The sequence below is a fragment of the Schistocerca serialis genome, chromosome 6 (genome assembly GCF_023864345.2).
Source record: "Schistocerca serialis cubense isolate TAMUIC-IGC-003099 chromosome 6, iqSchSeri2.2, whole genome shotgun sequence".
Taxonomy (NCBI): domain Eukaryota; kingdom Metazoa; phylum Arthropoda; class Insecta; order Orthoptera; family Acrididae; genus Schistocerca; species Schistocerca serialis.
In genome coordinates, this window is record NC_064643.1 from 734950272 (window position 1) to 735094450 (window position 144179).

Consider the following 144179-nt stretch of genomic DNA (forward strand, 5'->3'; position numbering starts at 1 on the left):
TGCCATTTTTGGGATGAATCCAGGATCTGTTTATAGCATCATGATGGTCGCATCCGTGTTTGGCGACATAGCGGAGAACGCACATTGGGAGCGTGTATTCGTCATAGCCATACTGGCGTATCACACCGCGTGATGGTATGGGGTGTCATAGGTTACACGTCTCGGTCACCTCTTGTTCGCATTGACGGCACTTTGAACAGTGGACGTTCCATTTCAGATGTGTTACGACCTGTGCCTATACCCTTTATTCGATCCCTACGAAACTCTACATTTCAGAAGGATAATGCACGATCGCATATTGCAGGTCCTGTACGGGCTTTTCTGTATACAGAAAATGTTCGACTGCTGCTCTGGCCAGCACATTCTTCAGATCTCTCACCAACTGAAAACGTCTGGTCAATGGTGGCTGAGCAACTGGCTCGTCACAATACGCCAGTCACTACTCTTGATGAACCGTGGCGTCGTATTGAAGCTGCATGGGCACCTGTACCTGTACACGCCATCCAAGCTCTGTTTGACTCAGTGCTCAGGGGTATCAAGGCCGTTATTACGGCCAGAAGTCGTTGTTCCGGGTATTGATTTCTCAGCATCTATGCACCCAAATTGCCTGAAAATGTAATCACATGTCAGTTCTAGTATAATATATTTGTCCAACGAATACCTCTTTATCATCTGCATTTCTTCTTGTTGTAGCAATATCAATGGCCAGTAAAGTAATTACATACTGCAAGCGAAATTCCTGTTTCCATTTCAAATACAAATTCTAAATTATGGATATTTGCTGAAAGACTGATAATAAAGTTTCCTTAAATTAATAAAACGAATCAAATTAATTTTTGAGTCGAAAATGGAAAACCAGGTTCTCTTTTATTTGGAATATGTCCATTGTTTACTACCACAGGTGTATATAAGTGTCGTACAAATATGAAATCAATAATTTTCACAGCATCGAGCACACCATACAAATGCTGCATTTATACATTTTCCATATCATCACGATACGAATCAAACAGAACTGATCTGGAGCCAAATTAAGTTATTTGGTCCTGGAAATGACAAGATTATTGAGCTATCAAACGTACTCGAACTAACGCAAGCACCTTTTTCACATAGCACTGCCGAGCGCTTTCGGGATATCGAGCAGCACGTCTTAAAAGCAAAGGTGAAAATCATGGCGCCTGGTTGGCTTCGTGGACATTTTTGTTGATCGACTCACTGCGAACGTAGCAGTGACAGTCCCAGAACTGAAACGTATTTCTCGGATTCGGATGCGGAGGAGGCTAAGAGATTACGTGACGACTTACTGTAATTAACACGTTCAGTGGCCTTAGTATTCAACAGTACGGTAGAGTCCCTGCAATATGCTTTTACGTCATACACAGCTCGCTCAGAAAAATTATCCTATGTTTCAGTTAGGAATTTTCCGCAGTCTTTGTAATTAAAATACTATATCAGGTGGAAACGAGAGCATTTTATGCTTTCCGTCTGGTAACCAAGAAGCGCGCGGTTCTGCTGGAATTAGCTGTATATTATTTCATTCTCTTTAAAAATTAAATCATATTCGAAGCTGGATTGTTTCTCTGCTGGACCATTTTTAAGTCTGAACTGCAATTGCAGGTTAGTTGGGCCACTGGCTGGTCAATGCTACCCAAGTTTAATACTCCGCTATAGGTCTTGTCCCACGATATCGCTCAGTCTATGTCCGTGTAACACGGCGTTCAAGCTATCCTTATGATCGTACTTGGCTGTACTGGTCACAGCTCAACTTTCACTCCACGTGAAACGAATTCCAACAAAATTCAAGCAAACGTGGAGGAATACATAGCACAATGTTTACATCAGGTTTATTCTTATGATGAGCAGAATATAGTGAGAGCACCTTCATCACTATTATTCCCTCGCAGCTCATTCTTCTTCTCGAAAATGCATTAACATCATCTTCAGAACCCCAGTGTTCTGTTTATCTTCGGTTAGGTCCCCTTTAATTTTCTCCTCTTTCCATTATTCAACTTCACACACAGACAACTCTTCAAAATCTGCCTTGCGTTTCATCTCTGTCAACGAGTCAGTATCGAGAACTAAGCCCATGATAAGAGATCTAACAATCAAGAATACCTGCTCGTATTCAACTTCGAAAGTGCTTGATCTTTGATGGGTTTACCTCCATTACCCACAGCCATGCAAGTACTTAGGATTTACGATCAAATCTTTGGAATGCAGCCAGATTATTCAGTTGTGAAAGCACATTTTCCGAGATAGCATTCGCCTCACTCATTGAATCAACTGAAGCATACTTATTCACTCCATATATCCACACTTATTCAAAGGACATTAAAATTTCTGTATCAAAATTTTCTTTCTCTCTGTACAGATTTACCATCAGGTCTGTAGTATGTTCGCCTTTAAAAACATTCTTCACAATTCTCGACACATTTCCAATAAGATTCGTTTCGTAGCGGGCCTTTCCTATACTTAATTTAGTTTATCGCTGCACAGCCTCGTGGATTACGATCGTGGCTCCTAGCACATCCCGGAGAGCGATACTGTGTTCTGCCTCCGCGATGGGGTTGTCAATTTGATTAATGATTCGGGCTAAATGCGTTCAGTGGGCTATATTCTTCTTGTTTCTGCGTTGTGTCGTCTCGTAAATCGAATTATGGCCGTCTGTAACTCGTAAATTCTCTTCAGTGGGCTTGTATTGTTGTTTTGACGATCGTCATTATCTCTTTCTCCTTGCTGTCGTTTTGCTACGAGGATTTCAATTCCATCGTTCCTGGGACTCAACTGCTACATATTCAGATGCGGCGTGAAAGCTAAGTTTTCACGTAGCGAGAGTGATAACTTTTGAATTAGAATTATTATTAAGTCTTCCTCTTTAACCGGATCAACGAGGTAGGCATTATCATTCCAATATTTCTGCATATACGCACGCTTAGTGTCATGATCTCTTGTACAATGCGCTGCTGGAAGAGTTTTTGATTTGATGTCCCATGGTTTCTGTCAAAACCGAAATATCTTCAACAATCCTGTTCACATTGTTTGTACGTGAAATGACAGATACACTGATACCCCAGATATGTCATACACCTTTTATGTGGCTGATGCACGGATCTGCATTATTGGGTTCTGTATAATGTTTGCGAAGTGCATGTTTTAACTGTCCTATAATGGCTATGGCATGAGTGCTTAGTCTGCGTTTATATTCTAGGAAAAACTAATAGAAGAGAAGAAAAAAGAATACATAGGAAAAAAGGCAAAAAGAGAAGCTCATGAAGCAGAGGAAGACCCATACAGCAAGGCCAAGAAAAATGGCTCATACACCGAAGGTAGACAAGAAGGAATGGGAAGACCAGTATGATACTGAACAAACGAGGTATCAAAACACCCCCAAAGAAAGAGAAACAACATCAAACTAAGGAAAAAGACAATGTAATGGAACCTCTAAATGAAGAAGATGTTAAAGAAGTAATAATAGCACTGAAGAACAAGAAAGCAGCAGGATCAGATAATATATATAATGAACGTATGAAAGATGCGAAAGGGGCCTCCAACACGTACGGATCAAACTATTCAACAAATGCCTGGAACTTGGAATAATTCCGACACAATGGAGACACTCGACAATAAGAGTTCTCTACAAAAGTAGAACCGACCCAACGGACCCAAACAAGTACAGAGGCATAGCCATGGAAAATACTCAGTTCAAGATGTTACACAAAAAATCCAAGCCTCTGAGGAGAGTCATCTCCCAGAACGACAAATGGGTTTCAGATCTGGAACATTAACACTTGCTGCTGTCATGCTTCTTCTTAACAACATCGACGAAGCGCTACAAAAGAAACAAACGTTCTACACAGTGTTCACAGACTTTACCAAAGCCTTTGATCTACTGGAAAGAGATCTCATAGTCCAAAACCTGGAAAAAACAATGGGAGAAGATAACGTATGGGCAAGAATAATCAAGTCGATCCTCGAATAGAACTTAATCACAATATCAGACAACCTCTCTTTTTCGAACCTCATTCTGAAATCGAACGGAGTCTTACAGAATGACCCTATGAGCCTTTTGCTGTACATTCTTGCCATTGAAGAAGTACTCCGAATTGGAGAAAAGAAAGCAGATGTATGCGTATAAGCACACGCTGACGACATAGCCGTAAGTTCAAGAGATATACAGAAGCTGCAGAAAATCTTTCAGAAAATGGGCATATGGTGCAGTGAACACTAACTACACATAAACATAACAAAGACAGAAATGGTGATTTTCATAAAAGGAGGCAAAACACCCAAGAATGCGAAAATCAACATCAGAGGACAAAATATACAAATCTCATCAGACTTTAAATACCTAGGGGTGACATTGCAACCAACAGCCAAATGCTTCACAAAACATACAACGGAACGTACAGCCCAAGTAATAATATCAATACAGGACTTCAAAAACATCCGCCTAATCAGTCTAGAAACAGTCATGAAATTATTCGACGCAAAAATATTGCCAATCCTGGCCTATATCATTGAGGTCATATAACCTACACCTAACAGAAAAAATCTAGAAATACTAGAAAAGGTAAAATAGACTTATCTAAAAAGAACACTAGGTCTCTCAAGGACAAGATCTAGACTACTGTACCTACTAGCGAGAGAGACATTCCTAACTGAAGACATCAAACTTCGATATATGATGCCACACACCAGGGCTTCCAGAAATCAACTGAAGACCATGGAGGACAAACGAGAAAAAGTATGGCCGGATTTCTGTGGCACCGAAGCAATGACGAACCGATCATGGACAGCACTAAACTTCGAGCTGCGACATGTCGTAACTAGACTTTCTATTTAGGTTTTTATCATCTAATTTGCAAAAACAAAACTTATCACGACCCAACCACAACATGTGTATGTGAACTGTGTGACGAAGCCTGTGAACGATATCACATAGAACTGTGCAGTAAAACAGTGAAATCGATAAATGAATATGCAAAAATGTAAAATGAAAATGTAAATGTAAAATGTTAAACAAAGTAACTGTATGTGGCTATTTGGCTGCAATTTTATTAAATAAAAAAATATATTCTAGGAAATTTCGTGCGCTCATCACATTGTCTACAATAATCTTATTCTCGTTGACAAGCTTAGTGCTTAGTGTTGCAACAAACACTTCCCTTAAACATCGGTTCTGTATTAACTAAAATGCTCAACTGTACTTCTTCACTAGAAATATCGCTCCCGATTTCTCCGCGTCAGCCATTATAATAATGTTCAGTATATCCATTTTCGTTACAACTCTCATCAACACGTAATTTAAAAATTTACTTAACAAATTACAAATTGGTAACACAGCACAATATTTTATCCGTTCATTCCTATACAAAGTTACATACAGTTCCACACGAAAGGCAGCTAACTCAAATAGCTGTTGCACTCACCACATTGCTATGTTGATTTCTTGGGCTCGGGCGCAGAATCCGTTGAATTTCGAATCTTGGAGCTGTTATCGCCATGGCCATGGTGTATCTTTACTCTACTAACTTTTCTCCTTTTCTAATTTTACGTATTCCACTGATTCCTGAACATAAGTTTAGTCCTATTGTGAATGAAGTTTCTACAGTTATTAAATTAATAGAATTTAATTTGATTTTGATTTTAACACCACTCATTAATAGAATTCAAACCGCATCCTGAAAACATTTCAAAACACCCGTTTGTTTATGAGTACTGTGTGCCAAGAATTAAACGTGCAATCTGGGACTGTCCATTCATCCTAACTCGTCTGTGAGTCCTTCCAAAGTATGGCCCTATTGCTTACTGAGCCCGCTGGGAACTATTGTCATAATACTGCGTTCATTGACTGTACGGATACGGTACCATTACACCTACAAGAGTCTTTTCACGACCAGTATATTTTTTTAGTAGTATAGGGACCATTCAGATCCCTCGTTTGGCACACGTCCGGCACCTCGCAGTGGTTGTGCTGTTCTGCTTTAGAAGCTCCCGCCTCCCCCCTCCCGATCAGTTGACACACACTGCCACCCCCGCCACGGGCGCGCACACTTTATGGGGGCGTTATTCAGAGCCCGGCGTCCCCCATAAAGCGCAGCCCCGCCGCTCGCTTGGCCCCATTTTTCCCCCATACAGCTGTCACGTCTGCCTGAAGTTAATAACGAATGCCGTAACACCGGCTGTGAAATGCTGTCGAGTGAAGTTCCGCGCGTTTCATGCTTTTAATTTAAAAAAAAAAAAATGTGGCCCTGGATCGTAATATGATTTTCAAGTGGCGTAATTCTGCTCGCTGTGAGTGGCATGGCCACGTATGTGTGAGACCGGCCAACACCGCACATCGATATTACATGGAAACGACCGTCTACGCTAAAATCACCACATCATTTTTCACATTTAAGGAATTTAATACTTCGGAAAGTTTTAATTAATGCCGTTTAAGCACTCGACACAAAAACAGCCCCATAACTTGGCAAGTCTGTGAAACAGGCTGTGTATGACACTGGACGTGAAAATATTCGAGGACATAGCAACCTGCATTGTTTTGGAATACGAACTGTAGTTGGGGCTATTAGCCCGGTGAACATGAAAAGTCGGATTCAGTATTGAGATTTAAAATAAAATAAGCATACTCCATTCGATTGGCCCCACGTCTTCAATTTTATATTCTGGTGTCCCAAAGAATCGAAGGATTACATATACGTGCACGTAAGACCTTATGTAAACAGGCACTAGACGTGGGCTTAAACACTGTTCGATGCATCCCGAAACTGTAGTTCATATGTGTGTGAAATCTTATGGGACTTAACTGCTAAGGTCATCAGTCCCTAAGCTTACACACTACTTAACCTAAACTATGCTAAGGACAAACACACACACCCATGCCCAAGGGGGACTCGAGCCTCCGCCGGGAACACCCACACAGTCCATGACTGCAGCGCCTTAGACCGCTCGGCTAATCCCACGCGGCGCGAAACTGTGGTGAAGGAGTGTCATTAATGCAAATGCCGAGATTTCCATCAGTTTCATTATTTTGCTCTTAACCTGGTGCGGCAGACTATCCGTCCACGGCCAGCTCGCTCTCAGTTGGTTCGACGGATACACTCTTCTGCAATACTTTATGGTTAGTAAGCGATGGGAATGACGTAAATGTTGTTATAATGCTGTCAGTAAATGTTTCTTCCACTAAATTGTATCTTTTCCTAAAAAGGTAATATACACTGACGGAAAAAAGTCGTAATACCAAAAAATTCACTCCTGGAAATTGAAATAAGAACACCATGAATTCATTGTCCCAGGAAGGGGAAACTTTATTGACACAGTCCTGGGGTCAGCTACATCACATGATCACACTGACAGAACCACAGGCACATAGACACAGGCAACAGAACATGCAAAATGTCGGCACTAGTACAGTGTATATCCACCTTTCGCAGCAATGCAGGCTGCTATACTCCCATGGAGACGATCGTAGAGATGCTGGATGTAGTCCTGTGGAACGGCTTGCCATGCCATTTCCACCTGGCGCCTCAGTTGGACCAGCGTTCGTGCTGGACGTGCAGACCGCGTGAGACGACGCTTCATCCAGTCCCAAACATGCTCAATGGGGGACAGATCCGGAGATCTTGCCGGCCAGGGTAGTTGACTTACACCTTCTAGAGCACGTTGGGTGGCACGGGATACATGCGGACGTGCATTGTCCTATTGGAACAGCAAGTTCCCTTGCCGGTCTAGGAATGGTAGAACGATGGGTTCGATGACGGTTTGGATGTACCGTGTACTATTCAGTGTCCCCTCGACGATCACCAGTGGTGTACGGCCAGTGTAGGAGATCGCTCCCCACACCATGATGCCGGGTGTTGGCCCTGTGTGCCTCGGTCGTATGCATTCCTGATTGTGGCGCTCACCTGCACGGCGCCAAACACGCATACGACCATCATTGGCACCAAGGCAGAAGCGACTCTCATCGCTGAAGACGACACGTCTCCATTCGTCCCTCCATTCACGCCTGTCGCGACACCACTGGAGGCGGGCTGCACGATGTTGGGGCGTGAGCGGAAGACGGCCTAACGGTGTGCGGGACCGTAGCCCAGCTTCATTGAGACGGTTGCGAATGGTCCTCGCCGATACCCCAGGAGCAACAGTGTCCCTAATTTTCTGGGAAGTGGCGGTGCGGTCCCCTACGGCACTACGTAGGATCCTACGGTCTTGGCGTGCATCCGTGCGTCGCTGCGGTCCGGTCCCAGGTCGACGGGGACGTGCACCTTCCGCCAACCACTGGCAACAACATCGATGTACTGTGGAGACCTCACGCCCCACGTGTTGAGCAATTCGGCGGTACGTCCACCCGGCCTCCCGCATGCCCACTATACGCCCTCGCTCAAAGTCCGTCCACTGCACATACGGTTCACGTCCACGCTGTCGCGGCATGCTACCAGTGTTAAAGACTGCGATGGAGCTCCGTATGCCACGGCAAACTGGCTGACCCTGACGGCGGCGGTGCACAAATGCTGCGCAGCTAGCGCCATTCGACGGCCAACACCGCGGTTCCTGGTGTGTCCGCTGTGTCGTGTGTGTGATCATTGCTTGTACAGCCCTCTCGCAGTGTCCGGAGCAAGTATGGTGGGTCTGACACACCGGTGTCAATGTGTTCTTTTTTCCATTTCCAGGAGTGTAATTAATATAGAGTAATGAAATTCCAGGAATACTTTCGTGTAGGTTACGTATGTATATGAATAACGTTGCAAGATGAGCGGTTACTGTAAGTCCGACTGAAGCTATTGGAAATGTGAAATTCTGGTACATTAATAAGCGGTGTAACCGCCAGAATGTGCAGGTATTGTGTTATACAGGTTCCGGAATACGATTTGCGGGTTGGGGTTCCGGGTCCGTTGCACGTGTTCGATCGATACAGGAGCGGTTAATGCTGTTTGAGGATAATAATGGAGCTACCTTCCGATGATGCCCCATGTGCTCGATTGGAGACACATCTAGCGATCGAGCAGGTCAAGGCAACACGTCGGCACTCTGTAGAGCAAGTTGGGTAACTACAGCGGTATGTGGGCGACCGTTATCCCAGACCATAACCACAGGTGGAGGTCCAGTCTGTCTAGCACGCCCTCAACTGACTTCCTTGTAACCAACACATGGCCATCACTGACACTGAGGCAGAACCAGCTTTCATCAGAATACACAACAGACTTCCACCCTGCATTCCAATGAGCTCTACCTTGACACCACTGAAATCGCGTGGCGGTGGTTTGGTGTCAGTGAAATGAACGCCGCAATGCGTCTTGCTCCAAACTATCACTGAAGAAACGGATTTGTAGTTGTTCGTTGTATCACTCTTGTATCAACTGCTACTGCAGAAGCGGTACGATGCGCCAGAATCCCAAGCCAAACACGATGGTCGTTCTCCTCGTTAGTGCCACAAGGCCATCCAGAATCATGTCTTCTTGCGACAGTACATTCTCGTGAACAAGGCTGCCGGTACTCAGATACTGTGGATACATTCCTACCAAGTATTTCTGAAATATCGCAGAAAGATGATCCAGTTTCTCGTAGCCCTGTTGCATGACTTCGATGAAAAAAAGTGAAATGTTGATAATTGCATCTTTGTCGCCCTACAGGAATTCGCAACTAACACCAACTCACCACGTCCAGTCTCAAAGGCTGCTGTCGCTCATGACTGTTGCAGCGTTTATGTAATCCAAAAGGCAACTGCATCTTCATAGCGGCGCTTTAGCACCACTCTTATGCAACTGGTGTGAACTGGGAATTCACAACATCTTTCACCTGTAGAAACATACCTACCAATATCCATTTATATCGCACAACTCCTTCTTGGTGTTGAGAATTTTTCCTCGTCAGTGTATGTATTCAGATAGTTATAAGGCTTTTTTTCTTTGTGTATACTAGTATGGATGCGATTTATGTTAGTCTATCGTCAAGAGAATATGGATTTTTGATTTTTTTTTAAGTTTCTTGGCATTTTCTGGGAAATGTTTACCGCATCTACCTTGACAGTTCGTACCGCCGGCCGGTGTGGCCGTGCGGATCCAGGCGCTTCAGTCTGGAACCGCGTGACCGCTACGGTCGCAGGTTCAAATCCTGCCTCGGGCATGGATGTGTCTGATGTCCTTAGGTTAGTTAGGTTTAAGTAGTTCTAAATTGTAGGGGACCGATGACCACAGATGTTGAGTCCCATAGTCCTCAGAGCCATTTGAACCAAGTTCGTACCCTACACCAAGTTTGTGTATATCATTCACATATGTTGTTGCGGCGGCCTCTGATTGTGATAATCAAGCACGCTTGGTTTTGAGGCCTTCACTCCAATTGCTAGTTTCATGTGAGGCCGTTGGCATGGCGTGTGGTTTGTAAGTAGCCTGTTTCTATGTTGGCAGCCCTATAGACTATGTTAACATCGCTGACAGCACTCTCCGTCCTCGGCAAGAGATTATGTGGTTGGACGGACTAGCAGTTAGCAAGTGGATATAGATGTGTATGGGCATGATATTCTTTGTGGAGACTCTGTGTTGATACGACATGCATTGTAAGTGAGATGAAATGACGTGTTTATAAGAAAATACGCAAGGATATGTATCAGAATGGATGTTGTTGATAATGTTCGGGTAATGGAACTATTGGTATGTATATAATTTTTGGAACTGGATGACACATGAGTTACATTGATTGCTTTTCAACAAATCTTTCATTTGCTAGCCATAGGCCTCCTAGTAGTTAGAGTCTACAGTGGTTAGAATAATTTCATTTAGATGGTTTTTGTTGCTACTTGCTGTTATTGCTGCAGTTCGTGCTACGAAGATTTTCTGTGAGGTAAGTGACTTATGAAAAAATAATGAGGTTTGCGCTATTGGGATTTGTGTCCGAAATGAGTTTAGGCAATTTACAGAGTTGGGGGTAGTTTCATATTTCGTTAATTTCATATCTTTTGGATTCCTTGTAATTCAGGGCCATCCTTTTTTATTATTTATCGGAAGTCATGTTGTGAACTTGAAGCTGTCATATTGTATTGCGCTTTTGTATTGTGGGTAATTAATCAGTAGATTAAGTTTGGAGGCGGATAGAGGTTCAGGGCACTCTCTTGTCCTAGGGGTGGGAAATTGCCCCTAAAGGCGGAAGAATTAGCAAATGATCAACGACATGAGTATGCAGAAGGCAATGGCACCACTGCATTAAAGACACGTAACATGTATCCACAGGACATGTGGCCTGTAATTGAAGAAATGTCATGATGATCTCTCCATTGGCAAAAGATTCCGGAATAGTCCCCCAATCGGATCTCCGGGAGGGGACTGCCTAGGGGGAGGTGACCATGGGAAAAAGATTTAATAATCAACGAAAGGATAACGTTCTACGAGTCGGGGCGTGGAATGTCAGAAGCTTGAACGTGGTAGGGAAACTAGAAAATCTGAAAAGGGAAATGCAAAGGATCGATCTAGATATAGTAGGGGTCAGTGAAGTGAAGTGGAAGGAAGACAAGGATTTCTGGTCAGATGAGTATCGGGTAATATCAACAGCAGCAGAAAACGGTATAACAGGTGTAGGATTCGTTATGAATAGGAAGGTAGGGCAGAGGGTGTGTTGCTGTGAACAGTTCAGTGACCGGGTTGTTCTAATCAGAATCGACAGCAGACCAACACCAACAACGATAGTTCAGGAATACATGCCGACGTCGCAAGCTGAAGATGAACAGATAGAGAAAGTGTATGAGGATATTGAAAGGGTAATGCATTATGCAAAGGGGGACGAAAATCTAATAGTCATGGGCGACTGGAATGCAGTTGTAGGGGAAGGAATAGAAGAAAATGTTACAGGAGAATATGGGCTTGGGACAAGGAATGAAAGAGGAGAAAGACTAATTGAGTTCTGTAACAAGTTTCACCTAGTAATAGCGAATACCCTGTTCAAGAATCACAAGAGAGGGATTCCGAAGTCAGATACTGGATTGTAAGACGTACCCAGGAGCAGAAATAGACTCAGATCACAATATAGTGGTGATGAAGAGTAGGCTGAAGTGCAAGACATTAGTCAGGAAGAATCAATACGCAAAGAAGTGGGATACGGATGTATTAAGGAATGACGAGATACGTTTGAAGTTCTCTAACGCTATAGTTACAGCAATAAGGAATAGAGAAGTAGGCAGTACAGTTGAAGAGGAATGGACATCTCTAGAAAGGGCCATCACAGAAGTTGGGAAGGAAAACATAGGCACAAAGAAGGTAGCTGCGAAGAAACCATGGGTAACAGAAGAAATACTTCAGTTGATTGATGAAAGGAGGAGGTACATACATGTTCCGGGAAAATCAGGAATACAGAAATACAAGTCGCTGAGGAATGAAATAAACAGGAAGTGCAGGGAAGCTAAGACGAAATGGCTGCAGGAAAAATGTGAAGACATCGATAAAGTTATTATTGTCGGAAGGACAGACTCAGCACAAAGGAAAGTCAAAACAACCTTTGGTGACATTAAAAGCAACGGCGGTAACATTAAGAGTGCAACGGGAATTCCACTGTTAAATGCAGAGGAGAGAGCAGATAGATGGAAAGAATACATTGAAAGCCTCTATGAGGGGGAAGATTTGTCTGATGTGGTAGAAGAAGAAACAGGGGTCGATGTAGAAGAGATAGGGGATCTAGTACTAGAATCAGAATTTAAAAGAGCTTTGGAGGACTAACGGTCAAATAAGGCAGAAAGGATAGATAACATTCCATCAGAATTTCTAAAACCATTGGGGGAAGTAGCAACAATACGACTATTCACGTTGGTGTGTAGAAAATATGAGCCTGGCGATATACCATCTGACTTTCGGAAAAGCATCATCCACACAATTCCGAAGACGGCAAGAGCTGACAAGTGCGAGAATTATTGCACAATCAGCTTAACAGTTCATGCATCAAAGCTGCTTACAAGAATAGTATACAGAGGAATGGAAAAGAAAATTGAGAAGGCGCTAGGTGACGATCAGTTTGGCTTTAGGAAAAGTAAAGGGACGAGAGAGGGAATTCTGACGTTACGGCTCATAATGGAAGCAAGGCTAAAGATAAATCAAGACACTTTCATAGGATTTGTCGACCTGGAAAAAGCGTTCGACAATATAAAATGGTGCAAGCTGTTCAAGATTCTGAAAAAAGTAGGGGTAAGCTATAGGGTGAGACGGGTCATATACAATATGTACAACAACCAAGAGGGAATAATAAGAGTGGACGATCAAGAACGAAGTGCTCGTATTAAGAAGGGTGTAAGACAAGGCTGTAGCCTTTCGCCCCTACTCTTCAATCTGTACATCTAGGAAAGTTTCAGGAGTGGAATTAAAATACAGGGTGAAAGGATATCAATGATACGATTCGCCGATGACATTGCAATCCTGAGTGAAAGTGAAGAAGAATTAAATGATCTGCTGAACGGAATGAACAGTCTAATGAGTACACAGTATGGTTTGAGAGTAAACCGGAGAAAGACGAAGGTAATGAGAAGTAGTAGAAATGAGATCACCGAGAAACTTAACATCAGGATTGATGGTCAAGAAGTCAATGAAGTTAAGGAATTCTGCTACGTAGCCAGTAAAGTAGCCAATGACGGACGGAGCAAGGAGGACATCAAAAGCAGAATCACTATGGCAAAAAAGGCATTTCTGGCCAAGAGAAGTCTACTAATATCAAATACCGGCCTTAATTTGAGGAAGTAATTTCTGAGGATGTACGTCTGGAGTACCGCATTGTATGGTAGTGAAACATGGACTGTGGGAAAACCGGAACAGAAGAGAATCGAAGCATTTGAGATGTGGTGCTATAGACGAATGTTGAAAATTAGGTGGACTGATAAGGTAAGGAATGAGGAGGCTCTACGTAGAATCGGAGAGGAAAGGAATATGTGGAAAACACTGATAAGGAGAAGGGACAGGATGACAGGACATCTGCTAAGACATGAGGGAATGACTTCCATAGTACTAGAGGGAGCTGTAAAGGGCAAAAACTGTAGAGGAAGACGGAGATTGGAATACATCAAGCAAATAATTGAGGACGTAGGTTGCAAGTGCTGCTCTGAGATGAAGAGGTTAGCACAGGAAAGGAATTTGTGGCGGGACGCATCACGCATCAAACCAGTCAGTAGACTGATGACCAAAGAAAAAAAAGAAAAACAGTTTGGAGTTTCCTTTGTCAGAGAAAGCTCTGTAGGTCAGTGGTTAATAAAAAATAGTTAAAGAGGTAGTTTCAAGTTTTAACTCTATTGGTGCTATGGATCTTGTACTTTGACCTTTATTCATTCGACAACTTATGTGGGAGCATTCTGTTCTATAAATGACAAACTATGGGGAGTTTTTTAAAGGATATACACGTTGTTCTCAAAATGTTGACGACACATGTTCGTGACCATATGCGCAAAGTGTAATGCCAGTCTGAAGGTGACAGCATTATTCTGTCGAAACTATTAATTGGAGTAAAGGTCTTCAAATTAAGCGGTGTTGGCTTTCTGACTCAGGTTTGGTTGACAAACGTACGATTAAGTACAGCGACGACGGTTTTTAAAGAAGGCAGATGTTAATGAAGTGGAACGATAAGACAGACATCCTTATAGCTCGAAGTTTCTATGGCTTCCCATCACACATTTCCAAAAGCGAATTTAAATAATGAAATCGTGCGAAAGTCCGGTGTGGTCATGGGTTACAAGAATACACAAAGCGTGTATAGGTCCGAGTCGCGATGCAAATGAGCAGCAACGCGAACATCCTTCTGCTGGGAGAAGAGCACAATCAATACTCGACTTAACGTTCTACATTATGGTCTCTTACAATTTCATCTTGTCTGTTTCTACAAAAAGTCACGAAGAGGCTATAGCTGCAAATAATAATTTTATTTTTTCCTTTCTATACTGTTTCGTTGCAGATTATGACAGAGGAGGGACGGAAGAACGACCAGGGAAAAATTCAGCCCTTTTCAAACAATCATAACCGTAGACTATACTTTGATAGCTAGTTAGAGCCCTCATGTGACGACGCAAATTTTGGGCCACTCTGTATACATTGTGACTTTTAAATCCCGCTTTCCTTCTTTTATCATGCATACTCTGTTCTAAAAGCATTATGCATCTTCACCTTAAAATACTTGATTCTTTATTGTTACAAAAGTCGTTTTATGATGCATACTCTGTCCTTTTAAAGAACGCACTGAAACAAAAGGAAAAACGACGCACCACGAAGACATTATCGAAATGGGAGAGAAATAGATGTTATGTACATGTACGGACAAGCAAATGATTAGAATTTCAGAAAAATTGGATGATTTATTCAATAGAAAGAGCTTTGCAAACTGAGCAATTCAATAATGCTTTGATCCACATCTGGCCCTTACTGAAGCAGTTAGTCGGCTTGACACTGGTTGGTAGCAATGTTGCATGTCATCTTGAGCTGTGTCGTGCCATCTTCTGTGCAATTAGTGAGTTGGATCGTCAATATCTCCAGGTGACTGGAGGGTCCTGTCCATAGCGTTGATCCGGCGATCTAGCTGGTCAAGTTTGAGTTTGCCAAGCACGAAGAGAAGCAGATGAAACTCTCCCTATGTGGGGGCAGTCGTTATTTAGCTGACATGTAAGCCCCGAATATCTTGCTATGAAGAGCAAAAAAATGGGGTGTAGAATGTGGCCGACGTATTGCTATGCTGTAAGGGTGTCATGAATGAAGAGAAACGGCACCCCAGGCCAGGCTGTCGGGCCGTATGGCGGAAGAAAATCAGATGGGTATTCCACCGCTGTCTGCGGCGTCTCCGTATTCTCTGGTCGTCTCCGTATTCTCTGGTCGTCTGGGCTTAATTCGAATCAGAACTCCTCAGTGAAGACAGTTCTACTTTAGTCAATAAGACTCCATGCCGAGGCACCATGGATGTCATCAAAATCCCTCACCACATAATGAAAATATCCTAGGCTGTGGATTGGACGATGCACTGTGGGAGACAGACATCCTCCACTGTTCACTGCAGTGATGTCTGCTGTCTGATCTGTGACACCACTGATGATGGCCGTCGGCATGGTGAGCGGTGTTTTACCGAGCTGGGGTGACCAAGAGATTCACTGATAACTAAGAAACGCTTATCAGCCAGAACTTTATGACTACGCCCTGCTGTCGATGTATATCCGTCTAGGCGATACCAGCGTCACCTAGCGAGCAATGGCTCGTCAGGCGCACGCCCGGTGCACGTAATATCTATGAGTGTGCTGTTAGTATGTAGGTTGGGGAAGGCGCGAGATCCACCTGACCTAGGGCAGATTGTCATGACTCAGAAGCTCGGCACAGTGTTTGTGAAGCTACTCCACTTGTCGGGTGTTTGAGAAGTGCTGTGATAAGTATCTTCAACGTATGGCGAAACAAAAGTGAAACGACGTTCAGACTGCCGGCCGGAGTGGTCAAGCGGTTAAAGGCGGTACAGTCTGGAACCGCGCGACTGCTACGGTCGCAGGTTCGAATCCTGCCTCGGGCATGAATGTGTGTGATGTCCTTAGGTTAGTTAGGTTTAAGTAGTTCTAAGTTCTAGGGGACTGATGACCTCAGAAGTTAAGTCCCATAGTGCTCAGAGCCATTTGAACCATCGACGTTCAGACTTCGTGGGTTTGGGCGGCCAACCCTCGTTACAGATCTCGGACATTGTAGGCTGTGCAGACGGGTAAAACAGGACAGGCGACAAACTGTGGCCGAACTGCCATGCCTGCAGCTGGTGGTGCCCATTCCTCTCGTTATCAGGTATGATGTGGACTTGGCGTCGTTGGGGTGCAGCTGCCCTCTGAAGCCCTCTGCCTGAACATCGGTACTATTTACATGGAACAGAGCTGCGTAAGTTACACTGAAATCTCACAACCGGTCACATAACTCATAACATGAGTTTTGGTCTGGTGTGGTGACATCGTCCCGCCAGCTATGGCTGTTACTGTTTGGCGGTGCAGTTTTCCGCTGAGTAGTGGTAGAAAATCTCACAGTCGCTTCGCAGACGTGCTATTTTGATCCACAGGTCGCCATAATATGCTTGGCGATCGGTGGTTCCTTGATACAACACTGCAGCACAGCTCTTTACAATTTATTACAACTTCCACTAAAACTAGGTACTGACAATACACTGTGTTACTGCAACACTCCTCTGCACAGTCTCCGCAAGCCACAGTCAGGTTAGCACAGAATATTGTTGACACTGCATAATTTATGAGCCCAGCCTGCTACACAGGCGAGTAAAAGAATGCAATGGCTTGACGCTGAGCCATCTTAGTCAACCAGAAGTGGCACCCTGCTACAACAAATCCAGGGCGAGAACTTATAGATACTCGTTGCTTTGTAGTGGTATCCCGTCACTGAGACGTAGGCCACACGAGTCGACGGTCCCAAACAATTTCATCACATCTCACCAACTCATCTGATAGCTTCTGATCAGCTGCCTGCTGCTAGATCTGATGTTACCAGCGCTTTTACCGGTGGCATCCAGCTGAGGCCACCTCCATGCTGACACCAGGTGACAGTGAACCATTTGCCTGATCAATTGGTGTACCCGTCAGGTGTCCACACATGCTCCAGCAGACTGCTCACGCTTCGGTTAAGCACAGCATCTGCATCGTCGCACACAAACGCTGCGCTCAGCAGCCCAGCCAACACTCGCTGCGGACGAGTAAACTACCTCTGTCTTTCCTGGCAGCCATGAGTTCAGGAGAGACAATGCAGGCCTACGACTCACAGCCAACAGCCACTGAAGAAGGGCTCGACGAATAAAGATTGTTGTTACGAAAAATTTTCTGCCAAAACAACGGTTCCACCAATTCTTGAGTATTGCTCGTCAGCGTGGAACCCACGCCATATATGATTAACAGATAATATGGGAAAAATACAGAGAAGAGCGGTGCGTTACATTTAGTAAGGGGAAGTATAGAACCGAGATGCTCCAGCGCAGATGCTACAAAGGTGTCACTGTGCGTCAAAGAAAGCTTACAATTAAAGAGAGAATGTATGCATGTAACCACATCCCGTGACAAGAAGACCAGGTACACGGCCGCCACGTGATCCACACCGGATCCTAGGAGCACATTTATAGAATCTTCAGGCCTAACAGACCTGTTAGCTAAGGTCAGTCTGGTCGCGGCCCCAGCTGCCCAACTACGTCACCTGATCGGTCAGTGTACGATTACTTTGTGTGGAGAGCACTCAAGACTGAGGCGTATCGCAACAACCTTCGTAGTGATCAAGAACTGCAACAGAACTTTTTAGATGAGATTCCAGAATCTTCAGGTTTTCGCGGCGCAAAGACTGCTCCATTAAATTTCGGGAATGCAGCCGCATAAATTCTGCTTCTTCTTCTAATATTTCGGCTGTATATCTTTCAGCCATCTTCAGAGAGAGCCGTACGGCTCTCTCTGAAGATGGCTGAAAGATATACAGCCGAAATATTAGAAGAAGAAGCAGAATTTATGCGGCTGCATTCCCGAAATTTAATGGAGCAGAGATTCCAGAAGTTTCACCAGTCCATCTCCCATCTGCCTTCAGCAACTGGCTGAGCAGGGCCCGAAAATGTACAGAGGTGAACGGTGGTCACTTGCAACGTCCGCAGTAGTCAGATTTGACCTGTATTTATTTTCCTCTACTGTGTTTCTTTGTACCCTGTAACTGTTCTCTGGGCCACTAACGTTGGTCTAACTGCATAGATGTCTAAGAAAACACAAGAACAGCTTAAATGGAGACTGGAGTTCAATATTCGAGTTCTGAACTGAGTGCTCAGTGTAGGCAACTATCTACGTGTGAGAGCAATGAAACTTTTATATACAGTTGGTTACCTATGGCCTTCTCTAATCCAGAAAACGGTGCGGTATGAGCAGTATGTAATGAAAATGAAATGAGATATAGCTTTGTAGCACTAAAAATACTAGTACGAAGAAGAATAAGTGCTAATAAACAACGGTCAAATCAAACTAAATACATTAATGTGCTTCTGACGTTTGTTCTGTGCAGGAGAAGCTGAAACGTCCCCTTTCAACAATTATACATGACTGTGCTTAAACTGACACACAATATTTTGTTAGCGCAACGCAATCTGACTTTCAAAATTCCCTACAAAAGAATGGCCCTGACTAACATTATACTATACCTTTCACAAATCACTTACCTCACAAAAATCTTCGCTGCTCAAGCTACTGCAATACAGCGAGCGCCACTACTGACAGCTAAATAAAAGATTCAAACTATGGAAGGCACTAACTACTGATAGGGATAGTTAGCAAATGAAAGATATTAATAGAGAACAAACAATGTATTTACCTTGATATCATCATATATAAATATAGCAGTTCATGACAAATTACAAAACTCCGCCATCTCTCTCTCCACATCCACCACTGCTGGCGGCTCACCTCCAACTGCGCAACGCTACGCGCTGTTCACAGCCAGCTGCCTAACACTACAATGGCGAGTATTACAACAATGCAAAGCAGCCACAGACTGCACACAGCACAGCCAGTGATTTTCATACAGAGGTGGCGTTACCAATAAAAAAACCTAAACAGCCTACTTACAAAGCACAGAGATGTTTAACTACCATTGTAACCTACCGCATTGGACCTGTCTGATTTTTCTGCAGTCATAACGTCACGTATTCTGTCGATATTTAGATAAACATTTGAAATACCCATTATTTTCGCACATAATAAGTACCCATCATACACATGACTTATACCTTCACGTTGGTAGCGGTTTTGACAATATTTAGACAGTTCCATACAAATATTTCGGGTGTATAAATATCAGATGAAGCAATATTGTCTTGGATGCATGCTCAGAGGTAGTGGAATATTCTGCCGCTAGGAAGTCTTCAAAAACACACATTCAGAGAAACAGTTTGGATATGCTCACAAATTACTTTTAGTGATTTGTTAAAATACAGCAGAGCAATTTCAGAAATGCGTCTATCGACGGAATGTAGCTGATCCTGAGTAAGTCATGTGGAAATCATGGCATTTGGTTTTTATGACCTAATGCACTTTGTGTGTCATTTAGGAAATATATTGGAACATACAAATACGATTCAGGAGCCGGTTGTGTGTGTGTGTGTGTGTGTGTGTGTGTGTGTGTGTGTGTGCATATGAGAGAGAGAGGCGGGAGACATACACATAAAAGAGGGAGAGAGGGAGGTTTTGCGAGCACAAGTATTTATAAATGTTTCTGGAGACTGAAACGAGAATGAACCCGTAAGGAAAAAAATTTACCAAATGTTTCTGGGCGATTGCCCGTCTCCAACAGCAGAGTTCTGTAAAGTCACACCAACAGTCTTAGAGGGTATTAAGATTGTCTTCAACAGCAGATCAGCCGCTTTCCATTTTCAAATTAGCTGTTTACCGCGCTCTTATTGGCCACGTTTTGTTCCCAACAGTGTATCAGCTAAGAAAAGGAATGAAATTCGTTCTAAGCGTAAAAATGTAAATACGTTTATTTACATGATTCAGAAGTACAGCTACAGCCCACAACCTATACAGTAAAGTCTTCCACAAATATATAGTACTTTTAATTTAATTCAAAACTTCGTTATACCTTTATATTAACTATTACCTCAAACTCCAAGAGGAAATTCTTTGCTAAATCTGTTACTGAGTAATAAACTTATAAGTTTGTAAGTTCTAGTTCCCAGTTAGTTAAATCAGTGTGTGATAATCAAAGAAAAGTGTGTTTAATTATCATTTTCCCAACGCAATAAATAAATTAACCCTGAATTTGGCACTCTGCACAAGGGCAATGCTGGCACAATGATGTGAACCGATTTGGTACAGAACAGAATACATTTATTTTTAATGGGTTGCCTAGCCAGTGTATGTTGCAGAACAAGTTAAAGTGTTTTGACGTTAACACAGGAAAGACTCTGACATTTATTTGCTGTAATAATTGTCGTAAATCACAATGAATGAAACAGGGAACAAAGATTTATCCAGCTCAATTCAAATTGCGAAATGACGCTAGCACATGTAGAAACAAGTGGATAAGCCTGCATGAAGTAAAGGCAGCAGGACCTTCTCTCGGCAGCTGACGAAACGAAAGGTCATGTTACAACAAAAGCCCAATTATAACCCAATTGAGCAACACAAGTTGTGTGGCACAGTAAGCCAGTTACTAGCAGCACAAAAGATGGGTCATGCTACCACAATTGCGACACTTATCTCCCACTAAACAGCTAATGTGCGCCAGTCTGTACCAGATAGTGTCCGGACATGAACCCTCTTTGTGCAACAGCCTGGAGCAGAACGATCGGAACTCAGTTTACTGTCCTCACCTTTCTCCTTGCTAAAAACTCCACATGGAGAGGAAGAGTGCATGCTGTGTGCAAATGTGGTAGGCAAGATTTGTTAATAAATCGATGAAAAAATCAGGGGAAAGCGCACATGACTTACGTCCTTTTACTTAAAAGAAGCCGATTTTTGAACACAAAGTTGGTACTAGACCAAGGCAGTGCGTTCATGTCCGATCACTCTTATGTACCAAGAACATAATCTGAGTGAGACAGTACTGACTCCCACACTGGAAAAATGGTACCGCAGCGCCTGTAGTTTTTGAAGTATTCTCAGGCAGGCAAAAATTTCACGTTAAATTACTATCTTGGACTTCCACGGCGTCCACTAACCATAGTGAGCGTAGTGACCTGCCAGGATTTTAAAGACCATTGAGACCTTCCTAGCACCACACCACCTCAGCGAGTGGGCACAACGCTGCCTTCCCAAACACTCTGCTCCAGTATCGTCACTAAAATAAGCACTAGAAAATTAATTATTCCAAGAAATGGATAAAAAGCTCCCAGTAATGAAGAACACGTTCATCGTATGGACTGGGCAGCTTGAATCTGAAGTAACTACAATGTCCACCAGAAACAGAAATCCATTCCTTATAGACTTTCATAAAAAAATGGCAGAGCATAATACTGCCCTATCAATTATTAATTTAAAACTTAACATGAAAATTGATATGGAACTACAAATCTCTGTAGATTATTTGTTTTAGGGATAGAAGAATAAGAAAAGCAAAGGCTGGAATCTTTGTTCCATAGACTACTTACAAAATTTTTTTTTAGGCCATTTACATGAACATCGTCTTGACACAAATGCAATAGATGAAAAAAAAGTTTAGACATAACAAAATTGTGTAAACAACAAGAACAGTATAGAAACCGACTTAGAATCTGATTCTCTTAGAATTAAAACATATTCTGCCCACAACAACAGTGGTATCTCAAGTTAGCAAAAGTTTGTCAAAGTAATTTGAAAGAGAAACGACACAATGTAAATGAATTACCTTAGATGAATTTAGTGACTGTCACATATCTAGGTGGAGAAGAGTGTGTAAAACATCATTTGCATTTCTTGAGATTATCTCAATCAAAAGAAAATTAAATATATTTGTGGGTTCATTTGTATTTTCTCACTGTGAAGATTTGCACTGAAAATATTTAGCTTTTAAGCACAGTGATTCCACAAGTAATTTGACTGCCACTCGGGTGGCTACCGGTTCTTTGATCTTGGTGCCCGTCGACACCTACAATTTCCTGGACTGTCCGTTGAGTGCACGGGCATGTGGCGGGAGTCCTGTGTGCCCCAGCAAATGCTGGCTCCTGAGTCGACCTCTGCTGTACCTGCCAGCTAACCCACCTGTCGTACCTCTTCGCAACTCAACTGCCTCTGACACCTGCAGCTTGAATGAACAAAGTTTGGTCTCATCGCACATCCTCAGCACAGCTTCTTACATCCCCCTCAGTTATTGTTTTTTCAATAATTTTAACGCACAGCTCTGACGAATTTAACGTAATACTACAGCTATGGTGGCTCCACCGCATTTTCATTCAAACTAATTCATGGATACTGGAGAAAAGCTACTTTTGCATCATGACTGTGAAATATCCTCTCTTAAAAAACTTTCAACACGTTTTTGTCGCCAAAAGCCGTAAGTTTAACGTATTTGGTATGTTTCGCATCATGTTCCAAGACTGTGGCGTATATTCAAATTCACAACACTATCTAGCAACACAGGCTGGTGAAGATACAAAGTATTACATATTGGAGTACACAATACATAGTAAATAATCATGGTCGACATCGCTCAGTGCACTACCAGCAATAAATGGCGTCCGACAAATCCTAAAAACAACTCAACGGGTACCACAGGGAATTCTTTGCATCTGCCGGTAGATAAAAATAATCAGAGTAACATTTGCAGTTCGTCCTATGAACATGCAGAACACGATACCCACTACTTGTCCTTGTGACAGACACATGAGTCGCCTATTACACCACACTATGTTTTGATACATCCTTCAAAAATCTACAAGGGGTTGAAACTAATAGTTTACGCAAAAAGTAAGTTCAGTACCTCACCTGAAAACTTACGTCACACGTCACTGGACTCCACTTTAAGAAACAAAGGGGTGAAGTGAGGCGGCATAAGAAAAACAATATTACGGTATACAGGAACAAAACCGTACATTGTAGTCGTACCTTGTTCGTACATCTGAACAAAACTACTAGGTAGGTGCATAAGTTCGTTGCGTCTCTCCCTCAATTTAATACAACCAACCGATACACGTAACAAGGGACTTTAGTCAACAATAATTCATTCTTCTTCACTATTTAACAACAGACTGACAACTCTGTGTAAGTTTTCGATTTCATGACTGTATAATGTTGCTCGACAGAGAGCAGAAAAGATGAAAATCCGGGGGTGCATGGTCAGGTGAATAAGTTTGATGCGGAATGGCTTCCCAAACCATATCCTCTACAGTGATCTTGTCAGCCTAGAAAAATTTGGGGGAAAATTATTGTGGAGTAGCATTGCTTCATGCACTCGTCCTGGTCTTTGTTATTAGACTCAGTATGCAAGACGTCTCAGCTGTTGACGGTAAAGGCGAGCAGTGCTGATTTCTCCTCAGTGAAGCAATACGTAGCAGGTCACCCCGTCGCTGTTCCACCAGATGCGCAACATTATCTTATGTCTTATATCAGATCTTTGTACGGGACGCTGCTGCTTTGTTTGGACTCAACTATTCCCTTTTTTGCCATACGTTAGCATGAAGACACCATTTCTTGTCACTGGTAACCATAAGGCATATGAAAGGTCAGTGTTGTTCACGAGCCAGCTGACGGCGAGTAAGCAGAGATGGACGTATGACCACCCGCTTATTTCTTTGATTTGGGCTTAGAGCATGTGGTGCCCATACACCCAGTTTTAGAACCTTCCAAACTGCATGCAAATGTCTCGTGATGAAATTAGTTCATCACATTTGCCACTTCTCGAACACGTTCACGTGGATCATTGTGGTTTGACATATTTAACCAATCTTCATCAAATCCCGAAGGTCTTCCTGAACGTGGAGATTCACTAACGTATAAACGATCCTCTTTAAAATGAGAAAACAATTTCCTTGCCGTGCTCTGTTCAAAGGCATTATCCTCATGCCACGCACAAATGCTTTTGTCTGCCTCCGTTACTGTCACCTTTCTACTGAACTGTAACAGAGGAATTTGTCTGAAATGTTTGGATTTCTTCACTTGGCACTCCATTTAATAGCGTTCGCAGTTCCACTGACTATCTCCAAATGAAAAATTGAAAATATTTAAACTGAAATAGCAATAGTGAACTGTAAAAGAAAGACAATAAATGAATAAACCCATAGGAACAGCAATACCAACATGTAAAAAAGAAGTAAAAATAAAGATTTCAGTTGAAAGGAAAAAAACATTAATCCACCCGCTACATAAAAAGGGAGACAAACAAAATATCAGTCATTCAGAAGAATGTCACTTTTGCCAGTGGCATACAATAGATTATCAAAAATTCTCCTGAACAGAGAGGTACATACTTTAGACAAACAACTGGCACACTATCAGGATAGTTTTCGAAATGGAAGATCCCACGCAGAACAAACTTTTAACTTAAAGATAATAATTCACCATAGAATGTTAACCAGTAAACCATTAATAGCGTCATTTATTAATTTCAAGAAAGCATTTGATTGTATAGACAGAGAAACAATAGATAAGGTCATTAGAGAATTTGGTGTTAAATCAAAGTTAGCAAATATAATTCGTGAAACACTAACTGGTACAATACCTGACGCGAAATTTATGGGAGGAGTATCTCAGCCATTTGAAATAAAAACTGGTGTTAGACAAGGTGATGGTTTATCACCTTTACTGTTTATTTATGTTGTAGCAAAAAATTTGTAAGGATCTGGAATTCGGAGCTAAAAAATCACAAAATTGACCCAATAACTCTGGGAAGAAAAACAAACGGCATCAAGGTAATCTGCTTGGCTTTTGCTGATGATTTTGCAATACCTTCAGAAAAGCTGGCAGAAGCAGTTATTCAGATAAACCTTCTGGAAAAAATAGCAAACAGAACTAGTCTGAAAATTTCAGCTGAAAAAACAAAATTCATGACAAATATAAAAAATGCTCCAAAATTCAAAGAAACACAAATATCTGAAATAGAGAGAGTTAATAAATGTAAATATCTTGGAGAGACTAGGCAACAGAATTGACTTGAAACATCTGCAGTAGATGTGAGAATTAACAAAATGGAAAGAGCATAAAGACTGACGAAAAATATTTACAACAAAAAATTTAAATCTAGAAAAACAGAACTAAAGCAATACAGCACAGTGGTATGACCAGAGTGTATATTTGGATCTGACTACCTAACGATGAACTATAAGAAACACAATTACACAACGTAAATGAAAACAAAGGCAACTGCTGTTCAGTAGTTAGTCAAACTTGTTGACTATTTCTTGAAACTAGCGGTACTGGAAAGAAACATTATCAGAAAAATAATGGGTGCAATAAAAACTGCAGATGGTTGGAAAATAAGAAGTAATAAGGAGATCTACAAAAATATAGAGAAAATATCTGAAGTAATGGCCAAACGAAGATTAAACTTTTTCAGACACCTCTACTGAATCGATGGAAACAGACTAACAAAACAAATACTCCTATACTTCCGGAAGAAGAAATCGACAATAGCATGGATTACAGAAGTAAGGAAAGATCTAGAAAGAAACAACTTCAAAGAATCAGAAATAGCGGAAAGCAACCGTTTTAAAAACAAAATACTAAATTTCGAAGGCTTTCAAAGCAGAAGAAATAAAAAATCGGCAACAAGACGGACAGAAGGAAGGAAGAGACTTCGTAGGGAGGAAATGAGGGAATACTGGAAAAATAGGAAACGACAACAAAGGAGGAAGAAGAACTGATGTTGTTAACGGGATCCTAATTGGTCAATAGGCTTTTAAAAAAAATAAAAAATAAAAATAAAAACTTTGCAAACCTGTGACGCCACCTAACACAAAGACGTTCTGTGGCGGCACCGATATTTCACTCTAACGGTGACACCACTTCAGTCTGACCCAATTGTGAAGCAGGCTATATGCCTGTGTCATAAGGAGTTAAGGCATAATGTGATTTTGCTACCAGACGAATTTGGTATGCACACAACTTTAAAAGTATAGTAAAGTTGCGAAGTGCATTTACCTTCAATTCCCTATGAATTTCATTACTTTTTACTCGCCTCTAAAGGCCAGACAAGAAATTACAAATCATACAGATACCACAGTGCTAATCACTAACGGCCTAATCACTAACGGCCACTTATGGGGAAGGAGAATCGCTGAATAAGTTGCATAACACACAAAAATTACACAACGTCAACTAAAACTAAGGCAACTGATCTTCAGTAGTTATTCAGGCTTGTTGACAATTTTTATTTCATTTATTTCCATTCTTCCTTTTTCCTGATCCCCCAGTGGCCCTGTATAGTGTCTCCTCAGCTTGGTCTCTCTTCGTGATGCCTAAGTGTTTGATTGTACTATTTTTTTCTGCTTATGAGGCTGTATGCAGCTTCTATCCCCTGACCTTACCATTCGTCCACTCATTTCTCTGGTGGCTTCGCTCTGAAGGAGAGCTTATTCTCTTTTCTCCTTGTTTGTACTCTCTGAGATCCATACAAACTAACTTATATGCCCTCAGGATGCACTCCCAAACACAGAGAAGATATCTTTTGTATTTCGTTGGCGTTGTATCAACGAAGAGTTGAGTTAGTGAACCATTACGATACGCATGACTGTGATGATGATTCCATTTTTCAAACACTCTTCAAGATACTGCCTAAGCCTTTACTGGTTCGTTCGTGTTTGAATTGTTGGCTTCGTCATCCCTAGCTAACGGCTTGATGTTCAGTTTCGTAGAGAGCGCTGCAGGGACAGGAGGAGCTACGACCAGTTTGGAGGGAGAAGAAGCGGGGAGGAGAGTGCGAGGAACGCCGGCGTTTGGACAGAGCCCGTCTGAGGCCCGGGTGCGAAATACAGACGTGATCCAGAAGCATCTTGGAGCGAATTTTCCAATGCGTGGGTTGCTTTGTGTGCACTTAATCTTAAGATTATCTCTTCACGATTGATTTATTGGTATTGCCTGTTGGTTGTTTTTGGCTCGGCTTCAAACATGTTAGCATACGAATGTGAGACATGAGTAGTGTTCGACCGATACAGATTGTTTATTCGGAACCATTGGTTTCGTGAAAGCGTCGGTTGATTTCTCCTAGCTGCGGAAACTACATCCTTCGATTTGAAAGAGAGTGGCCGCTCTTCTTGTACTTCAAACTACGTGTTTTGGCGATCTTTGTCAACTGCTCCCAACCTTTGCTCAGCAGAGTTTAGGGAATTTTAATGAGCCCGTGTTTTCTCTGGCGGTTTGTTTGATTAATGGCACTATTTCTGTGGTGTTAGTGTGCTTGAGTATCTTAATGTGTATTAAGTGAGTGCGTGAATGTGGTACCAGCAACTAGTAGCCCCAGACTTAGACGAACTTTTCGTGTATATCAGTGCCACGAGTGTGGCGGCTAACTTGCATGATTGGTCTTCCTGGAGCCAACAGCCAACTTTCGGAAAAGACCCAGCTTATAAGGTCTTAATTAGCGTGAAAAGCTTAGAACGTATTGCTGTCAACAACATAGATCTTCGAATACATAATAAAAAAAAGCCTTTGCAGGCCATACTGTCTACACGAGTGAAGTAGCAGGCGCTAAGCTACTTAATTAAAATCGTTGTCAAGCGCAAGTTATGTTCTCGTTTAATTGTGAAATTAATGTAGAGCTGTTCTACTCTGTTTATTATTGATGAACTGATGACTGTTAAGGTTAAATTTGTTTTAGTTAGTATCAGGCAGGTGCACCTTAAATTAACAAATGTTCAAGTGATTTGGTATGAGCCTTCAGCACTCAGCCATGGTATTATTACTATATCTTTTTTAATGCTTGATGTTTTCACGTGGAGTAAGGTATATTTATGAGTAATAGTCAACACACCTCAACCCATCCCAACCCCATCGCCGTAGCTTTATAAGAATGTAGATCATACGTATTTTGTGTTTTGAAATCACGACAAGCGTTCCAGATTTATGCTGTACAGGTCTACACTCTTAGGGACAATTCCTACCCTCAAGGTTTAAATATCGACGATATTATAATAAACCTGTCCCAAAAACCTGAAATAAGTGGATTCGAACTGATTCTCCTCATTTTCGTAAATTTCTACCTTTCAGATCCTTTATGCTCCACCCTCTCAGTTATTGTTCAAGGCGTCTATTACCCAAACAATAGTTATCTTTTCAGGAAGTAATCCATATATTACAACTGCGGGCGGTCCATAGCTATTTTTACATTTCACCACCTTTCCACTCATACTGCAATAAACTGAGAAGCTGAGAAATTCCTACTACCTAGTAAACTGTCTTTTTTAGCAGAATCATATTTATACCAAGTTAGGCTGTAATCGCTTCATTCTGGTGTTTTTCCGGATATTACACACACACACTTACCCAGTTTCAAATACAGGGTGAAGAGTAGTTCGCACACTCGTACTTCACAGCGCGATTCCTCACGTACTAACAATACAAAAATGTCTGTCACAAAATTTCGTCTGGAGCATACCACTTCTAGCACGCAGTTCTGTGCAGCTGGTGCAGTGAATAGCGTTTTGGGTTAGTATGCTGGTGGTCCGTGGTTCGATGCCGGGTCGAAGCATACTTGTTTTCATTTGCTAAATGCAGGATTCACGTGTCTTAATCGTTATACAGCGATTGCACTGGATCCTCTACAAAACATTGGAACTTAGATACTACTAATACAGAAAAGTAATGACAATCGTTTTCACTGGTCAGCTTTCAAAGAAGCCTTTTGCACGACGTGAACGCGAATTGTTGCACACCATTGCATCTACTAGATTCCAAGCCTGTTTTCTACGTACCCTCCCCCAATGGCCCCGTCCATAAGTACCAACCATTATTCTTGCCACGTTCAGTTATATTACATTTCGTTATGGCCTTATGTTACCAGTAGGCCTAGCAAAGTGCTCTACTAATACTTTCCAAACATGTAGTATGTAAATGTCTGATACATGTGACTTAAACGCTGTATACAACAGTATAATATACCAGAATGAAACTGGCAAATACAAATTAATACACTGTGACCAGAACCGAAGTCTCGATCTCCTGAATGCTATCCTCTGCAGCAACTACGCAGTACTGCTGCCACATGGTTACAGAGTTAGTTAACATACAATACGAGACTGGAATAGAAGGGAGAACCGATAGAGGTACTCCAGGTACACTCCGCCACACACCGTCAGGTGGCTTGCGGAGTATGGAAGTAGATGTGGATGTAGATTACAGTGTAGCCAGAATGCCTCTCTTGAAGTCCATTTATTGACAGAAATACGCACAGCGCCAAATTTTGTGAGAGACATTTTTGTGTTACTAGTATGTGAGCAATCGCGCTGCGATGTCCGAGTACGTGAATTTTTCTTCACCCTGTATATGCAGCGTGGTTCATAAGTGGGAAACGACTCTTCTAAAATAAGTGGAGTTGCTGGGAAGTCTATGAGGCAACTCTTCTTTCTGCTGATATTGGGAAGATCTACGTGTAGTGCTGACTGAGTGCATCAGCTTTCTTTTCACATATAACAGAGAAATATCAGTCACAGCTCGAAACTGAATAGAGCTATGTCTAAATGGTAGATACCATTGCTGTTTCAATGCAACTCTATATGTGTACGACATGTAACATATACCCCTCCCTACTTGAAAAGTATTATCTGCGCGCTAGAAAGTGGCTTCCAGAATGGCTGCCATGTTGGTAACATAGCTTCACAATTACCCCCCCCCCCTCCCTCTATCATCTCATTATATTTTAAATATCTGTGTGTCCTCCTCTTTTGTTTTTGAAAGGGACATTCACGTCTGGGGACACCTCTGTAATTTTATGTAGTACCGTAATTAAGAAATTACAAACTTTTGATAAGCGTAAGATGCTACTTATCACAAGACTACAAAATTACCAACCACAGCGTTTTACATTGTATACGAACTTTTCTTTCTGGTAATCTAATGTCTTATTGATACTTTTATTTCAGCACAACTGAAATGTGAGTCATTGAAAACCTTTATTTAGATAAATCTGAGTGACTCAGTATCTCACAATTCAATCACAGTCTCCAATTAGCTCTACATAGAACTAAGCTTGTCAATTTCACGCCTCTACATGCAGTAACACCCAAATATATGTATGACATGACATATTTATTTGTGTCACAAATTCTACGTTGCGTGATGTTCAAAATGTTCAGATTTGTTAGAACAAGAAGTATGGCTGAATTTTTGCACTAGACTTATCTTTGGTTGACATCTGATAGGATATTACTGCAAATTTTGCCAAATAGCCTTTCCTTATAAATAACGACATCAATTGCAGAAAGCCTGGGCTAAAAGCGTTTAATTCTTCAGTACTTAATATTTGGAATGCGTACTACCATATTCAATACGGAATTGCTTACGCCACTGACAAAAACGCAGTTGCTCACGTCGGACTACGAGTCGCTAATTTCCATTAGAAGTTAAACAGTACATCTGCAAGGTGCCGACAGCTGCACGACGTTATTAAAATAGTTTTCTCAGCTACTTCATTATAACATAATACGGGGTTGTGCTTTCTAGAGCAGACTTTCTCACAATATAACGCATTTTAATTAAATCTCCTGCAGCATTTTTTGCGGTACACAAGTATGAACTAACGTGTCTAGGGCTGAAAGTGGAGGAGAGGACAGAGGGCATTCGTGTGTGTAACAGGAAGTAATTACCTCAGTTTTGCCTTACAGTTATTTAGGAGAGAAGAATGTTATTTAATTTCAAGTGTCCCTGTGAAACTGAGAAGCATAATAAAATATTTCAGAACTAGATATTAATCTAGGTATAATACCCAACATTGTGCTACTCCTAACAATTTTGCAAATTTCATTTCCATAATAGTCTGAATTTATTGCCCTCCAGGAAGCGTGTGGCGCGCAAATTATTCTCGGGACAGAGACCTGGCTGAACCCTGAGGTAGGACGTTCTGAAATATTTAATGAGGGTGGGAACGTGTATCTGAAAGAGAGATTAGACACCGTAGGAGGTGGTGTCTTCATTGCAGTTGACAAAAATTTTGTGTCTACTGAGGTCGTAGTAGAGTGTGATTGTCAAGTTATCTGGACACGTTTAACATGGCTAGGGGAAATAAAGTTAATTGTTGGGTGTTATTACCTGCCACCAGGTTCCATCGTGACAGTTCTAGAATTATCCAAAGGGAGTCTACATTCTGTATCGCAGAAGTACCCGGATCATACTATATTAGTCGGAGGCGACTTCAACCTACCTACTGGGATGGCTATGGATTCATTACAGGTGGTACAGACAAGTCGTCGTGTGAATTACTTTTGATCACATTAACCGAAAACTGTCTTGAGTAGCTAAATCGACAGCCAACACGTAATGGAAATATTTTAGATCTGGTAGCCACGAACAGACCAGACCTCATCGACGGTGTCAGTGTTGAGACAGAGATTAGTGATCATGATATTGTCATTACGACTATGGTTACGAAAGTTAAAAAGTCGGTCAAGAAGGCTAGGATAGTATTCTTACTAGAAAGAGCAGATAAGCAGTAGTTAGCATCCCACTTAATAAATGAATCGACTTCATTTACTTCCGGTACGATGGGCATGGAAGAGTTATGGGCAAATTTTAAACACATTTTAAATCATGCATTGGAGAAGTATATACCGAAAAAGTGGGTTACGAATGGAAATGACCCACCGTGGTTTAACAGCGCAATTCGGAGAATGCTCAGGAAGCAAAGACAGTTGCACTCGCGGTACAAGAAAGATCGGGAGAATGAGGACAGGCAAAAGTTAGTAGAGATTCGTGCTGCTGTAAAAAGAGCGATGCGCGAAGCATTCAACCACTACCACCGTCATACCTTAGCAAAACATCTTACTGAAAACCCAAGGAAATTCTGGTCTTACGTAAAATCGGTAAGCGGGTCGAAAGCTTCTATCCAGTCACTCACTGGTCAGTCTGGCTTGGCAACGGAAGACAGCAAAACGAAAGCTGAAATTCTAATTTAGCATTTGAGAAATCTTTCACGCAGGAGGATCGTACAAGCATACCGACATTTGAGTCTCGTACAGATTCCCGTATGGAGGACATAGTGATGGACATCTCTGGGATTGTGAAGCATCTGAATGGGTTGAAAATAAATAAATCGCTAGGTCCTGATGGGGTTCCAATTCGGTTTTACAGAGAGTACTCTACTGCATTGGCTCCTTACTTAGCTTGCATTTATCGCGAATCTCTTGCCCAACGTAAAGTCCCGAGCGACTGCCAAAAAGCGCAGGTGACGCCTGTATATAAGAAGGGTAGAAGGACGGATCCTCAAAATTACAGACCAATATCTTTAACATCGGTTTGTTGCAGGATTCTCGAACATATTTCAGTTCGAATATAATGAATTTCCTTGAGACATGCATCAGGACGGCTTTAGAAAGCATCGCTCCTGCGAAACGCAACTCGCCCTCTTTTTCACATGATATATTGCGAACCATGGATGAAGGGTATCAGACGGATGCCATATTCCTTGACTTCCGGAAAGCGTTTGACTCGGTGCCCCACTGCAGACTCCTAACTAAGGTACGAGGATATGGGATTGGTTTCCAAGTATGTGAGTGGCTCGCAGACTTTGTAAGTAATAGAAGCCAGTACGTTGTCCTATATGGTGAGTGTTCATCGGGGGCGAGGGTATCATCTGGAGTGCCCGAGGGAAGAGTTGTATTCTATCTACATAAATGATTTTTTGGATAGGGTGGACAGCAATGTGTGGCTGTTTGCTGATGATGCTGTGGTGTACTGGAAGGTGTCGTCGTTGAGTGACTGTAGGAGGATACAAGATGACTTGGACAGGCTTTGTGATTGGTGTAAAGAATGGCAGCTAACTCTAAATATAGATAAATGTAAATTAATGCGGATGAATAGGAAAAAGAATCCTGTAATGGTTGAATACTCCATTAGTAGTGTAGCGCTTGACAGAGTCACGTCGATTAAATATTTGGGTGTAACATTGCAGAGCGATATGAAGTGGGACAAGCATCTATTTGCAGTTGTGGGGAAGGCGGATAGTCGTCTTCGGTATATTGGTAGAATTTTGGGAAGATGTGGTTCATCTGTTAAGGAGACCGCTCATAAACACTAATACAACCCATTCTTGAGTACTGCTCGGACGTTTGGGATACCTATCAAGTCGGATTGAGGGAGGACTTGGAAGCAATTCAGAGGCGGGGTGCTAGATTTGTTACTGGTAGGTTTGATCATCACGCGAGTGTTACGGAAATGCTTCAGGAACTCGGGTGGGAGTCTCTAGAGGAAAGGAGGCGTTCTTCTCGTAAATCGCTACTGAGGAAATTTAGAGAACCAGCATTTGAGGCTGTCCGCAGTACAATTTTAGTGCCGCCAACTTAACATTTCTCGGAAATACCACAAAGATAAGTTAAGAGAGATTAGGACTCGTACAGAGCCATATAGGCAGTCATTTTTCCCTCGTTCTGTTTCGGAGTGGAACAGGGAGAGAAGATGCTAGTTGTGGTACGAGGTACCCTCCACCACGCACCGTATGGTGGATTGCGGAGTATGTATGAAGATGTGGATGTAGAAAACACCTAAATTTGGTATGTTGTATGTTATTGTTCGTAAATATACACTCATACTATTTTAAAAAGCTAAATTCAATTTTTCACTGCAATATACACAGTCAAGTTTTTTTTTCACTATCACTTAAAAGTGCGAGAGAGATGTATAAAATACTATGTCATAGGTTAATTTTTTAATAAATTTATCTTTTTCGTAGCACATGTCGACAGAAATTTTCGTAGTCATACAGTAGTCTATGTCACTGCGTTCGCAATGATGTTGGCTTTTTGTAAACTCATGAAAAAATATAACTGGGGTAAGATGTCGCTGACAATGGTAAATGTGACACAACTGAAGGTGGTTGGAATATACTTTCATTACTATAAATAATGACGGTACATTAATTAATTAAATGAACACTGATATTTACTCCTTTTCTATTTGTAAAGAAAAATGAAAAACCGCCTAATATCACGTCGGACCTGTAGTACGGCAACACGACGTGGCATGGACTCAACAAGTCTTTGAAGTCCCCTGCAGAAGTACTGAGCCATGTTGCCTCTATAGTCCTCCATAATTGTGAAAGTGTTGCCGGTGCTGGATGTGCACGACCTGACCACCTCTGCATTGTGTCCCGTGAGTGTTCTATGAGGTTGATGTTGGACGACCTGGATAGCCAAATCAATCCCTCGAATTGTGCAGAATGTTCTTGAAACCAGTCACCATCATGGGTGAGTGATATGACGTCGTTGTCTTGGACGATTCAGACCATGAATGATTACAAATGGTCCCCAAGTAGCTGACATAACCATTTCCAGTCAATGATTGGTTGATCTGCACCAGAGGACCCAGTCCATTCCACGCAAGATCGTAAGAGATGGAAAAGAGCCACCATGGTGCAAACACCGAGTTAGAAAATTGATACGGAAGCAAAGGGAACTTCACAGCAAACATAGACATAACCAAAGGCTTGCAGACAAACAAGAACTACACGAAGCGAAGTGTAGTGTGAGGAAGGCTATGCGAGAGGTGTTCAACGAATTGGAATGTAAATTTCTGTGCACTGCTGGTGGTAGTCTTCGAAACCATGGACGTAGTATGTCAAGAAGGCAATGCGGAACATCTATAATCGTGTGAACTGTGTTTACATGTACATCTACAGCTACATCCATACTCCGCAAAGCCACCTGACGGTGTGTGGCGGAGGGTACCTTGAGTACTTCTATCGGTTCTCCCTTCTATTCCAGTCTCGTATTGTTCGTGGAAAGAAAGATAGTTATGCCTCTGTTGGGCTCAACTCTCTCTGATTTTATCCTCATGCTCTCTTCGCGGGATATACGCAGGAAGGAGCAATATACTGCTTGACTCCTCGGTGAATCGAAAATCGTAAGAAATTTTGGTCTTGTGTCAAAACGGTAGGTGAATCAAAACAAAATGTCCCGACTCTCTTTGACCAAAATGGTGCTGAAACAGAGGATGACAGACTAAAGGCCGAAATACTAAGCGTCTTTTTCCAATGCTGTTTCACAGAGTAGGACTGCGCTGTAGTTCCTTCTCTAGATTGTCGCACAGATGACAAAATGATAGATATCGAAACAGATCACAGGGAGATAGAAATACAATTAAAATCGCTCAAAAGAGGAAAGGCCGCTGAAGCTGATGGGAAACGAGTTCGATTTTACACAGAGTACGCGAAGGAACTTGCCCCCCTTCTTGAAGCGGTGTACCGTAGGACTCTAGAAGAGCGTAGCGCTCCAAAAGATTGGAAAAGGGCACAGCTCATCCCGTTTTCTAGAAGGGACGTCGAACAGATGTACAGAACTATAGACCTATATCTCTTACATCGGTCAGTTGTAGAATTTTGGAACACGTATTATGTTCAAATATAATGACTTTTCTGGAGACTAGAAATCTACTCTGTAGGAATCAGTATGGGTTTCGAAAAAGACGATCGTGTGAAACCCAGCTCGCTCTATTCGTCCACTAGACTCAGAGGGCCATAGACATGGGTTTTCAGGTAGATACCATGTTTCTTGACTTGACTTCCGCAACCGTTCGATACAGTTCCCCACAGTCGTTTAATGAACAATGTAAGAACATATGGACTATCAGACCAATTGCGTGATTTGATTGAAGAGTTCCTAGATAACAGAGCGCAGTACATCATTCTCAATGGAGAGAAGTCTGCCGAAGTAAGAGTGATTTCAGGGGTGCCGCAGGGGAGTGTCGTAGGACAGTTGATATTCACAATATATATAAATGACCTTGTGGATAACATCGGAAGTTCACTGAGGCTTTTTGCGGATGTTGCTGTAGTATATCGAGAGGTTGTAACATTGGAAAATTGTACTGAAATGCAGGAAGTTTTTCAATTAATTGACGCATGGTGCAGGGAATGGCAATGGAATCTCAATGTAGACGAGTGTAATGTGCTGCGAATACACAGAAAGATAGATCCTTAACCATTTAGCTACAGAATAGTAGATCAGCAAATGGAAGCAGGTAATTCCATAAATTATCTGGGAGTAGGAGTTAGGAGTGATTTAAAATGGAATGACAATATAAAATTAATCGTCGGTAAAGCAGATGCCAGACTTAAATTCAATGGAAGAATCCTAAGGAAATGCACTCCGAAAACAAAGGAAGTAGGTTACAGTATACTTGTTCGCCCACTGCTTGATTACTGCTCACCGGTGTGCGACCAGTACCAGATAGGGTTGATAGAGAGATGGGAATATCCAGCGGAGAGCAGCGCGCTTCGTTACAGGATCATTTAGCAATCGCGAAAGCGGTACGGAGATGATAGATACACTCCAGTGGAAGATTCTGCAAGAGAGGCGCTCAGTAGCTCGGTTCGGGCTTTTGTTGAAGTTTCGAGAACATACCTTCACCGAGGAGTCAAGCAGTATATTGCTCCCTCCTGCGTATATCTCGCGAAGAGGTCATGAGGATAAAATCAGAGAGAGTAGAGCCCAACAGAGGCATAACAATCTTTCTTTACACGAACAATACGAGACTGGAATAGAAGGGCGCACCGATAGAAGCACTCAAGGTACCCTCCGCCACACACCGTCAGGTGGCTTGCGGAGTATGGATGTAGCTGTAGATGTAGATGTAAACACAGTTCACACTATTAGAAATGTTCCGCAATGCCTTCTTGACAAACTAGGTCCATGGTTTCGAAGGCTACCATCAGCTCTTGCCAACCGAAGTCGGGACACATCTGTCAAGGCCAAGGTTTTCCCGGCATCTGGGATCCAATCGACATGGTCACAAGCGGAGGAAATGATCTGCAGCCGATGTCTTGCTATAAGCAAAAGCACTCGCGTCGGTTAACTGCTGCCATACACCTTGAACATCACGTTTCGCTGGAGTGTCCTAACGGATACGTTCGTTGTACGTATCTCATTGATTTCTGCGGTTATCTTACCCAGTTTTTCTTCACTCTTAGCACTGACAACTGTACGGCAACACCACTGCTCTCGCACATTATATGAAGGCCGTCGGCCACTGCATTGTGTGTGGTGAAAGGTAATGCTTGACATTCGATATTGTGGGTCTCGGAATAAATAATTCACCAATGATATCCAGCCGGCCGCTGTGGCCCAGGTTTTGTAGGCGCTTCAGTCTGGAACCGCGCTGTTGTACGGTCGCAGGTTCGAATCTTGCCTCGGGCTTGGATTTGTGCGATGTCCTTAGGTTAGTTACGTTTAAGTAGTTCTTAGTGTATGGGGCTGATGACCTCAGATGTCCCGTAGTGCTTAGAGCCATTTGAACCATTTTGAACGCAATGATTTCCAAAATGGAATGTCCCATGCCCCTAGCTCCAAGTACCATACTGCGTTCAAAGTCTGTTATTTCCCGTGGTGTATTCATGATCACTTCGGAACCTTTTCTGATGAGTCACAGGAGTACTAATGATAGCTCCGTTGATGCTCTTCTCTTTCATAACTTGTGTACGTGGTACCACCACCATTTGTATTTATACATCTTGTTACCCCATGGCTTTTGCCATCTCGGTGTTTGTGGTGAATGGTTTATTGTGCTGAAAATTAAAATAACCATATATGAGTGTCCTTCAGTACAAAAATATCATATGCAAAGATCCCTTGAAAGCTGGAGCAATTATCACACCACCATTCAAACCCACATAGCCCATATATCGGCTCTCTACTCTAGCTAAACTTTTGGTGGACGCTGTATGATGTGTTGACAGAAGTGCCGACACAGTGTTATTTTGAGGGGGCCGATAGGCACGCTATCTAACGCAGACGGGCGTGAATTCTGGAACAGGATAACTATTGAACGGTAGCAAGAAAAGTACGTAGCTGCTTTATACTTAACTTTATTCGTTGATGAATACAGCGTTCTTCTGGAGACATTTATACTATAACTCTCAAACGATGTAAGGCTAATGGCGCCTTGCTAGGTCGTAGCCATGGACTTAGCAGAAGGCTATTCTAACTGTCTCTCGGCAAATGAGAGGAAGGCTTCGTCCGTATTGTCGCTAGCAATGTCGTTGTACAACTGGGGCGAGTGCTCGTCCGTATCTCGAGACCTGCCTTGTGGTGGCGCTAGGTCTGCGATCACACAGTGGCGACACGCGGGTGCGACATGTACTAAATGGACCGCGGCCGATTTAAGCTACCACCTAGCAAGTGTGGTGTCTGACGGTGACACCATATTCCTCCCCCGCAAATCGGCGAACGGTCGTGTTATAAGGCTTCCGCCCGCCGTGGGGAGGACCCCATGTTGACGTATGCGATGAGGTGGGGAGCCTAACAACAGGCGAGGCTGTGCCACCCGCACCCGGCCATTCGGTCCGAGGGGAGCTAGGAAACGCCTGAAAACCTAGTCCAGGGTGCACGTCAACATGCGGCGTGTGCGCCCAGAAAGAGACAGGAGGGGCCGAAGGGTCGACCTCCATTGCGTCGGGGTACCGGACGCGCGAAGACGCCATGTGGTCCGGAGCGGGCAAGAGTTCCATGGCGGAGGACAGCTGGCCACGGGAAGCAATCGGCGGCACGTGACCCAGGGAGGCGCTTGGCGGCTGCAGCGAAGCGTCGAATGCGGGCGGCGCCGGCGGGAGAACAGGCGGCGGCGGCGGCGGCTGCGGCGGCGCGTCGCCATGGGGCAAAATGGAAGGCATCGTCGGTAACACCTGGGGATGAGGCGAGCCAGTAGATGGGTCCCCAGGGCGCTGACCGGACGGCACCGTCGCTGAAAGCAGACGGGGAGCGGCAGAACTCGTGCGACGACAGAGGCGCAGCTGATTGAGATGCCGACGCACCTCACCAGAGGCCCCCAAAACCAAATACATCGCGCGGCCGAGGCAGCGAAGAAGGCGCCCTGCGAGCCAACGCCGTGAACCTCGATAGTTGCGATAAAACACAACGTCGCCTGGAGCAAAAGCATTAGTCTGCCGCTGCACAGGAACCTGATGCGGCGGATGCAGCAAAGACATCAAGGTTCGATGCGGACGACCATGGAGCCACTCAGCCGGCGAGCGACCATCTTGGGGCTGAGAGCGATACGAGGACAGAAAGAGCAACAACGCGTCCTCCCGAGAATGCGACTCTTTCAACTTTAACATCTGTGACTTGAAAGTCCGGACCAATTGTTCAGCGGCACCGTTTGACTGAGGCGAAAACGGCGCGGATGTCAGATGTTGAATACCATTGGCCTGGCAGAATGACTGAAATTCTGCGGACATGAATTGTGGGCCATTGTCGGTAACAATAGTCTGCGGAAGACCTTCAATGCAAAAGATAGCAGACAACGCTTGGATGGTGGCGGAGGACGTCGTGGAAGACATCCGGACAACAAAAGGAAAATTACTGAAGGCGTCGACCAGAACCAACCATCGAGCATTCCAGAATGGACCAGCATAATCAATGTGCAAGCGTTGCCAAGGGGAAGTGGCTTTTGGCCATGCAAAGACTTTCCGCGGCGGTGCGGATTGTTGTTCGGCACACGCCATGCAAGAAGAACACATATTCGTAATCGCAGCATCGATTCCGAACCAAGTACAGTGCTGACGAGCACACCACACTGTAGATCTTCTAACATGAAAAATACTGCAATAAAGGTTCCTTGAAAATGTCTCTCATATGTTTAAACGTACTTGTTGCATCTTTTGTGGCTTCTAGATAATCAACAGCTGTCTTACAGCTTAGGACCTTCCAACATTTAGTCCTTGTGTACCGTGACTATTCCAAATTTTTGCTCATGGTACAACTTTGGACAATGTTTTAAAATCAAAATTAATTGAGCACGGTCTTGGCTTAGTCGCACTCATTAACAACACTACATTTCTACATCTGCATTTGCATCAATACTCCGAATTCCAGTGTAGGGTGCGTGACCGTGTGTACCCTCCACGACTACCAGTCATTTCCTTTCCTGCTCCAGTCGCAAATAGAGAGAGGAAAAAATGACTATGTGGCTTCGTATGAACCGTAATTTCTCGTTTCTTATCATTGTGTTTCTTACACGCAATATGTATTGGCGGCAGTAGAATGGCTTGGCAGTCAGCTTCAAATGCTGGTTCTCGAAATTTTCTCAGTATTGTTCCTCGAAAAGAATGTCGCCTTTCTTCCAGGGATTTCCATTTGACATCTTGAAGCATATCCGTAACACTTGTGTGTTATTCGAAAGTACCAGTACCAAATATACCAGCTGTGAGGTAACAGGCAAATTGTGGTGCCCTGAAAATATTCTAAGTAGGCTTGGGCGCACCGGCCGCTCAGCCAGGCGGGGCCCGGCAGCAAACACATGGTGGCGAACGTTGGCCGGATGCGAGGGGTAGCCCCAGCGCATGGTACACATGCGTGGCTGGGAATTCCATTGTGACGCTGTGTTGATGAAGGAGACACGTCGGGAGTGCCAAGGATGGCGGACATTGTGAAACCTTAATGGCAGACTTATCACAGTTCATATAGAAATTAATAGTAGCCAGATGAATCACGATACCTCAAAAATAAACATATACATTACTATCATTTGCACGACGATTCTGATGGCGTAATCAGATTTTCAATATATTTATTAGTTTAAAGGTTAGTATCTGACTGTAAATTATACAAGTAACACCCAGTAACGAATTTCCAAAATACAAACGCTTTATCCGATTTTGTCGATCGCCATGTCTTTAGAAAGCTACTAGTGTTAACCTAAATTGGTATAAATTACAGGCATGTAACGTAAGTAGTACATCAGTTATTGCAGGTCAAATGGCCTATTATTACCAATTGCGTAAGGCCATAAGTACTCCACAGTCTGCTTATAAATATACAAGGTGAGTCACCTAACGTTACCGCTGGATATATTTCGTAAACCACAGCAAATACTGACGAACCGATTCCTCAGACCGAACGTGAGGAGAGGGGCTAGTGTAATTGTTTAATACAAACCACACAAAAATGCACAGAAGTATGTATTTTAACACTAACCTACGTTTTTTTTAAATGAAACCACGTTAGTTTTGTTAGCACATCTGAACATATAAACAAATACGTAATCAGTGCCGTTTGTTGCATTGTAAAATGTTAATTATAACCGGAGATATTGTAACCTGAAGTTGACGCTTGAAACCTCCGATGTTCAGTTGTGTGTTGTAGCAAACACGGGCCACGGACGTTTCATAGGACGTGGAGGACGCATAAATTGGCCAGCCCGTTCTCCTGATCTTACACCTCTGGACTTCTTTCTGTGGGGTACGTTAAAGGAGAATGTGTACCGTGATGTGCCTACAACCTCAGAGGATATGAAACAACGTATTGTGGCAGCCTGCGGCGACATTACACCAGATGTACTGCGGCGTGTACGACATTCATTACGCCAGAGATTGCAATTGTGTGCAGCAAATGATGGCCATCACATTGAACATCTATTGGCCTGACATGACGGGACACACTCTATTCCACTCCGTAATTGAAAACGGAAACCACGTGTGTACGTGTACCTCACCCCTCATGGTAATGTACATGTGCGTCAGTGAAAAAGACCAGTAAAAAGGTATTAGCATGTGGACGTAATGTGCTGTTCCTGTCTCTTCTGTACCTAAGGTCCATCACCGTTCCCTTTGGATCCCAGCGTAATTCGGTGCTCTGCGATACACACGATCGAACAGCGGAGGAGTGGTACTCAAGCGTCAACTTTAGGTTACAATATCTCCGGATGTAATTAACATTTTACAATGCAACAAACGGCACTGATTACGTATTTGTTTATACGTTCAGATGTGCTAACAAAACTAACGTGGTTCCATTTAAGAAACCTAGGTTTGTGTTAAAAAACATACTTCCGTGCATTTTTTTATGGTTTGTATTAGCCAATTACACTAGCCCCTCTCCTCACGTTCGGTCTGTGGAATCGATTCGTCAGTATTTGATGTGGTTTACGAAATACGAGTATATCCAGCGGTAATGTTAGGTGACTCACCCTGTATTTGTTCGTTCAAATGGTTCAAATGGCTCTGAGCACTATGGGACTTAACATCTGTGGTCATCAGTCCCCTAGAACTTAGAACTACTTAAACCTAACTAACCTAAGGACATGACACACATCCATGCCCGAGGCAGGATTCGAACCTGCGACCGTAGCAGTCGCGCGGTTCCGGACTGAGCGCCTAGAACCGCGAGACCACCGCGGCCGGCGTATTTATTCGTCTTTGTCTTTGTTTATATCCAAGATATACTATTCATGAAGAAATTGGTTAAATATTTACTGAGTTTTCGAAAGCACAGAGACACTAGGCTACTGGCCTATCTTCTGTTCCATTCCTTTGATATATGGTTATGTATCTAATAATATGGGTTAGAGCGTTTTTGTGGTCCATCCGTAGGAATACTTACTTAATTTAAAGTTATTCAAATGTAAATCGAGTATTTCGAATGCATTTCATTATGTTCGTGTGGGCGCGTTGGATTGAAGACATGGAGTGAGCGCTATAGCCAATCACAGCGCTCGTGAAAGGGGACGCTGGATGGAAGCGAGTATGGGAGAGAGGACACTGAGGTAGTTCAGGTAGTTCGGGGGCAGTGCTGGAGTGGACTGCACGTTACACTTAGCGCCCGCGACGGTGCGGCGCGACGGACTCACAGTCGGCGGGAAGACTTGGACAGTGGAACATTCTGCGCGTGGTCACGGAAGTTAGAAATATTGCGGAGTACCGACCTGTGCTCTGGTGTGACTTCCGAGGCTTCGGCAGTGAAGACGTAGTGTGCGTTTAGAAGTGAATATCTCGCGCTATGTTGTTGTTCATAACTAATTAATTACGAGCTGTAGGAATCTATCGTTTCCCTGTTATTCAACTTTTCTTTTCTTTAATTGCTGGACCATCGACACCAATAGGTGTTTTGCAGAAATATACTGCATTCTCAAAAGTACTTGTACTATCGTACTCATCAATGAACGTCGTCAAGATAGTACGCGCAGATTCTATTTCATTGCAATGTTTCATTTATAAACGTCTTTGTTACCATCTGAATTCGCAATTGCCGAGTGATAGGAACCTTCGACCATTCGATTCATGTGTATATTCATACTGTATACTGTAGGCTCAGCAGTATTTGGCCTGTAATGCGGCTACTTCTTATTCCAGCCCCTAGACAACGAAACCATTAAAAACTTTAATGTTTCAACTCTGAGTCAGAGGGTACGTAGTTGAGGGCCACCTCATTTCATTTCATTCATTTTTCTATTTGAAAGTCCGCACAGCCCACCTGTGAGTTGCTTCGATGTCTTCCTTTAATCTGATCTGGTACGGATCCCAGACACTCGAGGAGAACTCAAGAACAGGTCGCTCTAGCGTCCTATATGCGGTCACCTTTACAAAGGAACCACACTTTCGTAGAATTCTCCCGATTACCCGAAATCTACCATTCGCTTCCCTTCCATTTCATATTGCATTGGAACGATACACCCTAAAATTTTAACGACGTAACTGTGTCAAGCAGCGCACTACCAATGCTGTATTCTAATATTACGTGTTTGTTTTTCCTACTCATCAGCTTACATTTTCCTACGTTTAGAGCTAGCTGCCAGTCATCACACCAACTGCAAATTTTTTCTGTGTCATCTTGTATACTCCTCCAGTCACTCAACTTTGACACCCTTATTGTACACCACAGCGTCGCCAGCAAACAACCGTGGATTGCTGGTTACCCTGTCCGGCAAACCATTTATGTAGAAAACAATAGTGGTCCTATAATTGTTCCCAGGGCCACTCCTGACGATACTCTTCTCTCTGATGAACACTCGCCGTCGAGGACAACATATTGCGTTCTATAGCTTAAGAATTCTTCGAGTCATTCACATATCTTTGACCTTTTTCCATATTGTAGTACCTTCTTTAACGGCCTGCAATGGGACAGCTTATCAAACGCTTTCATGAAATATTTGCATATGGAATCTCGCTGTTGCCCATCATCCATAATTAGCAGTATATCATGTGCGAAAAGAATAGGGTGACAGTTTCGAAAACCATGCTTATTATAGGACATAAGATTCTCAATATGTAGAAAATTTATTATATTCAGACTAAGAATGTGTTCAAAGATTGAGCAGCTAACGTCGTTTACGGTTATTGACGCATAATTCTGAGGGTTTGTACTTATTCCCTTCTTATACAGCGTGTTACAAAAAGGTACGGCCAAACTTTCAGGAAACATTCCTCACGCACAAAGAAAGAAAATATGTTATGTGGACATGTGTCCGGAAACGCTTACATTCCATGTTAGAGCTCATTTTATTACTTCTCTTCAAATCGCATTAATCATGGGATGGGAACACACAGCAACAGAACGTACCAGCGTGATTTCAAACACTTTGTTACAGGAAATGTTCAAAATGTCCTCCGTTAGCGAGGATACATGCATCCACCCGCCGTCGCATGGAATTCCTGATGCGCTGATGCAGCCCTGGAGAATGGCGTATTGTATTACAGGCGTCCACAATACGAGCACGAAGAAAATGGCTCTGAGCACTATGGGACTTAACATCTGAGGTCATCAGTCCCCTAGAACTTAGACCTGCTTAAGGACATCACACACATCCATGCTCGAGGCAGGATTCGAACCTGCGACCATAGCGGTTGCGCGGTTCCAGACTGTAGCGCCTAGAACCGCTCGGCCACCAGCGGCCGGCTCGGGCACGAAGAGTCTCTACATCTGGCACCGGGGTTGCGTAGACAAGGGCTTTCAAATGCCCCCATAAATGTAAGTCAAGAGGGCTGAGGTCAGGAGAGCGTGGAGGCCACGGAATTGGTCCACCTCTACCAATCCATCGGTCACCGAATCTGTGGTTGAGAAGCGTACGAACACTTCGACTGAAATGTGCAGGAGCTCCATCGTGCATGAACCACATGTTGTGTCGTACTTGTAAAGGCACATGTTCTAGCAGCATAGGTAGAGTATCCCGTATGAAATCATGATAACGTGCTACATTGAGCGTAGGTGGAAGAACATGGGGCCCAATCAAGACATCACCAACAATGCCTGCCCAAACGTTCACAGAAAATCTGTGTTGATGACGTGATTGCACAACTCCGTGCGGATTCTCGTCAGCCCACACATGTTGATTGTGAAAGTTTACAATTTGATCACGTTGGAATAAAGCCTCATCCGTAAAGAGAACATTTGCACTGAAATGTGGATTGACACACTTTTGGATGAACCAATCGCAGAAGTGTACCCGTGGAGGCTAATCGGCTGCTGATATGGCCTGCACACGCTATAGATGGTAGGGAAACAACTGGTTCTCCCGTAGCACTCTCCATACGGTGACGTGGTCAACGTCACTTTGTACAGCAGTAACTTCTCTGACGCTGACATTAGGGTTATCGTCAACTGCACGAAGAATTGCCTCGTCCATTGCAGGTGTCCTCGTCGTTCTAGGTCTTCCACAGTCGCGAGTCATAGGCTGGAATGTTCCGTGCTCCCTAAGACGCCGATCAATTGCTTCGAACGTCTTCCTGTCGGGACACTTTCGTTCTGGAAATCTGTCTCGATACAAATGTACCGCACCACGGCTATTGCCCCGTGCTAATCCATACATCAAATGGGCATCTGCCAAGTAAGCATTTGTAAACATTGCACTGACTGCAAAACCACGTTCGTGATGAACGCTAACCTGTTGATGCTACATACTGATATGCTTGATGCTAGTACTGTAGAGCAACGAGTCGCATGTCAACACAAGCACCGAAGTCAACATTACCTTCCTTCAATTGGGCCAACTGGAGGTGAATCGAGGAAGTACAGTACATACTGACGAAACTAAAATGAGCTCTAACATGTAAATTAGGCGTTTCCGGACACATGTCCATATAACATCTTTTCTATATTTGTGTGTGAGGAATGTTTCCTGAAAGATTGGCCGTACCGCTTTGTAACACCCTGTATAAAGGAGTTACGTGCCCTTTTCCAGTCGCCTGAGACTTTGCCCAGGGCGAGAGATTCGCGACATGAGGTTACGTAATAGATCGTCAGCTTTGTCCAATCAAATTTCCCCAGAGAAAATTTCCGAGTAGGATAGCTTAACGGTTTTTGGAGTAGAAATAAGAAGAACAAGGCATGAATAAATAGTGACGGTGAAACGCATATTGCGTAACGTAATAATGTACAGTATGGAATAGCCAAGTATCTAAGGTATTATTTCAACGGAGCTTATGACAAACGTCTTGAGCGTTACAATACGCCAGGATATGACGATGAAATGGACATATATTTAAATTAGGACATGTGCTGAAGCAGAATCAAATCCGCTTGATAATGGCCACAAGGACGAAACTGCAATAGCGTATTTTAAAAATAAACAATTTTACAGCCAAAAGGCGACCTCGATGTCTTTTACAGGGAGTATTGAGGAAATGTCTTGAGCATGTCTTAAAGTGGGCATTCGTAAACTGATTCGTATCTTATAGAGGAACGCCAGCATGTAGCTTTTGTTTTAGATCAATGGAGACTCATTTTTCCCGGGAATAATTCCTCTTGGTTCAATTTGTCTGTTGCCTGCAGGCGGTTTTTAGGTTGGCTACGATGCCCAGGCCGTCATCATCCATGAACCATCGTTGTAGGTCTGAACGTACAGCTGAGCTTTCAACATGCCCGTGTGTATCTTTATGTTCATGTTTTTAGAGATGGTTGCTGGACTCGGCTGTTGGATACAGGATGTCGAATGGAACACCTGTCACTTGTCTAATTTCCAAATTTATTTTATTTTGTTACCAGTTTTGGCGACTTACTAAGCCATCCTCAGGACCCTGACCGACATGTAGGAAGATTCCACTCAGTTCTGGTCGAAACTGGGGCCTAAAGTACTTGTATTAGTAGATGTCTGCTTGCTGTAGCGTTCACTTCAACCATCAGAACAATCAGAAGAGTCGGCAGATGATGGTTGACCAGAACCGAGGTGGAATCTTGCTACATGTCAGTCAGGGTACTGAAGATGGCGTAGTAAATCACCGAAACTGATAGTCAAGTACAATATGTTTGGAAACTGGACGTCTCAAAGCTGTTTCTTTTGACTTTCTACACGTGTATATGTCCTCTTCAGCAGGGACTGACCGACAGCCAGAATTCAGATAGTAATGATTTTGAATTACATGAGATGTGGAGGTCAGGCAGTGAACTGACGCGTATCAGAAGACGTATTTTTGGGTACAGCCAGACCTGTTTCACGGGTCGAACGTTTGCTTGACCCTGAAATTGTAGATATAATCTCAGATTGAATGATATATTCATGTAGGAAACTTAAAGTGAAAGTAAATATGACAGGAGAAACGTTGGTTGGTGACACAATGCCGCCACTTAGCTGAGGCACGATAAATAAAGCAAGCAAGATGCTTATAGGACTCTATAAACGACATTGTATGAAGAAGATGAATATTTTGTACTCAGAAGTACACTGAAGGTTGTAATAACTCAACTGAATTAAGTGCACCGAATTCAAACAAGTGTATCGGTGGGAATTAAATCAGTGATGTAAGAACATGAAACGATAGCAGTGCAAACAGTTCATTAATCGTTACAAGTAATGTGATTAACGGAGACTGACAACTGAAAATTTGGAGCAGGTCGGAACTCGAATTAGGTTTCAGTGCTTTTTTCCGTTAACCGAATTAACCATAAACTATGTGAGTACACCACAGTTTCAGTGGGAGATTCTGCACTGATAGTATTCGGATATTATGGAAATGTTAGTGACTCTGTAAGCTTGAATCAAGCATGGGAGCCATGTTCCAGTGAAATTATGCAACAAGAGGACAAAAAACTACGATTTGATAGACTGATTTGTCGGGAAACACCACCATCAAAGTTTAGCGCTCTTTCAGGATCTGTAAAGGGTGACGTTGGTTTTGCGTGAGGCGGATGTCTACGTATACTTTATAGTTGTTACGTGTCATACGAGTTGCGTTCAATAAGTAATGCAATAGATTTTCTTTCTTGGCCAACTGAAAAAAAAAATGCGGAATTGCTTGTAGAGCGTCGTGCAATAATCCTATTTCAACGCCTGTATTTTAATAAAGTTCCGATAGGTGGCGCAGTTACACGAGACTTTCGAAATGGCATGTGTAGCGGAGTAACGTTCCAAGATGGGACCCTTCGTTGAGATTCTTTTGGTGGGAAACCAGGGCATCGCAGAAATTCATAAGCGCTTTCAGAATGTCTGCTCAGATCTTGCAGTGAACAAGGGCATAGTAAGGCCTCTGTTATCATACCGACAATGCCGCACAAACCTGTCCACTCACTTGGCTGCCGGGCGGTAGCAGTCATGTGTGTCTCTTGCAATGTGGAACGTGGGAACTCCATTCGTTTTGCACTCGACATCCAAACTACAGAAAATAACTTTAAAACTAAATAAAAAGCAACAAGGCACGAAAGCATACAATACTATAATATAGACACGGAATTCTATAGCCAATCATTGGTACTGTCTATAAATACGTATATGGGTGTTCTTGAGCCGCGCCCAGCTCGCGGACATGTCGTTTATTGCTTGTCATCTTGTTTTTGTGGTTCTCTCTCCTCGTTTTCGAATTACTGGCGCCACTAGGTTGCTGGGTTGTTTGCCCGTGAGTGGCAACAGCAGCGGTCATCCATTAGGGCACGGTCGTACCATCTCTGGAGCGATCCCTAATATTTCTGGGTCGTCGTGTGTCTGGAGTTCTATCAGGGACGTAGCAGCAGTCGGGGGCGGAGCGCTAGAGTGGCGCGGACAGCCAGTACTCGCCGACCGCTGGCGACACACATGCACAGTCCGACAGCAGGAGATTGGAGCGGACGACCGTTGGTTGGTCGTTCGCTTGGTCGTCTCACCGGGCGACTTGTATTGGGTCTTTTGACCGTTTCTGGGCCTCGTCAGTTGGTCATCGTGCCGGACGTGGGTCGGTTCCTTCCTTGCGCAGAGATGTCGTGACCAATGGGCAAGAGTTACCTCTGCACGGATGGGTCTGAGCCATTGTGCCCGACTCGCCGTGTCTACGAGTTCCTTGCGGACATGGAGATGAGTCGGGTTGGAGCTGCTGTCAGCTTCGGATAGCCAAAACACTCCCAAACGTTGCCGACACACGTAACATGAGTGGGAACGACCTGGGTTGGTCGTTCGGTCGGTCGTCTAATCAGATGACGTCTATTTGGTCGCAGACCGCTTGTGGGAACTCTCTGTGTGTCGAATTGATTCGTCCTTGTGGTTCTACAGTGATTACTTTTACGATCGTTCAGATTCTTGTCCAAGTGTGCTCACGTGGAACCGTGTGTAGCGCCTGTGATTTCCACTGAGCAGAAGATGCTGTCTCCGTACTGGAGTAATCAGTCGGTCGGTTGAAATAGAGCAGCGAGTGTGTCGGGTGGAAGGGAATTGATTTGGCTGTAGACTGGGTCCTCAGCCGACCCTACGTCGTGTTGCCACCCGATTGTTCTGTGCCACGCTTGGCTGCCTGTCTCACGTAAACTATTGTTAGAGTTTCCCCCGCAGGCCGACCCTTGAAACACTTCTGAGCAACACTGTTGTTGTTTGTGAGTTTCATTTTATTTGGTCGCAGCTACTGTGCAGGCCTTCAGCCGTGTATTAATACTGCTTGTTTTACGTTTAGTACGTGGCCCGTGGTCTAGGGGTAGCGTCTTGGATTCGTAATCTAAACGTTTTCGGTCCCGGGTTCGATCCCCGCCACTGCCTAAATTTCGATAAATAATCAGCATTAGCGGCCGAAGACTTCCGGCATTAGAAGTCAGCCTCATTCTGCCAACGGACTTGTCAAAGAGGGCGGAGGAGCGGATAGAGGTTCAGGACACTCTCTTGCCATAGGGGTGGGAAATTGCCCCTAAAGGCGGACGAATCAGCAATTATGAACGACATGAGGATGCAGAAGCCAATGGAAACCACTGCATTAAAGACACGTAACATGTATCCAGAGGACATGTGGCCTGTAATTGAAGAAGTGTCAAGATGATCTCTCCATTGGCAAAAAATTCCGGAATAGTCCCCCATTCGGATCTCCGGGAGGGGGCTGCCAAGGGGGAGGTTACCATGAGAAAAAGATTGATTAATCAACGAAAGGATAACGTTCTACGAGTCGGGGCGTGGAATGTCATAAGCTTAAACGTGGTAGGGAACTAGAAAAGCTGAAAAGGGAAATGCAAAGGCTCAATCTAGATATAGTAGGTGTCAGTGAAGTGAAGTGGAAGGAAGACAAGGATTTCTGGTCAGATGACTATCGGGTAATATCAACAGCAGCAGAAAATGGTACAACAGTTGTAGGATTCGTTGTGAATAGGAAGGTAGGGCAGAGAGTGTGTTACTGTGAACAGTTCAGTGACCGGGTTGTTCTAATCAGAATCGACAGCAGACCAACACCGACAACGATAGTTCAGGTATACATGCTGACGTCACAAGCTGAAGGAGAACAGATAGAGATAGTGTATGAGGATATTGAAAGGGTAATGCAGTATGTAAAGGGGGACGATAATCTAATAGTCATGGGCGACTGGAATGCAGTTGTAGGGGCAGGAGTAGAAGAAAAGGTTACAGGAGCAGAAATAGACTCAGATCACAATATAGTAGTGATGAAGAGTAGGCTAAAGTTCAAGACATTAGTCAGGAAGAATCAAGCCGCAAAGAAGTGGGATACGGAAGTACTAAGGAATGACGAGATACGTTTGAAGTTCTCTAACGCTATAGATACAGCAATAAGGAATAGCGCAGTAGGCAGTACAGTTGAAGAGGAATGGACATCTCTAAAACGGGCCATCACAGAAGTTGGGAAGGAAAACATAGGTACAAAGAAGGAAGCTGCGAAGAAACCATGGGTAACAGAAGAAATACTTGAGTTGATTGATGAAAGGAGGAAATACAAACATGTTCCGGGAAAATGGGGAATACAGAAATACAAGTCGCTGAAGAATGATATAAACCGGAAGTGCAGGGAAGCTAAGCCGAAATGGCTGCAGGAAAAATGTGAAGACATCGAAAAAGATATGATTGTCGGAAGGACAGACTCAGCATACAGGAAAGTCAAAACAACCTTTGGTGACATTAAAAGCAACGGTGGTAACATTAAGAGTGCAACGGGAATTCCACTGTTAAATGCAGAGGAGAGAGCAGATAGGTGGAAAGAATACATTGAAAGCCTCTATGAGGGTGAAGATTTGTCTGATGTAATAGAAGAAGAAACAGCAGTCGATTTAGAAGAGATAGGGGATCCAGTATTAGAATCGGAATTTAAAAGAGCTTTTGAGGACTTACGGTCAAATAAGGCAGAAGGGATAGATAACATTCTATCAGAATTTCTAAAATCATTGGGGGAAGTGGCAACAAAAACGACTATTCACGTTGGTGTGTAGAATATATGAGTCTGGCGACACACCATCTGACTTTCGGTACAAATGGTTCAAATGGCTCTGAGCACTATGGGACTTAACATCTATGGCTATCAGTCCCCTAGAACTTAGAACTACTTAAACCTAACTAACCTAAGGACAGCACACAACACCCAGCCATCACGAGGCAGAGAAAATCCCTGACCCCGCCGGGAATCGAACCCGGGATCCCCGGCCTGGGAAGCGGGAACGCTACCGCACGACCACGAGATACAGGCTCTGACTTTCGGAAAAGCATCATCCACACAATTCCGAAGACGGCAAGAGCTGACAAGTGCGAGAATTATCGCTCAATCAGCTTAACAGCTCATGCATCGAAGCTGCTTACAAGAATAACAGAAGAATGGAAAAGAAATTGAGAATGCGCTAGGTGACGATCAGTTTGGCTATAGGAAAAGTAAAGGGACGAGAGAGGCAATTCTGACGTTACGGCTAATAATGGAGGCAAGGCTAAAGAAAAATAAAGACACTTTCGTAGGATTCGCCCCTACTCTTCAATCTGTACATCGAGGAAGGAATGATAGAAATAAAAGAAGGGTTCAGGAGTGGAATTAAAATACAAGGTGAAAGGATATCAATGATACGATTCGCTGATGACATTGCCATCCTGAGTAAAAGTGAAGAAGAATTAAATGATCTGCTGAACGGGATGAACAGTCTAATGAGTACACAGTATGGTTTGAGAGTAAATCGGAGAAAGACGAAGGTAATGAGAAGTAGTAGAAATGAGAACAGCGAGAAACTTAACATCAGGATTGATGGTCACGAAGTCAATGAAGTTAAGGATTTCTGCTACCTAGGCAGTAAAATAACCAATGACGGACGGAGCAAGGAGGACATCAAAAGCAGACTCGCTATGGCAAAAATTGCTTTTCTGGCCAAGAGAAGTCTACTAATATCAAATACCGGCGTTAATTTGAGGAAGAAATTTCTGAGGATGTACGTCTGGAGTACAGCATTGTATGGTAGTGAAACATGGACTGTGGGAAAACCGGAACAGAATAGAATCGAAGCACTTGAGATGTGTTGCTATAGACGAATGTTGAAAATTAGGTGGACTGATAAGGTAAGGAATGAGGAGGTTCTACGCAGAATCGGAGAGGAAAGGAATATGTGTGAAAACACTCATAAGGAGAAGGGACAGGATGATAGGACATCTTCTAAGACATGAGGGAATGACTTCCATGGTACTAGAGGGAGCTGTAGAGGGCAAAAACTGTAGAGGTAGACAGAGATTGGAATACGTCAAGCAAACAATTGAGGACGTAGGTTGCAAGTGCTACTCTGCGATGAAGAGGTTAGCACAGGAAAGGAATTTGTGGCGGGCCGCATCAAACCAGTCAGTAGACGACCAAAAAATAAAGCATAAGTACACTTCGTTACGCCACTGGAATACAGACAGTAAAACTGTGAACACTTCAGATGCAATATGAACTGGACCACCATCGAACTTGTGAATACGAGTTAGGACGGTGACATGTGTAATGAAACAATATGATCTTGTATCACAGAAATCAAGACACACTAGTAAGATTTATCGACCAGGAAAAAGTGTTGGACTATGTAAAATGGTGCAAGTTGTCCGAAATTTTGAGAAAAATTGGAATAAGCTGCTCGGAAACACGACCAATATGTAATGTGTGCAAGAACGAAGGCAGACAGTAAGGACGGGTGACCAAACGTGATGTGCTCGGATTAAACAGGATATAAGACATGAATGCGGTATTTCGCCCCTATTGTTCACTGTTTCAATCGAAGAAGCAATAACGGTATAAAAAGTTTCAAGGGCGGAGTTAAAGTTCAGAATGAAAGGACGTCAGTAATAAGATCCGCTGATGACATTGCTATTCTCGGTGAAGGTGAGGAGGAAATGGACAGTCCAATGAGCACAGAATATAGATTAACAGTAAACAGAAGAAATACGAAAGTAATGTCGAATAACAGACACAAGGATTCTGAGTTTCTTCCGGCGTCTAAAATATTCATAAAAGTTACGGAAATGAAGCCGGGTGACATCTTCGACTACAGCCGTTATGTCGACATTTCGACAAGTGCACGACAAGCCATTTTAAAGGCACAAATGCAGCGCGAGAACACAGTGTGAGGAAATTTAAAACCTTGTTATGATGGATACGTTGTGAAAGAAACTCTCCCTCTCTCTCTTTCTCTCTCTCTCTCTCTCTCTCTCTCTCTCACTCTCTCTCACACACACACACACACACACACACACACACACACACACACACAGATACAAGTCGTAAACACTAAACAACCATCAAATCGAAGACTACGAACGTCAGTTTCTCGCTGATCTCATTTCTACTACTTCTCATTACCTTCGTCTTTCTCCGGTTTACTCTCAAACCATACTGTGTACTCATTAGACTGTTCATTCCGTTCAGCAGATCATTTAATTCTTCTTCACTTTCAATCAGGATAGCAATGTCATCGGCAAATCGTATCATTAATATCCTTTCACCTTGTATTTTAATTCCACTCCTGAACCTTTCTTTTATTTCCATCATTGCTTCCTCGATGTACAGATTGAAGAGTAGGGGCGAAAGGCTACAGCCTTGTCTTACACCCTTCTTAACACGAGCACTTCGTTCTTGATCGTCCACTCTTATTATTCCCTCATGGTTGTTATACATATTGTATATAACCCGACTCTCCCTATAGCTTATCTCCACTTTTTTCAGAATCTCGAACAGCTTGCACCATTTTATATTGTCGAACGCTTTTTCCAGGTCGACAAATCCTATGAAAGTGTCTTGATTTTTCTTTAGCCTTGATTCCATTATGAGCCGTAACGTCAGATTTGCCTCTCTCGTCCCTTTACTTTTCCTAAAGCCAAACTGATCGTCATCTAGCGCATTCTCAATTTTCCATTCTTCTGTACATTATTCATGTAAGCAGCTTCGATGCATGAGCTGTTAAGCTGATTGTGCGATAATTCTCGCACTTGTCAGCTCTTGCCGTCTTCGGAATTGTGTGGATGATGCTTTTCCGAAAGTCAGATGGTATATCGCCAGACTCATATATTCTACACACTGTAGGGAAGCAGCCTACTCACGCTGTAATAAATTCACATCAGTTTCCATCGTGTGCCAGCCAGTCTGCTGTAACTAGCTCTGACGTCATAAATGTTGCGCAATACCTTAAAAATCAAGCAAATGAACTAAAACTTTTCTAGCATGTCAGAAATAATACTAAATTAATGTGTGTTAAATATCAGTTCGATAACTTCAGCCATTTCCGAGATTTGGACGTTTTTCTGAAAAAATCATTGGCGCAACAGAACAGAACTAGAGACTTCAAAATTTATATTTAGATTCATCTTTCATAATGATTTAATAAAAACAGTACTTTGGATTTCACAAATTAAGACTTTAGTGGAAATTCATGATTTTCTGGTTTTCGTCTCAAAACTGAAGGAAGCAAGATAGATTAAGTAGGCTAGTAAATAAGGCTAGGTTGTTTAGATTTAAATAGGTTGGCGGTCCGCTATGATTATGAAGATGTGTAAAGTTTCTTTTTAATACCTATAAAATTATAGCGATAGCGGATCTCAACAGGGCCAGTTCAGAGCTCATCTAGTGCGTGCAGGGCAATTAAATTAATTCTCTCGCCTAAAGTATTTAACTTAGCCACGTCAAAATTTTATTATCAATACTTACCTGCGTGCTGAATGCACGTTTAAATTAAGAGATTCTTCGGCCATCAGCCAAAGAAGCTATAAATTATTATGTATCTTGAAGTGGTGCGTTACTAGCCCAGCAGCTAGTCGGGAGAGCGGATTTGATCAGGCGATCCCTCAGCCGTCCGCACCGCGGCTTTATATATAAGAACACTGCGCGAGGAAGGAAGGCCCCAGTTCTCTCCAGACGCTGAATGACACGCCATCTGTGTCGGGAGTCGCGTCGCATCAGTGTCACTACTACAAACAGCCTCTGGTGCCGTATTAAGTTACTAGAGATACGCGGAACCATGAAAACATTCCAAGTGAAGTGCTAATTCTGGGATGATTTTCATTTTCTAGTTTCAGTTTGCGTATTGTCGTATTTTCACGTGCCGTCGCGAGACAGACATTCTACCAAATATTTAGCGTGGCGTTTGATGAAAAATTTTCATCAAATTATGGCGAGCATTCTTTTTAACATTTAATTCGGACATTTATAGTTGCATCAGCGCATTAGACTCTGAACTGCTCTGTTAGTTAGGTTGTAGGGATACTTGTGTTTTTTTTTATCTTTATCAGTGAATTTCAGAATATACTCAACTATTTTGGAAAACCGTTTTTGATTAGAAATCCCGGACAATCTCCTAATTCCTCAGAGCTATAAGCTGCAGCTATAATGGTATCTCAAATGAAGTGGGCACTAAGATCTCTAATTACTGGTTCCATGTTTTATTAAATCACTTTCTGGGTGCCAAAAAGTAAATAGAGAGCCAGTGTTGAGAACGGCGAAAGACAGCATTAACAACATTCTAAAAGCCAGAAACTGATCCAACAAGCAAGCATTTATACAGCGATTTAATTATTTTTACAAACTCATCCGCCGCCCCACATATGGTGCATCGGCCGGGAAATGTTACAACATTCAAACAAGGATATGCAGTTAATTACTATTACAAACTCATTCCGCCGCCCCACATATGGTGCATCGGCCGGGAAAATCAACTAAGTGAAAGTGATTTTTAACTATTCGACTTCGCGAGTGAAATGCGACACGCAACTGAGTATAGAACAGTGAATGTGTTACGTGTGCATGTGGACGACGCAATTGGATTAACAACGCATCTGGATTGACGGAGCTGGCACTGAGTCTAGCGGTGCTGCCGGCATCGCGAGAAGCCAGTCTCGCCGCACCGCAGTCGTCCGCTGGAGCAGCCGGCGCAGAGCCTGCAATTGCGGGCCACGCAAACACACAACAGGCGTCGGAGAGCCGTCTGCAGTTCAACGTGCCACGTCGCATCAGGAATCCTGGTACGCCGCGCCGGCAACGCCATACGTCGTGCAGAAGGAACTAAGTTAAGTGAAAAGCTGTTAAAAATTTTACTAACCTGCACTAAAAGACTGTCGGCGAAGGAACCGCCAAAAGAAACTGAGATTAAACTTAAATCAGAACCTATGTCTGTTCAGGGAACTGTAAATCCAGACACCGGTTCGAGTGTAAATATGCATGAAAGTAGTAATGTTAAAGTGAAATATGAAGTATTGTCTCCTGACAGTAGTGTGAGAAGGGGCAATGATTCAATAATAGAGACTCCTGTATTAAAGCGGAAGGTAGAAATGGTAAATTTATTGGATGATAGTTTCTCTGATGAATTAAAAATGAAACAGTCATCAGAGATGGTAGAGTGTAAGAAGGAGCAGTTGGATATGACTAATCAATCAGAAGTTTCATGTAGTTTTGATGATTCTGGTATTGGAGCTAGTTTTTCGTCACCTGGGTGTGATAAAAAGCCAGCTCGGGAGCAACCCAAAGATGTTGGGGCTGTTGATTTAAATGTCATATTACAAGCAATAGCTGCCAGCAATGCTGAATTAAAATCTGATATAATTGAGGTAAATAATAGAATTGTGGCCAGTCAAACTAATTTTAATAAACGATTGGAGGTAATGGACGATACCTTCATGGCTGGTTGCAATAAGTTGAAAGAGGATCTAGACAGTTTGAATTGTAAAATTGATTGCAATCATGAGGATATTAAGAAAAAGGTTGCTCAACAATTTTCTGAAATGTATAAAACAGTTAAATCCGAAGTTGCTGAGGTTCGCAAAGACTTCCAAATGGAAGATGCGAAGCTGGAGCACAAGTTAACAGAAAAGATCGAGGCGGAGTCTGAACTGTGCTCAGATAGATTTAAAGATGTTAATATAAAAATAAACATATGTCAAGCAGAAGTAAAAGCAATCAAAACTGACACTACTCATATTGTACAAAGAGTAGATAATGTTGAAATGAAAGTAGAAAATATAAGTACTAACATTGCTAACATTGAGAGTAAAGTAGCTTCAGTAACTTCTGGTAATGGTAACATACAACAAGTGGTCGCTGCAAACGCCGCTTTTATCGGGTGTCGGCAGTTCTTGCGGTTCGATCCAGATAAAAATATCCACCCGCTAGATTTCTGGAACGATTTTGAAGATGTGATTCCACCAACTTGGTCTGAGCGAGAGAAAATCTCATTTATTAGAAGCCATTTAGCAGGTGACGCCATGCGTTGGTCAGCTGATGTTATGTTGAAATGTAAAACATTAGCGGAATTTAAAACAGCTTTTATTAATGAATATTGGTCTAGCAATAAGCAAAATGAAGTGTTGAGAGAATTTTGGAGTGGAAAACGCTTCAATGCAGGCAAGGAATCTATTAAAGAGTTTGCTAGGTCATGGATTTCACGTTTGTCACATTTGGCGGAAAAGCTAAAACCAGAAATGATTATACTAGGTCTGGAAGCCAAACTGCCATGGTACTGGCAAACTAGAATTATATCAGCCCCTAGAGACAATCTGGATCGTTTCATTGAATATTTGGAACGTGTAGAACGTGTTGCTGCCAATGAGGAGCAAGCACGTAATAACCGTAATGCCAATAATAATAATAGTAATTTTAGGAACGAGCAAAATGGCAATGTAAACATCAGAACAGTAGGTGTTCGTCATCCTAAGAGAGGTAGGAATTGGGGAAATAATTATCAGAGCCAACAATGGCGTCCAAGGGATAATAATGTTGTTCCAAACAGAAATATGCATGTAAACAACAGTACGCAAAGTAATGCTATGCCAGCTAACTATAATGAAACTAAAGGAAACAGTAGTATGCCGAGGCAGGAAAACTAGTTCCCGTCTATGAGGACACTGGCGCTCACCAGGCGGTTACTTTTCCTATGCCAGTAGTTAAGGGAATTAGTAAGACAGATCAGAATACTCAAACTGAACATGCGGATGAAGAGTCGGTAGCACCTAAGGATACAACAGAAATATTAGATCACTCACAGTATTTGATAGATACCGTGTTAGAAACGCTTTCTAAGTGGGAAGAGAAAGAGAAGGCGCAGCAGTGTAACAGTAGGGATGAGCTACAAAATATTGAATTGTCAGGTGAAGAAGCAGAAGAAATTCATGCTTATATTTACGATGAGGATGATGTGCTCTTATCTAAAGTGCCTGTGCAGGATGTTGATAATGTACTAATAGATTTAGGACAGGAGATAAGTGAAAATGTAGAGGGTAGGCTGTTGAGGGTCGATGAACCCAGTAGCTGTGACCAGTTGTCACTTGAGAAGGAAACCGACGATAATGGTGAAAGTGGTTTAGCTGTAACTAATGTTATGCCCGGTCTGGAGGCGCAGAATCGCTCAGACTACAGTAATTTGGGTTATGTTCAGCAAACTAAATGTAATGAAGTCGTGCGGTGTTTCGATTTAAAATTAATAGACCGACTGGAAAAGGCAGCTGAAAATGTAATTCAGGAAACCCCTACACACTGTGACCTAAATATAATGAAGACAGATGTCGATCACTTTAGTTGGAGACAAATCCAAAAGGAACTACTAGATGAATGTGAGGAACCACCTATACAACCTAGAATAAGCCACCCTATAATAATAGTAAATATGTTGGGTATCAATGTACGTTGTCTCTTAGACAGTGGAAGTGAGGTGAGTGCAATATCTCAGTCCTTCTTTGATGCATTACCTGGTAAAGACAAGCTTACAGTAATGAGGGTATCAGGACTAAGAATAATTGGTGCTACTGGCAAGGTTTCAAAAACGGTAAAGCAAGAAGCTTTACTACCCTTTAACATTAATGGTAATTTAATTGATCATCCATGTTTAATTGTAAACAATCTCAGTATTGAGGTTTTAATTGGCATAGATTTCTTGTCAAAATATCAGTGTGTTGTTGACTTTGAAAGAAGCCAGTTAAAAATGGTCTTGCCAATAACCGGAGTAATTACAGTCCCTTTTAGTGATAAACATGTAGTAACTGATGATGGAACTTGGGAGCTGCCTATACGAGTTCTGAAAAATAGGAGGTATTGGGACGAAGGTGTTAATCTTAATAACAATACGCTGAATACAGAAGAAGAAGAAGAAGAAGAAGCAATTATTTTAGACAAAATAGAAACTAAATTGCAGGAAATCGATAAGATTTCAGACAATCAGAAGGAAGAACTGAGACAGGTTCTAAAAAGGCATCATAAAGTATTTTCAGATCGACCTGGCAGATTCATAGGTAGCCACTGAATGCTGTAGGGAGGAGGTTGCTCTATAACCTCCACACAGTGTGGCAGCTGTGCGGTCCCAGCTGTGTGAGATCTTCTTTCCTTTTCAGGTCTCACTCATTCTTCCTCTTTCCTATCCACCTAAAATTTCTAACCCTTCTTTACAGCATTAAACTAATGAAGCTGTAGGGAGGAGGTTGTTCTGTAACCTCTACACAGTGTGGCAGCTGTGCAGTCCCAGCTGTGTGAGATCTTCTTTCCCATTTCAGGTCTCACTCAATCTTCATCTTTCCTATCCCCAAAAATTTCGACCTCTACTTTCCAACACAAAATTTTCCGTTATGGTTACCAAGCCTACAATAAACTAATGAATGCTGTAGGGAGGAGGTTGTTCTTTAACCTCTACACAGTGTGGCAGCTGTGCAGTCCCAGCTGTGTGAGATCTTCTTTCCTTTTCAGGTCTCACTCACTGTTCTTCATATTTTCTATCCACCTAAAATTTCTAACTCTTCTTTATAGCATTAAACTAATGAATGCTGTAGGGAGGAGGTTGTTCTGTAACCTCTACACAGTGTGGCAGCTGTGCAGTCCCAGCTGTGTGAGATCTTCTTTCCCTTTCAGGTCTCACTCATTCTTCCTCTTTCCTGTCCACAAAAATTTCGACCTCTTCTTTCCAGACATGAAAATTTTCTGTCATGGCTATCAAGCCATGAGTTATGGAACCATTCTATCCACCGATTAGTGAAGAAAAATACCTAATGTGACAGACCTAATAGTGACAAACAATAGAGAAGTATGATGTAATTAAGATATAAAATGTATTTGAGTAACAATTATGTATAGTACTCTGGTAATATAGTAACTACTAAGTGTTGTTTTATTGTAAATGGTCCACCAACAGTAATTTAAAAAGATATATTAATTCATGTACAAGCAGGATCTGAAGTGGTAGTGAAACCTAGTGTATGCATTAGAGCTAACTAATAAATAATAAAAGAGATTGCTTAGTGGTATGAAATATATGCAGATAAGTTGTAAGGATAAACTCACCTTGTGTAGCAAGTAAAGGCAGTGTATGGAATTGAGCAGTGTTTGTGGTTGAGACGTGAAGGACACGTCCCTGAAGTATTTATACGATTGGAGTTGGCCATTATTTTAGTGTAGTGTGTGACAGGATACACCTACACATATTGAGGTTATGAGTTGAAGGCGTGAATGCGACCATAGGTACCCTTATGTTAGATGAGACAGAGCAGCTCATGGTGTCCTATAGGTTTAAGGAATTTAGCATTACGCTCGTCCATAATTATTTGATGCAGTTTAGTGGTAGGTCTGAGAGAGACTACCTGTGGTTTCAGCGTCCGATTGAGTGGAAATGGATTGCCACGTGAGCAAACTAATCAGCTGCAATACACTATGAATATGAAATAAATGTGCTTTCCTATGCTTTAAATATTAATAGAGTGAGTGTTAAATAAGTACATACACTAGCAAAATAAATAAATAACATACTGACAGACGTGAAACATTATTTTAGCTCAACATAAATACACTTCAAAGTAAGTAAGTACCTAAGTGCAGATGTGGAATTGACAACAGCAGAGGACCAATAAGTGGATTTTGTAGTCAACTAAACGTAGTGTGTTTTGAACACTCACAACTGTACTATTACCAAAAGTTACTCACATGTACATGGAAGCTGAGAAAACAACCACTAATCATACTCATACTATCACTAAGAATAAAGTAATCAAAGATGAGTCAGTTAAGTAAATAAAATGCAGATTTGTCAGGAATGTACCGAGCATTGGTTCAGTGTTCCGGCCCAGAAATAATAAATTCAGATTAAATATGATTTATGACTGTATGCCTTAGGAGCATAAATTTTCTCTAATACATGACTAAAGGCGTTTTGAGCCATTTGTTTAACGATTTTATGACAGTCAAGTAACCGTAAGAGTAAAATTGAGAAAAGTTCTGTTAACTTTGTTCCGGTAACATATTGGAAGAGAAAATGTATATATCCCCATTTCATTGTGACCCAACCTTAGATATTAAGTGAACAGAGTCTGAGGCACTCTTTTTGTTTGTTCTACAGGACAAACCAGATAATGGCAGCCTGGTAGCTGCGTGAAAGCGTGGAGTGACTTGGACACAACTCACAGTGACCCCTCCCCTTTCCCCCATGTAATTTAGAGAGAACGTGAAGGACGCACACCATAGCAACTTCCCCTCCTCTACCCTTGTGAATGGAAGTGTAGGACGCCAACCAAAGCGGCTACAACCACGTGTGTAAAAATTATTGGTGAACTTTTCTTTCAGGTTTAGAAAAGACTGCTAAGAGATAATCATCTGTTTATGTGTCATGTTATTTTCTTTGAATTTGTGCATGTAAAAATGTATTTAATGTAGTTAAGATTTTTATAATTTTTCAATTTCTATGTGTTTGTTTGTCTAAGGCAATATGTATGCCAAAATATTTCATGACTTTGCTTTAAAAATTTGAGTAATGACATTGTTTAAAAGGCAGTGAACATGCCTATAATTTAAATAATTAATGTAGGTAATCAGTTTTCTTTAATGTTGCTACAGGTTTATATTTCAATTTTGATTTTTCATAGGGAGTTAAACTGTACTCTTGCTTCCCCTTTTGTAATTAAATTTTTTTTCATTCATTAACATTCATAAACAAAAAATTTAAGTAGAGGGTGATGTAGGGAAGCAGCCTACTCACGCTGTAATAAATTCACATCAGTTTCCATCGTGTGCCAGCCAGTCTGCTGTAACTAGCTCTGATGTCATAAATGTTGCGCAATACCTTAAAAATCAAGCAAATGAACTAAAACTTTTCTAGCATGTCAGAAATAATACTAAATTAATGTGTGTTAAATATCAGTTCGATAACTTCAGCCATTTCCGAGATTTGGACGTTTTTCTGAAAAAATCATTGGCGCAACAGAACAGAACTAGAGACTTCAAAATTTATATTTAGATTCATCTTTCATAATGATTTAATAAAAACAGTACTTTGGATTTCACAAATTAAGACTTTAGTGGAAATTCATGATTTTCTGGTTTTCGTCTCAAAACTGAAGGAAGCAAGATAGATTAAGTAGGCTAGTAAATAAGGCTAGGTTGTTTAGATTTAAATAGGTTGGAGGTCCGCTATGATTATGAAGATGTGTAAAGTTTCTTTTTAATACATATAAAATTATAGCGATAGCGGATCTCAACAGGGCCAGTTCAGAGCTCATCTAGTGCGTGCAGGGCAATTAAATTAATTCTCTCGCCTAAAGTATTTAACTTAGGCACGTCAAAATTTTATTATCAATACTTACCTGCGTGCTGAATGCACGTTTAAATTAAGAGATTCTTCGGCCATCAGCCAAAGAAGCTATAAATTATTATGTATCTTGAAGTGGTGCGTTACTAGCCCAGCGGCTAGTCGGGAGAGCGGATTTGATCAGGCGATCCCTCAGCCGTCCGCACCGCGGCTTTATATATAAGAACACTGCGCGAGGAAGGAAGGCCCCAGTTCTCTCCAGACGCTGAATGACACGCCATCTGTGTCGGGAGTCGCGTCGCATCAGTGTCACTACTACAAACAGCCTCGGGTGCCGTATTAAGTTACTAGAGATACGCGGAACCATGAAAACATTCCAAGTGAAGTGCTAATTCTGGGATGATTTTCATTTTCTAGTTTCAGTTTGCGTATTGTCGTATTTTCACGTGCCGTCGCGAGACAGACATTCTACCAAATATTTAGCGTGGCGTTTGATGAAAAATTTTCATCAAATTATGGCGAGCATTCTTTTTAACATTTAATTCGGACATTTATAGTTGCATCAGCGCATTAGACTCTGAACTGCTCTGTTAGTTAGGTTGTAGGGATACTTGTGTTTTTTTTTTATCTTTATCAGTGAATTTCAGAATATACTCAACTATTTTGGAAAACCGTTTTTGATTAGAAATCCCGGACAATCTCCTAATTCCTCAGAGCTATAAGCTGCAGCTATAATGGTATCTCAAATGAAGTGGGCACTAAGATCTCTAATTACTGGTTCCATGTTTTATTAAATCACTTTCTGGGTGCCAAAAAGTAAATAGAGAGCCAGTGTTGAGAACGGCGAAAGACAGCATTAACAACATTCTAAAAGCCAGAAACTGATCCAACAAGCAAGCATTTATACAGCAATTTAATTATTTTTACAAACTCATCCGCCGCCCCACATATGGTGCATCGGCCGGGAAATGTTACAACATTCAAACAAGGATATGCAGTTAATTACTATTACAAACTCATTCCGCCGCCCCACAACACCAACGTGAATAGTCGTTTTGTTGCCACTTCCCCCAATGATTTTAGAAATTCTGATGGAATGTTATCTATCCCTTCTGCCTTATTTGACCGTAAGTCCTCAAAAGCTCTTTTAAATTCCGATTCTAATACTGGATCCCCTATCTCTTCTAAATCGACTGCTGTTTCTTCTTCTATCACATCAGACAAATCTTCTCCCTCATAGAGGCTTTCAATGTATTCTTTCCACCTGTCTGCTCTCTCCTCTGCGTTTAACAGTGGAATTCCCGTTGCACTCTTAATGATACCACCGTTGTTTTTAATGTCACCAAAGTTTGTTTTGACTTTCCTGTATGCTGAGTCTGTCCTTCCGACAATCATATCTTTTCGATGTCTTCACATTTTTACTGCAGCCATTTGTCTGATCTTCCCTCCACTTCCTATTTATTTCATTCCTCAGCGACTTGTATTTCTGTATTCCTGATTTTCCAGGAACATGTTTGTACTTCCTCCTTTCATCAATCAACTGAAATATTTCTTCTGTTACCCATGGTTACTTCGCAGCTACCTTCTTTGTACCTATGTTTTCCTTCCCAAGTTGTGTGGTGGCCCTTTTTAGAGATGTCCATTCCTCTTCAACTGTACTGGCTACTGCGCTATTCCATATTGCTGTATCTATAGCGTTAGAGAACTTCAACCGTATCTCGTCATTCCTTAGTATTTCCGTATCCCACTTCTTTGCAGCTTGATTCTTCCTGACTAATGTCTTGAACTTTAGCCTACTCTTCATCACTACTGTATTGTGATCTGAGTCTATATCTGCTCCTGGGTACGCCTTACAATCAAGTATCTGATTTCGGAATCTCTGTCTGACCTTGATGTAATCTAATTGAAATCTTCCCGTGTCTCCCGGCCTTTTCCAAGTATACCTCCTCCTCTTGTGTTTCTTGAACTGGGTATTCGCTATTACTAGCTGGAACGTGTTACAGAACTCAATTAGTCTTTATCCACTTTCATTCCTCGTCCCAAGCCCATATTCTCCTGTAACCTTTCCTTCTACTGCTTCCCCCACAACTGCATTCCAGTCGCCCATGACTATTGGATTTTCGTCCCCCTTTGCATACTGCATTACCCTTTCAATATCTTCATACACTTTCTCTATCTGTTCATCTTCAGCTTGCGACGTCGGCATGTATACCTGAACTATCGTTGTCGGTGTTGGTCTGCTGTCGATTCTGATTAGAACAACCAGGCCACTGAACTGTTCACAGTAACACACTTTCTGCCCTACCTTCCAATTCATAACGAATCCTACACCTGTTGTACCATTTTCTGCTGCTGTTGATATTACCCGATACTCATCTGACCAGATATCCTTGTCTTCCTTCCACTTCACTTCACTGACCCCTACTATATCTAGATTGAGCCTTTGCATTTCCCTTTTCAGATTTTCTAGTTTCCCTACCACGTTTATGTTTTTGACATTCCACGCCCCGATTCGTAGTAAGTAATACTTTCGTTGATTATTCAATCTATTTCTCATGGTAACCTCCCCCTTGGCAGCCCCCTCCCGGAGATCCGAATGGGGGACTATTCCGGAACTTTTTGCCAATGGAGAGATCATCATGACACTTCTTCAATTACAGGCCACATGTCCTGTGGATACACGTTACGTGTCTTTAACGCAGTGGTTTCCATTGCCTTCTGCATTCTCGCGTCGTTGATCATTGCTGATTCTTCCACCTTTTATGGCAATTTCCCACCCCTAGGACAAGAGAGTGCCCTGAACCTCTATCCGCTCCTCCGCCCTCTTTGACAAGGCCGTTGGCAGAATGAGGCTGACTTCTTATGCCGGAAGTCTTCGGCCGCCAATGCTGATTATTTATCAAAATTTAAGCAGTGGCGGGGATCGAACCCCGGACCGAAGGCGTTTTGAACATGAATGAAAGACGCTACCCCTAGACCACGGGTACCCTAATTCTAGAAAGTCTATATATAGGAACATATTGATTTCCTTACCCATGGGTATCTGTTCCTTTCAGCGTCTCGCAGGCCACCGTTAATGTTGGTCTTAAAACCTTCCGCACTACATGATATATGTAGCAGAGGCTGTTCCTTAGGCACAGAATTTTGTCCGTCAGTGAGAAATGTATATCTACGTAAGGTGTTCTTGTTTTTTATCAGTTTGTGTGTGTCTGCGTCTTCAGTTGTGTGAATGAGAGTGCACAGATTTTTGCCACCACAATAGGGGGGTTTTGGTGTGTGCCAACGTGCTGCAGTAGTATCCAGGAGACGGTGTGTCTGCACGGGCACATAGCCTTGTCGGGCGCGTGCATTGAATAAGTCTAATAATTTTGTATTTTATGTGCATAATGTTGCCCCATGGTTATAGAAGATCCAAGAACTTACGATAAATATTTACAGGAATCAGTTAATAAATGTGGCCTCTATTCGGTAGGGGCCGATTATTTGCTCTCCTGCCTCCTACAAAAAGCGATTTTTGAGTAACTCGTGGTAGAGAATGTCGGGGAAGGAGCTTAGAACGCATGAACGATGGACGACGTGAAAATTTCATATGCGGCCAAAGTAGATCACATCAGTTATACGGTGAGTTTGTTCGTGAAATGCGTAGCAGCACCTCGGGAGAAACTATACGGGGAACCTTTGATACTGATATAGAATGAACAGACAGTAGCCATTTAATTTCGTTGAGGAAGTTAAGATCTATTTCTATTTTTATTGTGTTGGACTTACGTGTGTTGGCTAGACAGCGATTACTGGGACAGAGAGTGGAGGCTCTGAGTTCGCAGGTAACGTCATTATTCTGAGGGAGAAGAAGCAACAGAAGAATTTGGAAACAGAAAACTCACTAATGTGTGTTTTGCAACATCAGTGGGTGATACGGAACCGGATACCTCACGCGGAGGGACACATATTCAGAATTTGAACAATTAAATCGTTGCTGGAAATAATCAGGCACAGATGGTACTCGCTGAATTAAGATGCACAGAATCTCAACTTGCTCCTTTCATTTTGCAAAAGCATGATGGAATCAAGGCCAAGTTTCTGATTGGATCCGCTAATCCTGAAGCTAAAATTATTGCACTGAAATTACAATTAGAAAAATAGAAAGCTCAGTGTCGAAAATGTGCAGCTGGAACTTTTGGGTTGGTAAGACAGCAGAATTAAGAAATTTGTCACTGCAAGTCAATAGTGTACTGAAAATGCGAATGCTGCAACGAAAATGATTTGAGATGTACAAACTCAATCTACAGAACCTGGAACAAAATTTATTGACGTGATCGCTGTGGTACGCAGTTGCATCACGTCGACAATGTGATCGTGGTGATGCATTAGACAGATGCAATATTCAGTGAAAGGAGTAGTGAACATAAGAAGTATTGCTACCACACCTGGGCTCAGGAATGCCTGCAAGTTTTCATGTCAGTAGAGGCAGAATATTTTATCCATACATTTAATTCACAAATTTCCTCCTATTTGTTTCTACAGAGAATTGGTAAGTGTTATAAGCATAAACGAGCTGACAGTATAAATGCAGTAGGACCTGATTTTATATTCACGGATTCAACACTATCCCGTCATTTCGATTGACGCATTTTCTTAATTAACTGTTTTCCTGTCACTAAAAATTTCATATGAGTAACATTTCCCACATTTTGAGTTTTGTGACCACTAACAGAGTTTAACTTCGAACGACCATTCGCAGTTTCTAAGCAACGTAATTATGCAATATTTTTGTTAGATGCGTTCAACGACGCTTTCACTGCAATGAAAGTAAATTTTACCAAGTTTACAGATTATGATGTATTGATATTTTTTCGAGTTGCTAATTTAAGCCCAATTGCGCGATATCACAGTGAGCCTACGCTGTTTACGTCAGTACAGCTGCTTCTGACAAGATACAGAAGATGCAAGTACTTCAGAACATGGTCAAGTAGCGAACATTACACGCCTCGTACTTAATTATGGTTCTGAGTTCACCACGTACACATGTAGTAGTTACGTCACTCAGTCCATCGACAGCTTCATTTTCTTTCATTACAGCTTATTAATAACACCCAGAGACCGTTGACATTTAATCTCGCTTGACGTACGAACTGACAATTGTTCAAGAGTATGAAAATCTCGCAAATTATGACTACAAATATGTCACTTTATATTAGCAGTATTTGTCATATAGATACCGCGCATTGTTTAATTTTTTAAGGATGATGTCATTTTTGAGGTCTTATTTAATTTCTTACTTGATTGCGTTTCATGTCTATTTTGACACAACAGTTCATTCTTTCAATGTTAGCAAAGGACGAAATACGCAAGTGGCTCTAGCAAAAACGCACCAATGTTGTTCAAGAATACTGCAATACCTCTGAGCAGTTTTCGAACGTCATAAAAGAATTGGATTTCTTAAAGAAAGAATGGCCATTTTAAATTTTTGTAAATTCAGTTCCAACCTCGTTTAAACATTTTCGGTACTCTGGTTCATTTTATAAGCTACTTCACTTATACTTCTCAATATTTTTCAGTTCTTTTATAGATATTTTTAGATCATTTGGTTATTAAACTTCAATGTATGTGAGGTCATAAAAATTTGTGCCCAGCTGTTGAAGGTCTTTTTCATGCTACTTAAATGAATCCTCACAATGGACATCCATGCGGACGCCCCGCCTCTTGGACTTGTTACTCTACTGGCCATTAAAATCGCTACACCACGAAAATGACGTGCTACAGACGCGAAATTTAACCGACAGAAAGAAGATGCTGTGATATGCGAATGATTAGCTTTTCAGAGCATTCACACAAGGTTGGCGCCGGTGGCGACACCTACAACGTGCTGACGTGAGGCAAGTTTCCAACCGATTTCTCACACACAAACAGCAGTTGACCGGCGTTGCCTGGTGAAACGTTGTTGTGGTGCCTCGTGTAAGGAGGAGAAATGCGTACCATCACTTTTCCTACTTTGGTAAATATCGGATCGTAGCCTAACGCGATTGTGGTTTATCGTATCGCGACATTGCTGCTCGGGTTGGTCGACATCCAATGACTGTTAGCAGAATATGAAATCTGTGGGTTCAGGAGGGTAATACGGAACGCTGGCTGGATCCCAAAGGCCTCGTCTCACTAGAAGTAGAGATGAAAGGCATCTTATCCGCATGGCTGTAACAGATGATCGTGCAGCCGCGTCTCGATCCTTGAGCCAACAGATGGGGACGTTTGCAAGACAATAACCATCTGTACGAACATTTCGACGACCTTTGCAGCAGCATGGACTATCGGCTCGGAGACCCATGGCTGCGGTTACCTATGACACTGCATCACAAACAGGAGCGCCTGCGATGGTGTACTCAACGACGAACACGGGTGCACGAATGGCAAAACATTTTTTCAGATGAGTCCAGGTTCTGTTTACAGCATCATGATGGTCGCATGCGTGTTTGGCGACAACGCGGTGAACGCACATTCGAAGCGTGTATTCGTCGTCGCCATTCTGGTGTATCACCCGGCGTGATGGTATGGGGTGCCATTGGTTACAAGTCTCGGTCATCTCTTGTTCGCATTGACGGCACTTTGAACAGTGTACGTTACATTTTACGACCCGTGACTCTACCCTTCATTCGATCCCTGCGAAACCCTGCATTTCAGCAGGTTAATGAGTGACTGCATGTTGCAGGTCCTGCACGGGCCTTCCTGGATTCACAAAATGTTCGACTGTTGCCCTGGCCAGCACGTTCTCCAGATGTCTCACCAATTGAAAACGTCTGGTCAATGGTGGCTAAGCAACTGGCTCGTCACCACACGCCAGTCACTACTCTTGATGAACTGTGGTATCGTGTTGATGCTGCATGGGCAGCTGTACCTGTACACGCCATCCAAGCTCTGTCTGACTCAATGCTCAGGCGTATAAAGCCCGTTATTACGGCCAGAGGTGGTTGTTCTGGGTACTGATTTCTCAGGATCTATGCACCCAAATTGCGTGAAAATGTAATCACATGTCAGTTCTAGTATAAAATATCTGTCCAATGAATACCCGTTTATAATATGCATTTCATCTTGCTGCAGCAATTTTAATGACCAGTTGTGTATTATACCCCACAGTTTAAAACTGGAAACACTTGAAATATTCAAACAAATTGATGGTTCCAGAATGAGATTTTCACTCTGCAGCGGAGTGTGCGCTGATATGAAACTTCCTGGCAGATTAAAACTGTGTGCCCGACCGAGACTCGAACTCGGGACCTTTGCCTTTCGCGGGCAAGTGCTCTACCAACTGAGCTACCGAAGCACGACTCACGCCCGGTACACACAGCTTTACTTCTGCCAGTACCTCGTCTCCTACCTTCCAAACTTTACAGAAGCTCTCCTGCGAACCTTGCAGAACTAGCACTCCTGAAAGAAAGGATATTGCGGAGACATGGCTTAGCCACAGCCTGGGGGATGTTTCCAGAATGAGATTTTCACTCTGCAGCGGAGTGTGCGCTGATATGAAACTTCCTGGCAGATTAAACCTGTGTGCCCGACCGAGACTCGAACTCGGTAGGAGACGAGGTACTGGCAGAAGTAAAGCTGTGAGTACCGGGCGTGAGTCGTGCTTCGGTAGCTCAGTTTGTAGAGCACTTGCCCGCGAAAGGCAAAGGTCCCGAGTTCGAGTCTCGGTCGGGCACACAGTTTTAATCTGCCAGGAAGTTTCATATCAGCGCACACTCCGCTGCAGAGTGAAAATCTCATTCTGGAAACATCCCCCAGGCTGTGGCTAAGCCATGTCTCCGCAATATCCTTTCTTTCAGGAGTGCTAGTTCTGCAAGGTTCGCAGGAGAGCTTCTGTAAAGTTTGGAAGGTAGGAGACGAGGTACTGGCAGAAGTAAAGCTGTGAGTACCGGGCGTGAGTCGTGCTTCGGTAGCTCAGTTGGTAGAGCACTTGCCCGCGAAAGGCAAAGGTCCCGAGTTCGAGTCTCGGTCGGGCACACAGTTTTAATCTGCCAGGAAGTTTCAAATTGATGGTATACATCCAGCGATTTTCATGAAATAATTTCGAAATCCTTTCCCTAAAACTCGTCCAGGAAAACAGAAAACTGAACCATGTCTTAAGGAATGTGAAACACTTTTTTGAGCAAGTACTTGTCACAAAACCGCGAGTCGGCTGTCAAGGCATAACTGTTGTCAGCAGAAACACTGGAATAAATACGTGTGTATAGGTGATCTAGTTTTCTCTGAACTGAAATTTCATTTCGGAAGTTACCATTTATAGTGTGATACATATTGGCTTTGTCTTTATACAGTGAAGTTGAAGAAGTATATATCATGCTGCATTGCATGATGAGTAACGGCCAAGAATGGAGACTATATGACGGAGGGAAGTTAGTGAGACACGTTCTTCACCAGATAAAGATAGGTTCCACAGAAATTTCACTGCACCGAATCGGTTTGACAGAAGGGAAGCTGAATCGCGCAGAAGGACAAAATAAAGACAGCCAGTGCAGAATTTAATCATCATGAACGGTATTATCGGTTGCTGAATGACGGACAAACTTAAGATAAATAGCTGGACAGGGACAGGAAAGAAGAACACTTGCCAGCTCGTCCATCTCAGTGAAACTGGATGAGGTTGCCGATGGAGCTCGGTTCGAAAACGTAATTCCAGTTACCACTGGCAGCCGGCATTTACTATTAATAACATTCAATGTGTTACAGATTATAATGTAACAAATGGCTTGATGCTATAGGAGGAACTGATTACTTAACACGTGTTGATGCCCATTACCGATATTAATGTTTGCAATATAAATATTGATGCACTTCTGGACAGCAGTAGTCAGGTCTCTTTGTTGTAGAATAAATTGTGTCTACTGTTAAAAGATGTTGCACAAATCTCAATTTGTCTGTGAGAAGTGTACGTGTTATCAGTGCCCTAAGAAATAGAAGCAAGTATATAAGACTCAAATATTACTGACCTTTTACATCTTTGGAGAAGAGTGTGAGGAAAGTTTTCTGGTAGTTCTATCATTATCTCTTCGGTGTATGTTACCGACAGATTTGATGACCAGAAATGAATGTAAGTGGATTTTACGATGGGCCAGTTATGCATGCAGAAGGATAAGGGAGAAGGAGAAATTGCATATAGGGGATATGTTAATATGTGTGCGTGCGTGAGTATACTACGTATTATTAATGTGGAAATTGTAATGGTTCTTTATTTACCTGACCATTACGGCACTCCAACCCCAGTTCTCGATACCAGTAATATCGTACTACCTTTCTGCGAAGTAACAGACATATTTTTGTGAAAATAATCACATTTGGTTTTATTAATCTATAGGTACTCCGATGTATCGATATATTACAGTGATATGGTTCTTGTGTGCATTCATTTCTGTGAGACTGTCATAATCTTTGACTTACTTGTAACCGTTTTGGCGCGAATTCGCACATAGCAGTAATTGTTTCACTTCGCAGAAGTTAATTTGTTATTTCGCTTTGTAAAAGAACAGTCAAGTCTTGTTTTGGTTAAAGTGGAAATTAAATATATGAAGATTGATACAAAACTCTTTTCTTGATGATGTGACAATTAAGAAGTATATCTGAATTTACAAGAAGTTTAATAAAAATGTGGATCGTGAACACCAAGTCAGAAATTATTTTTCCCATACCACTGTTCTGATGTGGGATTGTTTGATCATTAAGAATTTCCTGGAAAACGCATTTGTTAGGTCTTCAAATATTGCTAAAATACAGATCTGGACCTTCTAGTAGTCAAAGTGGAATCACCCCAGAATCAACAAGATGAGCCATAACTACTTCGACGAAATCTACGTGGGAATCCATTCAAGATAAGTGCCAAAATTAATGACGTTTTTCAGTGACTTCATTATTTCCATTCTGTCGATACCATCCACAGTCAATAACTTTGTTGTTGCCCGATAAAGCGAACGTATGCTGCGTGAGCAACATTATTAATCTGATTTCTAACCTACTTTGCAAGTAGTGATATTGTTAGAACATGGAGCGATCAACAGCTCTGGTACTTGTTACTAATTGTGTTAGGGGAGAAGAAGTGACACGAGAGGAAGAAAACGCAGAAGTTGTGCTTTGTAAAATTCTTAACGAGATTCAGGATATGTTTCGTTTGTCGGGGGATAGTGGGTCAGTATTAATTAAAGACCGTGAAAGTAAAGTAAAGGTAAATGAGCATGAAATACTCCACAGCAAAAGATACTGCGTTCCGTCAACAAGACGTGAAGCTTTATGTCATGAAACTGAACGAATGCTGAAACAGTGAACACTCTGATACATGTGGTTCTAACCAAGACGCATCTGTTAGATTAATGTTAGATGTAAGAGCAGTCAACAAAATTCTTGTACCACAATCGAACAAATTCGAAGTACAGGCGTTAAATATCTTACCAGATTCAAAGGAAATAGGAAATATACCGTGATTTTGGATATTGGAAGAAGCCATAAGCCTTAAGTCAGATCATAAGGACAGAACGTGCCTGCGGCTGCTTATTAGACTTGTAGTTGCTCCGAAGGTATCAGGATAGCTCAGTATTACCCCTCCTCTTCTCAAACAATACAAGAGAAAATTAATCATCATCGGCCAAATAACACAGTTTTAACATAATTATCATCTTAATTACAGGATGTATGTTTAGCCACATCGGTTGCACAAATTGACCATGGTTTCGACAGGACTAAGGCGGTCTTGTTCAAATGTGTGTGAAATCTTATGGGACTTAACTGCTATGGTCATCAGTCCCTAAGCTTACTCCCTACTTAACCTTAATAATCCTAAGGAAGAACACACACGCATGCCCGAGGGAGGCCTCGAACCTCCGCCGAGACCATTCGCACAGTCCATGACCCGCGCAGCAAAGGCGGTCTTCACCAGAATAAAAATTACATGCGATTACCTAAAGAATAAAATGACATGGCCTAAAAATAAGATATACTAACAGGATTACTTCCATAAAATGGACAAACAGTGTACTTACATGTAATCACATAGCGGATGAAAAACTTCTGAGCAAAAATTCTGTCGTCAAATAGAAATTGTCACAAGAATAAAAATTAAACTGTAAAAATGTAACATTTTTATCAACTAGAATTAAATGTTCCATCGACATACAATGTTAGTCGCCAGGTCACTTAGGGCCAAGAACTACATAAAACAGCTGCTACCGTCACATTAGACGGTTTAACAGACCAAAGCAGCCACGAGTTGGACACGAGACAGATACGCGCCATCTAGCCAGAAGTGATCGAATTATACAGAAGAGCAATTGAGGCACTGCATGGACAATTTTATACATAACAGGCAACAATAGGGACCAGTGCATGAAAGTTACAACATACCGTAAAGGTCTTATTTTTCAAAAGAATACATTTAAATAATGCACATAGAAAATAGGAAAATGGACAGGAAGTAGCACATGATATCTGTAATGTTGTCACCAAAAGCCTAACCAATTCTGGTAATACTGTTAATTCCGACAAAAACTAATTAAAACCATAAACACCAAGCCTGCAGGAAAAGATGCTTTGGTAATGAAGGCTGATAAGGATAGTACCATTGTCATTGCTAACAAAGAAGAATATGTTACAGAAACGCTTCTTTCAGGAAAACGATATTTCTGAGCCAACTTTGCAGAAAGAAGTCAGAACCGCTATTAACGATGCCAAAGCTCTTCTTAAACCTTTTTAATAAAAGCAGCTAATGAACATGAATCCACAGCCGATTAAGTTGTGAGATCAGTTTAAAGTCCATAAGAAAGACCATCCGATCCGCCAAATTTTCAACAGTATGAACAGTGCCTATAACGACAGCCAAATTCTTGAAAGATATGTTGAAAAATCGTTAGTTTTCCACAGCAGTTATTCTGTTTCCAATTGTCATGATTTAATTAATAAAATCGAAAACGTTCACGTGATACAGATACGAAATTAATATCCTTTGACATTAAAAATCTTTACACAAATGTGCCAGTACTTGAAGCCTTTGACATAGTGGGAAATAGTTTACATTCTTTCGAGAAAGATTTATCTGATGAGCAAATCACCAACTTTATGAATTTACTTCGTATTGTAGTAAAATGCAATTATTTTGAATATAATGCAAAACTATATCAGGAACTAAATGGCCTTGCAAAGGGGAACCCCTTAGCAGGAATCTTTGCAGATGTGTTCATTAATATCTTGGAAGTAAAATTTTTCAACAATATTTCAGTGTCAACTGTAGGCTTTATTTCATACGCTAGATACATTGATGACGTTTTGGTGATTTTCAAAGGGCCTAATGATGGTATAGATAGATTTTTTAATACGTTCAACGAGTTTCATGAATATATTTCTTTCGCCTGATAACGGGAAAATGAGTACCGGCAATTAAACTTTCTAGCTCTCTCCTTCCAGTAGTACAGGACAAAATCAGCGTCAATATCCTCCGTAAAGAAACCAGTTATGATTAAATTAAACCATTTGCTTCCGTAAATTCGCCTTCTCATAAGATGGCCTTTCTGCTATTCATAGAGCATACTCCACCCTTCCTTCATCTGAATATCTCAATTCTGAAATCAATCAGATTAAAACTGTTGCTGTCAATAATGACTTTGATCTAGAGTAGACAGTATTTTTAGTAGGAAAACCAATAAGAGAATCACCACTCTATGCCTTTCTAGTAACGAATCTAATGAAAAGAAAAAATTGCTCTCTGTACCACTTCTGGGTCCTATTTCTTACAGGACACAGCGTTTTCTTCAAAAGAAATATAATTCTTGACCAGCCTTCTCCATTAATAACTCTTTAAAACGTTACATCATAAATAACTTGAAACCTACGCTTTCCCCTTTGCAGAATTCTGGTGTCTATAAAATTATTTGCGGCAAGTGTTATAACACTGCGTCTGTCTTTACGTAGCTTGTGTATTCAAATACCAAATTTGGTTTATTACTGACTATTCCCGCACTGAAGAAATATTCCTGTCACGGAAAAGCCTCGCACTGGGCTTACCGCTACGTATCACTCTGCGCACGTCTTCCCCAAGTGCATCCATAAACTTCCTTCTCGAATTTATTATCTGACATCTATTCTTAGGGCCCAAAACCGGTTTCCGCGTGAATCCGGCCCGTAACACCAGCGGTTTTCAGTTTTCCATTTCGTCTCTATTTGGGAAATTCCTTGCCATGTATCCCCTACTACGCATCGTATAATTTCCTCTTCCTCTCGCACGACCTCTCTGAATCGTGTTTACACGAAATCTATCGTTTTCAGGTCGTTCATTTTGGTCACTACTTTCTTGGGAATAATTGTTGTTATTATGGGGACGAGGCTCATGATTTCTTGCCAGTGATCTTCATCCTATACCCTTTCCAAGAATGCAGAAAAACTTCTGTGAGTACCCCCAACATATCGTTTAGAATCCTCAGGCAGTTTCTGCCAAAGAACCCAAACGATCTCGGCTTCAGTCCTCCTAGCCTTCAGATGTATGAGCTTTCTGTACCATGATTCGCAAATCTCTTTCACGGTTTGTCTACCTCTGATAGCAAACAGCCTGGCCATTAGAAACTCACGTCACAACTGGTCTTGTTTTTGTTCTGACCAGTACTCGTCAATAAATGTTTGTTTAAAGTTTTCAAAAGTCATCTGGTTAGTATCCAGATTCAACCCCCACCCTTTTGCTTCACCCGTTAATGCACTGATTACAACATTAATCTGTTCCTGGTCATATAAATATTCAGGTTAGTTCCTTTCGCAATTCTTCTGAAAATCAAGAGTGTGCTATTCGTTATGCCTCTCTGGAAGGTCGAAGTTTTCCTCGTCCTGTAATATTTTACTGAAAGGCATTCTTTCAGTAAAATGGGTAGGTCCTGTTTGTATTTTACTTTCCAAGTCATACATTTTGCCTTGGATTTGTGAAGCGCTATGTTCACACTTCTTTTTGCAAGTAACAATCTGTTTGGTTAGTTCCCTACTTGTTTCTATTACAGATTGTTTAATCTGTGCAAATCCCACGTAACATTCTCGTTGTATTTCGGATTTATTAGCGAATACCTTTTCGTCCACTGTAGTAGAGACTAAGGGTTCTATTTGATCTTGAATTTTAATTACTTCAGTGTCAAATGTTAAATTAATATCATCAATTTGTCCTTGTACTTTGGCAATATTGCCATTGATGACAATAATCTCCCTTTTGAGGTTTTTAATTTCATTACTCACAATGTCTACTTTTACATCAATCTTGTCGACTTGTTCACTAAAATTCTTGCTTTTCGCTTGCATTTGTCGATTGATATCACTACGCTGTGCTGCGATTTGTGCCTTAATATTGTCATTTTGGGCAGACAGTATTCTAAGCAAGTCAGTCAGTTCTAGTGTCATTTCACTTTTAGTTTTCGTGTTGAAATCCTACACCCTTTTCTGTTTTTGGTGATTCAAACATATCCCTCGATTCTTTAGCATAGCCTAAGTCTTTGACAACATCGCCTACTTTGTCTTGTTTAGTAACAGCGACATTTATTGCTCCGATCTGTTTATTGACGTCTGCATGATATCGTACGTAATTTAATTCGCGCGTGGTGTCATCTGTTGGTGTTTTGCCTGAACTGCTCCTGGTTGCATTCTGTTCTCTTGTGTCTAGATTTATTTCTAGTTTCCTGTTCATATTAGTTACTGTTAAGTACTGATATCTTTATTTTTCAATTTAGGCTGAATCCGTTTTGTCAAATAATGTACAGGTACGTGCCGCTGGACGATTAATGTTCATTCCATGTTTGTAAAATGCTAACTACTTACAATTTTTTCCGTCTGTAACTGTAAACTGAACAGCGTCCTGTCGCGGGGCACCACGTATAACACTTCAACCGTATTTACGTAGCTTGTGTATTCAAATACCAAATTTGGTTACGGAAAAGCCTCGTAAAACACTTCTGTCTGCTACAACTATACCACAACCTTAAAGTTGAAGGCAGGTCGTGAATTAAAACTACCTTGTTAAAGCAATTATGGTATAATGCAACAGAGCAGTGTTACCCTCTGAGCGGAATTTTGTTATATTGACCGTGTTGTACCTAACGGAGGTGGCTTATCGGAAATAAAAGTCAGTATTACGTAAATACTCAAACAGTAACAAATAATATTTTACCTAGCTACACTGTTTAAAGAATAAAGAAAACGGTCGCCAGCCTAATTAGGCAAGAGAGTGATGAACATTCTTGTTTAGGAAAACAGGTGTGAGTAGCTTTAACGGACAAACATAACCTATACTTTGTCATACGCGAGTGCAATGAACTCTGGCACCTGAATACAGGGTGTTCGGGTTAAGGTCGGAGTTAACAGATCAGAACAAACTAGTGGCATAAATATAACAGATAACAATACACACTATTACTTTCATGGATTATTCAAATTGAATGGTCTTTATAACATTACTAATAATATTCACTGTAGAATCATAAATTGGCCATAGGTTTAGTATTACTTTCCAAACATTTTCCTAGCTGACTTAAAATTGTAAATGAAGTTTACTGCAAAATTATGAACTGGCCACAGTTTAACCCTCTCTCGGCTACATATTTATCTATTTAGAATGAAAGTTAAATGGAATCCAGTAACGGGTTACTTCTCACTGTTGTTTGAATAAAGAAATTATTGTTTTCATAACTAGTAGTCTTTCTACTAATTGTTATTTATCATGAGCATAAAGGATAACCTGTGGATTCTCTTACACTATCAATACACTTTCAATACCCAAAAGAAACGAGTGCTTAGCAAGCATGAGTATATAACTTTCCACAACTGCAGTTTTCCACTTTTACTACAGTGAGACGCAAAATTAACATATTTGTAAGATACTGACTCACCTTCTGCGATTTACAGCAGGCAGCAATGTGATAATTTACTAAGCAAAACCTTATAAGCCTCAGTCCTAAGAACTTTTAATTTTGAAGTTGGCAACAACATATTAATAAGCAGTCTTAATAGGAAAATTAATTTCAGCAAGCATCATTTACCTTAATTCACTCTCTTGCCACATTAACTTTAACTTTCATATTACTATGTTCAAGAGGCATTAATTAGCAAAATACTGGACTTTAATGTTCTTTCAGCAAGGACACTCGGTAATCACTTTAGTTCAAATGGAGAGGAACCTGTGAGGTGTTATGATAAGGAAAAAATCAGGATAGGTACATTAATTCAGTTATAAATTACCTTATATTTGAGCACACTAACACATCCAATTAGCTGATCCTTCACTGTACATTATTGTAGTGCTCCATTGCAGTGATTGCGCAATGTGGTGGCGATTGCATGTTAGTAGGTGGATTTGTAGGTAGAATTGCTGGACTCTGTCATTTCTTGGTGGCGGTGGTACCAATTTCAGAAAAATTCCAGCTCTTCATCCATCCATCCGAGGCATTGTAAAACGTCAGGAAAAGCCTCTCTCAGAACCAGCACAATATACAACTTTTACATGGGCAGTTCACAGTTTGGTAGCTCGTCCCCCACTGACCTTTTCTACCTAGGCCAACCACATTTTGCGCGCGCTACTCAGTTCCGTTCCCGAGGGGATCCACAACACCTTTCACAAATGAAATAACTAAGAAACCTAAGTGAAGGTCAGCAATTTACATAACAGCAAACAAACATTTTAAACAAAACAGAACATCAGCATGTATTGGCAGCTCTACAAAAAAATTATTTAAACAAAATTATTCATCCTCAATGATAACCAAAGAGATAATGAAAGAAAGACAAAACATATAATTTACTCATATTGTGCATATCACAGAGATTACTCTTCATTACAGTATCGAATTAATTGTGCATTAATTACAGAAGTTCAACTATGGGATGTTGAACAAAATAGAAAGCTAAATGAGTCAACAAAAGGTATGTAATGTCTAAGCTATGGCGTTGCAGTGTCCCGCCTATTACGTAGGCCAAACAAACCGAGCTATTTCTACAAGTTCAAGGAACACCTGCTATGTAAAAAAGGCACCAAAGCCTACAACTCAACTTTCGCTGACCATTAGTTAACCACATGACGTATGCCTAAAGATGTAACAGACGTCCAGATCTTGCACTTGGAGAAAAACGGCTTTAGGCTCTACATCTTAGAAGAGCTACTGATTTATTAACACCTATCTCTGAAGGACTGTCTCATTCTTAACGAACAGTTGTAATTACGCAACAAAAACTTTTTTCAAGGTATAGAGCCGCTAATTAAAAAATGCTCTCATTGGTGATACTCTTCTGAATGTAGACTCTTAAACTTCGTTTTCCTTTCCATTTTCATATTTTCTACGTACATTCTATGAACTGCATGTTTTTTGAAAAAAAAAGATTGTTACGGTATGTTGTAACTTTCATGCACTGGTTCCTATTGTTGCCTGTAATGTTTAAAATTGTCTATGCAGTCCTCACTTGTCTGTGATTCTATCACTTCTTGCTGGATAGCGCGAATCGGTTTTCGTATCCAAATCGTGGCTGCCTTGGCCTATTAAACCGTCTAGAGTGACGATAGCGGCTGCTTGATGCAGTTCTTGGCCCAGAGTGACCTCGCGACTGCCATTGTATTTCGATAGAACATTTTATTCCAGTTCATAAACATGTTACATTTTCACAGTTTACTTTTTATTCTTCTGACAGTTTCTATTTGACGAGAGCATTTTTGCTCAGATGTTTTTCATCAGCGATGTGATTACATGTAGGTACACTGTTTGTAGATTTTATTGAAGTAACCCTATTAAGAATATCGTATTTTTGAGCCATGACCTTATATTTTTTAGGTAAACCTATGTAATTTTTAATGTGATGAAGACCACGGTAGTACTGTCGAAACCATGGTGAATTTGACAATAATTTTGCGCATCCGAGGAGGCTATACGTACATCCTGTATTTAAGTTAACGTGCGGTTGCTGGATCTTCAGCCAATAAAATGTTTAAAATTTTATCACTATTGTCAGACTCTCGGATTATCGTCTACTAAAATCTCAGTTCTGTCAGTTCCGCAGTCATGAATCAGTCCTGTTTTACCCAAATTTCTAAGTTTCTCTTCCCCAACGTCCTCCAGGTCAATAACCGTTCGTAATTCAGCATTCTTTACTATGTTGTCAGTTATCTTCAAATGATCCATACAATTCCTGTCCTTGCTCTTGATTGTCCATTTTAGATGTCTATCCACCTGAGAAGTGACAGTGATTTGCTGTCTCACTGACCACGCTCGAATCCTATAAATAAAGTTACATAGTCGAGTAACTGCGCTATGAGAAAGAATAATAATGGAACGTATGTTCAAGAAGTGCCCTTTTTATTTTAAAATCGGTTGGCGCAAACTGCATATTAATCCAGTCTTTCGATCAGTAGATATTTGATTTCTTATTGAGTGCACACAACAGATTTCGCAGAAGGTCACGAGAGCCGCTTCCGATCATTGTAGCGACGACATTTGCCGAGTGCACCGGGCAAAAGAACGGTTCTGAAGTGTTAGCGCAAGAGACTACCGAGAAAAAGGTAAGTCAGAGTTTGACGCGACAGACACTCTTTTTTCCAACAGGTGGTTGGACTTGCCTCCAGTCCTGAAGGGTGGGAGAAAGAAAAGCGGTCCATCCAGAAAAATAAGTCTTCAGGAGATAGTGCGACCATAAACTTGTTTCGAACAGTGTTACTAGAGAATGGGCGCGGTAGCACAGTCTTATCAGAACCGTATATTAAGAAGAATGGCAAAGAAAACTGAGGATGTGCTAGGTGACGATCACTTTGCTTTAGGAAAGGCACGAGAGAGGCAATTCTGCCACTAAAAATGGAAGCAAGACTAAAGAAAAATCGAGACACTTCCATAGGATTTGTCGACTTGAAAAAAGTGTTCGACAATATAGAAAGGTGCAAGGTTTTCGAAAATTCTGAGAAAAATAGGGGTAAGCTATAGGAAGAGACGAGTCATATACAATATGTGCAACAGCCAGGAGGGAATAATAATAGTGAACGACCAAGAACGAAGTGCTCGTATTAATAAGGGTGTAAGACACCGATGTAGTCTGTTGCCCCTACTGTTCAAATCTGTACATGGAAGAAGCAAATAAAAGAAAGGTTGAGGAGAGGAATTAAAATTCAGGGTGAAACCATATCAATGATGCGACTCGCTGATGACATTGCTATCCTGAGTGGAAGTGAAGAAGAATTGCATGATCTGCTGAATTGAATGAACAGTCTAATGAGTACAGAGTATTGATTGAGAGCGAATCGAGGAAAGGCGAAGGTAATGAGATGTACTAGAAATGAGAACAGCGAGAAACTTAATACCAGGATCGATGGTCAGGAAGTAGATGAAGTTAAGGAATTCTGCTACCTAGGCAGTAAAATAATGAGTGACAGACGGAGCAAGGAGGACACCAAAAGCAGCCTAGCAATGACAAAGCGACATTCCTAGTCGAGAGAAGTCTTCTGCTATCAAATATCGATCTTAATTAGAGGAGGATATTTCTGAGAATGTACGTCTGGAGTACAGCGTTGTATGGTAGTGAAATATGGACTGTGTGAAAACCGGGAAAGAAGAGAATCGAAGCATTTGAGAGTGGTGCTACAGACGAATGCGGAATATTAGGTGGTCTGATAAGGTAAGGAATGGGGAGGTTCTGTGCGGAATAGGAGGGGAAATAATATGTGGAAAACACTTATAAAGAGAAGAGATAGGATGATAGGACATCTGTTAAGACATGAGGGAGCGATTTCCATGTACTAGAGGGAGATGTAGGGGGCAACAAGTGTAGAGGAACACATAGATTGGAATACATCCAGTACGTAATAGAGGACGTAGGTTGCAAGTGCTTCTCTGAGATGAAGAGGTTAGCACAGGAAAGGAGTTTGTGGCGGGCCGAATCAAATCGGTCAGAACACTGAAGAACACCCCCCCCCCCCCCCCAAAAAAAAAAAAAAACACAAAAAATTGAGAAGTCGGTCAATAAGTTATAAGGAGGAGCCGCAGGACATTTATTGAGGCAGAACGCATCGGTTATTGCCTGAGGACGGAGGTAGCCCTTCCACGCCAGTTCCACAAAAAGGTTTGTAGTAGTGCAGTTTCTGTTAGCAAAGTACGAACAGTCAATTAGGAAATGAAATTAACGGGGGTTGAGAACCAACACTTACGACTTTGACAATAATGACAGGATTAGACATAGGTAGCATAAATAAACAAAGCTTATGGCGTGACGTCTCGTGTTGCTGACTGCTTATTATTTGCTCCCTTATCTTTCTGCGTGTTGTGCTTAACAGGCGCTGATGACACGTTTGGTGGCGAATTGGAGGGCTGTCAGTTTTAATCATCTTGGAGGATATCGTGCGTAGCTGTTACGCAGATTCAGAACTTCCCTTTCGGTTTCAGAGTCCCACATTGCTGCAATATTGTTGTGATATCATACGGGAATCGATAGGGTTAAATTTAAAAGTGTATCTAGTGAACCACAAGTAGCAGCTACCGTATAGGCTGTGGGAATTCTGATGTGTGGCAGTTGTATCTTCATATTTGTCTTGTTACTGAAGCAAAGCAAACTACTCGGAGGACACAGGCCCTCAAATATTTAGTGTATCTTGGCAGGAGTAGCGTGCTATTTATTTGACGTAGTACTACTATTTTTCTGTGTTGCATTTCCTAGTTACAAAAAAGCAACTGTGTCATAACATTTGGAGACAGCATAAGAACGACTCTCAGACCGCGAAAGGTGAGGTATATTTCAACAGGCACGGAAGGATTAGATATTCTACAAGAGCACTCGGAACCAGAAGATAGTTATCCGCTTGCACTCTAACCTGCACCGATTTCATTACTTCGCTTGCGGTTGGGGACACATTGTTCTAATGTAAGTTGCAGACGTATTTTGAGGGGGTCCTCGGGTCTAGATCGAAGGATACTCTATCGCCTTTTTCAGTATCTACAATGTCTTGGTTATGGTCTTCCCATGCGGCACCTTTAGCGTTGATGGAAAAAAACAGTCGAGGTCACATTTTCTAAGTTCTGCAACCGATTTCGGCTAAAGCCGTCATCGAGAGATGCAGAAGTAACTTTCTATCTGCTCCAGGAAAGTGTGTTGGTACCATTAACTATCATGTTTTATGTTAGTAACGTTGTAGTCAATAGTAATATTGTTAGCAGACTTGCATATTATGAAGTTATTCATTGCGTGACACAGTCCGATAAAAGCTACACATTCAGTCGCATCTTTATAGTACTTCAAAGAAGTGCTAATATTGGCAACTTATTTTGAATCTTCTGGAATGTAAAACTGTGCACTTCATAAAGCGAATTGACTTACGGTGATTATCATATCAACGAGCCACAACTGAAATCGGTCAGTTCATACAAATACAGTGACGAGCCTGAACATCGCGACAACTGTCGATATAAACTTGCCCACGAGTTAGCAGCATCACTTGGCGAGGAATGTTTCCTAGTTAGTCGCAGGGTGCATGTAGTATCAGTGAGCATGCTGTCCGTGTGTAGAATGGAGAAGGCGCATGATAAACCAGAGTTTGACTGTCGACAGATTGTGATGGCCCAGAGGCTCGCCGCGAACATTTCGAAAACTTTACGACTTGTCGGGTGTTCGAGGACTGCTATAGTGAGCGAAACCAAAGTGAAACCACTTCCAGACGTCGTGGAGTAGGGTGGCCACCCCTCATTATAGATGTCGGACATGGTAGGCTGCGCATACTGGTAAAACAGAACAGTCGGCGAACTGCGGCACAACAAACATAAGATATCGCTGGGCAGTGTACAAGTGTGAACACGTATTGCATTCAGCACTCCTATCGATGGGCCTTCGCAGCCAACGACTCACGCATGTGCCAATGTTAACATCACGACATTTGTGGCTTTGACTGAAATGGGCACACGACCATCGTTATTGGAAGTTGGTGCAGTGGCAGAGCGTTCCATGGACTGGTGAGTCCGAATACCTTCTTCATCAGGCCGATGAGATGGCCGAAATCTAACGTATTGCAGGGGAACAGCTCCTTGCCACCTGTACTGCGGAACGGAGACATGGAGGCGGCGGCTCCATTATACTCTGGAGAACGCTCATTTCGGCATCCATGACGGCCAAGGTGTATAGCACACTGGTCGCAGACCAAGTACACCCCTGCATCAGGATCATGTTTCCCGACGGCAGCGGCATTTTTTAGAAACTGATGTGCCGTGCCACGAGGCCAGGAATGTGACGGTGTGGTTCGAGAGACGCTGTGGCGATTTCGAACTAATATACTGGGCTCCCGACTGACCGGATCTGAACCCAATGGAACACATCTGGGATGTCACTGCACATGGCGTCAGATCTCATCGCCCCCCCCCCCCTTCCACCCCTTCTGGAATTTACGGGCGTTAGGTTACTCGTGTGTGCAGATGCGTTGCCAAATTCCTCCAGCAACCTACAAAGGCCTCATTGTCGCCGCTGTTATACGTGCCAAAGGGGGACATACTGGCTATTAGGTAAATGGTCATTATATTCTTGCTGGTCAGTGCACCTGGATGTGACAGTCTATGGCGGCATGAAAAAGTTCAATTATCTAGGCTCAATCTTAGCTGAATCAGGTGATGGGCTTCTGTTATTAGGCAAATGACGTCCTCTACGTCCATCGCTCAAAATGTGAAGCCCCAATGGATATTTTCCGGCTGCCGTGTCTTCCTCTGTATTGCGGTGAGGTGTGGGTGCGATGTGGAGGCAAGTGTTCAGCACAATACTCTCCCGGCCGTTTTGCAGACTTGACAGACAGCAGAGCCCATACTACTCGGTCCTGAATTGGCTTCACGAGGCTTAGTGGAGCACGTATCAGTCCTCCCAGCAAGGAAAATTCCTTGGTAGTGTCAGGAGTCGACCTTGGATCCTCCGCATGGCAACTATCTGCGATTACCACTCAGCCACAGAGGCGTCCATGCTAGACGAGATTGCTTACAAAAGACCCATTGTAGAATATTGCTCAAGGGTGTGGGTGCAGTGCGAAATAGGACTAAAGTGGGATACTTGAAAGAATTCAGAGAAGGGATTCACCAACGATCACAGACTTGCTTCACCATGCGTGAGAATCCCGGATATACTGGAGAAACGGAACTGGCAGACACTTGAAGGTAAACGCGATTAATCTTATGAAACACGCTTTATTTCAACTAGCGGTTTCAGTTGGAAGCTATGGATATTCTACAGTCTCCTTCAGATCCCATTTTGATCGAAAGGACCAGGTTATATTAACTACAGTGAGCACATTGGCGTTTAAACAGTCGTTTATCCACCGCTCGATTTGAGATTACTAGGGAAAAAGCCCTAATAGGTATTACGAAGGTAAGTACCCTCTATCATGCACTGCCCAGCTGTTGACTATGGCCGTGAATGTAGACGTGAAATTAGGCAGTCTATAGAACCATGGACCTTGCCGCTGGTGGGGAGGCTTGCGTGCCTCAGTGATACAGATGGCCGTACCATAGGTGCAACCACAACGGAGGGGTGTCTGTTGAGCGGCCAGACAAACGTGTGGTTCCTGAAGAGGGGCAGCAGCCTTTTCAGTAGTTGCAGGGGCAACAGTCTGGATTATTGACTCATCTGGCCCTGTAACACTAACCAAGACGGCCTTGCTGTTGCGGTACTGCGAACGGCTGAAAGCAAGGGGAAACTACAGCCGTCATTTTTCCCCGTAATGTTCCCCAGGGCATGCAGCTTTATTGTATGGTTAAATGATGATGGCGACCTCTTGGGTAAAATATTCCGGATGTAAAATAGTCCCCCATTCGGATCTCCGGGCGGGGACTACTCAAGAGGACGTCGTTATCAGGATAAAGCAAACTGGCGTTCTATGGATTGGAGCGTGGATTGTCAGATCCCTTAATCAGGCAGGTAGGTTAGAAAATTAAAGAAGGGAAATGAGTAGGTTAAAGTTAGACGTAGTGGGAATTAGTGAAGTTCGGTGGAAGGAGGAACAAGACTTTTGGTCAGGTGAATACAGGGTTATAAATACAAAATCGAATAGGGGTAATGCAGAAGTAGGTTTAATAATGAATAAAAAAGTAGGAATGCAGGTAAGCTACTACAAACAGCATAGTGAACACATTGTTGTGGCCAAGATAGACGCGAAACCCAAGCCCAGTACAGCAGTACATGTTTATATGCCAACTAGCTCTGCAGATGACGAACAAACTGATGAAATGTATGATGAGACAAAAGAAATTATTCAGGTAGTGAAGGGAGACAAAAATTTAATATTCATGGGTGACTGGAATTCGAGAGTAGGAAAAAGGGAGAGAAGGAAAAATACTAGGTGAATATGGATTGGGGCTAAGAAATGAAAGAGGAAGCCGTCTGGTAGAATTTTGCACAGAGCGTAACTTAATCATAGCTAACACTTGCTGCAAGAATCATAAAAGAAGGTTGAATACATGGAAGAATCCTGGAGATACTGACAGGTTTCAGATAGATTATATAATGGTAAGACAGAGATTTCGGAACGAGGTTGTAGATTGTAAGTCATTTCCAGGGGCCGATGTGAACTCAGACCACAATCTATTGGTTATGATCTGTAGAGTAAAACTGAAGAAACTGCAAAAAGGTGGGAATTTAAGGCGATGGGACCTGGACAAACTGATTAAAACAGAGTTTGTACAGAGTATCAGGGAGAGCATAAGGGAACAATTGAATGGAATGGGGGAAAGAAATACAGTTGAAGAAGAATGGGTAGCTCTGAGGGATGATGTAGTTAAGGTAAAAAGGTAAAAACAAGAGGGCTAATAGAAATCCTTGGGTAACAGAAGAAATATTGAATTTGATTGATGAAAGGAGTAAAAAATAAAAATGCAGTAAATGAAGCCGGCAAAAAGGAATACAAACGTCTCTAAAATGAGATCGACAGGAAGAGCAAAATAGCTAAGCGGGGATGGCTAGAGGACAAATGTAAGGATGTAGAGGCTTAAATCACTAGGGGTAAGATAGCTACTGCCTACAGAAAAATTAAAGAGACCTTTGGAGAAAAGAGAACCTATCGCATGAATATCAAGAGCTCAGATGGAAACCCAGTTGTAAGCAAAGAAGGGAAAGCAGAAAGATGGAAGGAGTATATAGAGGGTCTATACAAGGGCGATGTACTTGAGGACAACATTATGGAAATGGAAGAGGATGTAGTAGATGAAGATGAAATGGGAGATACGATACCGCGTGAAGAGTTTGACATAGCACGGAAAGACCTGAGTCGAAACAAGGCCCCGGGAGTAGACAACATTTCATTGGAACTACTGACGGCCTTGGGAGAGCCAGAGAGAGAATATAATAATCCCAGTCCCAAAGAAAGCAAGTTTGACAGATGTGAAAATTACCTAACAATCAGTTTAATAAGCCACAGCTGCAAAATACTATCACGAATTCTTTAAAGACGAATGGAAAAAATAGTAAAAGCCGACCTCGGGGAAGATCAGTTTGGATTCCGTAGAAATACTGGAACACGTGAGGCAATACTGACCTTACGACTTATCTTAGAAAATATATTTAGGAAAGGCATACCTACATTTCTAGCATTTGTAGACTTAGAGAAAGCTTTTGACAATATTAACTGGAACACTGTCTTTCAAATTCTAAAGGTGGCAAGGGTAAAATACAGGGAGCGAAAGGCTATTTACAATTTGTTCAGAAGCCAGATGGCAGTTATAAGAGTCGAGGGGCATGAAAGGGAAGCCGCTGTTCGGGAAAGGAGTGAGACAGGGTTGTAGCCTCTCCCCGATGTTATTCATTCTGTATATTGAGCAAGCAGCAAAATAAGCAAAAGAAAAATTCGGACTAGGTATCAAAATCCATGGAGAAAAGTAAAAACTTTGAGGTTCGCCGATGACATTGTAATTCTGTCAGAGACAGCAAAGGACTTGGAAGAGCAGTTGAATGGTATGCACAGTCTGTTGAATTGCGGATATGAGACGAACATCAACAAAAGAAAAACAAGGATTATGGAATGCAGTCGAATTAAATCGGGTGATGCTGAGGGAATTAGATTAGGAAGTGAGATACTTCAAGTAGTAAAGGAGTTTTGCTATTTAGGGAGCAAAATAACTGATGATGGTCGAAGTAGAAAGGAAATAAAATGTAGACTGGCAATGGCAAGGAAAGCGTTTCTGAAGAAGAGAAATTTCTTAACATCGATTACAGATATAAGTGTCAGGAAGTCGTTTCTGAAAGTATTTGTATGTAGTGTAGCCATGTATGGAAGTGAAACATGGATGATAAATAGTTTGGACAAGAAGAGAATAGATGCTTTCGAAATGTGGTGTTACAGAAAAATGCTGAATATTCGATGGGTAGATCACATAACAAATGAGGAGGTATTGAATAGAATTGGGGAGAAGAGGAGTTTGTGGCACAATTTGACAAGAAGAAGGGACCGGTTGGTAGGACATGTTCTGAGGCATCAAGGGATCACAAATTTAACATTGGAGGATAGCGTGGAGGGTAAAAATCGTAGAGGGAGACCAAGAGATGAATACACTAAGCAGATTCAGAAGGATGTATGTTGCAGTAAGTACTGGGAGATGAAGAAGCTTGCACAGAATAGAGTAGCATGGAGAGCTGCATCAAACCAGTCTCCGGACTGAAGACCACAACAACAACATAGATTTAACACTACAAGATTGTTGCTAGCACCGCCAGCTGGTCACATTTTCAGCATTTACCTTAACACTACTTTGATCGCTTGCTTCTTCTCATTTTCGTTACCGGATAGCACCACCAAATGAGCAAAATTTTTAGACCTGAAATTAATTGAATCCACTACAACTCATCCGCTCTCCCGGATCGTATTATTTACAATTTGCACTGAAATAAAAGTTGCAGAAAGTGACTGAAAAATGGCGTCCCGGTCCTAAATTCCTAACGTCCTTAGTTACCTCTCATATATCTTCTCTGACTTTATTCTCTTAATAGAACATCTACATCTACATCTACATTGATACTCCGCAAGCCACCCAACGGTGTGTGGCGGAGGGCACTTTACGTGCCACTGTCATTACCTCCCTTTCCTGTTCCAGTCGCGTGTGGTTCGCGGGAAGAACGACTGTCTGAAAGCCTCCGTGCGCGCTCTAATCTCTCTAATTTTACATTCGTGATCTCCTCGGGAAGTATAAGTAGGGGGAAGCAATATATTCGATACCTCATCCAGAAACGCACCCTCTCGAAACCTGGCGAGCAAGCTACACCGCGATGCAGAGCGCCTCTCTTGCAGAGTCTGCCACTTGAGTTTATTAAAAATCTCCGTAACGCTATCACGGTTACCAAATAACCCAGTGACGAAACGCGCCGCTCTTCTTTGGATCTTCTCTATCTCCTCCGTCAACCCGACCTGGTACGGATCCCACACTGATGAGCAATACTCAAGTATAGGTCGAACGAGTGTTTTGTAAGCCACCTCCTTTGTTGATGGACTACATTTTCTAAGCACTCTCCCAATGAATCTCAACCTGGTACCCGCCTTACCAACAATTAGTTTTATATGATCTTTCCACTTCAAATCGTTCCGTACGCATACTCCCAGATATTTTACAGAAGTAACTGCTACCAGTGTTTGTTCCGCTATCATATAATCACACAATAAAGGATCCTTCTTTCTATGTATTCGCAATACATTACATTTGTCTATGTTAAGGGTCAGTTGCCACTCCCTGCACCAAGTGCCTATCAGCTGCAGATCTTCCTGTATTTCGCTACAATTTTCTAATGCAGCAACTTCTCTGTATACTACAGCATCATCCGCGAAAAGCCGCATGGAACTTCCGACACTATCTACTAAGTCATTTATATATATTGTGAAAAGCAATGGTCCCATAACACTCCCCTGTGGCACGCCAGAGGTTACTTTAACGTCTGTAGACGTCTCTCCATTGATAACAACATGCTGTGTTCTGTTTGCTAAAAACTCTTCAATCCAGCCACACAGCTGGTCTGATATTCCGTAGGCTCTTACTTTGTTTATCAGGCGACAGTGCGGAACTGTATCGAACGCCTCCACCCGTCTTTGGGTGGAGTCGCAAACTAATAAAACGCATACAGAGATCTGAGGCAGATATTTTATTGGTTCGTATATTTAAAACTGTTTAGATTTCACAAATAACGAAATAATTAAAAATCGGTGGATACTACGTCACACTTATGTAGAGGTGTGATTGAAATGGGAAAAAGAAAAAGTTCTTGAATATTAAGTAAATAGTACGGAATATGCTACTCTCTTCAAGGAGAAACAAGTGACAGGGTGTCGATATTGTTTTAGGGTAGTGGGTAATAGGTTGGACAATGTGAGTTGGGTACGTTAAACTAGAGGTCAGTCTAGTGTCTCTTGATTTCGAAGAAACTGGTCTACAACCCACACACAGTTTTACCACAGGGAGAATTACAGGGAACTGAAATAATAATAAATCTGTTTAATCGCTCCCGGATACTGTATAGGAGTGTATAGTTTAAGGGAAGTAAATATAAGTGGAGAAAGTTTTGAAATTTTCCACTCGGGGCACCCTTCTGCGATTGCGAACATAAAGTACTAACGTTGCAAGTACTGACTGAAATAGATGCATGATGACCTGAATTATTGTGCTGAAAAGTGAACCAAGTTACCTTAACAGCAAACACGTCAGACTTCAAGGTTTCATTATCAGATGATTAAAATCTTATCAGTAATATGTGTACAGAATTATTTGTGTTGGTGTGCATTGATAATGTGTGCATGTGAAAACTACACGCGTTGTTCCACTTACTGCTTCATTAAGTACGCTATAGACGGTCCGTGCGTCAGCAGAAGTAAACTTGTGCACGCCTCTTTTCATGCTGTTGCCTATGGTACCCGTCTTTGGGTGGAGTCGCAAACTAATAAAACGCATACAGAGATCTGAGGCAGATATTTTATTGGTTCGTATATTTAAAACTGTTTAGATTTCACAAATAACGAAACATTATGGAAAGAGCAACATTTAACTCATTTAGGAAATACGCGGTAGAATCTTAAAACTGAATCTTATTGAAATGTGATGTACGAAAATTAGTTTCTCAGAAAAATTAAAACAATTTCGTTCTGTCAGAGACGAATGGAGCCTTCATTAACGTAATGCTACAATTCAATGCCCCATTTCATACTTTTTTAAACTTGTCCTTTAGGTATGACAATATTCTGCTATCAGATTGAATATTACACTCGTATAATAAATCCCTTAGCCCTGGTCGCAACGATCCCTTTGACACACACAGAGAGAGAGAGAGAGGGTAGTAGAGGGGGGGGGGGGGGAGACAAAGCTTTGAAAGCGGTGCGTTGTTTTAGCAGATCACTTAGTTCTGGAATGTTATTCTTCTCAGGAAACACTCCACAAGGAGGCGTTTGTCCTATGCCCGTCGGTCTGGTCCCCAGTTAATTGCTATCTCACAAACTCTGATGCTGCCTCCCTTCAAACGGATTTGGAATGCCACAAAGGAAGTCAAGTCTTTGATACGGTTTTTAATTCACAAACGCTCTAATTGCCGCTAGCCATTTTCAGTGGGTAACAGTTTGAGGGGCGCGTTATGTTCCGCAAACAGATAACGAGGAACTGTTCACTTCGCTTCTAAAAACATTCTCGGACTGTGAGCTGTGGAAGATGTGCAGTGATTAATACAGTGCGGCAGGCATGGCCATTGAGCACGGAACTACAGATACCAGTTACAACTAATATAAGAAATGCTTATTCCAAGAGTTAAGAATAAGAATGGGGACCAACAACGGAGTATCGGGCTCGGATTAAAAAGAGCGTTAGGTAAGGAGGCATTCTTCTCCTCTAGTAGTCATCCTGAGCGAAAACAAATCAGTTAGAACATTGGTGGATGGCATACCTGAGCAATTTGGGCTGACAATGAACGAGAGAAATGTAGCGGAAATAAGATACACGGCAAAAGGAAAATCATAACTGGGGACCAAGTAGCGGACAATATTAAAGGATTCTGCGTTGGGAACAAAGCAGCACATGACAGACGAATTGCGGCGAGCATAAGTTGCATACTATCACAGAAAAATACACTGTTTCTGGCAAAATAAGTGTAATTAGATTAAGAATAGGCTGTTAGTACAAAAATAATCTCAAGGTATACAGCAGATGGTTATAATTAAAGTGTAGCTACTCACGGATTTCCAGTGTAGACTGTCCCTAGCGAATCACAGCGGAGCTTGTTGGATATGGTAATGCGTTGATGCGTAAACGATTTACTCTGGAAAAATATTAGTTCCAGGTTTGGGCATATCTGAAACTGTACACCTGCTTGTCGTGAAACGTCCCCTTAGAAAAATCATACATGACTGTGTTTAAACTGACACACAATATTTTTAGCGCAACGCAATCTGACTTTCAGTAATCACTACAAAGAGTGGCCCTGACTAACATTAACCTATACCTTTCACAAATCACTTACCTCACAAAAATCTTCGTTACTCGAACTACTGCAATACACCGAGCGCCACTACTGCCAGCTAAATAAAAGATTCAAACTACGGAAGGCACTAACTACTGATAGACATAGTTAGCAAATGAAAGATTTTAATAGAGAACAAACAATGTATTTACCTTAATAGTGCTGAAAAATCATAATATACATAGCAGTTCATGACATCCAGTCTTACAAATTTCAAAACTCTGCCATTTCTCTCCCCACATCCACCACTGCTGGCGGCTCACCTCCAACTGCGCAACGCTACGCGCTGTTCACATCCAGCTGCCCAACACTACAATGGCAGACAACAATGCAAACTAGCCACAGACTGCACACAGCACAGCCAGTGAATATCATACAGAGCACTATGTGTCGTTACCAATAAGAAAACCTAAACAGCCTACTTACAGTCGGTGTCTCCAGTGCTCATATTGAACAAACTGTGTAGCCGGTGTTTATGCTTGTCCCACTTGTTTCACCATTTCTGTCCACTTACAGACCATAAGCGATTAAACACAAAAGGATTTCTATTCCTACTTCTTGTACTCACGTCGTCAGATTTGCACCTGACAGTCAGAATTATTCCAGCATAAATCTGTTCAGTATTAGCGCGTTAGAGTATGTACAACCCACACGTGATCTCTTTATCTGCACTTTCATTATTATTGCCTGGTATATCTTTGGAACGGCATTATTTGGAAAATAATCAGGGGGATGTGAGCGTGGAAACTTTTCAAAATACGATATCTTGTGAACGACTCCCACTATATACTTGCAACATACGCAACTGACATTCTAACTCACTTTAATTTTAGTTAGTTAACGTCCCTAGTCATCGCTCCATTTCAAAAAGTGTATATCTGCAGAAAGCACACACTTTATAAGAATTATTACTACCTTTTATTGGCTAACTATACGAGCCCCAGACTATCTGTCCATTCTGTGAAATCCGCACATCAACAGTAGTTTCGATTTCCGCAGTATTTCCAGTTAACGTTTCAGGTAATTCACCTTATACCTTTGATTTACTGACTAAAATTTATAGCTATTAGTGGTACTATATTTGTAGATTGGTTAGTATCTCCAACTACACGTCGCAAGAGCAAGCCACTAACGCTTATTTTCCCTTGGACAACTCATCAGGTGTTGATGTGTGACGCGTGGGCCCAGAATCGTTAGTCTATACCGACAGCCATAGTCCACTTGGACTAGTGTTAAACTATACGACGTGTTTGCTGGAAGACTGTTCAACACAGAGAAAAAACAGCTAACACACTGATTTCTGTACATATAAAAGTACAGCATGTACAAACAGCTACAGTTAAAATCATCACACCATTACCCACCAAACGCATGAACATTATTTACCCGGTAGTTAAAATTCTAAAATCAGAAACTAGACAAATAACTTTGACAAAACGATCGATATGGTATTCTAAAGTTCCACACAATAACCAGTTGCTTTAAATTAATCTCTCATTTTATTTATCGTCCTAGTTAGATTTGAACAGCGATATTTCATCATGCTATAACATTAATTCGCTTTATTTGCTTGTTACGATCTAATAATCTTTGTTGTGTTCAAATTGTGTTATTTTACGTAAATAGACACTGTAGGGAAAAGACATCATCACGTTGGTCATTTATTTATTTAGAAAAAGTTGCCCTTCTGTGGAGACGCTCCTTTTACACAAGTTGACATATATAGTTTGTGCCTTCAAGTACACCCACCACATATCGAATATGACCCACTGGTGACACCATGTAACATTTTAAGAGACAATTGGAGATGTAAGGCTACACAAATCACAACAAAAATGGCGGATGTTATTGGGAAGTACCGCAAGTGAATATTGAACACCTACACGAACTGCAACCCACATACTACAAGGTCTCAAAGTGTGGTAAATTGTAGTTCCAGTTTGGGCAAGGAGAAATGTTTTTGTCGTCTCTTACCTACACTACTTATGTTGTTGTTGATGTTGTGGCGTTCAGTCCTGAGACTGGTTTGATGCAGCTCTCCATGCTACTCTATCCTGTGCAAGCATCTTCATCTCCCAGTACCTGCTGCAACCTACATCCTTCTGAATCTGCTTAGTGTATTCATCTCTTGGTCTCCCTCTACGATTTTTACCCTCCACGCTGCCCTCCAATGCTAAATTTGTGATCCCTTGATGCCTCAAAACATATCCTACCAACCGATCCCTTCTTCTAGTCAAGTTGTGCCACAAACTTCTCTTCTCCCCAATCCTATTCAATACCTCCTCATTAGCTACGTGATCTACCCACCTTATCTTCAGCATTCTTCTGTAGCACCACATTTCGAAAGCTTCTATTCTCTTCTTGTCCAAACTGGTTATCGTCCATGTTTCACTTCCATACATGGCTACACTCCATACAAATACTTTCAGAAACGACTTCCTGACACTTAAATCTATACTCGATGTTAACAAATTTCTCTTCTTCAGAATCGATTTCCTTGCCATTGCCAGTCTACATTTTATATCCTCTCTACTTCGACCATCATCAGTTATTTTACTCCCTAAATAGCAAAACTCCTTTACTACTTTAAGTGTCTCATTTCCTAATCTAATCCCGTCAGCATCACCCGATTTAATTTGACTACATTCCATTATCCTCGTTTTGCTTTTGTTGATGTTCATCTTATATCCTCCTTTCAAGACAGTGTCCATTCCATTCAACCGCTCATCCAAGTCCTTTGCTGTCTCTGACAGAATTACAATGTCATCGGCGAACCTCAAAGTTCTTATTTCCTCTCCATGGATTTTAATACCTACTCCGAATTTTTCTTTTGTTTCCCTTCAAATGGTTCAAATGGCTCTGAGCACTATGGGACTCAACTGCTGTGGTCATAAGTCCCCTAGAACTTAGAACTACTTAAACCTAACTAACCTAAGGACAGCACACAACACCCAGCCATCACGAGGTAGAGAAAATCCCTGACCCCGCCGGGAATCGAACCCGGGAACCCGGGCGTGGGAAGCGAGAACGCTACCGCACGACCACGAGATGCGGGCTTTTTTTCCCTTACTGCTTGCTCAATATACAGATTGAATAACATCGGGGAGAGGCTACAACCCTGTCTCACTCCTTTCCCAACCACTGCTTCCCTTTCATGCCCCTCGACTCTTATAACTGCCATCTGGTTTCTGTACAAATTGTAAATAGCCTTTCGCTCCCTGTATTTTACGCCTGCCACCTTCAGAATTTGAAAGAGAAACGTAGGTTTGCCTATTCTTAATCTTTATTCTAAGGTTAGTATTGCCTCACGTGTTCCAACATTTCTACGGAATCCATACTGATCGTCCCCGAGGTCCGCTTCTACCAGTTTTTCCATTCGTCTGTAAGGAATTAGAGTTAGTATTTTGCAGCTGTGACTTATTAAACTGATAGTTCGGTAATTTTCACATCTGTCAAAACCTGCTTTCTTTGGAATTGGAATTATTATATTCTTCTTGATGTCTGTGGGTATTTCGCCTGTCTCATACATCTTGCTCACCAGATGGTAGAGTTTTGTTATGACTGGCTCTCCCAAGGCCAACAGTAGTTCTAATGGAATGTTGTCTACTCCCGGGGCCTTGTTTCGACTCAGGTCTTTCAGTGCTCTGTCAAACTCTTCACGCAGTATCTTATCTCCCATTTCATCTTCATCTACATCCTCGTCCATTTCCATAAAATTGACCTCAAGTACATCGCCCTTGTATAAACCCACTATATACTCCTTCCACCTTTCTGCCTTCCCTTCTTTGCTTAGAACTGTGTTGCCATCTGAGCTCTTGATATTCATACAAGTGGTTCTCTTCTCTCCAAAGGTCGCTTTAATTTTCCTGTAGGCAGTATCTATCTTACCCCTAGTGAGACAAGCCCCTACATCCTTACATTTGTCCTCTAGCCATCCCTGCTTACCCATTTTGCACTTCCTGTCGATCTCATTTTTGAGACACTACCTAAGGATCTAAAATCACTGAGCTTCTTTGGTGAATGCTATGAAGTGTATAATAAATACTTGTTTTGTAAAAATTGCTGTCTTTATTTGTTGCAAGACGTCTCAGTGACAGGATACAATGAAGAACTGCATCAGCAACAACTTATGAGGATTGCTGAAAATATTCAAAAAGCGATAAATACTAGTCAGGCACTCATGTGGAATGTTAGCAGTGACCAAGTGCAACATTAGTGTAAGCAATACGTTATCCCATGAAAATATGTTTATAGATTCAAATTAACGTGCTGCATTTGGCAGTTACAGGAAAAAGGTTTGAGTTAATGAATTCGCGAAGTCTAAATGTTTCATAGAATTACTAATGCCTAGCACAGAGTCAGATTTCAGCAGTTGATATCGGCAACGGAAAAAGACACTCTTCCCCCTTACTGGACTAATATTGAGGAAACCAATCGCATGATCTCATCCGAATTGCTCGCCGCTTACTATGTCTCACCAGTTGACGGAAGAGTGCCGGTGAATGAGTCCATATTAAACTCAAAACAAATGGCTAAAATACTATTTGCTTGAATGTGTGGCTCAGGACGGAAGACAAGGTGAGAGCACTTTTTCCTTCAAAGCATGATGCAACCGTAAGCAATTCCGCTGCTTACCGTTTCCATAAGGCTTCTATGGTCAATCCTTTGGGCCTTGCGGTCAGATAAACTCGAAAGGTGCTGTTTTAGCGTAGGTGGTCCGTCGCGCGGTAGCATGCCATTCATGCCTGAGCGTGTGCCAGTGTAGTTCTATGAAGATGCAAAAGAGCTCGTTCCGAAACGGCAGCCTTGAACCTAATTAGACTGAAACAATGTTTATCTGAAGGAAAATAAAAGTATTACAGACAAAGTGAAGAATGAACTGTCGAGAGTGTTAATTAGTATTAGTTTGAAATTGGTGCAAGACAGGCACCTATGTAAGTGACAGGATTGTCGTCTATGGGTTACATTACTTTAGTGAGGTAGTTTAACCTCACTAATCGTATAAGAATTCTGGACCCAGAAAGGGTTAAACTAGAGGTAGCACTTGTGTCGTAACTTACTCGATACGTCTTTTTCATGTGGTTATTCATTTTGGTTGTTGCTGGCTACGTCGTATTTATCGACGAAAACATTACCGTGAATTTTTCTTATACGTAAATTTTTATGACGGCTGTTCATCAAGAATCGATAATCCACTTAAATAAATCTAAATGCAACCCCGGCCATGAATCCTTCAGTTTATTTGGATACCGCGATCGTAGATCTAAACTCCAAGTTATCTCGTTTTAAACGGGAGGAATTAAAGAAGACCAAACCTCACGTTTAATTTGGCAAGGTTTTAGGGGAAATCAGTATTGTCCTTTTCAGAATGGATCATCGTGCCACTGACAGTAAGTGACTTCTGGAAATCACATAAAACTGAATAAGGACGTCCAAATGGGGATTCCCAACGTCATCCTTCCAAATGCGTGTCCATTGTGTCAACTGCAACATCAGTATAATGTTTAGTACAAGGAAACTTGGATTCACTAGTTTGGAAAAAATTAAACTGTTTCGACAGTTCATTGATTCTGGAGGTGTCCGGCACTATCCCAACCAATTCGAATTAGTATGACTGTACCGGACAATGAATGATCTTAGAAACAATTACCATTCGTCTTCAGATCCACTACAATGACGTTTGCTGTACGAATCTGGATGTCTTTACTTGAGGCCTGTCTCAGTTTCCGTATCAACTAAATATCTCCGCACGCGATAGAATATTGTGCACGCGTTACTTATAATCTTATGCCCTCGTATATCAGTTACATATGTAACTACTTCCCAAGTGTTGTATGTTACTCCTGTAGGATTGCTCAAGGTGTGAAATTCGTTGAATGTTTAGCAGAACGAAGTACATTGTGCGGGATACCTTACCTTCAACAGAAACGAGTGTAGCATCTGTGTACCTCAAGAAGACGTAATAAGACCTCTGGTGCTCTTGTTCTACTTGAACGACTTGTCGGCTAAAGACAGAAGCCCTGTGAAATTACTCGATGACGATGCCGCTGTCTAGAGGAACGCCCCGTCGGTCGACGATCAAAAGCAAAAACAGTAATGTAGGCATAAATTTTCAGTAGGAGTAATGAATGGCAGCTCTCTTTATACAGGAGAAATGCAAAGTAATACCTCTCACAAGGAGTCCTATAGTTTCTGCAGCATGTAATTATAAATTTATTTTGGTGCAATACTAAGAACAGGCAAATCCAGTTATAGGAAGAACGAATGAAAGGCTAAGTTTTAATGGAATGGTTCTTGGAGGAAACGATATATCAGTAAATGGAATCGCATACAATACGCTGGTACCAATAATTATAGAATGTTCTTACAGCATCTTCAGTCTTTATCAGGAAAACATTATAGCATCGTAACAGGTCAGTATAAACTAAATGATAGACGATAGAGTGACAAAGATCTTTGGGTATTAGGATGGGATACTTCTCAGAAACATCGAGTGGGCAATGGAAAATATTTTGTCGAAATCTGGTAGCATTTCAAAAAGTAGACGTGGCCAGAAACTCGAAACCATTTATTCAATGTTGGCACCGCGGGAACATGCATCCTTCCATTACTATTTACTGTGTTTATAAACATACTTAAACGACGTGTCGGAAAGCAATTCTTCGGAAATTTTTATGTTAATTTTTTTTAAAACTTGTAAAGTAAAACAGTTTTTTTGTAACATTCACATCTTTTTCACTCATGACTATATTTTTGCAGCCTTCTACCGCTGGACGGCTCCGAATCGCAGCGTCTAACATGGTGATATGCAACATTAACTATGTCGGTCCGTGAGAAACAGCGTGCTGTATTCGAGTTTCGAATTCTAAGAGTTCTTCCACACATGAAGCGCCCTCTCCTTAAACAGGACAATGCCAGAACACACGTGATCTGCAACAATCCGACACCCTGGTTTTTCTGTCCTCTACCATCCTCACACAGTCCCGACCACGCCAGATCCGTTTTTAATCTCTTCCCAAAACTTAAAGAATATCTTCAATTACTTCATTTTGACAGTGATGAAGCGGAGCTAACAGTGATGAGGTTTTGGTTCCATCAACAAAGCAAACTGCTCTGTTGTTGCGAGCTATGTGTTCGTCGCCAGGTTGATTATGTTGAGAAATAAATATGTAGACATGAAGACTCGGTATATAGAATGCTAGTGACGTTTGTTTTACTTAGAAAGCTTTAAGAGTTAAAAAAAAAAAACAATTACGTGGCCTTACTTCTCAGCACGCCACAGTACATGCTACTTGTAGAGGATGACTGTATTACTTACACGTTAAACGGCAGACACTTATAAGTTAGTTGATTAATTTGGGGCAGGGGACCAAACAGTGAGGCCATCGGTCCCATAGGGTTAGTGAAGGATAGGGAAAGAAATCGGCCGTGCCCTTTCAAAGAAAATATTCCAGTATATGCCTGAAGCGATTTAGGGAAATCACGGGAAACTTAAATCAGGATGCTCGGACGTGGGTTTGAACAGTCGTTCTCCAGGATACGAGTCCAGTGTGCTAAAAACTGCGCCACCTTGCTCGTCACATACAAGTTATTTACAAAATTACGCTTCAAACACACAATATCTGTTGTCACTTGCTATTATTTTATCCACAGGAAACATGTATCCTGTATTAACGTTTCTGTTTTTCACTCAATTGCCGCGCGGGATGAGCCGAGCGGTCTATAGCGCTGCAGTCATGGACTGTGAGGCAGGCCCCGTAGGAGGTTCGATTCCTCCCTCGGGCGTATGTGTGAGTGTGCTTGTCCTTAGGATAATTTAGGTTAAGTAGTGTGTAAGCTTAGGGACTGATGACCTTAGCAGTTAAGTCCCATAAGATTTCACACACATTTGAACATATTTTTTTCATTAAATTTTACTTTCTTGATTACGGTTCTAGTTCTCATTTTTTGGCGAGTCACAACGTCAGTGAAATCGAACAATAGTTGCATATAGCAGCAGATGTACGTGTTTCAGTGTCTCGGCTTTTTGTGAGTTGGGAAATTATGAATCCTTAGCTCGTAGGAAAAACGTACAGCTAACATATCATCCACGGACATACTACAAAGGCAGATTCGTCGCACTTACCGGATGACCTACCTGGGAGAACGGAACATTTTATTTTAGGACGACACATGGTAGTTTAGGGACCTGCATTGTCAGGTGATGTAAAACATGAGTCACGTACGTCTACGATATTGTATTCCAAACGAAAATATGTTTTCTAGTTTTGACAGAATAGTTTAGGTTTTGTGATTACGTAGGCTTTCCCGGCGTAATAAGTCTTGAAAGTCTCTTCGGGTTTGCTGCCGGATCCTAAAATCAACTTGACTCGATATTTCGGCGATCCAACTGGTCGCCATCTTCAGGAAAATGCTGGTTCTTCTGATGAGTCCCGCTGAGAACTGACGGCAGGTTGCAAATCGACGTCCTATATAGACCACCGTTCAGAAGACGGCGCATGCTGGAGGCTTATCGTTTAAGACTGGACGAATTTTAAGGAATTTTGACATTAACAGTGTGTTTCGTCCACCTTCTAAGATAAGGGCTCTGCTAGGCTCTGTGAAAGATGATTTGGGGCTTAGGAAACCCTGTGTGTACAAAATTCCGTGACAATGTGGGAAAGCTTACATTGGCCGTTTGATTCGCACAGTGCATGACAGGTGTGTGGAACATCGCCGTCATACGAGACTACAACAGCCGAAAAAATCGGCAGTAGCAGAAGACTGTCTAAATGAGGGACACAGTATGAAATTTGACGAAACTGTGGTTGTTGTCAACATTTCTGGTTTTTGGAACAGTGTCTATAAAGAGGCGATTGAAATTAGGTTGCTTGATAATTTAATCAACAGAGACAATAGGTTTCCTCTTAGCAAGACGTGGAATCCTCTATTATCTCGCATCAAAACTGAACGTTCTTCGGTGCGGCCTTGATTGCGATATACCGTTGCCAGCAGTATTTCACTAAGGACGGCGCCACCTCCCTGTCTAGCAAGGCAGAAACCGTGATGGGCGGATCATGCGCCGTGTACTGAACGATGGCCTATATGGGACGTCGATTTGCAACCTGGCGTCAGTTCTCAGCGGGACTCATCAGCAGAAGCAGCATTTTCCTGAAGATGGCGACTAGTTGGATCGCCGAAATATCAAGTTGATTTTAGGAGCCGGCAGCAAACCCGAAGAGACTTTTTAGCTTATGTTTTCATTGACTCCGAAATATTCATCGCGAGAGATTCAGCAAATGTGTTGATATCTAAAATCGGTCTATCTTTGTGGTATGACTCGTTGCGATCAAAGATTATTCTCCTCAGATCTACTCAGCCGCGTAATCAGCGCTTCGAGTCCATACGGAGCTACAGTGGTAGTATTATGACGTGTACTTTCATGAATACCACGTGTTTCTTATGCGACTACACAGAACGAAGATCGGAACTAATCATACCATTAAAAAAATGTGAGACTAAAACTGCAAAGTAAACAGTACAGCTTAAAATTTGTAGTAGTGTTTCTTCTATTTTTTCAAAAGATGCTGAATTTTGAACGGATAATCCACAAACCAGAAAACTCGGGATATTCGCTCCAGTAAAATCGTGAGCTCTCTGTGTGTAAACGTATGTGTAAATTGGACAGCAAAGTTTGCCACGGCACACACAATGGAGATATTCTGGTTGCAAACGGAAGTATCAGGAACGTTACCGCTACCCCCCACGCAATCACAGGAAATACGTCACTTGAGATCCGCTGCCTGATACTCCTCGACTTGGGTGGGGCTTCCAGGGACGGCGGTATCTGCCTGGCTTACCCCATCGTGCTCTCTGGGGCGGGGCTCCGCTCCGCCGCCTGGCGCAATACCGGAAGACCGACAACGCTGTTTCCTGCAACTCCCCAGAGATGAAGTTGTTTTAATTAAAGTCCTTAATCATGATTTTATCGAGAAACTTACGAGGATGTGGAGGGTGGTGGGATAGGGCGGTGGCGGTGTAGGAGCCTGTGAGGAGGTAGGAGACCAGAGTTTGGAGTGGGCAGCACGCGGACTGGGAAGGCCGAAGCGAGGGCTTATTGCACACCGGTGCGCCGCCGTGAATGCCTCGCACTCATAATTCACGTTGTTTACTTCTCGTCGCAGAGGCAGGCGCTGCGCCGGCGTTCCGAGTTGCGCCGAGCGGCGCGCTTCGACTGTTTGCAGACGCGGTTCATGAATTCACAGAGGCGTGGCTGGCAGCGGCAGCGGCGTGCGTTCGACGCGCAGCAGGCGGCAGGCAGACATATCCGGATGGAGCAACTTAACTGCGCCACTCTGTGATTCCGGGAAGCCAGCGTTAAGCTCCTCACAGTGCCAAGTCCTCGAAGCTCCAGTCTGGCACGAGAGTTAAGCCGGTGTGGCGTGATATTCTGCACGCTCAACAATAACACTCGGTGAGACTTCTCGTCTACGTCTTCATCTGCACTGCAAACCCGCCGCGTGGTGTGTGGTGGAGGACACCTAATATACAAGTGCTACTTCGTCCCCTTAATATACCATTCGTAGATTTCCACCGGGAGAGAGATAAACAGTAAATAATTTGGTCTCTGCATATAGACGGTCACTGAATTTAGATAAAAATAATACGTGCAACTCAGTACTGCCAAAAGCCTGATTACATCATTAGAATGGGATATCAGGCTAAAACAGTAAATGAAACGTAATATAAATTCTTAAGTTACACTGATAAGGACCTGAAGGGTGTAATGGTACTTGAATTACGTAACCATTACGGCACCTCACCTGAACCTCTCGATACCAGCAATATTCTACTGTGTTCCTGTAAAGTAGTTGACATATTTCTGAGACAGCATTTAGATTTGATTTCATTTGTGATACATTGATATGTTTATATTGTATGTATTCTTTTATCACTGTGATTTTCGACGTATTTGTAACTCCTGATTTTTTGGCTCGTAAGCGATTATTAGTTAGTTAGTTAGAGAGTCGGACCTTGAGAAAGTCAAGTCTTGGTCGTCATGTTGGAAAGACGCATATTGTAGTCAGCTTATAAAAGGTGAACTTAAACAGTGAGGAAGATGTTTTCAAGTGTGCTTTGTATTGTGAGGTAATGTTTTGTGTGTTACGTGATATTGCAACAAAACCAATAAAAAAGAAGTGATTATTATTTCACATCACCATTGTGCTAACTTTGAAAGGTTTAATCTTCAAGAATGGTATGTGAAGTGCATCTACAAAACCATGCCATGATTTTACAAGGAGACCAGCGTGGAAAACACGAAAAGATGAGTGCCTAGTTTATTAATTATTACATGAAATGACTTTTTTCACTGTGCTCTAATGACACCTGCCACATAATAACTTTGTTGTTGCCCGAAAATGCAGTATTTAGCAGCGTGAGCAACACCACAATCATTATTATATTTTGACCATTGTTGTGATAGGCTCTCAATGGCTCTGAGCACTATGGGACTTAACTTCGGAGGTCATCAGTCCCCTAGAACTTAGAACTACTTAAACCTAACTAACCTAAGAACATCACACACATCCATGCCCGAGGCAGGATTCGAACTTGCGACCGTAGCGGTCGCGCGGTTCCAGACTGTAGCGCCTAGAACCGCTCGGCCACCCTGGCCGGCTGTTGTGGTAGGGTTGTTAGAAGGGGAAGTCACATGATACAGGATATCTCTACCTTCGTACCTCTGCAACATTACCGTAAAGGATAATACCAAATTCCGGAGACGAAAGTGTTTGAAATTTGGCTTAATTTTCCTATTTTCATTAACTAATAGCTTCCGGTATTGTGTTATGGTGTAACACGTCGATTAGAAAAATGGCGTTTGTTGCAAATAAGCATGTAAGAAGGATAATGTACCGGCTTCACTTTAAGACCCTTTGTAGACGGCTCTCTGAACAGTTGAGCATACTTACAACGGTCTCAGAGTACACCAACTGCCTTGTGAAGTTCCTCGTCAACAGTCAATCACCGCTTGGTAACAACAGTGACGTTCACAAAAGTACGAGGGTCACTCCAAAAGAAACGCACACTATTTTTGTAAAAATACAGTTTTCATTCTGCATGTGTGAAAGTGTTACAGTGTGTAGATACATCCTAACCGCTTGTTTTCAAACTTATTTCAACCTGTTCCCGTGAGTGGCGCCCTCACAGCATGTCTTCAAGATGGTCGCTACACTTGACGTTCATCAGAAGCAACGTGCTGTAATAGAATTCCTGTGCTGTCAAAACGAGACAGTGGGAAACATCCACAAGAGATTGAAAAAGATGTGTGGAGATGCTGCTGTCGATCGCAGTACAGTTAGTCGGTGGGCAAGCAGGTTACGTGATGAAAGCGGGCACGGCAATATTGAGGATTCTCCTCACAGTGGCAGGCCTCGTATTGTACACACTCCAGACAATGTGCAGAGACTTAACGAATTGGTGACTGCTGACAGACGAATCACAGTGAACCAATTGTCACGCTACGTTGGAATATGGGAATGAAGTGTTTGCAGAATACTGAAGTGTTGGCGTTAAAAAAGGTTTGTGCCAGGTGGTTTCCCCGGATGTTGACAGTGGCTAACAAAAAATCAAGAAAAACGGTATGCAGCGAACTTTTGGAACAGTACGAGAATGGTGGGGATGTTTCTTGGAAGAATTGTGATAGGTGATGAAACATGGCTCCATCATTTTTCACTAGAGACGAAGAGGCAATAATGGAGTGGCATCATGTAAATTCACCAAAGGAAAAAAAAATTCAAAACCACACCTTCTGCTGGAAAAGTTATGGCTACTGTGTTTTTCGATTCCGAAGGACACTTGCTTGTAGACGTCATGCCAAGTGGAACCACCACATATTCAGATTCATATGTGACGACACTGAAGAAACCTCAAGCTCGACTGAGTCCTGTTCGATCACATCGGCGAAAGCAGGATGTTTTGCTGTTGCACGACAATGCACGGCCATATGTCAGTCAAAAAACCATGGAAGCGATCGCAAAACTCGGATGGACAACACTGAAACAACCCGCCATACAGTCCTGACCTGGCTATCACATCTTTGGGAAACTGAGAGACTCTCTTCGTGAAACGAGGTTTGAAGATGATGACTCCCTTGTGCACGCTGCCAAACAGTGGCTCCAACAAGCTGGTCCAGAATTTTACCCTGCGGGTATACAGGCGCTGGCAGGCCTAAGGCAGTTGAGAGAGATGGAAATTACGTGGACAAATGAAAATATTGTTCCTAAAGAATGTTTCTACACACTGTAAGACCTTCACACATATATAACTAAAGATGGATTGAATTTCCGTTTCTTGTTCATGAAGCTTTTAGCTAATTATTAAATTTTGTTTTGCAGATTTGTTGTTGAAAGTGTATTCTTATAACTGCCATCATGTCAAAACTTTTGGAACCTTATCTCACAACAGGAGCTATACGTGACCAGAAAACCCTTCACACACGTACACTGAAATTATACTGGTAATGAAGTGTAGAGAGTAATTAAGATTTGACCGGAATCATCAGTTTGGCAAGATGTGAGCATGTAATTTGTCGCGAAATTTAATTGTTCGTTTATGGACTATAACAACGAATATTCCATGATAACTGTTGTAAATATTTTCCTTTTTATTGTAATACAAATTTAATCTTATCAATAAAGCAATATCATACGTATCTTTATTAAGGAGATATTGCAGATGGCGTCGCAGAGAACAAACAGGTGGGGTACTGGAGGCAGTTTTCGAGCAGTCTTATTAGGGCAGTCCTCGAGAGGTGATCTTCCAGTTAAGTATCTGAAGGCAGTGTGAGGTAAAGATCGATTTACACTTTTCTCTTGGTTTAGACAGTTATTTAAAGCTAATAACTATCTTCTGGACGACGTTATTCAGTAGAGTACTTTCGCCATGTTGCGACACGCAATTACAATATTTATAGCCAGGTGCTAAATATCTTTTACTGTGAAGTGAGGTTGACAATGTAAAATGCAAGCTACGACAATGTATTAAACTCCCGATGTACTCTATTTGTAGCACAGTGAGAGGTGACAGTCATGATCCAAGGAACATAGAGGTAACTGACTATGTTTTTTTTTTTTTTTTTTTTTTTGGTCATCAGTCTACTGACTGGTTTGAAGCGGCCCGCCACGAATTCCTTTCCTGTGCTAACCTCTTCATCTCAGAGTAGCACTTGCAACCTACGTCCTCAATTATTTGCTTGGTGTATTCCAATCTCTGTCTTCCTCTACGGTTTTTGCCCTCTACAGCTCCCTCTAGTACCATGGAAATCATTCCCTTATGTCTTAGCAGATGTCCTATTATTCTGTCCCTTCTCCTTATTAGTGTTTTCCACATATTCCTTTCCTCTCCGATTCTGCGTAGAACCTCTTCATTCCTTACCTTATCAGTCCACCTAATTTTCAACATTCGTCTATAGCACCACATCTCAAATGCTTCGATTCTCTTCTGTTCCAGTTTTCCCACAGTCCATGTTTCACTAACATACAATGCTGTACTCCACACGTACATCCTCAGAAATTTCTTCCTCAAATTAAGGCCGGTATTTGATATTAGTAGACTTCTCTTGGCCAGAAATGCCTTTTTTGCCATAGCGAGTCTGCTTTTGATGTCTTCCTTGCTGCGTCCGTCATTGGTTATTTTACTGCCTAGGTAGCAGAATTCCTTAACTTCACTGACTACGTGACCATCAATCCTGATGTTCAGTTTCTCGCTGATCTCATTTCTACTACTTCTCATTACCTTTGTCTTTCTCCGGTTTACTCTCAAACCTTGCTGTGTACTCATTCGACTGTTCATTCCGTTCAGCAGATCATTTAATTCATCTTCACTTTCACTCAGGATAGCAATGTCATCAGCGAATCGTGTCATTGTTATCCTTTCACCTTGTATTTTAATTCCACTCCTGAACCTTTCTTTTATTTCCATCATTGCTTCCTCGATGTACAGATTGAAGAGTAGGGACGAAAGGCTACAGCCTTGTCTTACACCCTTCTTAATACGAGCACTTCGTTCTTGATCGTAAACTCTTATTATTCCCTCTTGGTTGTTGTACATATTGTATATGACCCGTCTGTCACTATAGCTTACCCCTACTTTTTTCAGAATCTTGAACTGCTTGCACCATTTTATATTGTCGAACGCCTTTTCCAGGTCGAGAAATCCTATGAAAGGGTCTTAATTTTTCTTTACCCTTGATTCCATTATTAGCCGTAACGTCAGAATTGCCTCTCTCGTCCCTTTACTTTTGCTAAAGCCAAACTGATCGTCATCTAGCACATTCTCAATTTTCTTTTCCATTCTTCTGTATATTATTCTTGCAAGCAGCTTCGATGCATGAGATGTTAAGATGATTGTGCGATAATTCTCGCACTTGTCAGCCTTTTCCGTCTTCGAATTGTGTGGATGATGCATTTCCGAAAGTCAGATGGTATGTCTCCAGACACATATATTCTACACACCAACGTGAATAGTCGTATTGTTGCCACTTCCTCCAATGAATTTAGAAATTCTGATGGAATGTTATCTATCCCTTCTGCCTTATTTGACCATAAGTCCTCCAAACCTCTTTTAAATTCCGATTCTAATACTGGATCCCCTATCTCTTCTAAATCGACTCCTGTTTCTTCTTCTATCACATCAGACAAATTTTCACCCTCATAGAGGCTTTCAATGTATTCTTTCCACCTATCTGTTCTCTCCTCTGCATTTAACAGTGGAATTCCCGTTGCACTCTTAATGTTACCACCGTTGCTTTTAATATCACCAAAGGTTGTTTTGACTTTCCTGTATGCTGAGTCTGTCCTTCCGATATTCATATCTTTTTCGATGTCTTCACATTTTTCCTGCAGCCATTTCGTCTTAGCTTCTCTGCACTTCCTATTTACTTCATTCCTCAGCGACTTGTATTTCTATTTTCCTGATTTTTCCGGAACATGTTTGTACTGTCTCCTTTCATCAATCACCTGAAGTATTTCTTCTGTTACCCATGGTTTCTTCGCAGCTACCTTCTTTGTACCTATGTTTTCCTTCCCAACTTCTGTGATTGCCCTTTTTAGAGATGTCCATTCCTCTTCAACTGTACTGCCTACTGCGCTATTCCTTATTGCTGTATCTATAGCGTTAGAAAACTTCAAACGTATCTCGTCATTTCTCAGTACTTCCGTATCCCACTTCTTTGCGTATTGATTCTTCCTGACTAATGTCTTGAACTTCAGCCTACTCTTCATCACTACTATATTGTGATCTGAGTCTATATCTGCTCCTGGGTACGCCTTACAATCCAGTATCTGATTTCTGAATCTCTGTCTGACCATGATGTAATCTAATTGAAATCTTCCCGTATCTTCCGGCCTTTTCCAAGTATACCTCCTCCTCTTGTGATTCTTGAACAGGGTATTCGCTATGTCTAGCTGAAACTTGTTACAGAACTCAATTAGTCTTTCTCCTCTTTCATTCCTCGTCCCAAGCCCGTATTCTCCTGTAACCTTTCCTTCTACTCCTTCCCCTACAACTGCATTCCAGTCGCCCATGGCTATTAGATTTTCGTCCCCCTTTACATACTGCATTACCCTTTCAATATCCTCATACACTTTCTCTATCTATTCATCTTCAGCTTGCGTTGTCGGCATGTATACCTTAACTATCGTTGTCGGTGTTGGTCTGCTGTCGATTCTGATTAGAACAACCCGGTCACTGAACTGTTCACAGTAACACACCCTCTGTCATACATTCCTATTCATAACGAATCCTACACCTGTTATACCGTTTTCTGCTGCTGTTGATATTACCCGATACTCATCTGACCAGAAATCCTTGTCTTCCTTCCACTTCACTTCACTGACCCCTACTATATCTAGATTGAGCCTTTGCATTTCCCTTTTCAGATTTTCTAGTTTCCCTACCACGTTCAAGCTTCTGACATTTCACGCCCCGCCTCGTAGAACGTTATCCTTTCGTTGATTATTCAATCTTTTTCTCATGGTAGCCTCCCCCTTGGCAGTCCCCTCCCGGAGATCCGAATGGGGGACTATTCCGGAATCATTTGCCAATGGAGAGATCATCATGATACTTCTTCAATTACAGGCCACATGGCCTGTGGATACACGTTACGTGTCTTTAATGCAGTGGTTTCCATTGCCTTCTGCATCCTCATGTCGTTGATCATTGCTGATTCTTCCGCCTTTAGGGGCAATTTCCCACCCCTAGGACAAGAGAGTGCCCAGAACCTCTATCCGCTCCTCCGCAATCTTTGAGAAGGCCGTTGGCAGCATGAGGCAGACTTCTTATGCCGGAAGTCTTCGGCCACCAATGCTGATTATTTATCAAAATTTACGCAGTGGCGGGGATCGAACCCGGGACCGAAGACGTTTTGATTGTGAATCAAAGACGCTACTCCTAGACCACGGGTCTGACTGTGTATGGATTCTTATTTCTCTAAGTTCAGGGGTGTGGGTGCCAGTGCGACTTGCAAGTTGGAAGGAAGTAGAATATCACCTGAGAGGCTTTTTAATTTGAGTTTGTTAATAATCCTCTCCGTGATGGAGAATGTTATTCCTATACACAGTATCGCTGCTGTCCGTTTTCCGCATCTATGACAGACTCATGTCGACTAAACCGAGCCGCGACGAATGGTGAAGACATTGTTTCACTATTACATCTTTTTATTCATACATAGAAGACAATACATTTAGTATACTCAGTATGTTTGTTGGACAGGTAACACGTTAGTTCTATTTTCGACCTTATTTTCTACAACGCTTCATAGTACAATAATCTTATTAAGCACTATAAACAGAAAGCGCTAGCATATCAAAAATTACTATGAGATGAAATGGTCATAACAGCCTCAGTTAGGACTAACAGAGGCTTCATTCAGCTATCACACTGAAAACCTGATGCACTGACGTATCCTATCGTACAATTTTGTACCCTTGCACGATATGGGCATCAAGAAGTCAACCTTTAAACGGTGTGGTACGGAAAAGAGATTTCAAACACCTCACTAAACATAGTCAAGTGGCTGTAGAACCCAAGGGAGTAGTGTAACTGATCCTTTCCAATTTGGCCTGGAGTCCTATGTCTGGAGGCTGACAGGCATTAACGTTAAAACGAGGAGGAACTCTATCATGCTTAAACTACACAGAGTTCGCCGCAGAGATAAATACACATCATTATAATATGTGAGGGAATATATTCTCTATAAAATCATAGACATCTCTTTAGCTAAGCCTGGATAGATGATCAAGCCTTAAGCAGTCACCAATAACACTCTCTTAACCACTGAAAGAAAATCTTTGTTAATGATGTGCGCAAGAATACTCATCAACCCATGCCTACAGCCTGTGAAACTGCATAATACCTAAGCTAGAACAACGCTTCATTCATTAGCAGGATATCTGGGCGGTTAAAAGTTCACACACTGATAAATGAACCATTTGCAGCAATTTACCTGTGCAGGAAACTCAGATGTTGATAAATGACGTAAATTTGATGGACTTTGCGGGTATTCATGTAACCTCCGGTAGGCAGGCGTGTGGTCAGCAATATTTGCTGCAGCGCATTACCCTGCTTTGAATAACGGGACATTATCAATTTCATGAAGATGTTAAACCAGGGAAAAAGCAGTATTCCAGGAATAACTTAGGCAGAAAGCCCCGTCTCTGTTTATAACGTCAATTGGTAGTTTAATCACAACGCTTTCTTTCTGCAGTGTTCTGCAATCGCAAATTCTCCTGGCTGGCTTCAGCGTGTGTGAATCTGACACTCTAATGAACCATTCTTTACAGACCTGAAAGTCTGACCGGTGCACGACATCCCACGGCAGTCGGTTTCCTTACACATACCCGTCTTCCGAAAATACACTCCTGGCAATGGAAAAAAGAACACATTGACACCGGTGTGTCAGACCCACCATACTTGCTCCGCACACTGCGAGAGGGCTGTACAAGCAATGATCACACGCACGGCACAGCGGACACACCAGGAACCGCGGTGTTGGCCGTCGAATGGCGCTAGCTGCGTAGCATTTGTGCACCGCCTCCGTCATTGTCAGCCAGTTTGCCGCGGCATACGGAGCTCCATCGCAGTCTTTAACACTGGTAGCATGCCGCGACAGCGTGGACGTGAACCGTATGTGCAGTTGACGGACTTTGAGCGAGGGCGTATAGTGGGCATGCGGGAGGCCGGGTGGACGTACCGCCGAATTGCTCAACACGTGGGGCGTGAGGTCTCCACAGTACATCGATGTTGTCGCCAGTGGTCGGCGGAAGGTGCACGTGCCCGTCGACCTGGAACCGGACCGCAGCGACGCACGGATGCACGCCAAGACCGTAGGATCCTACGCAGTACCGTAGGGGACCGCACCGCCACTTCCCAGCAAATTAGGGACACTGTTGCTCCTGGGGTATCGACGAGGACCATTCGCAACCGTCGCCATGAAGCAGGGCTACGGTCCCACACACCGTTAGGCCGTCTTCCGCTCACGCCCCAACATCGTGCAGCCCGCCTCCAGTGGTGTCGCGACAGGCGTGAATGGAGGGACGAATGGAGACGTGTCGTCTTCAGCGATGAGAGTCGCTTCTGCCTTGGTGCCAATGATGGTCGTATGCGTGTTTGGCGCCGTGCAGGTGAGCGCCACAATCAGGACTGCATACGACCGAGGCACACAGGGCCAACACCCGGCATCATGGTGTGGGGAGCGATCTCCTACACTGGCCGTACACCACTGGTGATCGTCGAGGGGACACTGAATAGTGCACGGTACATCCAAACCGTCATCGAACCCATCGTTCTACCATTCCTAGACCGGCAAGGGAACTTGTTGTTCCAACAGGACAATGCACGTCCGCATGTATTCCGTGCCACCCAACGTGCTGTAGAAAGTGTAAGTCAACTACCCTGGCCAGCAAGATCTCCGGATCTGTCCCCCATTGAGCATGTTTGGGACTGGATGAAGCGTCGTCTCACGCGGTCTGCACGTCCAGCACGAACGCTGGTCCAACTGAGGCGCCAGGTGGAAATGGCATGGCAAGCCGTTCCACAGGACTACATCCAGCATCTCTACGATCGTCTCCATGGGAGAATAGCAGCCTGCATTGCTTCGAAAGGTGGATATACACTGTACTAGAGCCGACATTGTGCATGCTCTGTTGTTGTGTCTATGTGCCTGTGGTTCTGTCAGTGTGATCATGTGATGTATCTGACCCCAGGAATGTGTCAATAAAGTTTCCCCTTCCTGGGACAATGAATTCACGGTGTTCTTATTTCAATTTCCAGGAGTGTACAAGGCCATCCATGACGGACCATTGAACTGCCCTGAACCTAGACGCAGGTCGAAAAATACTCTTCACACTAACTGTGTTCGAAATACTACGTAAAACAGCTGTACACTTGAGAGTCACTAATTACTCTCGTCGCCCCGCTGATTCCTAATTGGTCGATAACGAAACATGCTTCGGATCTCTCCCTCCCAGTAAATGTCACTCACTTTCAATTTTCTCTATAACTTGTTCTCTTGCATTGAGGCAGTAGGAAATTAATATTTCCTAATAAATTTGTGGAACTAGGTCCTCCTGACATCGAGGAAAGGAAACACAAATATGATGGAGTAGTATTCATTTTAATGGAAGTGTGTTACTGCAGGTCAAATGTGTTATAACTAGTGCTGGTAGAGAGGTGTTGGGGTGGTGCGGTGTTATTTATCTTTGTTAATATATAGAGCCGATAGTGAAGTTACCGTACAGTTACTTTCATTTCTGTGTTTACAACCGAGAATGTAGATCGAACGTCGACTAAGAAATTATTGAGAACCCTACGTGAGGCGATGGGCATTGGGAGAGACTGACGGCGCTTCTCAAATCATCGATAACTTGACAGACGCTCAACACGTTACTTACCCTACAGTATACTGATCCTTTAAGGAACAGGGATTATTCGTTTTGAGAATGTTACTGTGCAAAGAAAGGTCTATAGGCTTTAACCTAGGCACCAACATATTTTGCGTAGCATGCACTGCCAAGGGAAGGAGGGCACATTACGTCCACCAAAAAAAAATTTTAAAAATAAATTTCGTTTACTTCAAACCTATATTAAGAACACAATTCTTAAACGACCACGGATACATAAGTAGAGTTCAGAACTTGAAAATAACTTTCAGAACCATCTTTGCAATACCAACGCATTTTTCCCATACACATTACGACGGCAAAAAATTACAAAAGCAAAAAATGTCGCTAATTGTCGTTGACTTTTACTCAATACATACTTTTTAAAGATCTATTGAAATGTAAGAACGGTCCTTAACCCGAAAATATGCATATGACATTAACTGTGAAAAGTAACATCCATTACTAAGATTAAATTTTTTCTTGTTTGACAAAAATTTAAAACAATTACGGAAGGTGGTAGACTAAATCATTAAAAACAATAATGTTTTTTTCTTCCCAATCGTAATATATAAGGTACAGGACTAGATGACAACATTTAAATGGGTGGGCCTAAAGTGTCCTCCAACCGCCATCTTGGTACTACGAGGGTTAACGCCCCATCGCTACCGACACCTACTAAATAATCAGAATACAAGAAGATAATTAATAGTGGAACAAAGGAAAATAGCAACTTACTTCACCTAAGAATTGTGACGGACTTGGTAATGAATGCAGTGAAACAATTACCATATACACGAAATTAAGATTACACACGATGGCGGAAGCAACAGACACATGAGAAGCTGAATGACACAGAAAAGTATAGCCGTATGAAAAAGCTTTATTTGGGCGAGATATTGATATGGAAGTGAGGAATCAATCCCTGAAAATGAACGTGTCAAGCAACACCTTTTAAGGAAGTGGAAGAACATCCATCTGAAAAGCAGAGAAAGGTGCTGTGAACATTTAGATCTTGATGCTCTCGAGAAATATTAAAATTAAACAGGTGGAAGAAAGTATGTATTAAAGAGGTTTTAAAAAGAATGTGTGAGGACTGAAGTCCATTGAAAATCGTTATCAAAGGAAGCTTCGGATTATTGGGACTCCTCCTATGTTATCTTGGAATACTTAAGCTGGTACTGGGTTGGAACAGTAGAAGTGAAAAACTGTAGGAGCAGATAACAGAACGTGTGCAAATCAGACTAATGGGGATGCTGGGTGTCGTATTCACGTGGGGTGAAAAAGGACTAAGGCGAGATAGGAAAGGATTTTACCTTACCTATCTTGCATTTATCGTGAATCTCTCACCCAACAGGAAGTGCCAAGCGACTGGCAGAAAGTGCAAGTGTCTCCAGTACAGCATAAGAAAGGTAGAAGAACGAACCCACAAAATTACAGACGAATATCCCTAACTTCTGTTTGCTACAGTATCCTTGAACACATTTTCAGTTCGAATACGATAAACTTTCTTGAAACTGAGAAGCTTATGTGTATGAATCAGCACGTTTTTAGAAAGCGTCGGTCTAGAGAAACTCAGCTTGTCCTCTTCTCACATGATATACTGAGAACTATGGATGAAGGGCAACAGCCAGATTTCATGTTTCTAGATTTCAGGTAGGCATTTGACACGGTGCCTCACGCAGGCTGTTAACGAAGGTACTAGTATATAGAATAAGTTCACAGAAATATGAGTGTCTAGAGGGATTATTAAATAATGGAGCCCAGTATGTTGTAATCGACGGCGAGTGTTCATCGGAGATAGGGGTATCTTCGGGAGTACCCCGGGGAGTGTGGTGGGACCGCTGTTCTTCTCTGTATACGGAAATGCTTCAGGAACTCGGGTGGGAGGCTCTAGAGGAAAGGAGGCGTTCTTCTCGTGAATCGCTACTGAGGAAATTTAGAGAACCAGCATTTGAGGCTGACTGCAGAAGAATTTCACTGCCGCCAACTTATATTTCGCGGGAAGACCACAAAGATAAGATAACAGAGATTAGGGCTCATACAGAGGCATATAGGCAGTCATTTTTCCCTCGTTCTGTTTGGGAGTGGAATAGGGAGAGAAGATGCTAGTTGTGGTACGAGGTACCCTCCGCCACGCACCGTATTGTGGATTGCGGAGTATGTATGTAGATGTACATATACATAGATGATTTGGTTGACGGGGTGGGCAAAGCGATGTGAGATGGAACGAGTATTTGATAACTGCGGTAGGGAAAGCGAAAGGTCGATTTCGCCTTATTGGGGGAGATTTGACAAGCAGTGGTTCACCTCTGGAGGATACCGCACATAGGATGCTGGTGCGACCTGTCTTTATGTACTGCTGAAGTGTTTGGGATCCGTACCAGTACGGACTGAAGTAAGACATCGAAACAATCCAGAGGCGGATTTGTTACCGGGAGGTCCGAAAAACATGGGGACTCAAATAGGAATTCCTGGATGGAAGGCAATGTTCTTATAGAGAAGCACTATTGAGAAATTTTGGGGAACTGGTATTTGAAGTTGACTGCCAACATACTTAGAGCTTAAGGACCACTAAAATGTGACACGAGAAATTATGGCTCGTACGGAGGTAAATAGACAGTTTAGCAGGATAGGAAATCACAAACAATGGCACATGGTACCCTCCACCACGCACCGTACGTTGGCTTGCGAAGTATCTATGTAGATGTAGATGGAGGACGGTATGGAACTAATTGATTGAATGATCTCTTCAAATGAAAGGAGAAACGTGTATGTCAATCTTGTGTTACTAATCTCAGATAGGGAGCCGCATTCAAAGTGAGCTGGTGCCTCTTGTTTCTGTATTGTTTACCTAGGGAAATGCGCAGTCCAGGAGGATGCTGGGCTGTATATGCCAGTCGGAGACAGTGGAGCGAGTTGCACGTGCCGCAGTGTCGGCCGTGAGTCCTGGCGTGTAATGGGGACCAGCTGCGTCGTGTGACGGATGGTCGCCATCGATTCCTGTGCCTCGCGGGGTGGAGCCAGTGTGGAAGGGGAGCGGGAAGCCCCTGCCGTGGGGGACCGTAGGCAACCGTGCGTCACAAGCGGCCCCCTGAATGGCTGAGAGCGCATGCCACATTCGTGCCGCTTTAATGTGCGTGATATAAAAATCTGCGAACGGTGTCGTTCTTCTGGTTAGAAGCTAAAATCCGAAGCAATTGTGACTAAAATCAGAATTTACCTGTGGAATCACCTACACTTAATTGTGGCAGAGTCAGACCACTCACTGTGAAATTGCTCCAGTCATCAGTTTCGAAAAACCATGACTGACTCCAAATGTGAACTATCTGGCGAGAGTGTCTACATTTGAGGTCTATTAAGCACAATATGATATTGGTACTCCACGCCTTCTTCAGTATTTCGAAGTTTTCTTTCGGTGTGTCATTTTCCAGCTTGAGGCTATTCTTAATTCTGATTCAAATAAGTTAATTGGCGATTAGCTATTTTCATGGCCTGATCCATCCGAAACAGTACCACCCATAAATTTGTTAGATGCTTCATTATATCAGAACGTCATTATCCACACTTCAGTGTCGGATAAACAAATCGTAACGATACTAGGTATTCCCAACAAACAGCATGGTATAGCACAACAGTTTGCATATGCCATAGTCCACATTTTCAAAATAAAATCTACTCGTGTCAGGCTCCATACAGGCAATGATAAGCTTATTAAAATTAGGCGCCGTTGGCTATTTTATACAAAGTTTCCTCCAATACAAATCATGTAACTACTTCTTTAAGATAACAAATCTCGACATTTCACTACTCAATTTCAAATGACTCAATGATAACTTGTGTGTCCAATGTGTTTTTATCATCAAAAAATTCATGTGAATTTGGGCGTTACAAATTAGGCATAAAACAAGTTTCTCCAAGCATGGAAGAACAAATATGAGTTTTACTTTTCTTGTACCAAGATACTAAGTTATGAGGTTACCTCATAAATTCTTTCCTGAAAGTGATTGAATTTGTTGTCAACAAACCTACTAAGAGAATATTATTCAAAAAATTAATATTAGCGAAGGTATACAATCTTCTTTCACAAGAAAAGCTACGTAATACAGGTGTACAAAAGCCATTTTTTTCTTTAAGCATCCTAATATTCCTGGATTGAGCTTAATAATTTCATGATTATCTTATTGAGAAACACAAGAGACTTAGCTACTCGAGGTTACTTGATGACATGCATTTATGTATTTTTTGTGGCATTATCCTAATCAATTTCGTGAGGTAAAAAGTCCTTCGTAATTTAAATTCTGTGGAAGAGTAATACAGTTACTACATTTTTATCTTTGAATGCATGGTCTTGGACAAGACTTCTATCCGTCGATTCTTGCTGTACTGAAACAAGTATTTGTCTTGTGAACTGTATTCAGATACATGTATCCAAAAACTTTGCAGGAGATATTACATAATATTTTCGTGTTTGGCTTAAGCAATGGCCTAAGTTGTCTGTGTACTTTCTGAACCTCCTATTTGTTTCTAAAAACAGTGATTAGTTTTGATTACTTCTTAGTCATTGAATTCCAAACCTCAGGCATATGACGAGTAGAAAGTCGTTTTTCCTTTCATACAAAGTTATAATCCAGGCTACGTGTTAAGAAAGAGTGCCCTCATTAAGAATTGTAGTAGGAAGTTTTGAGAGACTTTTTACGAAGGTATCAGTGAGCTGCTATTCTTTTATTAAGTACAATAATCTGACAATAAAATACTTAACAGTTACCAGGTGAATCTATACTTATATTTGTAGCAGTCCTTCGTGATACAGATATGTTCAGAACGTATGTAGATTTCATACCACAAGACAAGTGTACACATTGGCAATAAGCCGTATCATATGTGAATAACCCAACATGAGCTTGGTTCTTTTGCGAAAATATGAATAGTAAACTAGAAATACAGTATTTATGACATCCACAAAATCAACCAGGTTCTACACCAGCCCTATAATTACTGATACAAACTACTAAATTGAACATGTTAACTACCAACATGACGGTACATACCAACACTAGTGCATCAACTCAGCAGTACTGATACTTGTGCAGTTCAGCAAAGAAGAAATCTAATTAATAACTTTCCAGGACCTCATCCAATAAAAGCAACTCGAGAGTGTAGTATATTTTTAATGCACTCATGCAGTTAAATTCGCCCATGTGCTCTATTAATACGGAATTGATGCGTAAAGTACAACAATCTACAAAATTTGAAAAGAACCCTGAGCAAAGTAATGAATCAGTTGAAAGCAGAACGGAAGGGAAAGGAAATGGTAACTATGCTAAGTCCCATAATATAGCATGTAAGTGAAGTGTGTCGATATTGTTTACATTTGTGTCCAACGGTTTGTAACTATCTTGAACTACTGCCACTGCATGACTTATTCAATACATATTTCACAAAGAGTGTCCGCCTGCATAGCTGGGTTGTAACACTTTTTTCCCTCTGTGCGGCAGACCAGTGTTCGATTCCCCGCCAAGTTGGAGATTTTCTCCGCTCGTGGACTGAGGATTGTGCTGTCCACATCATCATTCATCATCACTCACATGCAAGTCGTCCCATGTAGCGTCATCTGAAATAAGACTTGCAACCCAGTGGCCGAACTTCCCAGATAGACACCCTGGCCAACAACAAGTCACGATCATTTTTTACGCAGAGTGCAGAAGCGCTATAAATTAATGATCTGCTGTCAAACTATTACTATTGAAAGATTAATTAGCATCAACTGGGATGCTAAACTCATGACATTTTTTAATATAAGAGTTCATTTGATTTTGGAAATTGGGCTACATACTCTAAAATTACTAACATATTCGTTGATTATAAACTAACTATTCATTGAAGAAGACCTGAAACGAACTGACATACAGGCCCATCAATACCGAAACATCTTCCACGTCAAAAGTTGACTAGTAATGAACAGTTCTGATCTCGCAGAAAGACCGTGCCACAGGAAGCGAGGTCAGTGTAAAGTTGCCATCGACGACAAGGGCAATGGAGACAACAGTCAAGTCTAGGTTGCCGATGAACAGGGAAGAAAAATGTGATGTCTTTTTCCTGTTATCGGCCTTAAAAGACTTTCGGAAACCAGGATATTCTATATTGACGTATCTGTTTGGAGATTTAAACAATTCCACGCACGAATACTGTTCATTTTGTAGTTTCATTGAAATTCTGATTTCATTATGTGGCAGTACAAATCAACATCATTTGTTCAAAAATGGTTCAAATGGCTCTGAGCACTATGGGACTTAACTGCTCAGGTCATCAGCCCCCTAAAACTTAGAACTACTGAAACCTAAGTAACCTAAGGACATGACACACATCCATGCCCGAGGCAGGATTCGAACCTGCGACCATAGCGGTCTCGCAGTTCCAGACTGTAGCGCCTAGAACCGCACGGCCACTCCGGCCGGCAACATCAATTGTACTATTACCTTTTGTAACATGTGCTAGATTTGTATGAGACGTTGTTGTATCAAAGAGTACTGATATCACTCACGATCTGTATTCTAATTAAACGTTATAAACCAAATTCATCCTCTAAAGTTATACACGTTGCACAGTGAAATTCATAAGAACTGGCGTTTTCTTAAATGACAAAAGCATCCATTGTAAAGTAACGTCACATATTCTTAGGCTCTAGCCACTTGTAAAACATGTAGCCCAATTTCAATTTTGTAATAGATACAAAGTTGTTTTTAGCTCGTCTCGCTAAGGTAGTGTAACATTATCAGTGACACATGTAGGCACTGCTAACCTGACCAATGCGTCCTTTCTATTCACATTGTGTATAGGTTTGCTATTTCCGTTATCTGACTACTTGGTGACATCGTTTTCCAGCGTTCTTTTTACTTTGTTTCATACAGCCTCCCATCAAGAAAATGATATTGAAAGATATTGGAACTTAAATGAGTCGCCCATTTTCACTTTCCTGTTACCCTCATAATCATTCATTGACTACGGACCCTCCTCCATACATGAATAATGTTTTCTATATCCATGTCTTATAAGCTGAAGGCACTTTCGTGAAATGTTGATATGCATCAAAGAAATTAATTTGTTAATGAAGAGAAGGGATGGGAGTGATGAAACTGAGGAGGCGAAGAAGGCTTCACTACAGTAACAAAGGTCTAATGGTTGTGGTTCCACCTCTTATTCTGTGATCATCAGGTTTGTACAGGACACACTGAGACCTTCAACAGAACTGCCTTCTGACTGTATGTCATAAAATCACTGATAACAACAATAAAAATGGGGACTTCTTAAGGTTTCCAATCATGAGCCTTCCTCACAAAAAAACATTCGAATGAGTGATGGAACGGATCACCGTGTAAGACATGTTTTTGCTGTTTGTCGTTACTGAATTCTTCCAACTGATACAGCATAGCAGTTAGTGCAAGAAATTTTTCAAGGAAATTCGATATACAGTTTTCATTCAAGCTAAAGCCAAATTATTAATCCTAAAACGATTATCCAAAACGTAACAGTATTTTAGCATGAAAGATCTCACTGAACGTTCATGCAGTTGGTAGTCACTGAACGGAAATCTCTTCCCATTGTTGCTTCTGGGAGCAATACTTGCCAAAGAATACTGTGCCAGACACAACCAATGATGTTATTTTTACTATGTCCGTTCACTTGAACTCTAGAATAGCTCTAATATCACTCTGTATGAATGAAATGAGGGCTATAAACTGTTTCAGAAATTGAAATGAAGAAAATGCTTATGTGGATCAAGATCTTTAAATTAACCTCTACAAGCTGGATTTACTTAAACCACATGAGCACAAAAATTAGTTTTTCTATTCTGTTGTATTACTGCTCTCATATTCTAGCATACAAAATCAGCATCAGCAGAATCTTCACTTTACTGCATTTTTAAAAACTTTATCCAATTCTTGTAACGAACTTTCTGAATTTTAATACTGTTGTTACACGCCTACGACTTGTTTAAGAGCTGAGAATTGTTTTCTTCATCTGTTATCACGCAAACACCTTTACCAGAGTGTCTTGCACGTGGTCCTCTGACTTCTTCTATAAATTATTGCTTCGACTTTGAGTCTGCGTTTCAGTCATATTTATCAGTACATGTATACCATGTCCATTTTAAATTCAATGAAATCACAATAAAATAGCATTAATTCATGATTACGAGCATTTAAACTGAGTTTAACTGTCGGAATTTCCTCTCCTACCTGTCATTCCCGTATTTTCATTTTGCAACGGTGTTTATATTATTAGGTTTTTATTCTTTCCCCTCTCTCCCGCCACCCTCCCCCCTCCTGCTGGTGCATTTTGCGAAGGACGTCTTATGTGGTGCACCAGTTATCCATTGTGCAATTATTTTCAATCTCTTTCACCTCTTCATGGTTTTGCATCTCACCCTGCAATTCAAGTATTTATATGAGGTCGGCTTCTGGCGAATATCATCTACTTCTGCTGTACCCTATCCTCTGACACCCTCATGACAATATTTGATTTCTTGGCACCCAACATCCAGCACGGTAGCCAGTCTGTTGTGGTGTGGCCGTCATATACCCATTTGGTGGTAGCTCCCTGACAACACAAGGATCGCACTGCCAATGCCTGAACTGCAGACTCCCCACGTATGCCATGGAGAAGATGCCTGTCTTCCTTTGGCATCAGAACTCTTGTCTATGGCCAGGTGCCCTTTCATGTGGTTGGGTGGCACCAGTGGGGAGAGCCCTGATCGGAGTGGGTGCTGTGAAAGTGGACGACCTGCAATGAAATGGACCAAGTCATCTTTTGCTTAGAACCAAATGGCCCCAGCAATCTCTATGTGCAGCAGAACTGATGGGTACTCCTTTCTGAATACGAAACCTCTGTTTTTTTTTTTTTTTTTGAGCACCTGGAGAATAAGTTTGGGAAAGTGACAATGGGGTCTGTTTTGATTCAGACGGCATCCCCAACCCAGCCCCGCATTTCTCACCTGTGACAAGTAGGTGATATTTCTGTTTTGGTCACTCCCCAAGAAAGCCACAACATATTCCAGGGAATTATTTTTCATTGCTATTTCCTTTTGCAGTCCGACGACGAGCAATGTGCCAAAGGACAACGGTGGGTTGTTCATTTCGTCAGGATCGTTCACAGGGTACCCAAAGACAATAGGGCTGCTACCAGTGCCTTCGTCTTGGCATTTTGCATGTGATTAATTAACTGAAAAGGTGACGGTGATGGTGTACCGATGTGAGGACAAATCCTATGTCCCTCCCCCTATGCGGTGCTCTGAGTGCTGGAATTTGTGGCCCATGTCTTCTGGTGTAATTCCAGCGCCACATGTAGCTACATGTAGCTACTGTTGATGTTCGCTCCTCCCACCGGTTTGAAATGTGGAGAGCACCATTACAACTACTTGGCAGACTGCCATGTACTCCAAAAGGAGAGGCTGTCTTAAATCGATGCTAAACTAAAATTTGAAAGATTGCACCCTGTCTGAATGCTATCTACCTATGCCGCTGCTGCAATGGAGTCGCCATCATTGACATCATTCTGCCCCTTACTGAAGCATTCTCCAGTGGGACCTCAGGACTGGCCATCTTCCTGGCCCCTCCAGTGGGCTGTGGGTACATCTTCTTCTGTTTCATCCATAGCTTCTACTTTGGGAGCATTGCCCCCCAAACTGCTCGGGACATCAGTCCCCTCCCCCCCCCCCCTCTCCAGCCAGAGAAGCCATGGCCTCCTTCAGCTCCTCTCAGGTGGATTGGATCCCTTGCGACTCTGCCTTCCATGGTCTTCCATAGTGGTCAAGTGGACACCAGTGGCTGGAAGAGCCACTGGCTGCTGGTCAAAGAGCTTCAAGGTCTTCCCCTTTCCCTTGGGCCACTTCTGAGAAGCCCTCCTAGCAAGCCCATAAGTAGTGGCGAGAGGATAAAACTTAAAAGAAGAAGCCCACAAACAAAAGGGGGCCTCCAGTGCCCCCCATACCAGCACTCCGCCATGGATCTATGTCTGATGACAAGGTGGAGATTCTGGCGTGCCCTGAGGACCTAGATCTCGCCGACGCCTCGGATGCAATGGTACTGGATGCCAACCCTCAACTAGTGGTGAGAGGTGATGCTGATGCCTAATTTGCCTCATTGGTTATTTTGTACCACCCCATACGACATAAAGCATCATTCTCCTGTCGAGCTGTGACCGTTTCTCTCCCACTTGGCTGAGTTACATCAAATTTTGAGCAGTACACCTGCTTTTGGGATTGATCTTAAGGAAACCTGGTTTCGTGCAATGAGGACACCCTCACCCCTCCATGGCTATTTGGGTATTGCAAATACCTTCCTGCCTGAGACAGACCATCAGGTGGAGTTAGCATCAGCGTCCTTACCTCAGTCTGTAGCTAACTTGTGCCCCTTCAAACACTTAGAGAAGCTGTGGCTGCCAGGGTGAGGACAATGCAGGAAATTACCATCTCTAACATCTACCTCCCTCCAGATGTTAACGTACCGCCCTTTGTTTTGGCTCCACTTATTTTGCAACTCCCCCCACCTTTCCTCCTTTTCGGTGATTTTAACACTCCTAACACTTTGTCAGGTGGAACCAAGGTTACTGTCGGTGGCAAAGATGTTTAGCACCTGTTAATTAAACTCGACCTTCGCCTCTTAAATACAGGTGCCCCCACAGATTTCTCTGCGGCATATGGCACACATTTGGCCACTGATATATCGGTTTGCAGCCCTGACCTTGTCTCATCCACCTACTGGAGAGCACATGACGACTTGTGTGGTAGTGACCACTTCCCACTCTTCTTGGTCCCTATTCTGGCGTACCTAATCTCGATGCTTGCCCAGGTGGGCTCTTCCCAAGGTTGACTGGGACACTTTCACATCCACTACCACCAGTGAATCTCTTTTGCATGCCACCAAAGATTAGGTGATTCAGACCACAGCAAATACCATTATTACCGCATCTGAATCGGAAATCCTTTCTCCTCTGGTTGCCCCTGGCCGAAATAAGTAGCTTGATGGTCGCTGTGCGAGTTAACATCCCATAGATGTTCGGGTTCACATGCAGTTTATCTTCGTCGAAATGTCTTGTCTCAAACTCGTCTAGGGCTTGAAGCGAAAGTGTCGCATCGAACACCCTAAATTAGACACTTGTGACCCTTTGGTTAAATTGTCTGGCTGATGGCAAGTTTGAGAAATACAGTTAACATAACATATAATAACAGTAATAACAATAATGGAACTAAATTAATTACCCGTAGATGATGTAAACCATTCACTTGCGATTTGGTTGGAATATTTATTCAGAAAGCAAACTAATAGTGAAAGTGGTCGTGTTTAGATTTACTGTTACATCCGAGCGCTTATCCCTTTGAAACAGCTCGATCATTCACAATCTCATCGCAAATTACAATTTCGATACTCCACCTCGATATACTAGGGGAAGAATTGGAGTTAATACCAAGTACACGGCTGGTCATCGCTCGGAGACGAAGTCCTGTGATACCACACAACGCGAAATTTTCTAAGTCAATATTAAAAAATATATCGGCTCAACCACTTGCTTATAGCGTAAAACACTAAGATTGACGCATTTCGGAAGTCAAGCTTCCATCATCAGAATAATAAAAAGTAAAAAGAAACTGTTAAAACTCGCTAAAATGGAACTTGCACCAAGCACAATAAAATTGATAATGTTTTAATTTTATTATCAATTTAATTGTGCCTGGTGCATGTTCCATTTTAATGAGTTTTAACAGGTTCTTTTACTTTTTATTATTCTGATGATGGAAGCTTGACTTTCGAAACGCGTCAATCTTAGTGTTTTACGCTATAAACATGTGGATGAGCCGATATATTTTTAACAATGACATTCACAACCACGACCTCTCATCCAGTATGGATAAAATCCAAATTTTCTAAGTCGTTTCACTTCCTAGTTGCGTAAAGGTCGGCTGTCCCCTTTGGTGTCTCGACCACAAGTGTCCCTCTGCCCGTCTCTCGCCACCTCAAAATCGGCTCTGAGCACTATGGGACTTACCATCTGAGGTCATCAGACCCTTGAACGTAGAACTACTTAAACCTAACTAACCTCAGGACATCACACACATCCATGCCCGAGGTAGGGTTCGAACCTGCGACCGTAGCGGTCAAGCGGTTCCGTACTGAAGCGCCTAGAACCGCTCGGCCACCGCGGCCGGCTCGCTGCGTCCCCCACGTGCCGAACACTGTCGTTCAACTGACAAGGGCAGTTCCCTTTCCTGAAACCCTCCATCTGATTGGCTCCAGCTTTTTCTACATTATTTTACATTTTAACATACTTAAATAATCAAAGCTTGACCACTTAAAATTGTAAATAGAGTAACAATAATATCCATTACATTATAAACGTTACATTCTTTTACATAAAACCAATACAATTTCCTTCGTAGCTTTTGAACGTCACCACCAGTAGCCTTGCACCAATGTCCTAACTGATAAATAAATAAAGAACAAAAATAGCTAATATGCAGTAAACTGTACTACAAATATTCTATTACCTAATGATTCCATAAGGTGTCATGCTGTCATTGTCCAATGTGATTTGTGTGGAGAAAATGATGATCTGATACTTGACTGAAAATACTGATAATTTAAATTTACTATATATTTCGAACAAATAGAGATACAGAGTCATTGTAGTGATGTGCTTCTATATGAAATGTCGATAGTTAAGATCCACCAAAGCTTTCAGATTTTAACATTCAGGTCTGTGTTACAATACTTGTTAATCTGAGTTTGACAGAAAATCCTAAACTGCTAAAAATATGATCAACATTCATGTTATACTGAGGTCACGATGAAAATTTATGGAGGATGTCTGATTAAAATTACTGTTGCTTGATTCTCTGCATTACTACAGAATTAAATAGTTTTCATAAATGTTACCCTTTATAGCCATATTTATAGCCATATTTAACACTGCTACGTCTCCACCCATGAACCATGGACCTTGCCGTTGGTGGGGAGGCTTGCGTGCCTCAGCGATACAGATAGCCGTACCGTAGGTACAACCACAACGGAGGGGTATCTGTTGAGAGGCCAGACAAACATGTGGTTCCTGAAGAGTGGCAGCAGCCTTTTCAGTAGTTGCAGGGGCAACAGTCTGGATGATTGACTCACCTGGCCTTGTAACATTAACCAAAACGGCCTTGCTGTGCTGGTACTGCCAACGGCTGAAAGCAAGGGGAAACTACAGCCGTATTTTTCCTCAGGACATGCAGCTTTACTGTATGATTAAATGATGATGGCGTCCTCTTGGGTAAAATATTCCGGAGGTAAAATAGTCTCCCATTCGGATCTCCGGGCGGGGACTACTCAAGAGGACGTCGTTATCAGGAGAAAGAAAACTGGCATTCTACGGATCGGAGCGTGGAATGTCAGATCCCTTAATCGGGCAGGTAGGTTAGAAAATTTAAAAAGGGAAATGGATAGGTTAAAGTGAGATATAGTGGGAATTAGTGAAGTTCGGTGGCAGGAGGAACAAGACTTTTGGTCAGGTGATTACAGGGTTATAAATACAAAATCAAATAGGGGTAATGGAGAAGTAGGTTTAATAATGAATAAAAAAATAGGAGTGCGGGTTAGCTACTACAAACAGCATAGTGATCGCATTATTGTGGCCAAGATAGACACAAAGCCCATGCCTACTACAGTAGTACAAGTTTATATGCCAACTAGCTCTGCAGATGATGAAGAAATTGATGAAATGTATGACGAGATAAAAGAATTTATTCAGGTAGTGAAGGGAGACGAAAATTTAATAGTCATGGGTGACTGGAATTTGTCAGTAGGAAAAGGGAGAGAAGGAAACATAGTATGTGAATATGGATTGGGGGGAAGAAATGAAAGAGGAAGCCGCCTTGTAGAATTTTGCACAGAACATAACTTAATCATAGCTAACACTTGGTTCAAGAATCATAAAAGAAGGATGTATACCTGGAAGAATCCTGGAGATACTAAAAGGTATCAGATACATTATATAATTGTAAGACAGAGATTTAGGAACCAGGTTTTAAATTGTAAGACATTTCCAGGGGCAGATGTGGATTCTGACCACAATCTATTGGTTATGAACTGCAGATTGAAACTGAAGAAACTGCAAAAAGGTGGGAATTTAAGGAGATGCGACCTGGATAAACTGAAAGAACCAGAGGTTGTGGAGAGTTTCAGGGAGAGCATAAGGGAACAATTGATTGGAATGGGGGAAAGAAATACAGTAGAAGAAGAATGGGTAGCTCTGAGAGATGAAGTAGTGAAGGCAGCAGACGATCAAGTAGGTGAAAAGACGAGGGCTAATAGAAATCCTTGGGTAACAGAAGAAATATTGAATTTAATTGATGAAAGGAGAATATATAAAAATCCAGTAAATGAAGCAGGCAAAAAGGAATACAAACGCCACAAAAATGAGATTGACAGGAAGTGCAAAAAGGCTAAGCAGGGAAGGATAGAGGTCAAATGTACGGATGTAGAGGTTTGTCTCACTAGGGGTAAGATAGACACTGCCTACAGGAAAATTAAAGAGACCTTTGGAGAGAAGAGAACCACTTGTATGAATATGAAGAGCTCAGATGGCAACCCAGTTCTAAGCAAAGAAGGGAAGGCAGAAAGGTGGAAGGAGTATATAGAGGGTTTATACAAGGGCGATGTACATGGGGACAATATTATGGAAATCGAAGAGGATGTAGATGAAGATGAAATGGGAGATAAAATACTGCGTGAAGAGTTTGACAGAGCACTGAAAGACCTGAGTCGAAACAAGGCCCCGGGAGTAGACAACATTCCATTAGAACTACTGATGGCCTTGGGAGAGTCAGTCATGACAAAACTCTACCATCTGGTGAGCAAGATGTATGAGACAGGCGAAATACCCACAGACTTCAAGAAGAACATAATAATTCCAATCCTAAAGAAAGCAGGTGTTGACAGATGTGAAAATTACCGAACTATCAGTTTAATAAGTCACAGCTGCAAAATACTAACGCGAATTCTTTCCAGACGAATGGAAAAACTGGTAGAAGCGGACCTCGGGGAAGATCAGTTTGGATTCCGTATAAATGTTGGAAGACGTGAGGCAATACTAACCTTACGACTTATCTTAGAAGAAAGATTAAGAACAGGCAAACCTACGTTTGTAGCATTTGTAGACTTAGAGAAAGCTTTTGACAACGTTAACTGGAATACTCTCTTTCAAATTCTGAAGGTGGCAGCGGTAAAATACAAGGAGCGAAAGGCTATTTACAATTTGTACAGAAACCAGATGGCAGTTATAAGAGTCGAGGGGCATGAAAGGGAAGCAGTGGTTGGGAAAGGAGTAAGACAGGGTTGTAGCCTCTCCCCGATGTTATTCAATCTGTATATTGAGGAAGCAGTAAAGGAAACAAAAGAATAAATCGGAGTAGGTATTAAAATTCATGGAGAAGAAGTAAAAACTTTGAAGTTCGCCGATGACATTGTAATTCTGTCAGAGACAGCAAAGGATTTGGAAGAGAAGTTGAACGGAATGGACAGTGTCTTGAAAGGAGGATATAAGATGAACATCAACAAAAGCAAAACGAGGATAATGGAAAGTAGTCAAATTAAATCGGGTGATGCTGAGGGGATTAGATTAGGAAATGAGACACTTAGAGTAGTAAAGGAGTTTTGCTATTTAGGGAGTAAAATAACTGATGATGGTCGAAGTAGAGAGGATATAAATTGTAGACTGGCAATGGCAAGGAAATCGTTTCTGAAGACGAGAAATTTGTTAACATCGAGTATAGATTTAAGCGTCAGGAAGTCGTTTCTGAAAGTATTTGTATGGAGTGTAGCCATGTATAGAAGTGAAACATGGATGATAACTAGTTCGGACAAGAAGAGAATAGAAGCTTTCGAAATGTGGTGCTACAGAAGAATGCTGAAGATAAGGTGGGTACATCACGTAACTAATGAGGAGGTACTGAATAGGATTGGGGAGAAGAGAAGTTTGTGGCACAACTTGACTAGAAGAAGGGATCGGTTGGTAGGATATGTTTTGAGGCATCAAGGGATCACAAATTTAGCATTGGAGGGCAGCGTGGAGGGTAAAAATCGTAGAGGGAGACCAAGAGATCAATACACTAAGCAGATTCAGAAGGATGTATGTTGCAGTAGGTACTGGGAGATGAAGAAGCTTGCACAGGATAGAGTAGCATGGAGAGCTGCATCAAACCAGTCTCAGGACTGAAGACCACAACAACAACAACTATGTCTCCCTGGTCACAGACGTCTTGTACTTGGTTCCCCTATGCCACAGGTTCTCACCGGTCTCAGTCGCACACTACAGCGCTTAGGCCTCAATAGACAATAGTCGCCTGTGAGTTTCCCCATCTCGTGGTGAATCTGCTCCCTTTTATGGCATCCTGTCCTGGACGACAGGGTTCTTCTCTTTCCTGAAGGCTGAGTCTTTCGGCCATGTACTTAAATGAGAACGAAATGCTCGCTAACTCACAGCTGGATATTGCTGTGGTCATTCGCAGGCGAGCCCTCCAACATCATAAGCCCCCCCACCCCTCGAGAACTTTATATTGCCTTCAAACGGCGCCAAGCCCAGATTCGCTTCCTCGTCAAGTGAAGGAAGCAGGAGTGTTGGGAAAGCTATGTCTCCAGTACTTGAACACGAATCTCCCCCTCCCGTATTCGGACCAAGCTCTGCGACATTACGACTATCAGACTCCTACACGTGTATCTGGAATTTCCACAAATGGAGCTGTAAGTGCCGATCGAGACGTAATCGCAAGTGTCCTGCAAAGCATTATGCTCGCAGCTCTGCGTCTAAAAGTACCACCCCACCTTTCATCTCCCCAAACAGAGGGTGTAACGACAACACCTATCTTTTGCTCAACGCCACCTTGAAACTTATAATGCTCCCTCCAATGAGTAGGAATTCCCCAGTGCCCTTGCCGACTGTCATGACACATCCCGTGGCACAGATCGCATCCATTCTCAAGTGCTAAACCATCTCTCAGCGGATTGAGACCACCACCTCCTTGCCATCATCTGCTGCATCTGGAGCGATGGCGAATTCCCATCGTAATGGCAGGAAAGTATCGTCATTCCAATTCTAAAGCCTGGGAAGAACTCACTAAATGTTGATAGCTGTGACCTATTGCCCTCATCAACTTTCCGTGAAAGCTGCTCAAAGTTTGGTGGGCTGGCTTTGTGTTGGCTCCTTGAGTCTCACGGCCTTCTGGCTCCATCCCAGGGCGGGTTTTGCCAAGGACGCTCCACCATCGACAACTTGGTGCACTTGGAGTCTGCCATTCGACCGGCCTTTTATCGGCGACAACATCTTATTGCCGTCTTTTCCGACCTGACGAAGGCCTTCAATACCACATCTGCGCTACTCTGTATGAGTGGAATCTCTGGGAGCTGCTCGCGATTTTTGTAAGGAAATTTTTGCCACTCCGCACTTTCAGAGTTCGCGTCGGTGCTTCCCAGACTGCACTCCTTATACAAGAGAATGTGGTCCGGCGGGGCTCTGTTATGAGTGTCCCACTCTTTTTAATTACAGTCAATGGTCTCACATCAGCAGTAGGATCATCAGTATCTCCCCTCCTATACGCTGACGATATTCGTGTTTCCTTCTACTCCTTTTCTACTGTTGCTGCGGAACGCCGGCTGCTGGAAGCTGTACGGAAGGCGCAGTCGTGGACCCCCACTCACGGCTTTCAGTTTTCGGTTGCGAAAGCTTGTGTCACGCACTCCTGTCGTCGTTGTACTCCATCCTCATCCAGAACTTTACCTCAACGACCAACTACTAGATGTGGTGCATACTTACTGCTTTTTGGGACTCGTCTTCGACGCCCACTTAAATTGGCTTCCCCATTTTCATGAGCTTAAGGACAAGTACTGGCTGCACCTTATCCTTATTCGATGCCTGAGCCACACCAACTGGGGTGCTGATCATCCTACACTGCTGCAGCTGTACAAAGCCCTCATATAGTCTCATATTGGTTATGGGAGTGTGGTGTATAGCTCAGCATCGCCGTCTGCACTGCGTCTGTTGGACTGTCCTGCAGTGTGGAGATCGTGTCACTACGAGAGGCTTCCAAACGAGACTCGTGAACAACCTCCTTGTGGAAGCTGGCGTTGCATCATTGCAGCTTCGGCGGCCACTATTGCTTGAGAATTACACCGCCCACATTCACATATCACCTCGCCATACAAATGACCGTCTCCTTTTCCTTAACACGGCGATCCATCTTCCGCAAATGGCGGCCAAGAACTGGAACTCCCTTCACCGTCCGTTTCCGGTCGCTTCTTAATGAACTCGAAGCTTTCCCCTTACCGTCTATCCTGCGGGTCCACAGCCTCATACGTCCTTGGTGCATACCTCGGCCACTGCTTCGGCTGTACTTCTTGCAAGGAACCAAAGGTTCAGTTCCACCTGAGCCCCTCCTCCAGCAATCTCTCTCTCCTCTTGGGGAGGTGGGGGGTTCAGAAATAATCTACTCAGATTGATGAACGGTCACCGGCCTTGTTGGCCTCGCTTACTCTCACAATGGCCATACTGAACTGGCTATACTGAACAGCGCTCCTTTGCAGACAGCTGCAGCGTTTTCACTGCAGAGTTGGTTGGCACCTATGGCGCTCTTGAGCATACCCGCTCCTGCTCCAGTGAGTATTTTGTCATGTGGAGTTACTCCTTTAGCAGCCAACAAGCTCTCGACCAGTGCTTCCCTACACATGCTTTGGTAATGACTATCCAGGATCCTCTTTATGCCCTCTGCAACAGTGGGACTCCAGGGCATGTCGGGATGTCTGGCAATGAACTTGCTGACCGGCTGGCCAAACAGGCTACCAGTAAACCATCTCTAGAGAGTGACCTGCTGGAGACCGATTTACGATCGGTCTTCCGCCGTAAGGTTTCTGCTATCTAGATTACTGAATGGCGCACAGTGAGTACATCAAATAAATTCCGGGTTATCCAGTGGCCGCCGTCCATGGGAGAAAACTCGCAGGGTATCTGCTGTCCTTTTCCAGCTCCACGTCGCTATATATGGCTAAAACATGGTCACCTCCCTCATTGCGAGGACCCACCTCAGTGTCGCTGTGGTTCACCTATGAGTGTCGTCCACATCTTGTTGGACTGCCCAATTTAGCACCCGACTTACGGTGTTGGACGCAAAGCCCCAAGAGCAGACTATCTTTTACGTTTTATTCGTGAGGGGGTTCTGACTGTACCATCTAAGGGTGGGTGCCTGGCCCTTTAGAGCGGCCTGCTCATCATGTTTTGCTCTTGTGATCAGCCAGCGCAGACCGTCAGCACTACGGTTTTAATATCTTGCTCTGCACTTCCCTGTGGTGTACGTTTTCCCTGTTTTTTTTTTTCGTTTCTTTCGTTTTCTCCTTCACTGTAGCTCCCCATTCCTTTCCATCCTTGTACTTTCCCGACCTCAATTTGGGAGTTGTTCTATCTTGAGCCTCCGTTGCGTCAGGGAAAAGAGTCGGATGACCCTGCAGTTTGGTCCATTTATACCCCAAACCAAACCACCAACTTATTCTCTTCCACAACACTGGCCAATGGATGTATCATAAGCAAATCTTGTGTCTGGGAAGCAGAATTTAGGTTAAAATGTTCACCAATAATTGATTTACGAGTTTACTGCTATAGTCGAGTTGGAGGAACATCCGCAGCTGAGCATTAGAGCAGAAGATGATAATACCGCTTCAGTTGTAAGTTTATTTTTATTTAAAACACGATCGGTATCGGGCTCTCACATGCCTATCATCAGATATGATACTGAAAATAAGCAAAAGATCGGAGCTAGTAATAGCTTTTATACACAGTAGTACACATAAAAAAGTAAAAAATTTCATATAACGTTTTACGAAGTAGCGACCAGGCAAAGTGCCACGAGACAATACTACCTAGGTGGCCCAGCGGAATAGCCGTGCGGTCGAGGGCGACACGCCACGGTTCGCCCGGCTCTCCCCCTCGGAGGTTCAAGTCCTCCCTTGAGCATGTGTGCGTGTGCGTGTGTGTGTGTGCTTGTGCGTGTGTAAGTTAGTTTAAGGTAGATTAAGTAGTGTGTAAGCCTAGGTACCGATGACCTCAGAAGTTTGGTCCCATAGAACTTACCAAAAATTTCCATTTCCTACCTTGGTGAACAAATATGCAATTAACTGCAAGACACTTACCCTTAATGCTGTGACTCCGAGCACCGCGGTGGATGAGTAAAGGACGTGGTGTATCACCAGTGACCGCAGAGCACGGCGTAGCGTACACGAATAGGGAAGCTAACCGGTAAACCAGACTGGCATAAGTACTGCCATCCTGTTGACGAGAAGAACAACGTGGGACCAAATATCCAGGTTGTTCACAATTTAAATTAGTGATTTATAATGAAAGTAAATACTCCATTACACAGAAAGTTAAATTAAAAACGTTAAAATAACATTATGAGTAGTAAAGTAACATAGTTAGCAGGGGCAGTAAAAAACTGTAGTAAAACTAACTGGAAGCCTGCGACATAAAAGTTATGTATAAACCGAAAACACAATAAACATTTTTCCAGTTCCACTTGTGGCATGCAAGTTTTTAATTTACTGGGGATGTGTATGTGGACGTGTAACAACGTGCCACAGTTACGAGTTAAAAGAACATACACAGGCGGCACTCCCATTAAGAAGCATATCACTACTAAACAAAATAAAAGTTGCGATAGACACTCTATTGTGTCCCGCAATTATCTTCTCTGGCTTCGTGGTGCTCCAATATGTGGCCGACGTAATGTGGGTGTAGAAGGCACCTGTAATACCTCTTTTTCTAAGGCATTTGCGGGGCTTATTGTATATAACACCTACGTAAGGGATCCTGCGAAATACTTTTTTTAGAGATATCATCTGTAGTAGATGGTAGGATTGTCCGGTACCGATTGTTAGAAGCCGCTATCGACTTATCTGTCCTGTAATGTACTTTCCAAAACCAAAAAATGGAATTGTAAATTTCACTTTAATATATTTAGGAAACCAACCGTGACGAGTTCTATTATTCATTGGTCTTCAGTTCATCTAAAGCAGCAGGATATGGCTGATCTTCGCGCAATGCTTCACTGCGCCGCTATACTCCCTCTCTCAATACAAAACGACCACTCTGAGTTGGAAATCATTAAATTTATAGAACATTGTTACCAGTCAAAAACTGTTGCAAATGCAGTCGGAAGCCGCTTCTAACAATCGATACCGGACTATCCTGTAATCTACTAGTAAAGATAACTGTAAAAATAATCTTTTGCAGGCTCCCATAGGTTGGTGTTACATCCGATAGGATCGGAAAATGGCTTAGAAAAGAAGGGGTTTGTCCCCGCCTTCTACACCCTCCACAACGTTGGGCAACTATTGAAGCACGACAAAACCAAAGAAGAGAATCGCTATACACAATCGAATTCTATCCCATTCAGAGTAGTCAGTGTCCTCCCGTCTACATATGCCGAATTGGACGCTCCTTTTACATACGTTTCAGAGAACATCAGGACCTTAACAATTCTAGATACGCCTTAATTAACAACCTAAGGGATCATAATCACTCCATTTCAAATACAACCAGGAATTGCGGCATTCTAAATATTCAGTATAACTGACCTGTTTTCAACATTTTAGAAGGATCAGAAATCATCCCCAGCATTAATCGTGATAAATGGTGGGTACTTTCGATTGGGCCAACTGCGTCTAAATTTGTCTAACTTTTTTTTCCTGAAGCATCGTATAGCCTCGTTTCCTTCACCTTCCGGTTTCTGATCATTGTACGTACAGAGTCAATGTTTCCGCCATTGCTCTGGCGGTCCTTAGTGATTATACGGCATATAACTTTCTCGTACAGAGAGGTCTATGAGGTCCACTCAGTTTATTTTATATAGCTGTGAAAATTCCTCCTTTAATTGAATTTTGTAGGTTTTTATTTTTTTCTCCCGGCTAGGGAGCTTTATTGTGATTCATTATCTCTATTCATACTAATTTGCTTGCCTTTCTGAATGTCAACCTTGTCTTAGGCCTAATATTATGTAAGCCTCGCTTAGGCGTCTGCTTTTGGTTAGCAGGTTTTAAATTGATCCCTCTTTTAATATGTCCATTTAATGATAGCTATTAATTGGTATAGTAGTTTTTGACAGTGTGCTCTTTATGATTTTGCTTATCCCCATATTGTTCAGTAGCGAGATGCTTTTAAATAGGCCTACGGTCTCAGGTTCGAATCCAGCCTCGGGCATGGATGTGTGTGATGTCCTTCGGTTAGTTAGGTTTAACTAGTTCTAAGTTCTAGGGGACTAATGACCTCAGTAGTTGAGTCCCATAGTGCTCAGAGCCATTTGAACCATTTTTTTAAGTGGTTCAGATTGTTCAAATGGCTCTGAGCACTTTGGGACTTAACATCTGAGGTCATCAGTCCCCTAGACTTAGAACTACTTAAACCTAACTAACCTCAGGACATCACACGCATGCATGCCCGAGCACGGATTCGAACCTGCGACCGTAGCAGCAGCGGGGTTCCGGATTGAAGCGCCCAGAACCGCTCGGCCACAGCGGTCATCTTTCAGATAGGAGCAGCACTTATGTATGTTCTTTTAACTCTTGACTATGGCGCGTTGTTACATGTCGCCATATATACCCCCACTAAACTGAATGCTTGCGTTTCACTTGTGTTCAAATGGTGCAAATGGCTCTGAGCACTATGGGACTTAACATCTATGGTCATCAGTCCCCTAGTACTTAGAACTACTTAAACCTAAGTAACCTAAGGACAGCACACAACACGCAGTCATCACGAGGCAGAGAAAATCCATGACCCCGCCGGGAATCGAACCCGAGAACCCGGGCGCGGGAAGCGAGAACGCTACCGCAAGACCACGAGCTGCGGACGTTTCACTTGTGTAACGGGAAAAATTGTTCATTGTGTTTTACGGTTTGTACATGGGTTTTATGTCGCCGGCTTCCAGTTAATTTTGCTACAATTTTGTACTGCTCCTATTCAGTATGTTCCTTTACCACTCATAATGTACTTTTAAGGTTTTTGATGTAACTTTCTACGTAATGGTTTTTTTTCATTTACAATGTAACTCACTAATTCAGATTTTTTAACGCCCGTGATAGTTGGCCCCTCGTTGTTCTTCTCGTCAACAGGATGGCAGTACTTTTGCTACTCTGGTTTACCAGTTTTCTTCCCCCTTCGTTTACGCAACTCGGTGCTCTGCGCTCGCTGATGATATACCGCCTCGTGTACTGGTCCACCGATGCGCTCGGTGTTACAGCTTAAGGTGGTTTTCATTGCATATTTGTTCACCCAGGCAGTCGTCCGTCATATTGTCTGTTGTGACTTTGCCACTGACTCAGGCTGTACCGCATCTAGCCTGACCACTGTTTCCTACATCTACATCTACATCTACATATATACTCCGCTAGCCAACAAGCGCTGTGTGGCGGAGTGCACAGTTGGCGCCAAAGTCATATCCCCCCCCTCCCCCCCCCCCTCCCCCCTCCTCTGTTCCATTCTCGGATCGCGCGAGAAAAAAACCACTGTCTGAATGCCTCAGTACGAGCTCTAATTTCACTTATCTTTGATGGTGATCATTGCGCGATTTGAAAGTCGGTGGTAATAATATATGCTCTACATCCTCGGCGAAGTTCGGATTTGGGAATTTTGTGAGCAGCCCCTTCTGTTTAGCGCGTCGTCAATCCGCAAATCTATGAGATTTGTAACGCTCTCGCGATGGTTAAATGTACCAGTCACGAATCCTTCGGCTCTTCTTTGGACCTTCTCAATCTCTTGAAAGAGACCCAACTGGTAAGGGTCCCACACAATACTAACATAACAAGAAAGTTTGATCATACAATGTAAGCTTTCACGGCTGGTATTGTCTTCCCTTAAAACTTCCGGGCTGATAGGCCACGGTTGAAGTATAAATCTCTCCCCTGACGCTTCGTCTCCAACTGCAGGAGACATCCTCGGAGGTACAGCGGCGAATTGCGAAGAGAACTCGAGGGAGCGCTGATCATATATGCAGTACAGAGGGCGCCACTGTAGATCACGTGGCATCGGCTATGAGATTGTCTCTGGTAATGCCAACATTCTCGATTGAAGGTGATCGATTGTCACACTTGCGGTGCAACGCTGGCATCCAAATTTTATCCACTGTAACGCCTTCGCTTTTCCAATCAAAATTATTACGGTGTTTATCAATCTCAATAGCCTCTCTATACAAGCGTGCGGAATAATGCGAGGTTTTTGATATGACGCTCGTCTCGCTGAATTTTAATTCATGATCACCTTCCTGGTAAACATGTTCCGCTACGGCCGATTTATCCGCGTGATTCAGGCGGCAATTCCTCTTACGTTCAACAATACGGGTGTTCACACTTCTCCTTGTGGTACCGAGATAAACCTGTCCACAACTACAATGAATTTTATATACCCCCGGAGTAGCCAAAGGGTCTCGTGCATCTTTTGCCGATCTAAAATATTCTTTTATTTTCCTGGTGGGTCTGAAAATAGTTTCCACCCCATACTTGCTGAAAACTTTCCCACTCGGATCTGTGACCTTACTAATGAACGGAAGAAGAACTTTGCCCTTGGGCGACTGATGTTCGTCGTTGCTCCTGATTCTCTGCCTAGAGCGAAGTGCTCGATCTATATCCTTGCTAGAATAGCCATTCTTCACGAACGTTGACCATAGATGTTCAATCTCATCTTTTAAATAAACGGGTTCACAAATTTTGTACGCCCTGTCTACCAAGGTTTTCATCACACCTCTTTTTTGTCTAGGGTGGTGGTTTGAATCTTTATGTAGATAACGATCAGTATGTGTGGCCTTTCTATACACCTTATGGCCCAACGTTCCGTCCCGTCGTTTGGTCACAGACACATCCAGGAAATTTATTGCCCATTCCTTTCCGTCTCCATAGTAAATTGGGCCTATTTACTATGCGGACCTTTAGCGGCTCCAGCTAAGAGCGCCCTCTGCCGAAGTGATGCGGGATGGTGGGCGGCAACTGTTCGACCCAATCGCAGTCGCCGTCTTCGTCCTCAGTCTTAGTCAGCCTTCGACAGTTCGCTCGCACGTTACCAGTGAGAGCTTCACACTCCACTATACCCTTTAGTGCTGTCTTTTCTTTTGTACAGATTCTTCGCAACGCTTGCAGTAAGCCACACGTTAAGTAAAGCTCCTGTTTACTTTATTTACGTGTTCACCAACCATTTCTGCCCCTATGCAGCTTCCCTACGACGACAGCTGCGGCACCTCTCCTTAGCCCACCCTTCCTTACCGTTACGTACAAATTAGTACACAAGGACTATTAATGTTCCTTGTGGCCAATGACGCATCAGTTGAACGTCAAATCGATGATAATAATGAATTGCAATGTCTAATGTTTCCTTACGATTGCTTGGTCCCGATGTTATCTCGTCTCTCTAGGTCGACCGCTTCGTTCTTGACTATCTTCAGGCCTGGTTCACCCGTTCATGACAACGTCGTCGAACAGCGGCATCCCTCATATTCTGATGTCTAGCGATTAGCCTGTTAGTTCACCTGGCTTACTTGAGCCTAACTACACGTCCCTTTTCAAATGTTGTCATCCGCGTATATTATTCAGGCGCCTGTCTGCGGGTCATAGTTACGCAGTTACTGCCCAAAAGAGTACACGGAATGAAATCTGCAAAGGTTTTATGCCCTCGTATTGACATGTCCCTTCTTTATTATCCTTGCCCGATGTGCGATGAAATTGCTCTGTAACACCACACATTCGTCCATGGGCTATCAAAGTTCACAATTTTGCATTTTCCGTCGATACCCGTATGTGTGACCGATTTGCGTAACTCCTTCATGGTGCGCCATTTCTCTTCTCTTGATTCAACCCTCTCACCTGATGCAGCCGACTATATCATTTTAAGTCAGCTTTCGATCTCCACTGTTACTTTAATGTCGGAAACACATCAGAACCTAACTAATCAATACATTAAAATGAGTATTACCACTGTCAACTCAACATATGTAACAGATGTAACCATACACGGAGGAGGTATAAAAGGAAGAACTGCCGTATCATAACTAAGTCAAATTACCATCTCCTGTTTCTTCAATTAGATGCACTTTTAGTTTTAATTAAAAAAATTTTATTTCATTTATTTAAATAAAATCGATCCTCAGTCTATTATGTACCTTATCTATTATCATTACCTAAGTTGGCAACAAGTGTAAACATAAAAACATGCTAGTAATAAAACTAAATTATTAATGGTATAACACGTAAATTCATAAACTGTACCGTCTGCTGCAGGTCTTTTCTTGAGAGACAAATGAAAATATAATAATAATAATAAATTTTCTCAGAGTTTTCTTCAGCAAAAGACGACTGCGAATGTTGAGCGAAATTCATCACAGATTCTGGGAGTGTTAACAACCCACACGTCGCTAAGAGTGTAACGCTATCACTGCCTCTCGTCTAAGTTCTGAAACTATCTTGTTAACCAGTTATGGTATATAGAAGCAGTACAACGTTTCCCTCTTTAAGGATTTTGTAGTTTTGACAGTGAAATGCCTAATGGGTTATACTTATCTGACATTCAATTGACTTTACGTAAATACACAACACCAAGAAGACCCTATTTAGAAACTGTATTCATTAATCAAATTGCTCAAATGATAAAGAATACGGTCGCCAGCCTAATTAGACATAGAAATGTGTAACGTTTCTTTTAAATAGAAGATAAACTGCTTTTAGGGAAAAGACACGGCCTATATTTTTCTCGTACGAAAGTGCAATGAACCCAGTCAGAAGCATATGAAAATGATAAAGTGGGTTCTGACAGTCATGGTAGAACAAGACTATTTTCATAAACACAACAGGTACTGATAGACTCTTCTATATTAAATGTCAATCTTCGTAACTTCCTTGATACTACTAGTGCAAGTCAATACTGAATTGGAAGTTGAGTATCGACTTAGTCTCAAATTAGCAAATACTTTTCACACAGCATAAATTTAAATAAAGTTCACTTGCATACATATTCTCAGTGTTTCTTAAAAGCAATAAAGTATCTGATGTCATAGATAATTATACTTCAGTTAACTTTACTTTCAGCAGAAACAAAACAATAAATATGTGCTCATAAACTGATATAATCCCTCTTAACACACACCAGGAGCATAAAATTCAACATAAGTTTCAGAACTAGTTAGCATTTTCTTTTATATAATAGCTTAGTGGATTTTGAGCAACTTTCAACAGTGGGGGCCTTTAATCTTTACCACAGTTATAAAGCGTACTGACACTTTCTCAAACACTGATTCACCTTTTGTGCTATTTCATTAGGCTGCACAATAATTATTTACCAAGAAGAACATTTCAAGCCTACCTATAATAACATTTACTATTGAAACTAACCTCAAAGTGGTTTATTGGCTATTCCTTATTCCCACAGTCTTTTTACTTAAATGTCAATAATTAAATAAATAATTTTGAAAGTCCACACAACTTAAATTTGAACTATTTCAATTTATGGGAGGTTTTCACAAAGCTACACTTACTACCTCCCTAAATTTTGCCAAATCCACAGTACTCTTAGCTACTGTTTTTCACTTAATATCCAACAACATTAATTAAATAACTGTTATGCTCTGAGACTCATTTTTCCACAACAAGGACACTCGGTAATCATGATTCCAGTGGAGAGAACCCTGAGGGGTTTTATGATTGGAAACAAACCAAGGTAAGTTTATAAATTTTGTTCAGAGTTACCGTGTATTTTAAAAACGATAAATGTGCTGAATCTTCACTTTACACTTCTATAATTCCTCCACTTCATCGTAGTGATTGCGCTATGTGGCGGCGAGTACAGTATGGTGGATAGATTTACTGTGGGAAGTGGTATGCTCTGTCATCTTCTTCCACCGATTTTTAAGACAATTTCCTGTAACAGAGCATAATAATTAATCCATCCATCCACCCAAGGCTTTGGCGTAGTGGAAACTGCCACAAAAAGACTCGCTCGGCACCTGCACCATGCACTATTTGTTCATTAGCTGCCAGCTGTTCGGTAGCTAGTCTTCGACTGACTACCTTGTCCACCTTTTCACCTGCACCAACGATATTTTGCACGCTGTACTTAATTTCCGTTCCAGAGGAGAACGACAACACCTTTTGATACACAAAGAACTAAAAACCCTGAGTGAGAATCACCAATTACTGAGTAGCAAACAAACATTTTAAAGAAAACATATCATTTGTTCACATCGACATTTCTACATAAAATTATTTAAACAAAACTATTCATCCCTAAATACAACTAAAGAGTCTGTGTAAGAAAGCCAAAGCATATTACAGCATATCATAGGGCACATATTACAGAGGTTACACTTCATGTCAAATATAATTAATCATAAAAAAAATATTTGTCATCTTACCACAGTGTTACAAGAGTTATGTCGAAAGTGCGAGTTTTCTGCGAATACTAGACACCAACGTGCTTCATCGTTTACACGTTTCGTTCCATCCATTGCTTCATGTGAAGGACTTCAAAATCGAATACCGTTTATCAAATACGTTCAACGTAAAATATAAGGTGATTTTTTTGGCGCTCAATCATCGTTTGCAAGGCACTGCGATATTAATTATAGCTTATAAAACGGCCTTTGTCGGCTGTATATAGTGCAGGCATCTCAGTAAGAGCATAATTGCTCCTTGTCTTATTGATTTGATCCTAACTGTTCACAACTATCAACAGTTGCTGGCTGATTTGGTTCCACAGTTACTGAATTACATAGTGCCGGATATGAAGCATACGTATTGTATCGGCATGATGCAATCCCGTTCATAAAGCACACGTAATTATAAGCCTTTCTCCGGGTTCTCTGAGATTTGTTGCTCCCATTGGCTGCTAGTGTTGAATCTTGTAACTACCAGGTCAGCCTGTCTATTATCGGCTGTTCTATATCGCGAACTTTGTAACTGAATTTGTCTGTACCTGCCTGGAGCAAGCCTGGCCATTTGTTTTAACAGGCTACTACTTTCTAGGAACCATGATACGCTGACACGTCTCTAAATAGAGACGAACGCGTTCCATAGCTACGTTATGGTGTGTTAATGAGAGTGCGCTTATCCTGACTGTTACATCGTATACCTAATTTCTGTTTTGTAGTTTAAGAGGAACTAAGGTAATGACAGCACGTCCTCTCACAGTATACGCTCATAAATTTAAATGCAGAAACATAGCAGCTAGAGACGAGGAAGTGATTTCGCTTAGAGATTTGCAACTGACCATTTGGGGATCGTCGAATCAGTACTTCAGGAAAGAAAATGGTCTGCA